Source organism: Oryctolagus cuniculus, chromosome 3, assembly GCF_964237555.1.
Source record: "Oryctolagus cuniculus chromosome 3, mOryCun1.1, whole genome shotgun sequence".
NCBI classification, from domain to species: Eukaryota; Metazoa; Chordata; class Mammalia; order Lagomorpha; family Leporidae; genus Oryctolagus; species Oryctolagus cuniculus.
In genome coordinates this window covers 116799031-116941309 of record NC_091434.1, presented here as the reverse complement: position 1 = coordinate 116941309, position 142279 = coordinate 116799031, and the positions used below count along the sequence as shown (strand labels likewise).

The following is a 142279-nucleotide window of genomic DNA, read 5'->3' as shown; positions in this document are numbered from 1 at the left end:
TCTCTCTGCCTTTCAAATAAATAGGTGAATCTTGAGAGAGAGAGAGAGAGAGAGAGAGAGAGAGTGTTCCCATCTGCTTGCTCTCTCTTCAGATGCCTGCAACAGATAGGGCTGCACCAGGCTGAAGCCAGGAATCAGGAACGCAATCTAGATCTCCCACATGGGTGGCCCCTAGGATGCGCATTAGCAGGAAACTGAAACTGGAAGCAGAACGGGGACTCAGACCCAGACTTTCTGATACGAGAGGCAGACATGGTAACTATTATAACACACACCTGTCCCAACCATCTCATCTTCTGTGCAGTGCAGTGCCCGCACAGTGAGAAGGTGGAAATGTCCTCTATCATCCCTGGTCGCCACATGTGGCTGTTTAACACTTGAAAGATGGCTAAGTTCTCCAACGGGCTGGATTTATACTTGATTGCAATGTCCATCTCTGCTGTTTGAATGGTCGTGCGTGGCTGGTGGCTACTCAATGGGCAGTTCAGCCACAGCAGTTGATGCTATGAACACACCTGCAGGACCTGGCCTCTGGAGTGGGGGTGGCAGGAAGGCCCCTCCACGGAAGGGCTCAGTGGCGATGTCCCTTTGTCCACTCCTAGGAGGCAGCTGCAGAGGGGCTCTTGCCCCTGGCCATCTCTAGTCTTGACTTCTGCTCCACTCTGTCCCCAGCAGCAAATCCAGGGCCAGGGCAGCTGACAGGCATCTGGGGCAGGAGTCATACAGCTTCCAACCCTCACTCTGTCTTCTCACCATCAACGGAGCCAAAGGTTAATGGAGGTGAGATAAATGGGAGACACTTGGAGAAGAATTAATTAATCTGGGATTTCGGTTCTCCCAGCATGACTCATGCTGTTAGTCACCTATCTCCCATTGCTTTCCCAGCTTGAATTTACAAAAGAACCACAAAAATCCCATACACGCCAATAGTCAGAGAACCACGGAATGTCAAAGCCAGAGGGAAAGATCAATAGCATCTGGCCCAATACCTGTATGTTACGAGTGAGTCTCTTAGTCCACCCCTCCTGCTATTACGAAACACATGAGAACAGGCCACTTTTTTTTTTAAAGATTTATTTATTTGGGAGGTACAATTATAGAGGAAGAGACAGAGAGAGAGGTCATCCACCCACTGGTTCACTCTGCAAATGGCTGCAACAGCCAGAGCTGGGTTGATCCAAACTCAGGAGCCAGGAGCTTCTTTTGGGTCTCCCATGTGGGTGCAGGGGACATCTTCCACTGCTTTCCCAGGCCATCAGCAAGGAGCTGGATCAGAAGGGGAGCAGGTGCCTATAAGGGATGCAGGCATCGTAGGTAGCAGCTTTACCTGCTATGTCACAGCGCAGGCCCCCCAAACCATTTTTTAAAAGATTTATTTATTTATTTGAAAGTCAGAATTACACAGAGAGGCAGAGAGAGAGAGAGGCAGAAAGAGAGAGAGAAGAGAGAGAGAGAGAGAGGTCTTCCATCCGCTGGTTCACTCCCCAATTGGCTGCAACATCTAGAGCTGCACTGACTCGAGGCCAGGAGCCAGGAGCTTCTTCTACCAGTGGCAGCCCTGTGTCGCCTTTTTCATACCCTCCAGCACTCTGTTGACTGCTTCAGCCCAGTGAAATAGGCCACAGGTGCCGCTGCTTTTCCATCTACAGTGGTGATTGACAATCATCTCTCATTGTAATCAGAGCTCTAATTCACAGAGCACAGGCCGGGAAAGGGCTGACAGTTTCGTAGGCCTTTATGTCACTCCATATCCAGGATGGTCCTGGCGAGTGGATTTTTCTTCTACCCATTTTACAGATGTGGAAACAGGCTTAGGAGAGTGAGCCGCATCAGGTTACAGAGCCAGCAGGTGGCAGAGCTATAACTTGCTCTCTGGCCCATCTGCCTTGAAAGCCCGGGCGTGGGAAGCTGGGCCAGGGCAGGAGGACAGGCTCGTGGCAGCACAGGTGGACTCAGCAGCTTGAAGACTGAGTGACAGTCTCTGGACACAGGGCGTGGTAGGGGCATAGAGGATGACGCCTGGGACCCTGGGGTCCACTTCTGAGCTCTGGGCCTCACCTCACGACCACGTTTCCCCTTTCTCAGGTGTCCTAGTCCAGGGCAACTTTTCTCTTTGAGCTCGGTGGCTTCACAATTGATTTCCTGTGGCCCGTGGGGCGGGGTCTCTCCTGCCGTGGTCCCATGAGCTGCCCAGACGGTGCCTATTGATCTCGGAAAGCAGGAGCCTGGTCTCGTTTGCTTGTGAGTCACTTCTGAGCCAAAGCACTTCTTGAGTGGCATCTCGGGCTGCATGATGGCGCCATGTCCCTTGGGCGGGGCCTGCCGGCGGGAGGGGAGGCGGGGCTCCCAGCAGACTGCCTGGAAAAGGTTAGGAGCTCCTCATAGCATCCGCGATGAACGCTGGCGCCCACTCCGCGAGACCAGATGTCTGTGCAAAGAGCACTCCCACCTGATTAATAGGCACACATTTGGTCTTGATGGCGGCTGGGCCTCAAGGGCCGTTCATCATCTTTCCCTGGGACCCTGCTGAGGGGCGGGACTGCGTGTCCCCAGTTCTCAGCCTCCTGTCCTAGCTGCCTCCCCACCTCCGATGCCCCCGGGAGGACCCAGAGGGCCTCACCTGGGTGGCTTGTTGAGTGCTCATGGCTGTGCATCTCTCACTGAGCACTTTCCAGCATAGTTGGGGCTCTGTGCATAATGCAGACTCCCACCTGCACCTCAATCCCGTAAAGCAGAAATGGCAGGAGCCTCCTGCCCTCTGGCCCATCCTTCCTGGGAAGAATGCTCCGCCCCATCCCCCAGCCAGAAGCTTGCTTTAAAGAGCCCTGGAGGTGTGACATAGTGGTTCATCTGGTCCAGCTCCCTTGTTTGATAGATGCAGAGATAGAGGTGGCTTTAATTATTTCCCCTCTTGTTGGATTGAGACTTTCAAGAGTATTAAGCAAGAAAAATGTGACAAGTGGCAACATTCGTGTTCAGAGTTGTGGTCTGCCGTGTAAGACACCTAAGGCCGCCCAGCTGCCTGGGGAGGCTGGGGTGGGCACCTGCTGTGCCCCCAGGCAGCCAACACCAATCTCTGGTCTACTGAGTTCACCATGTGGAACATGCCCCACAGTGGAGCCCTCAGATGACAGCAGCCACAGTCCCCCTTGGGGCCATGGAGTCCTTCCTGAAATCCTGACCCCTGCAAAACAGTGGCGCTAAATCAGAAACATGCAAAGGCCTTAGTGTGTGTCACTAAGCCTTGTGTCACTAAGGCTGCTTTCAAGCCGTGTGCACTTGGTAATCAAGGTCTGGGATTTTACAGGAATGAGAAGCACGTGGGCGCCCTTGAGGGAGTGGTTTGCTCCAGGTCACAGGACTCTGGGACCTGGGCCACCTGCCCCTGGAGCTGCAGAGTCCAGCCCGTGTCTCCCCGCGTCGCCACCTGCTGGCCAGCACATCGCACAGGTGCACCCCCACCAGGCCTCAGCACTCCTTCTGGCAGGTGTCTGGTAGGTTGCACAAAGCTCCTTACTGTAACAGCTTTCTCCTGGATGGGAGAAAGGCTTGCGAGCAGACCCCTCCCATCAAACCAGCCCTCTGTTCCCCAGAACTGCGGCGCTGCCTGGCATCTGAGGCTCCCCGGTCCTGGAGGGGGCAGTGGTTGGGACAGATGAGCTCCTGGTGGGAGGGGAAGTGAAGGAAGGCCACTGGGCCAGCCTGGCTGAGTCCCCAGCAGGCCAGAAAAGCAGTCAAGCAAGCAAGGCACAGGCTTCCTGGGGTGGGGCAGCCTCAGGCACCCTCAGGGGGCCCCAAATAGGCTTTTAAGCCTCTGAGGGTGGCGCTGCCCTCTGCAAAAAGGGAGGCACTTGAGGAAAGATTGACAGGCTCTGAGAGGCTTGCTGCGGAGTCTGCCCCCAGCCTGGCCCTCCTTCCCCAGGGGGGATGGCTAGGAAAGCAGTCTCATAAGCTCGGAGCAGGGAAAGGATTGGGCAAGCCTGGGGCAAAGCAGAGGAGAGGCGGCCACTCTGGGGGTTTGGTCCTCTCCTGGCAACAACCCCCCCCCATCACCCTCATGCCACCCCGGGCAGGCAGGGTCGCTGGCTGCTGGGCAAACCCAGTCTGTTGCTGTCTGAGGCCTGCTCTGGCTGGGCAGTGTCAGTTGGGGCAACCCACACCCTTCTCAGTACCCATTTTTCTCATTTGTATAGTGGAGACCCGGGCCTGAAGGTCTCTGGAGCCAGGGAATGCTGCATTCGAATGAAATCCTGTGAAGAACAAAGCAATGCTGCTCTGGTCCCAGGGGACAGTGGTGATGGCAGACGTGTGCCCAGACTTTTTCTTTCTTTCTTTCTTTCTTTCTTTCTTTCTTTCTTTCTTTCTTTCTTTCTTTCTTTCTTTCTTTCTTTCTCTCTTTCTCTCTTTCTCTCTTTCTCTCTTTCTCTCTTTCTCTCTTTCTCTCTTTCTCTCTTTCTCTCTTTCTCTCTTTCTCTCTTTCTCTCTTTCTCTCTTTCTCTCTTTCTTTCTTTCTTTCTTTGACAGGCAGAGTTAGACAGTGAGAGAGAGACAGAGACAGAGAGAAAGGTCTTCCTTCCGTTGGTTCACCCCCTAAATGGCCACTACGGCTGGTGTGTTATGCTGATCCGAAGCCAGGAGCCAGGTGCTTCCTCCTGGTCTCCCATGCGGGTGCAGGGCCCAAGCACTTGGGCCATCCTCCACTGCACTCCTGGGCCACAGCAGAGAGCTGGAACGGAAGAGGAGCAACCAGGACAGAATCCGGTGCCCTGACCGGGACTAGAACCCGGTGTGCTGGTGCCGTAGGCGGAGGATTAGCCAAGTGAGCTGCGGCGCCAGCCATCTTTTTTTTTTTTTTTTTTTTTAAGATTTATTTATATGCCAGTGCCGTGGCTTAATAGGCTAATCCTCCACCTTGCGGCGCCGGCACACCAGGTTCTAGTCCTGGTCGGGGCGCCGGATTTTGTCCCGGTTGCCCCTCTTCCAGGCCAGCTCTCTGCTGTGGCCCGGGAGTGCAGTGGAGGATGGCCCAAGTGCTTGGGCCCTGCACCCGCATGGGAGACCAGGAGAAGCACCTGGCTCCTGGCTTCGGATCAGTGCCATGCGCCGGCCACGGCAGCCATTGGAGGGTGAACCAACGGCAAAAGGAAGACCTTTCTCTCTGTCTCTCTCTCTCTCACTGTCCACTCTGCCTGTGAAAAAAAAAAGAGAAAAAAAAGTTTTATTTATTTATTTGAAGGGCAGAGTTACACACAGAGAGAAGGAGAGGCAGAGAGAGAGAGAGAGAGAGAGAGAGAGAGAGAGAGAAGCCAGGAGCCTGGAGCTTCTTCTGGGTCTCCCACTCGGGTGCAGGGGTCCAAGGACTTGGGCCATCTTCTACTGCTTTCCTAGGCCATATAAGAGAGGTGTATCAAAAGAGGAGCAGCCAGAACTTGAACCGGTGCCCATATGGGATGCCAGCACTGCAGGCAGGGGCTTTACTCGCTGCGCCACAGCGTCGGCCCCCTGCCCAGACTTTCAGTGCCAGTCCCCAGCCTAGCCTAACTGTTGGCTCCTCAGGTTTTCCAGCTCTAAGATGTCTGTGATACTAAAATGATATTTTTTAAAAAAATATTTATATTTATTAGAAAGTCATGGCTATGGAGAGAGACAGACACACAGAGTGAGATCTTCCATCTGCTCATTTGCTCCCCAATGGTTGCAGTGGCCAAGGTTGGGCCAGGTTGAAGCCAGGAGCCAAGAGCTCCATCCGGGTCTCCCATGTGGGTAGCAGGGGCTCAAACATTAGCAGGGAGCAGGATCTGAGGTAGAGCAACTGGGACACAAACCAGCCCCCACACAGTATTCTGGTGTCGCAGGCAGGGACTTTATTCACCATGCTACCCTTCTGGCCCCTAAAGTGGTATTTGCTCTCCCACCCCTTTCCTATCTATCTCATCTTAACATTTTGTAACTTGGCACAAGTAGCACACATAGTTGGACCCTCACCTTCTTCACCTGTAAAGTGGATCTACTATCTCACACTCCCCAGGGTTCTCAAAAGACCTTGGCAGGGGACTCCTCCTGTCTCTGATTCCCTCCCTTCCTGCAGGCTGCCATGGAGCCCCGTCCTATCAGCTCTCAGCATCCCGCTGGGCCCTGTCCATTGCAAATTGTGGATCAGACCCTGTGCTGGGTGTAGGAGTGGGAGAACTGATAGATAAGACAAGGTCCATGACGTCATGAAGCACACCCCGGGAGCTGATGAATCAGTTCATCAGTTGGTGAATCAGTTCATCAGTTGATTTCTTCCAGATGGGGGAAGAAATCGATGTACTTAACCCTAGAGGCACAACTTCATACTTACAGCAGTGCCCCTAAGGCATGGAGCATATGTCCCGAGAATCCCAGTGGATGCTGGAAACCACAGAGACTACTGAACCCCATATGCTCTTTTCCTGTACTCCCTCTGCAGTGCCACATGGTCCCAGGGTTAGCCTGTCCTTTCATGTCTTACATCCTGGTGCCTCCTCTGCATCACTACTCTTGCACTTGGGGGTGTCACTAAGTAAGATCATCAGTGACTTGAACACAAGCAACTGCAATGCCATGACCATTGATCCGGTAACCAAGAGGGCTAAGTGATAGAAGGGTAGATAGCATATACAGCGTGGATACGCTGGGCAATGGATGACTCATTTCCAGGGCTGCTGGGAGGTTTCGTTACACTACTCAGAGTAATGCATAATTTAAACTTATGAATTGCTTATTTCTGGATTTTTTCAGACTGAAGTGGACTGCAGAAACCACAGAAAGTCAAAATTGAGGAAAGGGAGGCCGGCGCCACAGCTCACTTAGATAATCCTCCACCTTTGGTGCCGGCATCCTGGGTTCCAGTCCCATTTGGGGCGCTGGATTCTGTCCTGGTTGCTCCTCTTCCAGTCCAGCTCTTTGCTGTGGCCCAGGAAGGCAGTGGAGGAGTGCTTGGGCCCTGCACCTGCATGGGAGACCAGGGGGAGGTGCCTGTCTCCTGGCTTCAGATCGGCGCAGTGTGCTGGCCATAGCAGCCATTTGCAGGGTGAACCAATGGAAGGAAGACCTTTCTCTCTGTCTCTCTCTCTCTCACTAACTCTGCCTGTGAAAAAAAATTGAGGAAAGGGAGATAACGTATCTTGATTAATGTTTACTTTATAGTTTTGAGCTAAATATTCTGTCTTGCTTGGATTGTTGTTTCTGCCTTCCAACATAATAGTTATCCTATTTTTTCTTGCCATTATTTGCAAGTGCATTCAATATGGTTGTTATGTCTTGTCCATGTCATGACCGAGATGGTGAAAAGAACCAGGCCGGGCCAGTAGTGGGTAAAGCTGCTGTCTGCAGTGCTGGCATTCCATATGGGTGCCGGTTCGAATCCCGGCTGCTCCACTTCTGATCCAGCTCTCTGCTATGGCTGGGAAAGCAGTGGAAGATGGCCCAAGTCCTTGGGCTCCTGCACCTGCATGAGAGACCCAGAAGAAGCTCTTGGCTCCTGGCTTTGGATTGGCACAGCTCTGGCTGTTGTGTCCATCTGGGGAGTGAACCAGTGGATAGAAGACCTATCTCTCTCTGCCTCTCCCTCTCTGTAACTGCCTTTGAAATAACAAATAAATCTTTAAAAAAAATGTACAGGCTCACAAGATTTCATTAATTTTTTTATACGTTAAGTCTTTAAGCCATTCAAAATTTACTTTCTTTTCTTTTTTAAAGATGTGTTTATTTGAAAGGCAGAGTTTCAGAGAGGGGGTGGGGGAGAAAACAGAAAGAGATCTTCCATTCTTTGGTTCACTCCCCAATGGCCTCAACAGCCGGGAATGGGGCCAGGCTGAAGCCAGGAGCCAGGAGGTTCTTCTGGGTCTTCCACATGGGTACCATCCTTCCAAAGACTTGGGCCATACTCTGTTGCCTTCCTAGGTGCATTAGCAGGTAACTGGATGGGAAGTGGAGCAGCCAGGACTTGAACCTGTGCACATATGGAATGCCAGTGACACAGGCAGCAGTTTAACTCAGGGCACTACAGAGCTGGCCCCCTGAAATTTATTTTTGTAAATAGAGTAACAAAAATTTATTTCCCCAAAACTGAAATGCCATCTTTACTATATTTTAATGGTCATGTACTTTGTAATCTATTTCTGGATGTTTTTGTTTGTTCTGCAGACCTATCTGCTCTCATGCAAACAACATAATTTGTTTATATGGACTTTGGAGCGTGTCAAGGTATTTGATGAGGCAAGTGCTCATTAATTTGTCTTTTTTAAAAAAATCTTGTCTAGCCTGACTTTTTAAAAATATGATGCATCAAATCATTTTATTCAACTTGAATAATACTATTGGGATTCAAATTGGAATTGCACTAAATTTGTAGATACCAATTCTAGGAAAATCAAATGGATATGATAGTGGGTCTCACCACCTGAAAATGAAAACCTGCTCCCAATTGTTCAGATCTTATTTTATATTCATATTCTTTGATATGATGTTATAATTTGCTTTGTGTAGCTCTTGTACCTTTCCTGTTAACCTCATTCCTAAGTATTTTCTGATTTGTGTATAGAATGCTTTTTCCCATTTTCTTTTGTTATATTTATTCCTAGAATAGAAGAAAGCTATTGATTTGTATATATTTCCTTACATCTTGCAACCTTACCAAATTCTCTTACATATTCTAAGAACATATTTTTTCAAATTATGGTCTATTAAGTTTCTAGAACTATAATAATCTCCTCAGCGAAAAAAAAAATAGCACTATATATTATTTTACCTTTGTTTTCTAAAGTATTTTTTGGCTTACTGCATCTACCAAAATAAAATAATTGTATAATCATAAGAGAGTAAAATTCCTGTATAGGTCTTTGTTTTTTTAATTAATTAGTTAATTGATTAATATTAAAGGCAGAGCAACAGGGAGAGGGAGACACACACACACACAGAGAGAGAGAGAGAGAGAGAGAGAGAGAGAGGTCTTCCAGCCTCTGATTCACTCCTCAAATGGCCACAGCCAGGAACCAAGAACTCCATCTAGGTCTCCCACATGGGTGACAGGGTCCCAAACACTTGGGCCATCTTGCTTTGCCATAGCAGGTGCATTAGCAGGAAGCTGCAATTGCCATCACAAATGGTGATTTCGTCTGCTAAGCCACAACTCTGGCCTTGAGTCCTGATTTCCAATTTAGATATTTGTAGGGATTTGGCATTTGAAGTACTACTTGCTCTTGCTTTTTTTTTTTTGTTATATTTATATAATCTAAGATTTAGTTATTATAATTACTATACTTGTTATTGTATCATACACATATTTAAGTAATTTCCTTCTTTCTCTATTTTTTATTTAGTTTTTTAATTAGAAATCACTGCAGACATAAAATGTTCTTTCAGCAGTTATAGATGGGATTATTCACTTTTCCCTTTAATATATTGGTATTATGTTGCTAGATTTCCAGATATTGAGCTACTCTGCATGCCTTCAATAATACAGCACAGTTTTTGTTTAAATGTCCCTGGGGTCTACTCGCTAATGGTTGAGTTAGAGTCCTTGCACTTAGAGACAGTCATGAAATTGGCCTATTCCTTTAAAAATAATCTCCTTTTCCCTTTTTGGTTTTAAAATTATACCGTCTTTATAAAATAAAGGCACCACTGAATGTTTCTATAGTTGCTGCCTGGATTCATTTGGTTTTTAAATATTAAATAAGGGCAGGCATTGGTGCAGTGCTGAAGATGCTATAGTTGGGACGTCCTCATCCCATTTCAGAGTGTCTGGGTTCAAGCCCTCCCTCTGCCCCCATCGCAGCTTTCTCGTTAATGCAAGCACTGGGAGGCAGCAGTGACGGCTCAACTGGTTGTGTCCCTGCCATGCATTCGGCAGAACCGGAGTGAGTGCTTGGCGTCTCGCGGTGTCTGGGCTTGAGCTGGGCCGGGCTGTTGCTGGTGTCTGGGGACTGAGTCAGCAAGCAGGAGCTCCTCCACTCTCTCTCGCTCACTCTCTCTCAAATAAATAAATAAATTTTAAATAAAACATAGCTGTGATTCTACCCAGTCCTGGTTATTTGCTACGTAGTAGCTCACTAATCATTTTCTTAATTCTTCTATGGTAATTGCTGTTCATGATCAATATTTTATATGATTTATGGATATGAAATAAATATATTCCAGGCAATTACAGATTATATATGGAGAAATTCAAGGTTGATTTTCAAATATTCTTCTGTGTCTGTCTTTAATTGAATTTGTCTTTTAGATGTAAAATATTCCAACAGAATTATGAAATCATTCTGTATAATTTTAGAAATCAGGTTCTCCTAACATTTCTAACATCTTTAGCTTTATGTGTTCAGCTTGTATGTTGTTTTGGACATCTGATTTATGAAATATCTTCTTCACATAGTGTACCATTTGTTGTGATGTAATGTCCCTTTTAACTTTGTTTAGGTTTAATCTTGAATTCTGCCTTGTTTGATATTATATATTGTTGGGCTTTTTTTTTTTTTTAACCTGTTTGCATTTGCCTGGAATTTCTCTTCCCATCTCTGTAACATGAACCTGCTGCCGTTAATGTATTTTAACTGGTTTTATTTAAGCAGTATCTAAACACTTTTGCTTTATTTATTTTTTTATTTTTTGACAGGCAGAGTGGACAGTGAGAGAGAGAGACAGAGAGAAAGGTCTTCCTTTTGCCGTTGGTTCACCCTCCAATGGCTGCCGCAGCCGGCACGCTGTGGCTGGCGCACCACACTGATCCGATGGCAGGAGCCAGGTGCTTCTCCTGGTCTCCCATGGGGTACAGGGCCCAAGTACTTGGGCCATCCTCCACTGTACTCCCGGGCCACAGCAGAGAGCTGGCCTGGAAGAGGGGCAACCGGGACAGAATCCGGCGCCCTGACCGGGACTAGAACCCGGTGTGCTGGCGCCACAAGGCGGAGGATTAGCCTAGTGAGCCGTGGCGCCGGCCACACTTTTGCTTTTTTAAAAAATATTTATTTATTTATTTGAAAGGCAGAGTTACAGAGAGGAGGAGGCAGATATATATATATATATATATATTATATATATATATAGAGAGAGAGAGAGAGAGAGGTCTTCCATCTGCTGGTTCACTTCTCAGATGGCTGCAACACCTAGAGCTGTGCTGATCTGAAGCCAGGAGCCAGGAGCTTCTTCCAGGTCTCCCACGCAGGTGCAGGGGCCCAAGGTCTTGGGCCATCTTCTACTGCTTTCCCAGGCCATAGCAGAGAGCTGGATTGGAAGTGGAGTAGCTGGGACTCAAACTGGTGCCCATATGGGATGCCGGCACTGCAGGTGGCAGCTTCACCTGCTACACCACAGCGCCAGCCCCCACACTTAAGCTTTGTCTTTCCATGGGATACTTCCATTTGTTCACATGCAATTTAATAACGCATATGCCTGCTTCCCCTTTTCATATTGTTTTACGTTGATAGTTTACTTCACACTGCTTCTTTTTCCTTTGCTTTCACAGGTTTGATCAAATACTTACTCATTTTATACCCCCCCATCAGTGTGTAGGGTCTAACAAAACAGATACCTCCTATCCGTGAGTTCCTTCTCTTTTCTTGTCCTTACAGTCAAACACTTATTTCTTTTCTGCTATCATTTTTTTAAAGATTTATTTATTTATTTGAAAGTCTGAGTTACACAGAGAGAGGAGAGGCAGAGAGAGAGAGAGAGAGGTCTTCCATCCGATGGTTCACTCCCCAGGTGGGAGTGAGATCACCCTGCACCGATCCGAAGCCAGGAGCCAGGAGCTTCTTCCAGGTCTCCCACGCGGGTAGGGGGGCCCAAGGTCTTGGGCCATCCTCTACTGCTTTCCCAGGCCATAACAGAGAGCTGGATTGGAAGAGGAGCATCCGGGACTAGAACCGGCACACATATGGGATGCCGGTGCTTCAGGCCAGGGGTTAACCCGCTGTGCCCCAGTGCCGACCCCAACTGCTATCATTTTAAACAAGACACCAGCTGTATCACCACATAAGACATTCCAGTTTCACCTTGTTCCCTATCCTCTGCCTCTGAGCCGTGCCCATAGAAACCCCCCTGGCAGTCTCCTACACTCCCCCTCCTCTGGGTCCCGGATGGGACATTTGGAATGGTCTCCAGCCTTGACCCCTGCTGACTCAGTGTTATAGAAATAGTTTGGTGCTTTAATTTTTGGACTGTTCTAAGAATTTCCCATGAAATATCTGCCTTCACTATCCAGATTCTGTATTTAATATCAGAGCCTCGCCTTTTCAGAAATCTGTATTCTCCATTCAGAGACTTTGTCCTGTTATTTATTTAATAGTTATCTCTTTGCTCTGTGATTCTACCTTTTGGTCCTTCTGGAACCCCAGGACTTGCAGGTTAGGTGTCAGGATCCCATTCTCCAGCTTGCTGGCTTTCATGATTGCTATCACCTTATTTTTTGCTCTGTGCATTGGTGTTTCGCGTTCTAGCACAGCTCTCAACAGCCATCCTTGTTTCCTTTCCCCGACTTGCTTTTTTGTTGAGTGGGGAAATTCATGTTTTAGCTTTAGAAAGTCTTTCTGTGATTACCAATAAGTGCTCTCTGGTTTTCTGTTCCGTCTCAGAGGTAAGGATTTGCGAGCAAACAGAGCCACAGATACAAGCGAAATTAAAATGCTTATGTGCAAGTTGTTGGCAATCATTTTTCAAATGGGGAAGCAATGGATGATTTCCTAGCAAACGCATCTCCAAAATGGAACCTAGAGTAAGCAGATCATTTGCAAAGGCCAATTATCCTCGAAGAGAGAGGAGAGTGATTGGAGAGTTCCAGTTTAGTAAAGAACCAGGGCCCAGTGATGCCAGAACTGGGTTTCATCTAATATTCACAGACAGAAAGGGTGGCTCTCCTTGGTTAGGTGCAGATGGTGTCTGCTGGGTCCTCTCTCCAGACCCCTTTGATGGGGCTGCAGGGTGTCCCCAGGAAGGACTCTGAGCTGGACAGCAGCCTGCGGCAGGCATCAGATGCTTCTGTTGGGATCATCCCTGGAGGGGAAGGGAAGGAAGCAGGACTGGGGAGAGGGAGGACGTGGGCCATGGTGAGCAGTCTCCACTGCACCAGCCTCGGGTGGAGCGGAGGGGAGTGGAGGAGGCTCTGATACACCTGCGCCTGGTGCTCCTGCCCCAGGAAGGGCGCACAGCTTTGCAGATGCCAAGGCTGTTCCCAAAGAGGACCAAGAGGTGAGTGCTGCCTGGCTGACGGTGGACATGGCCCCTCATTCCTTGGGGAGACTCTGGGTGCCACCTCACAGCATCAGCTACAGAAGGCTGCTCGCTTGCTGTGTGCACCCCTGAGTTTCTGCCCTGTCACTGGGATATCACAGGAAGCAGCAGCCCCAAAGTCGGTGTATGGTGGTAGAGCTGTCCCCTCTCCGTGTGCCAAGGTGGCTGCAGCCAGGGTGGCTGTGTCAGCATCTGGGGGGTCCCGCTAGTGTTCCAGGCCCAGGGGCAGGAAGGACTCCATCTGCCTGGTTAGTCCTCTCAGCCCATGGGAGCAGGGTCAAGGGGTGGCTGCTTTTCTGCAGGCCCTATGGCTTTGCTGTCCACGCTACAGGGTTCCTGGGGGAGGAAGCTTGTGCCACATGCCCTGGGACACCCAGGGCCTCACAAGGCCACCCACTGGGCTCAGTGACTAGGGAGAGTCGGACAGATCAGAGCTGTTAGGAAAGGAAGCGAGCAGCCTTCTCCTATCCATCTTCTCCTCCCTCCTTTCTCCCTGGTCTGGGAGAACTGCTGCCTTAGTGAATCTTCCATTGCTATGATAGCTGGGCAGCTTGCACAGAGAAGAGGTTTATTTTGGCTCTTGCTTCTGGAGGCTGAGAAGCCCAGGGTTGGGCAGCCTCATCTGGTGAGGGCCTCGTGCGGGGTCAGCTCCCGGTGCAGGTGGAGGGGCCGACATTTGGCCTAGAAGTGCAAATGCCCACATCTTACATCAGAGTGCCTGGATTCAACACCTGGCTCAGCGCCTGACTCCAGCTTCCTGCTAGTGCAGACCCTTCTAGGTAACACCAGCGGCTCCCGTTAACTGGGCTCCTGCCGTCCACATGGGCATTTCATGGAGTTCCTGGCTCCCAACTTTGGCTCCTGGCCCACTCTGTGCTGCTGCAGGCATTTTTGGGAGTCAATAAGCAGATGGGAACAGTGTTTCTCTCCCCTTCTCCCCCAACCCTTTCACTTTGCTTCTCAAATAAATACATAGGAATTCAGAAAACAAAAGCTCATGGAAGAAACTGGAAGGGAAGCAGGTGCATGTAGAAGACACAAAACACAGAGGGTAGGGGCCGATGCTGTGGCGCAGTGGGTTAAAGCCCTGGCCTGAAGCGCCAGCAACCCATATGGGCGCTGGTTCGAGTCCCAGCTGCTCGTCTTCCGATCCAGTTCTCTGCTGTGGCCTGGGAAAGCAGTAGAGGATGGTCCAAGTGCTTGGGCCCCTACACCCACATGGAGACCTGGAAGAAGCTCCTGGCTCCTAGCTCCTGGCTCCTGGCTTTGGCCTGGCCCAGCTCCGGCCATTGCAGCCATCTGGGGAGTGAATCAGTGGATGGAAGACCCCTCTCTCTCTGTCTCTACCTCTCTCTGTAACTCTGTCTTTCAAATAAATAAAATAAATCTTAAAAAAAAACACAGGGGATAGACTCATTTTTTAAATTTCATTTATTATTTTTTTAATTTCATTTATTTGAAAGGCAGAGTTAAGAGAGGAGGAGAGATGGAGAGAGAACAAGAAAGAGGGAGAGAGGGAACGGCGCCATGGCTCACTTGGTTAATCCTCTGCCTGCGGCGCCGGCATCCCATATGGGTGCTGGGTTCTAGTCCTGGCTGTGGCCTGGGAGTACAGTGGAGGATGGCCCAAGTGCTTGGGCCCCTGCACCCGCATGGGAGACCAGGAGGAAGCACCTGGCTCCTGGCTTTGGATTGGCGCAGCACCAGCCGTAGCGGCCATTTTGGGAATGAACCAGTGGAAGGATGACCTTTCTCTCTGTCTCTCCCTCTCACTGTCTATAACTCTACCTGTCAAATAAAAAAAAATTAAAAAAAGAGAGAGAGAGAGAGAATTTGAATCCTCTGGTTCTCTCCCCAAATATCCGCAACAGCTTGGGGCTGGGCCAGGCTAAAGCCAGGAGCCAGGAGCTTCTTCTGGGTCTCCCATGTGGGAGCAGGGGCCCAAGCACTTGGGCCACCTTCTACTGCTTTCCCAGGCCATTATCAGGGAGCAAGACATCTTTGGTTGTGAGTCCGCAGCCCTGGTCAGGGGCTGGTGGGGCGCAGAGGAAGGAAGGACGAGGGAACCCCTGCCTTGGGCTGTGTTCCTGCTCACAGGCGCAGCGTGGATGCCCCCATGTTTGAGTAAAGCCCACGTCGTCCCCATGAGTGTGTGCAGGGTGATGTTTGCTCAGCCGCACGCTCTGCTTGCAGAGCTCTGTGATCCAGGGCCTTTGAAATTCAAACATATTCATGAGGCTAAGACACACAGAGGTTCTTTCTTTATGAGGGCAGCAGACATGGGCTCAGAAATCGACTCACAACCCCGGCCATGGGCTTGGCCTATGTCACTCAAGGATGCCTGTCACTGGGGAGCGAGGGGTTTGTGACTTCCCTGGCAAGGCTGCTCCAGCCCCCACAACTCAGAGCAAGAGTGAAGCCTCGCCGGCAGTTCCAGTGGCACAGTCCCAACCGAGCCCGAGGAAGAAAGTGAGGAGAGAAGGGAGGGCTGGGGGCGCACAGGGAGCTGCGGCTGAGCGCTGGTGTTGGAGGAGACACACAAAAGGCAGACGCACAGCCAAGGACAAATGCTAAAGTGTGCTCTGGGGCAGTGAGAGCCGTGTCAGGAGGAGCTACAGGATTGAATGAGCTGAGCTTTGGAGGAAAGAAACCAAGGGCAAGAGAAAATTAATGTTTTTTTTTTTTCTTTTCCATTTTGCTTGGAAGTAGGAAAATACAATGGTGGCCACAGTTTGGGGGCTGTTGACCCAATGGCTGACCAGGTGTGTGGCAGGTGCACAGCCAAAAGGGCAGAAAGAGAAAAATGTAACCACCTGCTCCCCTTCTGCTGGGTTTCCCATGTAGGGTCTTCGGCGAGGGTGGGGGAGAGGCAGACAGGGAGGGGAGGGAACTGCTGGTCACCCTTGTCGGGTGTTGCCTCCAGGGGTCTCATTCAACCTGGGCTCCCACAATTGTGCTTCAAGTAGGAAAAGAACTCACTAGTGTGGCCTCAACGAATCCATCACCTAGAATCTCAAGACTCGGAAAGGACACACAGTGGAGGAGAGTGCTCAGGATAAACATACGCAGTCCTGGCGCTCAGAAGCAGAAAACACAACGCCGCCGACTCCTGCAGGCTGCCGACCTTGGGGTTCGTTGCTGGGGAGCACCCCAGGCTCGGCCGCCAGCTAGTCCATTTGTGAGTGCTGAAGGGAGAAAGCAATTGGGCCGGGGAGGGCTCCTGCCTGGGGAGCTTGACTTCGCCTTGCAACCCCTAGTTCCTCCCAAGCGGGAGCTGGTTTCTAAATCAACATCCAGTACCAGCTGCCCCCTCTGGAAGAAGACAGCCCCTTGAGTAGCCTGGGAGGAGCTGCCTGGCTGCACCGGGGATGCTGAATCTTCTCTGCGGCTTGCTGAACAGCTGGATGTTACCTGGATACACCTGGGCTCTGCCACGTGCTGGGGGGTTGCAGAATTTCCAGAGAGTAAGAAGAGGTCCTCCCTTGGGGATCAGGGGCCCCCTCTCTGGAGACTAAGTGTAGGCCCAGGCAAGCCAGCCAGCTGCGCAGAGCAGCTGGAGTTGCAGGTGGCAGGTTGACCCAGGAGACTGAGGGCTACAGCACAGGGTCAGGAGCACCCCAGGGCTGCTTGTGGGATAGTTGCTCCTAACGGAAGTGAAGAGGAAATCTCACAGAAAGGGGATTGCGAAGGGCCTTGGAGGAATGACTGGGATGGTGGGGGGGTGGGGTGGGGGGCGGCGTTTGCAAGCTCAGAGCAGCCTGGTGACACGTCCCACTCTACCTCCTGCCCGCTGTACCCAGGCTGCTGTAACAGCCCAGGTGCTCAAGTTCTGGCTCCCAGTCCCCATGCCTTCGTGTGTGCCTTTTCCCCTGTGCTGATCCCCCTCTGCTCCTGGGATTCCTAGGAAACCCAGTAAGGCCTCCCTCCTCTCTGAGACCCACAGCCCAGGAGAGTGAAGCATCCCTTCCTGGACCACGCCCACTCCGGCCCCTCCTGCACCTGCTGCCTGACTTCACGGGGCTCTCTCCCTCCCTCAGCTGCTCAGAGGCCCTGGTTCACTTCAGTCATCTCTGCCACCCCCCTGTCCAGTGCCAGGCATGCAGTAGTAGGTGCTCAACAAATGGAACAGATTGAGGCAAACAGCCCAACGGCGCCCCCTGCCTGCCGTGAACGTGCGTGTGGGTCATCCCCTGAGGGCCCCACATCCCCACTCCTCACTGGGACACCCGGAGCTTTGGAGCCAGTCTGAGCTCTGCCACTCACCTGGGCCGCTCGCGGGGGCTCTCCAGGTTCCGGGTCCCTGTGTCAGACGGTCTGAATGAGGTCTCCGCACACAGAGTTGCTGGGATGCTTAGGGGACCCAGTGCCTGGAAAACTCAGTCAGCAGCCGTGTCTCTCCTTCATGCCGACTCTCCTTGCTGCATGAGCCCCCGTCTTGTTCCTGCCTCCCCACCTGGCCCCTTCCAGGCTGTCTTCCCAGCCCTCCGCGGTACTCTCCAACTCCGATACCTCTTCTTGGCCCAGGGTAGTGTTCCAGGGCCCAGCCAGGCTGGCCCAGACAGGCCAAGCTTCCTTCCTGAGGTCCTTGGGCTTGTGCAGTTAAGGATGGGAAAAAACAGTCCAGGCAGAGGAAAGAGTGCAAGGTGCAGCCGGCGCCGCGGCTCACTAGGCTAATCCTCCGCCTAGCGGCGCCGGCACACCGGGTTCTAGTCCCGGTTGGGGCGCCGGATTCTGTCCCGGTTGCCCCTCTTCCAGGCCAGCCCTCTGCTGTGGCCAGGGAGTGCAGTGGAGGATGGCCCAGGTGCTTGGGCCCTGCACCCCATGGGAGACCAGGAAAAAAGCACCTGGCTCCTGGCTCCTGCCATCGGATCAGCGCGGTGCGCTGGCCGCAGCGCGCCGGCCGCGGCGGCCATTGGAGGGTGAACCATCGGCAAAGGAAGACCTTTCTCTCTGTCTCTCTCTCTCACTGTCCACTCTGCCTGTCAAAAAAAAAAAATAAATAAAAATAAATAAATAAAAAAAGAGTGCAAGGTGCAAAGGTAGGAGTGAAGGCTCGGGTTCCTGGATCCCCAAGCAGGAAAACGGAGGCTCATCAAGCCCCTCGCCCTTTCGCTGCTCTTGGACATGCTTGTGGCTGGAGGAAGAGGTTCTGCCCCCTTGCAGCTGCCCCAAACCTGCCGCACGCAATAGCGACTGAGGGTGGGAAAGGGTGAGGGTTGATGGCCACACAGGGGCTAGTTCAAGTCCTGTGACTTCAGGCAGGTCAGCTTATCTCGCCGAGCCTCAGATTCCCCACGTGGAAAATGAAGAGGGTGCTACAACCAGCCCCGTAGGGGGCGATGTGAAGATGAAATGAGACAGTGTGGAGCTGGGGTTGTGGTGCAGCAGGTTAAGCTGCTGTGTGCAACTGGCATCTCTTGTCAGAGCACTGATTTGAGCCCCCGCTGCTCTACTTCGGATCCAGCTTCCTGCTAATGCACCTGGGAAAGCAGTGGAGGATGGCCCAAATAGTTGGGGCCCTGCCACCCTCAGAGAAGACCTGGATGGAGTTCCAGGATCCTGGCTTTAGCCCGGTCCTTTGGAGGACTGAACCAGCAGATGGAAGATATCGCTCTCCCTCCCTCCCTCCCTCCCTCCCTCTTTCTTTTTGTTACTCTGCCTTTTAAGTGAATAAATACATACATAAACATTTTTTAAAGAGCTAATGCTAGCCCCCTGCCTAGCATGGTGCAGAGAGCACAGGAAGCAGAAAATGGCTGTATTCAGTAAGCAGGTGCATGTCTTCTGCCTGCACAAACCCAAAGAATGGATGTTCCTTTATAGTACAGATGAGGCCCCAGGATAATACTTGATTCATATTTTTAATAAAAGTTTTAAATAAGGTCCATGTGGAGTATCGTGATTTCTGGAGGAAGATTCAGACCAGAAGGCAGACAAAGGGACGTACAGGTTTGATTATTGTCTGGTCAGTGTCTGGGAACTTGTGCAGAGTGGCCAGGCATGGGGTCTCCCTGATCAGTGCCAGGAGCCATCACCTTGTGTTCTTGACGGTCAGATGCACATTCCTTCCTGGTTTCTCCTGTGAGAAAAAACAAAAAGCTTCCCGTGCCGTCTCCACTCCCAGCACTATGGCTCCCTTGAACCTGACCCTGTGTGTGTGCAACAGTGCCAGTCATTCTGCCGGAGCCCTGGCCTGGCCGTCTGCATCATCACCCAGAGCAGCATCATCCTCTCCATGCTGCCCACGGGACTGACGTCTGTGACTCCCTCCCGGGGGCTATTGTGCTTGGTTACCGAGGGCCACGTGTGCAAGCTCTGCACAGAGAATGCCAGGCAACTGTGAACAATCATTCACTTCTCCAGTCATGCTACATTTATGGCTTGGCATTTTTAAACCAGCACATCTTCCATCCACCTCTTCCCTTGAACTTGTTAGACTATAATCTCTGCATCCCCAGGAGGTGATGGCTCTGAACCTGGCCTGCACAACACCACCCTCAGAGGATTGGTAGGGGAGTGGGCTGGGGGAAGAAGGCTGGATCACCTGGGTGAGGAGTGTCTGTCCCTTTCCCACCCCCAGCGTGGCTCCGGATGGGTCGGGGCGGCATGATGTCACCATACCCCTTGGTGGTGAGAGAATGTATCAGTTGGACAGGCCCCTGGGCTTGTCTCTGAAGTCCCTGGAGGAGAAAGGAAGTAGCCACCCCTGGGGGCTGCCTGACATGAAGCCTGAAGAGGAAGAGACAGTGGCACCCCCCCCCCCCGGTACCTGTGGCAGGGGGAGGCACAGCGGGGAAAGATGCCTGCTGCCATCCTCACCACCATGGGTGCCACAGACACGAGGCAGCACCATGATGGAAACTTGCCAGTGAAAACCAGCACACAAGCCACAGAGGTGGCTCATACGGCTGGTGTTGGCTCTAGTGGTTAAGATGCCGATGAGCCGCGCACGCCCCAGATCTGAGTACTGGGTTTCAGTCCTGGCTCTGACTTCTGACTCTAGCTCCCAGCTAATGCAGACCTAAGAGGTAGCAATGATGGCTCAAGTTTTTTGGTCCCTGTCACCCACGTGGGAGACCTGGATTAAATTCCTAGCTGTTGACTTCTACACCAGTTAGGGGCCATCGTAGGCATTTGGGGAATGAACCAGTGGATGGAAGTGTTTTCTCTCTCTTTCTATCTCTCCCTCTCAAATAAATAATAATTTTATGAGGTGGTTCATGCCCAAGGGCCTGTGGCCCCCTGTGGGTAGCTCAGGGCCCTAAACTCCCCTTGCTGGGCGTGAGTGACAGTTACCCCAAGTCAGTATAGCCTGGGGCCACAGGCTGTGGCCAGCCAGTGAAAGAAACAGCATGGCAGAGGGCAGTTGCAATCCACTTGGCAGATCACCCACCTGGAACCGTGATCCAGGCATGGCCCCAGGACGTCCTAGGCCGGAGTCCTGGAGCCCCTTCTGCAATCTGACAGACCTCACTTGCAGGGGAGGGGTCTGAGAGCACCTGAGAGGTGACAGACACAAAGACCCCTGCCCCGTGCAGGTCTGGGCTGTGGGTGCCCTGCATAGATGGCTCTGCCAGCCCTGTGGGGTCTCGAATACCAAGAGGGGCCCTTATTTCAAGGAGGTGCTTCTGAAACCTGAGACCTGCGTAGGACCCTGTGTGAGTTTAGGGTATCCTGCCTGGATTAAACCCCCAGCCCTGGCAGAATTTCTTTCTTTTTTTTTTTTAAGATTTATTTATTTATTTGAAAGTCTGAGTTACACAGAGAGAGGAGAAGAAGAGAGAGAGAGAAAGAGAGGGCTTCCATCTGCTGGTTTACTCCCCAATTGGCCGCAATGGCCAGAGCTGCACCGATCTGAAACCAGGAGCCAGAAGCTTCTTCTGGGTCTCCCACGTGCGTGCACGGGCCCAAGGACTTGGGCCATCTCCTACTGCTTTCCCAGGCCATAGCAGAGAGCTGGATCGGAAGTGCAGCAGCTGGGTCTCAAACCGGCACCCACATGGGTGCTGGTGCTTCAGGCCAAGACATTAACCCACTGTGCCACAGCGCCAGCCCCAGGACCCAGAATTTCTTTATTTTTTTAATTTAATTTAATTTTTTTTTGACAGGCAGAGTGGACAGTGAGAGAGAGAGACAGAGAGAAAGATCTTCCTTTGCCGTTGGTTCACCCTCCAATGGCCACCGTGGCCGGCGCGCTGTTGCTGGGGCGCCACGCTGATCCGATGGCAGGAGCCAGGTGCTTCTCCTGGTCTCCCATGGGGTGCAGGGCCCAAGCACTTGGGCCATCCTCCACTGCACTCCCTGGCCACAGCAGAGAGCTGGCCTGGAAGAGGGGCAACCGGGACAGAATCCGGTACCCTGACTGGGACTAGAACCTGGTGTGCCGGCGCCGCAAGGCGAGGATTAGCCTAGTGAGCCGCGGCGCCGGCAGGACTCAGAATTTCAAGGAAAGCAGCTTAGGGTGGGAGTACTGGTGCCCAGGTCCAGGGCAGGAGCCCCTGTCTGGGCGTAGGAGAGCTGCTTGCAGAGAAAATGCTGAACTAGACGCTCAGTTAATGAAACACTGAGTGACTTAACACCTTCGCTGCCCTGCCCAGCACTCAGCCTATCTGGAATGGGCCTGGCGGGGCTGTAGTGGGGCCAATGGGCTTGGCTGCAGTGCTGCTGACTTGTCTTCACCGGGGAGGCCGCTGCTGGCAGACGATGGGCCTTGCTGTCCTGTGCCAGGGCATGGGTTCCCAACCCACACCCACATGGGAGTGACCCAGGGATGTTCCCCAATCCAGGCCAAATCAGCTCAATCAGACGCCCTCTGGGAAGGGCCGAGGAGAGGGAATGAGAAGAGCAAGGACTTTGGGGTCAGTGGCCTGAGTCCAAGTCTTCATTCCTCCCCTTGAAAGCTGTGTAACCTTGAACAAGTTCATTAACCTCTCAGATTCAGTTTCTTCCTCTGTAAATGGGATGGCTCTCTCTGCCTCCCTCCTAGGACTGTCAGGAGTGTTGTGATGGAAGCCGTGGACTTGGGATCAGGCAGGTGTCAGCTTCTGCTCCCGCTGGGCCACATGACCTGGGACAAGTTCTCCTGGTCTCCCTGAACCTGCACATAGCTAGTTTCTAACTGGGCAAAATAGTATACCTCCCAGGGCAATGAAGCCAGCCTTTGAATGAATTCTTGAAAATTCCTGACACCATGGTTTGCGCATTGTCAGGAAGTCTTAAAAATATAAAAAATGTAGATGGCCCGCTTGCCCGTAAGGAGAGGATGATCCGAATCCCCCATCCAGCTTTTCCATGTCTCCACTGTCACTTTCCGGTCCCCTCCTACCGCCCTGACAGCACACACCTCATCAATCCTTCTCTCCCCTAACTGCTCCCGTCATATTAATCTTCCTTGTTCTTTCTTATCTCTGAGCCTCTGCTCCTGTCAGGTGCGACTGAATGCTCTTCTCTCTCCTCTCTGCCAAACGGGGCTGAGCATCTCATTCATGCCTTTGTCAAATGAGAATTTTCTCCATGAAAAAAAAAAAAAAAAAACACCACGCACAGAGCAAAAGGGAATGAATTTCCATTTTCATCCCCAAGCAAGATGAGGAACTCTTACAAATTAGTGCAAAAGGATAATAGCCCACTTTAAAAAAAAAAAAAAAAACACAGGAATGGGCACAGAGAGGCAGTTTGCAGAGAAGTGCAAATGACCAATAAACACGAAAAGGGCTCAGGCTCACTCGTCATTAAAAAAAATGGACATCGGCGGGAGGAGACACCATTTTCACAATTGTGCCGGCAATAAAATGATGACAGGAAATCGCACAGGCAGGGGTTAGCAGGAGATTTATTTTATTTATTTGAAAGGCAGAGAGACAGAGACAGACAGAGAGAGAGAGAGAGAGAGAGAGAGAGAGATCCTCCATCCCTGGTTCACTCCCCAAATGGCTGCAACAGCTAGGGCTGGGCCAGGCTGAAGTCAGGAGCCAGGAGCTTCATCCAGGTCTCCCACATGGGCATCAGGGAGACAAATACCTGGGCCATCATCTGTTGCCTTCTCAGGTGCCTTAGCAGAGATCTAGACTGGCAGCGGAGCAGCTGGGACTTGAACCGGTGCTCTGATAGGGGATGCTGGTATCTCTGGCCCGGCTTAGTCTGCTGCACCACACTGCTGGCCCCAGGAGCTATTTTGTAGTTGCCATACACATACACCTCTCTCCACTCAACAGACATGTAGCAAGGTCCTCCTGTGTGCCAGGCACACAATGTGGGACACACCAGCACAGTTAGTCTTGCCTCAGTTTCCTGTTGCTGCTATCACAAATTGCCACAGAGAGACTTAAAACAACACAACTGATTATTTTAATCATTTCTGCTGATAGACATCCTGCAGTGAAGGCACGCTCTTTCTGGAAGGGAAATTGGTTTCCTGGTCTTTTGTAGTCCCTAGAGACCACTTGCACTCCTTGGCTTGTGTCTCTCCTTCCTTTCTCTCACCCTGGGTCTCCTGTCTTCCTCCTGTTAGGGTGCTATGATTACATCGAGCCCACACATATAACCCAGGGCTGTCCTCCCACCACCATGAGGTCTTTGATCGCTCCTGCCCATTGCCAGGCTGGGTCACCCACTCATAGATCTGGTGGTTAGGGTATGGACATCTTTGGGAGCCCAAGATTCTGCCTTGCTCACTGCCTCATGGCATTAATCTGCTGATCTACTCAGATGTCCACGGCAGCATTGTCACCCAGGATCTGGGTGAGGGAGTGTTGTGGAGCCCCAGGGATCCGGTCCCAGATATTCTGTAAAGTGAGAAGGTGGCATGCAGAGCGAGGTGGAGGTGGAGATGAACTTGTGCACTTTCAGGGTGGGGGAACATCCAGCCCACAGGCCATAGAAGGCCATAGAAGACCATAGAAAACATCACTGCATATGGCCCTGCCAAGGCAACTGCAGGTGGGAATTGAAATTCAATACATCTACAGCAGCTTAATTTTTTTTAAAAGATTTACTTTATTTACTTGAAAGACAGAGTTACAGAGAGAAGTAAAGACAGAGGGAGAGGTCTTCCATCTGCTGGTTCACTCCCTAATTGGCTGCAACAGCCAGAGCTGCGCTGATCTGAAGCCAGGAGCCAGGAGCTTCTTCTGGGTCTCCCACGCAGGTACAGGGGCCCAAGGACTTGGGCCATCTTCTACTGCTTTCCCAAGCCATAGCAGAGAGCTGGATTGGAAGAGGAGCAGCCAGGACTAGAACCGGTGCCCATATAGGATACCGGCACTTCAGGCCAGGGAGTTAACCCACTGCGCCACAGCGCTGGCCCCCAGCAGCTTAATTTTTAAGGTGATAATTTTGTAGTACTCTTGGATGACTTTGTAGCTATCCAAATGGCCCTGGGTAGAAAAAAGTTCCCCCAACCTGTGTCTCATGGATCCATTTGGAAGGATTTGCAAGATGCTTAACAAAGACTGGGAACCAGAACTAGGGGCTTGAGTCAGGGAGAAAATTACTTTTCCTAACAGACCCCACCATGTAGCTTTTGTTGTCACCATTTGTGAGAATCATGTTTCCAGTGAGACAGAAATGTGGCCTTCAGGGTCTTAACAATGACCTCCTCGCTTCCCAAGGAGCCCGCCTCCTACATGACCTCTCCCCTACCAGGTGCCCACTAGGAGGGTGATGCTGTTTTGCCCAGGCTGGAAGCAGCAGGTGCCCCTGCCTGGAAGGGCTGCCTGGAGAGCCAGGGTGCCCAGGTGGCACCTGAGGGCAGGCCAGAAAGCAGCCAGGCCCTCTGTCATTTCTTCAGCACTCAGAGATTGTCCAGGAATGGAGGCTGGGGGGCCACCATGGCCCGGCTCAGGGCTGTTGGGTTGAAGGCACTTGGGGGACAACTGGAGGTAGGTGAGGCTGCAGTGCTGGCCTGGAGGCTCCAGCAGGATGGAGCCCCAGGAGGACCAGAGCTTTGCTGGTGGCTACGTGGGCATGGGTGGCACCCTGTCCTTGCTTGAGTGACATCTGTAGAAGCAGCAGAGTCCCTGGAAGATGTCTCATTAAAGTTCTACAATAAGGATGAGAAAACACACTCCACTTATTTTTTTCTCCCTCTCTCTTCAGGGGAAGCAGCTGGAGTCGGGAGTCCCCTCCCCAAGCTACTCCTCGGTGTCATCTCTGCTGGAGAACGTGTGACAGCGAAGAGAGAAGAAGGTGGACGTTGATTTTTAAGGGGTAACGGGAGAGAAAGGAGCCCAGGAGGAAGACTGATGGGGGTGGAATGGGACACGCGGCTGGAACTCCCAGAGAGCTGGAATTGTTACAGAGATTGCGTGCTATATGTGTGATAGCTAGCTAGCTATCTGGCTATCTGGCTATCTGGCTATCTATCTATACTTGAAGAGCCATCTATACTTGGGCTATCATCTACTGTTTTCCCAGGTCATAGCAGGGAGCTGGATAGGATATGGAGCAGCCAAGGCTCGAATGGCACCCATATATGATGCTGGTGCGTAGGCCAGGGCTTTAACCTGCTGTGCCACAGTACCGGCCCCTGCTCCACTTCTGATCTGATTTCCTGATAATGCACCTGGGAAAGCAGCAGAAGATGGTCCAAGTGCTAGGGCCCCTGTACCCACATGGGAGACCTGGAAGAAGCTCCAGGCCACTGGCTTTGGTCTGGCACAGCCCTGACTGTTGCAGACATTTGAGAAGTGAACCAGTGGATGGAAGATCTGTCCCTCTGTCTCTGTGGCTCTGCCTTTCAAATAAATATATTTTTTAAAAAAAGAATCTTCAGACAATGTTCTACAGAGCTTACACTTTATTCCATTGAAAACTGATATAGGCTATAAAATATTTAAGTAATAGCTTAACCCCGAAGCCACAAAGGAAAAGACTGATAAATTTGACAATACAAAAAATTAAAAGCTTTAGTACAGAGGGGGAAAAAAAGCTTCCAGACAAACTGCAAAGGTATTTGCAATGCATGTGACAGACAAAAGACTAATTTCCTTAATTTAGAATAATTGAAAGACTTCGAATGAGCAGATGTGAGCAGGAAGTTCTTACAAATGAAAGCTAGCATGAAAACATTCTCAACCTAAGTCCCAGTGCAAGAAATGTAACTCAAGACAGCAGCTGAGACTTCCAGAGTCAAGCCTCTCACTGGCAAATGTTGCAATGCTCCTTGTTACCAGGGCTGTCAAAGGCATGGGGACTGGAATCCGCCTGCTGCTGGTGGGCGCAACTGTGTACAGTGTTTTTGGACACAATTTAGAAATGCATTTGCATTTAAAAAACATATACCAGGACAGGCATTGTGGCTGTGGGTGACGTTGCCACCCCATATTGGAGTACTGGTTCAGGTCCTGGCTGCTCTGCTTCCAATCCACCTACCTGTTAACGTACTGGAAAGTCAGTGGATGATGGCCCCAGTGTCTGGGGCCTTGCCATCCAAGTGGGAAACCTGGATGGAGTTCCCAGCTTCTGGCTTCCATCTGCTCCAGTCCTGGTTGTTGAGGCCATTTGGGGAATGAATCAGCAGATGAAAATTCTCTCTCTGTGTGTCATTTTTAAAAAAGATTTATTTATTTACTTGAGAGGCAGAGTTATAGACAGAGAGAGAGAGGCAGAGACAGAAAGGTCTTCCATCCTCTGGTTTACTCCCTGAATGTCTGCAATGGCTGGAGCTGGGCCGATCTGAAATCAGGAGCCAGGAAATTCTTCTGTGTCTCCCACGTGGGTGTAGGGGCCCAAGGACTTGGGCCATCTTCCACTGCTTTCCCAGGCCATAGCAGAGAGCTGGATCAGAAGTGCAGCATCTGGGACTTGAACAGGCGCTCATATGGAATGCTGGCATGGCAGATGGAGGCTTAACCTACTACGCCACACCACTGGCCCCTCTCTGTCACTCTTCTAAATATATAAATAAATCTTTAAAAAACAATAAACTAAAATGCATATACTATTGAACTCAGCAATCCCCTATGAATAATTCTGCAAACACCACAATACCCACCACACAGGGATGTAGCAAGTGAGTTATACTGTGTCTCTCTACAGAATACCCCATAGCCATCAGGAAGGATGGGATACAAGTGGACCCAGCTCAGTGGAGAGCAATGTGTTTGATATTCTGTCTGCTGTTTATGTTTATGGCATCACGGCAGAAAAGCCGATATACTGTGCTTAGATTATGCTGAACTATTTTTAAGGAAGGATTCACATGAAGCTAGTAACCACTTTCGGCTGGAGACAGTGAAGGGATGGTTACTCCACCCAGTGAGACAAGAAATGACGGAGCAGATCTCTGGCTGGAAGTCATGGGTCTGGGTTGGACTGCTGAGCTTCAGGTGAGTCTTGGAGTAGCTCTCAGAAGGGCTCAGGGTAGAATGAAAAGCTGGGATTGTGAATTTTATACTTCCAAGTATTCTGTGAATGCTTTAAACATATGGACAAAGTACTTTTATAATAAATTTTAGATCAATTTTTAAAACAATTTATGTATTTCTTTACTTATGTATTTGACAAGCAGAGTGACAGAGAGAGAGAGGGAGCGACAGACAAACAGAGACCTTCCATCCACTGGCTCGCCCTCTAAATGCCCACAGAGGACGGGGCTGAACCAGACCAAAGCCAGCAGTCAGGAGTTTCATCTGAGTCTCTCATGTGAGTGCAAGGACCCAAGCACTTGGGCCATCACCTGCTGCCTTCCCAGGCGCATTAGTGGGGAGCTGGATCTGAAGTAGAGCAGCCAGGGACCCAAACCTGTGCTCTGATAAGGCATGCCAGCATTGCAGGGGCAGCTTAACCTGTTGTGCCACAATGCCAATGCCCTAAATACATTTTATTTCTTTCATTTATTTATTTATTTGAAAGGCAAAGGGAGAGACAGAGCTCTTCCATCTGCTGGTTCAACTGCCTAAATGGCTGCAATGGAGGAAGCTGGGAACTCAACCTAGGTCTCCCATATGGGTGGCAGGAACCTAAGTACTTGTGCCATCACTGCTGCCTTCCAGGGGTGTGCATTAGCAGAGAGTTGGAACCGAAGCAGAACCAGGACTCAAACTCAGGCACTCCAATATGGGTCAGGGGCGTTTTCACCACTGTTGCAAGTGCCTGCATCTTTATCATAAATTGTAAGTGAATGTATGTACTAACATGATAGTTGAGTACTGACTCACATGTGGGAGCTATCGCCAAACTGTTCAGCCAACAAAGGCTGGGTAGGAAGCCTCTCTGGCCACCTCTCTGCACCACGCAGTTCCTCTACTTTGTGAAGTCCTTTGGTTCCTGCATCTTGTTCGTGGAGGCCTTTGGGCAAATGTCCTACAAGGTGCCTGGGATGATCCTTAATCTCTCCCAGGCCCCATCATCTGGCCCCAAGATACAACCACAACAGAAGCCTGCACTGAGCAATTCCCATGTCACCGTGATTCCCCAAGATGGGATTAGTCACCAATCTGTGCAGCTGTGTGTGTGTCAAGGAGGGTAGAACAACCTGATACAGGGTGGACATGAGTGTAGTGCTGAGACGCTGCTCGGGATGGACGCCTGCAACCCATACCAGAGAGCCTGGGGGCCGGTCCCAGCTCCCCTTCTGATTCCAGCATCCTGTTGATGCACACCATGGGAGCAGCAGTGACTGCCCAGGTACTTGGGTCTCTACCACCCACAGGAGAGACCTGGAATGCGTTCCCAGTTCTTGGGCATTTGAAGAGTGAACAAGTAGGAAGCTTTGCGCTCTCTCTTGCTCTCTCTCTCTCTCATCTCAAATTAATTAAATAAGTTAAAAAAAAAAAAGAATGGAGAAAAGAGCAGCTGGCTGGATGGAAGGACTCCTGACTTGGGAACCAGGAAAGCTGAGTTCTAATCCAACTGAGCAGTCAACCAGCTGTGCCCTGGGGCCAAGCTCAGTGCTAAACCATACCTCCACCCCACACCCTGGCCCCTACAGCCGCTGTCACTAGATCAAGGAATCCAACTCAATGCATGATCTCCAACAATCTATGTGGTCTTTCCGCCTTCCTCCCCAGCCCCAGCTCAACCTTGCTATGCATTTTTCCATGTCCCTACTTCCCTGTGGTACCTCTTGCAGGGCTGGAGCTGAAGGCACTGCCTGGTGTCGAGTCTGGGTCCTGGAATCAGACACCCTGGATTGGAATCACATTTCTGCTCCTCTCCAGCTGTGTCTCCCAGAGCCAGCCATCCCTCCTGCGAGTCTTGGTTTCTGACTCTATTGAGTGCCTTCTAGACATTGTACAGGACAGGCTTTGTCTCAAGGGCTGGTGCAGCAGTGGGGCAGGAAAGTGGGCAAGCACAGCAGGCTGTATCCCCTCACCTCCTTCTGGGCATTGATGCCAATTTCTCCTGACTCCGCGTGGATCACATCCTATTGCGATTGCCTGCTGATGTCTCTGTCTCCCCACCAGAATGAACTCCCTAGGAGCCCAGATCCTGATTTTCAAGCCTGGAGCCCCCAGACCTGGCACAGGGTCTGGCACACAGACGTGGCTGCATGCACCTGCTAAGTTTGCACAGCCACGTGCTTTCCTGCCACAGGTAGCTGGGACGAGGCCTGCAGCCCCTGCTAGCTCACTTCCCTCTGGGCCAAGCTGTCATTCGGGCTGCACGTCTCAGCTCTTGATTGAGCTAATCCACCCACCAGGGTATGGAAGGGAGCCGGGAACTCTCTGGGCAAGCTGCTCTGAGCGGTGACCCCTCGGTTGCCTTGTGCGATGGGGACTGGGCCCGAGGTGCTGGGCCGTCAGCCACGACGCAGGTCCGTTCATCCAGGAGATGAAGAGCCATCAGCTGCCGAGCTGGGAGCATCTGTGAACGCAGCTCACCGGGGGAGGAGGCTCATTTTTAATTAATTACAGCCTCTTTTATCAATGACAGCTGGGGCCACAATCAGCATCATCAGCTCACTTCCATGGTTTCTGAGAGCTCTCCACACTGGGGGCGTCCTGGGAGGACCCCTGGAGCTGGCCTGGGTACCCCAGTGGGTCCTTCCTGTCCATGTCGACTGCACAGATCTTCTCTGGTCCCCCAAGTCTCTGTCTCCCCAGCCTGCCCTCCTGCCTGGTCCTGGCTTAGGTAAGTAGCAGCACAACCATATTCCCGGAACCTGGGAATCAGCAGAGACACCCCAATCCTCACACTGTGTACACCCAGGGCCCTGCCAGCCCGCGCCCCTTGCTCTGCCCCAGCTCGCATCTGCACTCTGGCTCTGATACCTGGCCCCTACTGCTCGCTCCCCGCTAGCAGACTTCCTTCCCGCTCCTGACCCAGGCGGGACTGGGGCCGGAAGCCTCCTGGGATCCCCACCAGCTGCTGCAGCTTCCCCGCCCACCTCCGTGTCCTTGAGCCCTGTACTACATCCAGTTGTCTGTGGCTGGCTCTGGCCCAAGAGCTCCGGGAGGGTCCAGATGGGCACGTCCTTCTCCGTGCCACCTTCCCGGCCAGGGACCTGGCACCTTAGGATGTTCAGGGTAGGGCTTTCTGGGGTGGCAGCAAACCTCAGGAAGCACTCCCAGGTGATGGGGCCCGAGAAGAGAGGCCACTTACAGCACAGGGAGGGTGGGCCAGCAATGCTGTGTGTGTTGCAGTGCTGGCGGGGGGAGTGGTCTCCCCAGAGAGTGTGACGCCTGGCCAGTGGCTGTGCCAGACCCCCAAGATCAAAATGAGCACCTACTGGTGTGGGCTTTTGCTGCACCGCCCCGCCCTCCACGGCAGCCTGACCAGGCAGGGGCAATTTTTAGGGGTGCTGGGATGGTATTACCTGAGAGGTTTGCTCCAGGGCTCACTGACCTGCCTCGGAGGAAGCCCCTCCAGGGGGAGCCTCCTCCCATCCTCAGCATAAACTGTGGGAGCCCCCCACCCCCCAGGATCTTGAAGTGACATGGTCCCACTCTTCCATGTCCGGATGAGGGCACCGGCCTTGGAGGAGGACCTGGCCCAAGGGCATAAGCCAATATTCAGGCAAACAGGGACTAGAACTCCAGTCCCCTGACTTCTTAGGTGCCCTTCCAGGGCAGAGCTCCTAGGCCAGTGGAGCAGCCACTTCCTCCTGCTGGGGCCCGATCTTAGAGGCAGGAGGAAGTCGCTGTGGGTCAGCCCTGCATTGGGACCACTGGTTCTGTGGCTGACTGGCTGGCTGTGTGGCCCCGGGAAAATAATCTAACCTCCCTGGGCTTCGGTTTTCTTCTCGGTAAAACAGAGCTGCAGCAAGTCATGGGCGTGCTCAGAGTTTACCCTGCGTGCCAGCGGCACCGGCCCTGCACCTGCCGTTTTGAACGCCATCCGCCCAGGCCAACAGCACAGTAGGGATCACCGAGCATCGGAAGGAGAGGTCGCGACTGGCCCCGGAGCTGCGTGGGCTGAGGCTAGGCTGCACCTGACCCATCCCGGGAACCGTCATGAAGACCCGTGGCCTCTCCCAGGCCGCCCGGCAGGCGGGCGGTGGGGCGGAAACCGGGGCGCGTGCCTGGCGGGCCGAGCACGGCCTGCAGCGCCCCCTCGTGCCCGGAGAGGGAAAGCCACCTGTACACCAAGGCCAGGTGCTCTGGAAACGAAGCTGGGCTGGCCTCCTGCAGGGACAGCACGGTCCAGCCCGGGTTCCGTGTGTTGGGGCTAGGTGCCTGACACCCGCCGTCGCCCAGATTGTTCTTTGGTGGCCAGCCCTGCCACTATCTGCAGCGGCCCGTCATCTGTGCCGGTGCTCACCAGGGACCGAGTGCGCACAGTGTTGCGCCTGCCCTCATCAAGAGGGGCGGAGCCAGGCTCCAATCCTCTTACTCCAGGATGGAACTCAGAATGCCCGCAAAGATGGGGCTTTGATGTGCATTTTAACAGAGGTACTGGTGGCAGGAGCTTAGCATCCCGGACCAAAGACCCTGCCGGCCCCCACACCCCTGGGCCAGCGACACCTCCTCCCTCGCTCTGAGCTGTGATCCAGTTTCCTGGTGGCTTCCCCGCAGGCCCTGACCTCAGGGCTGTGAACTTCAGGGGGACACGCAAAGTGTGCCGTGGTGAGGTTGGGAACAGGCTTGTGATGGGTAGAAAAGAGAGGCGTCGCAAGGCGTGAAACACAGGGAGCGGCTCTTGGGGGGGGTATCAGTAGCCCCCGAGACTTTAGAGCCCCCCAATTTTTCATCCTCAGGAAAACAGGCTTGACCAGGAGGTGGGCAGTGGTGGGAGATGCTGCCTAGTGGCCAGGAAGGGGGAAGCAGAGCATGCAGGTGCAGCAAAGGTGTGTCTGATGCACTTGGGTTCAAGTCCTGTCTCTTCCCTCTTGTCGGCTGAGTGACATGGGACACTCAGATTCCCGTCTGGACAGTGGTCCCTTCCTTATCTGCCTTTTGGGTTGTTCTGTGGATTCAGCGAGAGGCTGTTCCTGGCTCAGGGCAGGCCCTAGGTCGGTGACCTCTTGAGCACTTCTGGTTTCCAATAAGACAGATGCACACCCTCCCTGCTGCAGAGTCAGCTCCTCCAGCACCTGTTCCTCCAGCTGCACCTCGCTCAGCTGCCGACCTTGGCGTGTGCCCTCTGAGAAGACAGAAGCAATTCCACGAGAACTCTCTCGCCCTTCATTTTCCCATCATCAGATCCACTGACGGCTGCGTCTTTATTCGTATTTTTGCCTTCCCTCCTGCCGTAATGGAAGAACTATTCCTACTCCCACCAATTGCTCTGAATTCTTTGCCCTCTAGTCCTTGGGAGGACTTGGCTCCTGGAATTATTCCCTGTCTCCTGAATTATAAATGTCTCCCTCTCTACTGGGTCATTCTTCTTAGCAGACAAGCAGGAGTTTTCATATCTTGTTATGATATCCTGTTCTCCCCTGCATCCCAGCATCTCTTGTAGCTGTACCCATTTCCCTTCCCAGCCCACACTGGCTTCGGTGTCCTCTGAGTCTAGTACCTCCCATTCCTGCACACCAGGAACATACACAGAGCCCTAAGGACAGCAGTTAGAGTGGGCTTCCTGGCCCCGGGATGTTGGACTTGACTTTGAGACTTGCTTTGACCAGTGAACTGTGGGCAGAGGAACAGCAGGCCCTGCGAGGAGTCAGTGTGCACCTGCTTCTCCTTATCTGTTACTTTCACCAGGGATTGAGAAGCTTAGTTTTGTAAGAAGACGAAGGGACCAGACTTAGCCAGAACCCAGCAAGGAGTAAGGCAGAGCAACCTAGTCAAGCCAGTCCAGATTGTTCTTTGTTTTTAAATATATTTTTAAAAGATTCATTTGTTTGTTTGAAAGGCAAAGTGACAGAGAAGAAAGGAGAGAGAGAGAGCAAGAGAGAGCTCTTCCAGCCACTGGCTCACTCCCCAAATGGCCTGCCATGGCTGAGACAGGCTGAAGCCAGGAGCCAGAGGCTTCATCTGGGTCTCCCACACAGGTGCAGAGGCCCAAGCACTTGGTTCATCTTTCTTTTTTCTTTCTTTTTTCTTTTTTTTTTTTGACAGGCAGAGTGGACAGTGAGAGAGAGAGGGAGAGAGAAAGGTCTTCCTTTGCCGTTGGTTCACCCTCCAATGGCTGCCGCGGCCAGTGCGCTGCAGCCGGCACACCGCGCTGATCCGAAGCCAGGAGCCAGGTGTTTCTCCTGGTCTCCCATGGGGTGCAGGGCCCAAGCACTTGGGCCATCCTCCACTGCACTCCCAGGCCACAGCAGAGAGCTGGCCTGGAAGAGGGGCAACCGGGACAGAATCCGGCGCCCCAACCGGGACTAGAACCTGGTGTGCCAGCGCCGCTAGGCGGAGAATTAGCCTAGTGAGTCGCGGCGCCGGCCTTGGTTCATCTTTCATTGCTTTCCCAACCCACTAGCACGGAGCTCAAACAGCAGACGAGACTCGAACCTGGTACCTGTATGGGATGCTGGCGTCATGCGAGGCAGTTTAACCTGCTATGCCACAATGCTGGCCCCCAGTTCAGATCATTCTGTCTCCAGCTGACCTGCAGGAGCATGAATGAGCAGATATCATCATGGTAACTGGGGTTTTCTTGGACAGCAATAGCCAGCCAGTATAGTGGGCATTTATGATTAGCTCCCTTTTCTATTTCAGGTTACATCTTGCCAAGTTACCCCTTCCCTCCTGCACCTCACTCAGCTGCCTACCATGGCAGCTATGTTTCTATTGGTAATGGTGCCTGTTTCCCTCTTCTGTAACCACCACCACCGATTGTTTTCAAATTGCTGGTTTAGTGTTCAAATAAATGTTCTCCCTCTCTCTTTTTACATTTACTTCATTGCAAGTGAGGATGAACTTTTAAAGTATTTTTCATTAGACTCTGGTCTCTGTTTTTGGGTCATTGAATAAGGCCCAGGAATATAAACCATCAATTCACAAAAACAGGAACCCATGAGGGGAACAGCCCTATAGCTAAAGGATAAGAGAGCTGCTAAGAAGCCAAAACTATAAAAAAAAAAAATGAAGAATCCGTTAAGTTGAAATGTCTGAGCCATGATTAAAAAAAAGAAACAAATATCCAATTTCATGAATTCCACCATGGGGACACAAAAGGGGGCCGAGGAGCCAACAGCTTCCCTTTAGTTTCTGGCCATCTGCTTAATCCACAGCCTCAGAACAAGCCCTCAGGTAACTGCTGTTGGTGTACACTTTAGTAATGAAGATTTCTATGTAGTGCTTGGTTGATTTGGCAACACTGCTGAAATACTTGAGACAAACTACTTAGGGAGGGAGCAGAGGTTGCTCTCTGCTCATGGTTTTGGAGGCTCATGATCAGTGCATGATCAGGCAGCCCCAGGGGTTCAGTCTCTGGTGAGGCTGGGGGGAGGGCAGGAGGGAGGAGGGGGAGGAGTCAGGTGGTGAGCCAGGCCCCTGCGAGTCCAGAAGCTGACACAAGGGTTCAGAAAGGAGCTGTAGTCATGAACCTTATATCCTGGCATGCTGCCCCGTTCCCACATCGCAAACACTGCATAGCTTTCTGTTGCCGTGTAAGGCTCAGCCTGGTGTAGCTCCAGGTTATCCAGGAAACCAACCTGGTTTTCTAATGCATTTGTGCCACATTCTGACTTCAGCCATGCCAGCCCTTCTTGCTGTCTTCCTCCTGCCACAGGACACTTGCACTTGCTGCTCTCTCTTCTTCATACTCTCCTCCCCTCCCCAACCTCTTCTGTCAGAGTCAGCCCTCCCTTCAGATGTGCCCAATGTGCTGTTTCCATTTCCTTCTTGGTATTTATCACATTTCCCGGCTTACATTTGTTTGTAATGATTTTATTAATATGCCTTCCTTGCTATGCTGGGAGTTCCACAGAGGCAGAGACCGTGTCTGGATTAAGCCCCGAGATATTCCCGGGGAGGTTAGCACAGGGCCTGGCACACAGTTAAGACTCAGCAAACACGTGTGAGTAAAAGGGGAAATGAAGAGGAAGCTACATCAGAGTCCCTGCCTGGGCGTGCAGGATCTCAGCGTGGGCTGCTGGCAGCAAGCTGTCATCAGGAACACGCTCTCTGGGGTGCACCGGGGTGGCTCTGTGAGGACCTGAATCCTCCTCCCTAGGGATGGAGGAAAGGGTTTCCCTCCGCAGGGACCCATCTTCCACCCCCGACGCCCCAGCTGTCCGTCCCTCCTTCTCAGAGGAGGCGGAGCCTAGGATGGGTAGTGAGGAAGGAAGAGCCGGGCTTGGGGCTGGCCCCAGACAACCCTCCTCTGTCTCTGTCTCCTCACCTCCATTTCCCACTGTCTACATACCTGTCTCGCTTGCTCAGCTCTTAAAACATGAGGATTGGATCAACCGGGCTCAGCTTTTGATAAGCTAAATGGAGACACATAGAGAGTTGTCTCTAGTGCCGGTGCTGTGGCATAGCAGGTAAAGCTGCAGCCTGCAGCGCCAGCATCCCATATCGATGCTGGTTCGAGTCCTGGCTGCTCCTCTTCTGATCCAGCTCTCTGCTGTGGCCTGGGAAAGCAGTAGAAGATGGCCCAAGTCCTCGGGCCCCTGCACCTGTGTGGGAGACCTGGAAGAAGCTCCTGGTTCTTGGCTTCGGATTGGTGCAGCTCTGGCCATTGCGGCCAAATGGTGAGTGAACCAGCGGATGCAGGACCTCTCTTTCTCTCTCTGCCTCTCCATCTCTCTGTGTATAACTCTGAGTTTCAAATAAATACATCTTTGAAAAAAAAAAAAAACAAGAAAGTTATCTCTGCTTTCAACTCTGTGTTCCTGGCTCACATGAGGCTTTAGGAAGCTCAGGAAGCCAACATTAAGCTTCCCGTAGGATAGATGACATCTTTGCTTCAGGCAGCAGCGGCCTGTCCTTTCTTCGGGCAGAAACTCTTTGGAAGATGAGGAACAGGCAACAAGATTTCATCGGGGGGTATGGTGGTGTTGCTGTTGGAGGGCCCACAGTGGGTTAAGATACCACCTGTAGTGCCAGCATCCCTATTAGAGTGCTGGTTCAAGTCCTAGATTCTCTGATTCTGATCCAGCTCTCTGCAAATCTACCTAGGAAAGCAGTGAAGATGGTACAAGTGCTTGGGCTCCTGCCACCCACATGGGAAGGAGTTTCTGGCTCCCAACTTCAGCTTGGTCCAGCCTGGGTTGTTGTGGCTATTTGGGGAGTGACCCAGCAGATGGAAGACCTCTCTCCCTCTCCCTCTCCCTTTCCCTCTCTCTTCTCTCTCCAGAGGTGGACAATGGCCAGAAACCTTGGCCACTCCATCCCTCAGCCTTCCTGTCTACTCATCCCTAGGTTCAAATTTGGCTCCGCCCTTGACAAGTGGCCCTGGGCAATTTTCCTAATACTGTCAGGTTGAGCTGCTGCATCGGTCAGCAAGGAACAAGAAAGATTCCACCGAGTCCTGTGACCCAGGCATTTCATGCGCCCCAGTTCAACATTTACAGCACTCAGCGCATGCGAGCACCAGCGAGAGCGTGAGAGAGACACTCTGGGATTCCGCGCAGACTGTGTATCCCAGGGGAAGCCTGACAGGGGAGAGGGGAGCCAGGCCAGGCCTCTCAAAGAAGGTGAGTCCTTCCACCTGCTTGGTTTAATTCATTCACTCCTTCCATCAACATTAGCTGAGTGCCTCCAGGGGTACTAAAAATGGGCCAAAGTTCCTGCATTTGTGGGGCTCACATCCTAAGAAGTGAATTTCAGGCTGCAAGGTAGCCTTTGCGTGCATCACGCAACCTGGTGCCCACTGCCAGCTGCCTCTTCATTGGCTGCCTGGCCAGAGGGGCGAGGAGCGGCCCTCCGAGCTGCGGGCAGCGCGGGCCCTCAGGGATGCCGTGTCCGAGTGACCGTAGGGGCGCTCAAGCCACCTTCAGCTTCTGCGTCCCACTCTGTGCCTCCCTCCCGGCCTTCGGCCGAGGCTCTCCCGTGAGGGTGTGCAGAGGGTGGGAGGGACTAACTCACTGGCACACAGCCACAGCCCGCACCATTGCCAGGTAGAGCTCGGAGCTTTATTAGCTTTCCTGCCCCCAGAGGCCGCCCAGCGGTTCCCAGTCCACGTGTGCGTGCAAGCCGGAGCACATCTCAGGGCAGAGCGGTGACCCTAGGTCCTCCAGGTCAGCTGCAGTCCACGCCAGCGTCCTCGATGTGATGGCAGTTGTGGGAGCCCCATTCACTCCTGCCGCAGCTCAACAGGCTCAACTCCGTCCCGCGGCAGAAAACATTGTCCAGCCAGATGGCCCCAGTGCCTGGATACAGAGATGGCAAGGGGAAGGGGATGGGATTAGAGCCGAGGCAAAGCAGCCGTGTGGTCCCTGGGAGCTTCATCCGTCCCGGCTAGCAGGCCCATCTACCCCCAGATCCTGCAGACCCAACCTGATGACTTTTGTGGTGACTCTGTTTCCGTTCTGGTCCCCAGCCTTGTATAAAAGCACATTTACATATTCAATATTTAATCCACACGCTGTCTGAAATATCCTCTTCTCTGCCTTCAGTTTCTTCCCTACAAATTTCTACTGCCTCATTGGCTGGCGCCACGGCTCACTAGGCTAATCCTCTGCCTAGCGGCGCTGGCACACCAGGTTCTAGTCCCGGTCGGGGTGCCGGATTCTGTCCCGATTGCTCCTCTTCCAGGCCAGCTCTCTGCTGTGGCCAGGGAGTGCAGTGGAGGATGGCCCAAGTGCTTGGGACCTGCACCCCATGGGAGTGCACCTGGCTCCTGCCATCAGATCAGCGCGGTGCGCCGGCCGCAGTGCGCCGGCTGCGGCGGCCATTGGAGGGTGAACCAACGGCAAAGGAAGACCTTTCTCTCTGTCTTTCTCTATCTCTCTGTCCACTCTGCCTGTCAAAAAAAAAAATAAAAAAAAATTAAAAATTTATACTGCCTCATCTACCTTTCTCCAATGCCATTTTTCAAGAAAATATTTATCTATCTATTTATTTATTTGAAAGAGTGACAGAGAGAAGGAGAGAAAGAGAGAGAAAGATCTTCCATCTGCTAGTTCACTCCCCAGGTTCACTCCCTAAATGGCTCCAACTGCCAGGGCTGGGCCAACCTGAAGCCAGGAGGTCCATCTGGGTTTCCCATGTGGGCATCAGGGGCCTAAGCCACTTGGGCCATCCTTTGCTGCTTTCTCGGGTGCATTAGCAGGGAGCGGGGTCAGAAGTGGAGCAGCTGGGACTTGAACTGGGGCCCATACGTGATGCTGGCATTGCAGGTGGCAGTTTAACCTTCTGCGCTACAAAGCTGGACCCGCAGATGCCTTCCAAACCTTGTCTTCCTGCTTCTCAGATGTATTCACACCTCTCTCAAACAGCTACAAGAGGCAGGAGTTAGGGGGACTAGTTAACACTCTGCCTGAAATGCCTGCATCCCATATCAGGATGCCTGGTTTGTGCTCCTGCTCCTTCAGCTCCTGCTAATACACAGCTTTGGAGGCAGCAGGTGATGCCTCCTGTGTCTGGGTCCCCGCCACCCATGGGAAAAAACTGGGTTGAGTTCTGGGCTTCTGGTTTCAACCTGGCCCAGAACCAGCCATTGTGGATGTTTGAGGGGAGTGAGTCTGCGGATGGAAGATTTCTCTCTTTCTCTCTGCCTTTCAGATGAAGTGATAATGAATCATTAGTCTTAAGAAAAGCCAGTGTGTACTTTGGGGTGGGGTTGGGTGCCAAGGGAATGGCTCTGGTGTCCCCGTGGCTTGGCTCTCCCAGCCAAGGAAAGGGGTTCACTTCAGCACTTCAACTCCTTTGTTGAAGCTTTGACTTTGGGCTGGAAAACAAAACCTAAAAGCTGATCCCCAGCACTCAGGATGCCTTCCCCAAACTAATCTTAGCTAAGTCTCTGCTCCGAACTGTTTTCTCTTTCCTTCCCAGGGGTTCTTCGAAGATGAGTCAGCTGGGACTGCTGGCTGAGCCAGGCAACGCTGCAGCCACCATGTGCCTTTGCCTGCCTGCCTCTTCTCTCTCTGCCCATTCTGACATCCCAGCTGTTCCTTGGAGAGCCACACCCACCTCTGTAAACCCCGTTGGCCAGGTGGCAATCTAACTCCAGAACTAGACGAGTCTTGAACCAAGCCTTGTCAGCCAAGCCTTTGCTGCCATGGGTGGAGAGAAGAAGACGCCTCTTCTTGGGTTGGCCAGGCTAAAGGGAGGGACTCCCAGAGCCCTGAGCTGCAGGACTCATCAGCTGCTTGGACCACACTTTTTTTTTTTTTTTTTTTTTTTTTTTTTTTTTTTTTTTTTAAGAAACTACATCCAGTCCCTTGCAACCATGAGGTGGCGAATGCCCCAGCAGTGGGAGAGAGCCACGTCAGGCCTTCGGGGAAGAGGCGCTGGCTGGTGAGTTGCTTACCCCCTCCATAGTTGCTAATGGCCCTTCCAGAGGAGAAACCCAGCATGCGACAGAAGACGGTGGCATCTGCGTTGTCCCAGTCATCGTCACAAATCGTCCCCCATGCTCCGTTATAGTAAACCTCAGCCCGGCCGCGGCTTCTGCCGCCAGCAATTCGGATGGAGAAGAAAGACTCGCCTGGACACAAACACACGTGGGAGCAGGGAGGTAAGCACCTTAGGGCATTGTGCTAATGCGGGCTCTTCTTTTCTGTTTTCAGATTATGGAAAATAAAACACACACACACACACACACACACACACAATTCTACAATACAGCACTGACTCTAACAAATTAAAGGGAACCGAAAATGGTAATTACCTCTTTGACCTCTTTCTCCCCTTTCTCCTTGCTGCCCGGAAGATCCTGAAAAACCCACACAATGTAAAGGAAGGCCAGCCAGGATCCCCTCCCCGCCTCTGCCAGGTGGTGGGGCAGCAGAGGGTCAGCTTCTCCCCTCCAGCTTCTCCTGTGAGTGGCATCGTGGTGACTGAGCAAGAGGAAAGGGGCTGAAGCAGGATGGAAGGCAGATAGATTAGGGAGGGAGGCTGGACAGCTAAGGGACGTGGAGTGAGACAGAACCATCTCCTTGATGCAAAGATCTCACTGGTCGTGGAAAACGGGGTTTCCAGCAGGCAGGGATAGGCACGGCCATGAGTCTGCGCCTGGGGAGGCCGGGCCTGGGCTTTCTTCACTGCTGTGTGCTCTGAGCCCAGGACAGTCCCCAGCACACACGTTGTCAACTGAATAAACACATCTGTACCCACTGGGGTTCAGAAGGCCCCCAGGGCCCTGAAAATGGGGGCCTCTCCTAAGAGCCCTCGAGCCAGACGTACACTTACCTTTCTCTCCAGGCTGTCCCTTCTGGCCAGCCGGTCCACTGTTTCCCTTGGGGCCTGCTGGCCCTGGTCTCCCCATGTCTCCCTTCACACCTGCAGGGCCTGGGAGAAAGGAGGCCACACCCGTCAGACACCCTGCCTTGGTCTGGCATGCCTGGCTCGTCTGTAACAGCCAGGTTCCCCTGTGAGTGGCAGTTGGAGCCAGCAGCCTGCATCTCTGGCCTGGGGGCTGTGCTGGTGCCCAACCCCCAGCACAGGCATTCTCTCAGGAACACAGGGTGAAAGTGGCTGGCTGAATCGCAGGGGTTGCTGGTCCTCAGTCGGTTCCACTAATTGTGCTGAATTTCTAGCCGTCCTGGGAGACTTTGCTAGAATGTTGCTAGGCCTCCATACATCCTTCTGTAAATGAAAGTCTTAACAGAATTTTTAGCTGGTGAGAAACATTGCTCATGAGAGAGACAGGCATTTGGCACTATGGTTAAGACTCCATGTGGGATTCCGGTGTCCTGTATCACAGTGCCTGGATTTGAGTCCCAGTGCTGCTCCCGATTCTCAATTCCTATGAATGTGCACCCTTGAGAGGAAGCAGGGATGGCAGCGGTTGGATACCTGCCACCCACATGGGAGACCTGGACTGAGTTTCTGGCTTTTGACTCTCCTGGCCTGATTCTTGTCCTTGCTAGCACTTGGATCCTTCTCTCTCTATATATATATATATATACACACACACACATATATGTGTATATATATATATATCTCATCTCTATCTCTCATCTCTCTCATCTCTTATCTCTATCTCAACTCTCTATCTGTATCTGCATCTCTATCATCTCTCTCTCTCTCTCTCTCTCTCTATCTCTCTCTCTATCTCTATCTCTATCTCTATCTCTATCTCTATCTCTATCTCTATCTCTGCCTTCCAAAATAAGCAAAGACATTTAAAAGGAAGAGCTAGCGGTGACACGTATCTGCAGTGTTCTGCCTCAGGCTCACTTGGGGCTGGCTGTCGGGAGTGCTGAGCTCGGTTGTCACCTAGCAGCAAGGGCTGGGGAGGCAAGGACAATGAGGATGGTGATGATGATGATGACCTAACAAGAAGCAGCCACAGGTGGAGGGAAGCAGCTGGAGGGGCCAAGAAGAGGCGGGGAACAGGCCAGAGCACAAGCCCGATGCCAGATGGGTGGCCTCGCTCTGCGCAGGCTGCTCAGCCTGACGCTGCCACTCTCACCTGACATTGGTGACCCTTTGCTGTCCCTCGCCTCTGCCCCACATCTTACGCCCGTCCGGACGCCGAGTTCCTGACGTCCCCCAGGTTTTACAGGGGAGGGAGGACTTCGGGCTGGAGGGACAGAATCCTAGAATCTCTGCCCAGCTTTGTGCGGAAGGTCACAGCGTTGCGCGAAAGTCAGCAAGACCCGCCCACTCTGCAAGCACGCGGCCACTCCTGTCATCAGCCCGAGAAATTAAAACGAAGCCGGCCCTGTACCTGGCACTCCCGGTTCTCCTTTTGTTCCTTTCTGTCCTTGAAGTCCTACGAGCAAAACAAAGAAAAGGGGGAGAAGATAATAAAACTTAGATATTAGACACTTTTAATCTTACACAACCTCTAGCTTTTGTCTGATTAATGCAGACGGAAAGATACATCGGTTCCCTGCGATTGCTTAAAACCTCTCTCACAGAGCGTAACAGGAGACAGCCTACAGATGAATGGGGATGGGGGTGTCGGCATGAGACAGCGACATGCCGGGTCGAAGTCTGGGCTGCACAGACCCCAGACTGCCCTGCCGGCTTTCCCTGCCCACCGCTGACCGGGCTCGGGGTCTACATCCCACCCCCATTACCTGCCGTTGCCCTTATAGGAAGTGAACGAGGAGCTAGTTTGAAAATGAAGTGGTCTTGAGTCCCAAAAGTCGGTCGAGGGGTCTCAGAGGCCACCAGGAGCTCTGCGTCCTCTGGTGCAGCAGGTGCTCTAGCAGCACTTGTTAGTTTATTTGATTGTGGCCCCCAGTGTAGCTATGATTCGTGTGGCTAAAGGGTCTCATGCCCAGGAGATGGAAAAATAATAATGGCAATGAGAGTTGCTGATCCTGTCTATAGTTTGTTCCCTTCCTTCCCTCCCTCTCCTCTTTCCTCCCTCCCTCCCTCCCTCCCTCCCTCCCTCTCTCCTTCCTTCCCTTTCCCACTTCCTGCCTCTCACTCACCCCTGTATTCAGTAAATGGTCATGGAAGACCCCCGTCCCCACGCCTGCTAGGTCACTGTAGGATAACAATGTGCTCATTTAGCATCATGCTCTCTCAATTTTATGTGCCAGTATTGATCTTATTTCAGAGCCACTGGACTCCCCAAGGCAGTTACACCAGCTTGAGCCAGTGCGAGCCCAGGACTCTTAAGCGACAGCTCCCAGAAGGGAATGAAAGGAAGACACTGTGCTCGCTGCCATGCCCTGGACACACAACCCGGCTTTACCCGAGAGCCACCCTCCCAGCATCATTGAAACCAGAGCAAGCTCCATCTTGCTCATGGTTGTGGCCTGGACCAAGTCCTTCCTGAGTTGCCTCCGCCACCCCCTCCCGGACTTTCCTAAGCACCTGCAGGGTGCTGGTCGGCAGAGGGCAAGAGGCAAAGGCCCTGGGCAGGTCCTTCAGGATGCCTTCTCAGAAAATGAACAAGAGGAGACTCTGCTCTCAGCAGCATCTCCAACTGGTGCTGCTCTGGAGGACGGTCGGTGAGCCAAGCTACTGCAGCAGGAGGAGCTGGGGGCACTGGGCATCCTGACGTTACAGCCCCTCGTTTTAGAGATGGGGACAAAATGGAGGCTGTGGCAGGTTCTTCCAAGACCTGAAGTTGCCTTCAAGGTCAGCACAGGTCCCAGCTCGCCCTATGCTATTTGCACAAGCACCTGTCCCTCTAATTCAAGCTCATCCTTGGAGTAGGTGCTGGGGTTCAGCCCCTAAGCCTCAGAGAGTGTCAGATGGCACTGAAGGGAAGCCATCCCTGGCCCCAGCACACAGCTGACACACTCTCTCCCAGGGCAGGAAGGAAAAGTAGCTCGGGCATTGGGTGGCTTGAGCTTGAGCCTACCTCCCCCTAGCAGTGGGTGTGAACTTGAGCCTCGGTTTCATTCTCAGTGTCTCCTTGTTGCCATGGGAGGCAGCTGTGAGAAGGTGTCTGTGTTGAGTGCTGAGCCCTGGGTCTGGCCAGTGCTGAGAGGATGCCTGTGGATCCTGTTTATAGCTGTGCAACCCCGCTCCGCATGGGGAGCACCATGGGCACTGGGGTGGAGTCCCCACATGAGTCCCTGGATGGCTGCCCTGCCAGCACCTGGTAAATGCCTGCAGCTGACCTGCAGGGACTTAACCCAGGTCCCCCAGAGTTGGCAGTGTTTGCTCTTCAGTTCCTTGCATCTGAAAAGCAGGGCAGGTTGCAGGGGAGAAGAGCTCACGCATTAACTCTCCATGCCGCTTGTTAAATAGGATAAGTGTTTGCATCCTGACCCTGGGTCCCCTCTGTCTGCGTCTGAGAGGGTGCCACATTGCAGAAATCTTTCCCTAGGGGCACATGCTTGGCATAGCAGTTAGAATGCCTCTTGGGAGGCCTGCCTCTCTTAGCTGAGTGCCTGGGTTCAAGTCCTTGTTCTGGCTTCTGACTCCAGCTTCCTGCTAATGTGTACCCTAGGAGGCAGCAGGTGATGGCTCGAATAGTTGAGTCCCTGCCAACCACATGGTAAATCTAGATTGAATTCCTGGACCCCTGCTCCTGGCTTCAGCTTTGTGCAGCCACAAGCCACTACAGGCATTTGGGGAGTAAACCAGCAGGTAGGAGCATATGCACTGCTCTGTTCCATCCTTTAGCTACCCTGCTGGAGAGTACTGCTTCCCTGCCTTCCCAGGGAGGAAGTTGGCACCAGTGATGCAAGGTGATTTATCCAGGTTCACACGGGAGGGAATAGTGTCTTGGATTGTACCCCAGGCTCAGTCTGCTACCGTGCCCTGCAGCCACCTGTGTTCCACCAGCATGCCAGGCTCCCTCCTCCCTGAAGTTCCACTTGCATTGTCCCCCCCCACACACACTTTGGGTCATCCCTTTCCCTTAGAAGGGGAGTGGTGAGACCACAGTGTGCATCATAATCTCTGTATGGGGAGGCCATCTGGCACAGCAGTTAAGATGCCAGCCTTCTACATCAGAATGCCTGGGTTCGAGTCTCCACTCTGCTTCTGATTCCAGCTTCCTGCTAATGCACACCCTGGGAGGCAGCAGGTAATGGCTCATTTGGGTTCTTATCACCAACATGGGAGATCTAGGTTGAGCTCTGGGTTCCTGGCTTCTGCTTGGCCCAGACTTGGCTGTTGTGGGCATTTGGAGAGGGTGCAAAATCTGTGTGTGTGTGTGTGTGTGTGTGTGTGTGTGTTTCTGTTTCTCTCTACCTTCCACATAAAATGAAATCAATGAATAAAAATTTAAAAAATTCACCTGGCTGAGGCTTGTTTAAAAAATCAGCTTGTGAGGCCCCACCTGGAGCTGATTCCTTGGGGCTGGGGTGGGGGCCTGAGAATCTGCATTGCTAGCAAGTGCTCAGGTGAAGCTGATGTACCCGGTGCAGCAACCACACTTTGAGTGGCACTGCCCTAAACAAATCTCACTCCTTCTTTAGGGACCAGCTCACAGCCCACCTCCTACAAACAGCCTTCCTGGCCGTGCAGGAGCTCATGGCTCCTCCCAAGACTGAGTTTGCCCAGAACCAGGGTTTTAGAGGGCAGAGATTGGCCCTTGATAAGGCACCCTCTGGTGTGTGCTTCCTGGGTGTCAGTGTTGCCTTCAAAATGCCCGTCTACAGGGGGAGGAAAGAAGAATTTTGTTTTGTGTGATTTCTCTCCAAGACACACTGGACTAAGAGAACTCTGGCTGAGAGGCTGTGCATTGACTAATTGGTGCAGGTACATATAATTGCTTCACTGTAAATCAAGGCATTATCCTTCCCAGATCGGCTCATGCACATTAGAGAAAACTTGCTGAAAGCCAGGACCTAGACTGGCAAGTTCTGAAATGACACTAGAGAGGGGCCGGTGTTGTGGAGCAGCAGATCAAGCCACTGCTTGGGTCTCTGATGTCCCATATTGGAGCACAAGTTCAAATCCTGCTTACTCTGCTTCTGATCCAGCTTCCTGCTAATGTGCCTGGCTGGGAAGGCAACAAATGACGGCCTAAATATCTGAGTCCCTGTCACCCATGCGGGAGACCAGGATGGAGTTTCTGGCTTCTGGTTTCAGCCTGGCTCAGACCTGGCTGTTGTGGATATTTGGAGAAGTGAGCCAGGAAATGGAATATCTCTCCTTCTCGCTCTCTCTTTCTTTCCCTTTCTCTCTCTGTCATTCTATGTCATTCTCTGTCATTCTAGCTTTCAAATGAATAAATCTTTAAAAAAAAAAACTTCACAGGATGCAGAGTAAAGCAAAGTGGCTTTTTCAAACTGCTAAACTTAGGGGCCCCACATATGTAAGGGCAAGGAGTTTTTAGAGAATCGATTTTCACCAAAGAAAGTGGTCTGTTGAGTTAGAAAGTGCATGCCTTCCTCTCGCCTGGTGTTTAGCTGATACTCCAACTAAAGCTTTGATTGTTCAAGTCCAAGATGAAGTGGCCAGTTTCAAGCCCAGAATGCTGCTGGGCTGGCTGGACCCTGGCCATTCTGGGGGACTCACATGCCACAGAGGAGGAAACTTCTGTCAGCAGCCAGTCAGGAGAGGCTCAGGCGTCCTGATGCTGAGTTAAGTTGTAGACCTTTCTAGAATATTAGTAACCTCACAGGTGAGGTATAACTGGGAAATTTTAGGATTAATCTTGGTAACTGAGGGATTGAACTGAGTAGCAAGAAGGAGGTGGCGGCCAGGCCACCCTGAATTGGGGAATGTGGGGACTTCTGCAGATGTCTCTAAGAAATTTAGAGGAAAATGAGGAAGAGTTTGTAAGTGACAGCTTTGTAGTCTGACTTGGTAGAATTTAATGGATTCTTGAACCACCCTTGTACTTGGATATGAGAAACAGAATTAACTGCATTCATGATATGGGGCTTAACTGCTGCCTATCTTTAAAGTAAAACATTTTAAAATCCAGATGAGAAAACGGGTATCAAGTTATTCTCACCTTGGTTTTGCCTGCAGAAGAAAAAATTGGCACAGAATATCCAGATTGTTATATTTTAGACAGTGAGAGGAGGAATTTCTGATCAGACTGGTATGGTGGAGCATAAACATTCTGGCTGCTTCTAACATTTCATGCAGTGGAAATGGTAAATCTTGAAGGGGAGTCCTGCCTTAATTTCCAAAGTCACTAAGGGATTTAGAGCTGGAATTTGCTTTTTCTTTTGCAATCTTTTCAAAGAGAAAGGGTTGGAAAAGCCAAGTTTGGGGGTTGGAAAAAAGCTTGACACTCTCTCATGCCGAAGTAGACCAATCCCTACTGGGTGTCTGCCCTGCTTGCAAAAGTGGTGTTTCTCCTCTCGGCACGATGGAGGGAGTTTCTTCCTTGTTTTCTTTCATCTGAATTGGATCCTCTCCCTCAATGCCAACAGGGGCAGCTGGTCCACCTGAGTGGGTTGGGGCACCCTAGTGACTGTTGCTCAAGGGAAGAAGGTTTGGTGGCATAGCCAGGAGAGACCACTACCTGGGGGTGGCAGTGCAGGGGTAGGGTCACAGCTGATGTTATACAACAAAGTAGAGTCACTTCCTGTGGTTCCATACAGCAACATTTGGGGAAGCATGACTTTGAGATGACTTTAGGGTTAACTCTTGGGTTCAGTGGCTGCCAACCGTGAGACTCTGAGGGTCACAGGTCTGCCTCTCTGAGCAGGCTGAGAAAACCCAGGAGTCAGGGTGGGTGAACTCGGATTATAGGAGTAAAGTCCAAGCCTAGTGCCTATCCCAGAGGCACTGCTAGTCACAAATGACCTTCTCACTTTTCGAAAGTAATCAACCCACTATGATGAAATCTAGTTGTTACCTAAATCAAGCCTGTGTGAACTCTGTTGTCATCCGGAGGGGTTAGATACTCTCTTGAGAGATTAATGATTTTATTTACAAAATGGGAAACACGTCAGTTTGAAAACCCAGCTTGTTATATATCAAAACAGGACAATCACCATGGCAGCTTTGGTTTGGGAAATACCAAGGCCCTGACATTGATGGGTGTGCATCATCTTCCATGATGGGAAGATCTGGCTGTCACCTGCACCCACTCCTCTTTCTCTCCCTTCAAACACTTTCAAATCCAATCTCTCCAGAGGTACACTAGCCCACAACTGCAGGAAGAGGTCCAGACCTGGCTAAGCTTAAGCTCTTTATGGCCCCATGGGACTTCTCTGAGATGCCCATGTGGACCACCAGCTATCACATCAAGGCACACATTTGGACTTGGGTGGCAAACCCATGCAACTCTACATTAGCAGTGATTATCAAATGCCCAAAACCCAAAACGTGATCCATCATGCCTATGTGGGCTACTGGAATTAAGAAGTCACCCCCGGCCGGCACTGCTGCTCAATAGGCTAATCCTCTGCCTGCGGCGCTGGCACACCGGGTTCTAGTCCTGTTCGGGGCACCGGATTCTGTCCCGGTTGCCCCTCTTCCAGGCCAGCTCTCTGCTGTGGCCTGGGAGTGCAGTGGAGGATGGCCCAAGTCCTTGGGCTCTGCACCCGCATGGGAGACCAGGAGAGGCACCTGGCTCCTGGCTTTGGATCAGCGTGGTGCGCCGGTTGCAGTGGCCATTGGAGGGTGAACCAACGACAAAGGAAGACCTTTCTCTCTGTCTCTCTCTCTCACACTATCCACTCTGCCTGTCAAAAAAATAAAAAAGAAAAGAAAAGAAAAGAAGTCACCCCTAAGGCTTGGTGTTGGCACTCAAGGCTTTCCAAGAACCCTGAGGACAGGCAGCACAGCCCCAGGGCCTTGGGCTCAAGGGGTCCTGGCCGAAGAAAGTGCCTCCCTTAATCAGGGAGCCCCATGGGCCAGGGCCCTCCCACTGTAGGCCTCTGGAAAGCCCCCTCTTCAACCATCTCTACACCCTGTATTACACCTGTAATACCATCCCCCCCACATGCTCACACACACGCACTCACACCTTATTACCTGTGTCCCCCTTGCTTCCTTTGGGTCCTGCAACTCCTGGGATTCCTGGACTTCCCGGGGAGCCTGGACAATGGAAGGCATGAAAGGGGGTGTAAAGGCCAGGCCAACTGTGGCCCTTAGCCCTCTGTCCCCTCACCTGGGCAGGACCCAGGAGCTCACCTTTTGGCCCCATGGAGCCACTGCTGCCAGGCTCACCCTTGGCACCTGAGGGTCCTGCTACGCCAGGAATGCCGGGAACCCCGGGCGTTCCAGAGTGACCTGCAAAAGAAGGGGTGGCTGCAGGACTAGTGGCAGTTGGCAGAAGTCCTGCCATCCCCCGAGCCTGTGCCTAGCCTCTGTCATCATCAGCAAGATGCTGTCTCACACCCTATAGAGCCCTGGGCGGTTCTAGCAGTGGGTCTTTAGAGCTAGTCTCGTTAGTAGCAGGCGGGTGAGTCTTTTCCCATTTACTGCAGCACACGGGGACTTGCCGATATGTTTAGTGTTCCTGGGTGGGATACCCTGGATGGCTGAGGAATGTCACTTCAGCCTCTGCCAGCAGCCCCTTGGGTCCTCCCAGGAGAGGGCCAGGGTCTTAACAAACCCCAGATGCTCCAGGTTAACACTACAGTGACATGGAAGGTGGTGGAGGTGGGTCCTCAACTTGATTCCTCTCAGACACCCACAGTGCTTACCTTGATCTCCTTTGGCTCCGGGCAATCCAACTAAACCTAAAATGAAGAAGAACTTTCAGGAATTGCTCCCGCCACCTCCTTGGCCCAGCCTGCCACAGAAAATAAGGTAATAATTGTGCATCAGTGGCCTCTTACCTTGTGGGCCTGGCTTCCCAGAGTCACCTTTGCTTCCAGGGGGCCCAGGGGGCCCCATGGCTCCTATGTCTCCTTTCATGCCCACGTCTCCTTTGCTTCCTGAAAAACCGGAGGGATCACCGTCAGATCTGGGAGGAAGGAGTCTCAGCCAAATCCCCAACTCGGAAACCCTTGGGCTCCTGCCTGGACCCCGGAAATGAAAGATACCATTGGTGCCTTCCAGGAGCATACCTGCCTTGCCCCAGTGTGAGGAGCTGTTGAGGTGACTGGGCACAGCCGATAGTTGACAGAAGGACCACAGCTCAGTTCTCAGGGCCCTGGTCAGAGTCTTGGTCCCCTTGGGAGGGGCCACAGCCCAGCCTCACCCAGAACTGTCCGGCTGATTTATTTTATTTGATAACCATATGTGTTTATTTGAAAGTGGCGAGGAGGGAATTAAGATGTCACCCCTAGCTACCCAAATGCCCCAAACAGCCCAGTCGGGGCAGGGCAGGAGCTGGGAGCTGGGAACTCCATCCAGGTCAGCTACGTGGATGGCAAGGAGTCATGTGCTTGGCCATCATCTGCTGCTTCCCAGGTGCATGAGCAGGGAGCCGGATCAGAGTGCAGCAGCTGGGACTTGCAGTGGCACTCCCTATGGGGAATGGGTATCCCTGGCAGTGACTTAACCCACTGCACCACGATGTACCCTGCCCGTGTCAGCAGTTGGGAAATTACTCTTCAAAGCCTTTCAAGTTGCAATCTGAACATTCTAGAAAGCAGATCCCCAGTCCTCAGACCAGCAACTTTGAGGCCCCAAAGGAGAGAAAGTTTTGCAGCGTTCTCCTACTCCCGCCAGCCATCCAGACACTGGCTTTCCTGGTGCCCAAGATTTCAAATTTTCCACTTGTCATCAGCATTCAGGCCTCGTCCAGCCCGTCCTCTCCTGAGTCCTCCATTGTTCCCTCCTCCTCTCCTGTCAGTGCCTGGCGCATATCAATTTCCTGGGGACGGGGTTCTGGGTCTCCTTCCCAAACCATAAGCTGGGCTGGGGACGGGGCTGCACAGCCCTTGGTGGCCCCAGCACGCAGGGCTCTCCCATCAGCAGCCCACGAGGATGGCTGGTCAGTGTTCAGGAAGCTGCTGGAGGCCCCCACCAGCCAGGGGAGGGGATGTGCAGCTCCACAGCCCCAGGGCTTGGAGCCGGGGGAAGGGCTAAGCAGAAATGGCTCCCCTCTGGGGCCCTCAGGGAGGGGTACTGGGATAGAAGGTTGTTGAAAAGCACATATTGCTCCCATAATCCTTCTGGGCAAGACTGGCGCTGGAGAGGGTGCAGCTGTCTCTCCTGTGACTTAGCAAAAGACCTTCCCAAGTCTGAGTTTTGAGTGAATTTAGATGAAAGCCTGGGGAATTGGACTCTTTGGGATGGTTGGATCTTTGAGGACGGATGGTTCCCTGATGGAAAATAAGGTACTCCTAAAGAACTCGGTTCAAGCTGCTGTCTCTTATCAGAGCATAAGGTGCAAACAGGTTGACGGCCGTTCTCGGTGCTTCCATGCCGATTTTGGAGAAGGGTCCAACGGCACTTGTTAGAAGGGTCGGGAAATTAACTGCCCTGGTGGAATTTCTTGATGCCTCGTGGTCCTGGCCAGAAAGCAAGATGGCCTGGCTGTGTGAGGTCTCTGCAGCATGGTGTGGCTTGCATGCACATTCCTGCAGCTCCCAGGTCCGCATGGGAGGGACAACTCTGGGAAGCAGAGCAGTGCCAGGACTGGGCTGTGGCTCCCAACAAGGCAACACAGCTCCTTCTGACTCCGGGGTCTCCCAGGCACAGCCCCAAGGTGGGATGAGGAAGTTTCCCAGGAACCACCCTGGGGTTGAATGGCAAAACCGCTGGGGCAGAGGCCGTGGGTAAAACCGCAGACTCCTGGGGTGAGGTCCCTCCCAGCTGTACTGGCCCCAGTAGCCGCCAGTGGATTGGGCAAGCAGTGGGAAGCTGTGATCTCGTGATCTTGAGAGAGTAAATTTGGGAAGAGGAGGGGTGGGTTGGCCCCCTGCTTTCAGAAGAACTGAAATTGGAGCATTTCCCCTCTCGAACACAGGGCTTCCAAGCTCGCAGCTGCGTGTGGACTCCACACCTTCCTTCTGGCTGTGCTCCAACCCTGGGGCAGAAACACCACAGCTTGGACTCAAGTGGCAGCAGGCTGCAGGGCAAAGGCCTGGCTGTTTCCCCTTCTCCAGGAGTCTCCAGAAAGTGAGAGTCTCCCTTTTCCACTTCAAGGAGCCCTGCAGCATGCTGGCTTTGGGACCAGTCTCAGAGCAAGTTTATTTTCTGCCTCACGTGGAACTTGAAAGTATTTGAGGAGGTGACACATGCCTGTGAGGGCAAGCATGCCCGATTTCTTATAATGCAAATAATCCCTAAGTGATGTTGCACGTCTTTTATCCCTGTTACAATTATCCTTTATTTGGACCAGTGTTGTGGCGTAGGGGTAAAGCTGCTGCCTGTGATGCTGGCATCCCATATGGACAGCGGTTCGAGTTCCGGCTGTTCCACTTCTGATCCAACTTCCTGCTAATGCACCTGGGAACAGCAGCGGAAGATGGCCCAAGTGTTTGGGCCCCTGCCACTCATGTAGGAGACCTGGATGAAGCTCCTGGCTCCTGGCTTTGGCTTGGCTCAGCCCTGGCTGTTGTGGCTATCTGGGGAAGTGAACCAGTGGAAAGAAGTCTCTCTCTCTCTCTCTCTCTCTCTCTCTCTCTCTCTCTCTCTCTCCCTGTAGCTCTGACTTTCAAATAAATAAATAAATCTTTAAAAAAACAATGTTCCCTCTTAAAGAGTGGTGTACTATTCCCCATTCATAAGCAAGTACCTTGAGGCTCAGAGAGATGAAGTCATTGGCAGAAGAATCTAGCAACCCAAGTCCTTCCCTTTCCACCTTACAGGACAGCTAGCACTGCTACTAAGAACTAATAACAGTTATTATTTATTCAGTGCCTGCCATGTGGCAGACAGTTTGAAAACAGCCTCTAACCCCCAGAACAGTCCTGCAAAATCTGTGTGGCTTAATTATTATTGTTGTAATCCAATGGCCGCCCTTGTACCTCATCACACAGGTGAACAAGGGACGGAGTGGGAATGGAAGCCAAGCTGGCCTGGCTCCCCACCTCCCCCACTGCACCGTGTAGCTGTCCAGGGAGCAAAGGGGCTTGGTCAAATCCAGGGCCCCCAGGACCAAGTTTCTGAGTAGGATGCCTTGGCCTTCAAGGGCATTTAAAACACAAACTCTGGGGCTCAGTCCGTGTTGTGAGCAAGCCCCTGATGGTTCTTACACAGGGCCTGTAGCTTAAGGACCTCTGCTGAAGAGACAGCACCTGCTCTTGATGGGGGATCAGAGCATTTGGAGCCCCCCCCCTTTGGAGTCAACCCCCTTACCTTCATTGTCAGTCTTCCTTCTAAGGCCCCACCACCACAGGCCTGCTCCCTTGGGTCCCTCTCCCTCCTCCCTGAGCCCCTGGCCCTGCCTACACCCCTCACCTTACCACCTCAAGGGATGAGTTACGCTGCAGTGACAGTGCCCTCCCTCTCACACCGCATCCTGTCCTTTGCTCGCCTGGAAAGACGAGATCACATGCAGTGCCTGGGAGCAGCCTGAGGGCTGGGCACAGCCTTGCCTTCAGTGGGCACTGAGCAGACCCGGGTGGCACAGTTCAGGCCCCAGCTACTGCGCGCCATCCAGTGAGCCCTGACTCCCCCAGAGCTGCCCTTACCTGGGAGGCCTGGGTCTCCTCTGTCTCCCTTCGCTCCTGGTTCCCCTTTGGGGCCCATGAGGCCCGCACTGCCCTGGCTGCCCTTCTCTCCTTGGGGCCCTGAAGTGCCTGCAAAGAGAAGGGTGGTGAGGAGGGCTCCCCTGTGCTCTGGGGGACAGGAAGCATTTGGGGGAGAAGGGACAAGGGCTCCCCCACCCCGGAAAGTCTGGGGCTTGTATTAGCTCATCTCTTGGGTGGTCCTGACGAGGAAGAAGGCTCAAGAGATGACAACGGTGGGCAAGGCATAACCCACTGGGGCTGGGAAGGGCTTTGGCATGAGGACCCGGGAGGGCAGCATCCTCAGTGCCCCAGGCAAGGCATTGCTGACAACAAGCAGGGGAAGCGTGAGTTACCGGGGACTCCTGGCTGCCCTCGCAGACCCTGGGGTCCTTGGAAGCCTGTGAAGAAGAAGAGGGAGGCTCAATTGCTGTGATCTGGGCTCAAACAGCTCATCTTCCAGAGCCTCCGAGGAGGGCAAGCGCCCAGCAAGAGAGCACTGGCCCTTTCTCTCCAACTCTCTCATAGACAAACACACACACACGTGCATGCACACACATACACACACACAGCAGAGTCTTTGGCAAGCCCAGGCAGCATTTATTTTCTTTCCAATGCATGGAACAGCCTGGGAATGCATCCTGCATGGCAGGTGCAGAAAGACTTCAGGAGAGGCAAGTCTGCGTGAATCCTAGCTCTGCACGCAATACGAAGGATGACTGTGGAAAAGCCACACCGGGATTTCCTCATCTGTAGAACCAGCCTGTCGATGGCCAGCCAGTCCTGGGCAGGTGCACAGCTAGTGGAATCGAGAAATAATGTGTCCCACTGCCCAGGCCAGGTAACCTAGGCTAGCATGTGGAGCACAGACCAGAGGGTCTGCATGTCCCCAGGGGAGGGGGTATCGTGTAGAGGAGGGACAGGTGCAGGACAGACATGGTGTGATGGGAAACTGGGGGATACAGGAGGGAGCATGAGAAAGGAGGGAGGGGAAGAGTGGAAGATGAAGGGGCTGGATTGAGAGAAGCCCCAATGGGAGTTACTGGATTACAGAGCTTTGCTGGGTGTGGCCAGTTGAAGGGAGTGGGTCAGGGATGCCCCCAGCAGAAGTGGGGGGAGGCACAGTTGAGCTCTGGGGTGTGCATTTCTTATGCACCCCCTGCAGCCTGCTTCTGGGCCCTGTGTATGTACGTGAGGTCCATGGAGGCCTGGAGCTGAAGGCAGGGTAGCTGGGTGTTGGAGAGACTGCATGGCTCTGCTGTGAGCCTCAGGCAGGAGCCTGTGTCACATGCACACCAGGCAGGCTTCCAGCTCGTCCTTTAGAGCAGGACTCAGTGTCTCCCATCTGGGGAGCTGTGGATCCCACTCTGCCTCCCCTGTACGCTCTCTGTGGGCAGAAGGGGGAGGGAGGCAGTCCCGATGGCCTGCTCCAAGCTCCCCCAGGCTGTGAGAGTGTGTGTGTGTGCGTGTGTACATGATGGTGCTGGTGTGTGTCGGCATGCACGTGAGGGTGTGGCTGCGTGCATGTGAGTGCATATGTGTGCACTGAAAATGCTGCTGGGAGACAGACTTAGGGCAACAGGCTCTCAGGGGTCCCTTCTGCTAACCCATGAATCAGCTCCTCGAGGGAGATCTTCCCTCCTAAAAGGGGTCCTCTCTGTAGCTGCTGCTGTTTGCTCTCTGCCTGCGCAGCCAGGTCTGTGTCAGTCCCCTTCCTTGTAAATCCTTTGCCTCGGCTCCGTCTCCGGCCAGGGTCTCAGCAGCCCCAGCCCCTCAGGGAACTGGAACGCATGGTCCAAGTGCAGGGTGGAGTGGGCTGGATCAGCTGCAGAGCCTGCTGTCCCCGTGAGGGACAGCTCTGAGTCCCTGGCTGGGCAGGTTTAGGTGAACCAATGCTTTCCCTGTAATGATGATGGGCTTTAAATCATGATCTCCAGAAATTCTCTGGAGCTCTCTCACCCCATTTTATAGACAGAGAAACTGGGGTTCATCAAGGCAGGGGGATGTTGTCAGAGCCACAGAGACATGTCTGACAGACGCGCAGTCCTTGCTGGACTACAGAGCTTGACTTTCTCTGGGTGTGTGCACAGGGAGGAGACTGCAGCGGCTCCACACCCTTCCCGCCCACCCTGCCAATCAGCCCACAGGCGCTCTCCTGCCAGACAGCCTCCCTTTGGGGGTCTGGACCCTGGCGTGGGTCCCTGGCTACAGCCTGCAGCTCTCATGCTGAGCAAGCTCACTGGGTGCCCCTGTACACACACACAGCCTTTGCTTACCTTTCTCTCCTTTGATGCCAGGTGGGCCTTGGGGACCTGGAGCACCTGAAAGGGAAAAGGAATTCAGAGCCCAGCCTGGACACAGTGTAGCAAAATATGATGGGGCCAGGAGGCAGCGACCCGTACCTGTGGCTCCATTGTTTCCTGCAGCTCCCGTGGCTCCCTTCTGACCAGGAGACCCCGGCAGGCCAGGTGCACCCTGGGCCCCCTTTTGACCTGGGAGATGTGAGGAAGAGCAGAGACACTCACTTGTCAACCCACAAGATGGAAGGAAAATGCCCCTCACTCACACTTTCACTGAACCCGGAGGAGCAGCCCAATAGCGGAAGGAAGAAAAAACGAAAGAACCTCTCCCTACAAGAAGTTCATGGGGCATCAGAGGGCAAGGAAGTAAATGTGTCGATGATGTCTTCTGAGAGAGGCTGAGTCAGACACACTTGGGTTCAAGTGTAAGCCAGGCAAATTGTTTCAACATGTTCAGCCTCAACTTCCTCCAGTAAATGAGCTTAGTGTGCCAGTTACTCAGGCTGTGCAAGGTCCCAGCGCGTGCGTGCACCTTGCAAGGAACCGCATCATGCTCCCTACTGGTCTGCTCCAGAATAGGGAGGTTGATGGGGGCGGGAACCTCTCATGTCTGGATTCCCAGTGCCTACCTGGACCTCATCCATACAGCTTTCAGTACATATTTTGGGTGGAGGAAGGAAAGATGTCTGGGACAGACAGGGGTGGGCTGGAGAAGGGAGGGGTTGGTTCCACAGTCCCCTTCCCTGAAACTCAGCTGGGGCACCATTAACCACAAGCATGTCCAGGAAGCCGGGAACAGACCAGGGAGCGGCCCTGGCTGCCGTCTCTGTCCCAGGCTAAATTTGTGACTCTGAATGCCGCAACCAGCCGTCTGCTCCTCCCCTCCTGTTTGTCTCCAGGGGATTTTGCCCTAGAATGGGCTTTGGAGAGGTCTGGCCAAGGCAGGGTAAGCTGTGGGCAAGGGCAGAGGCCCAGGCTCCGGTGGGCAGTGGGCCAGGGGTGGGGCAGGTTCTGGTGCCTGAGGAGCACCCCTAGCTTCTTCAGCTGTCTTCTCTCCTGGTTTCTGGGCTGCAGAAGGAGTGGGAAGAGAGGCTGACAGATAAAGTCAGAGGCAGAAATACACGGGGAGACAGCTGGTGATGACATATGGCCCCTGGGCCCTGGCTTATGATGGTTCCACACAGGATTTTTAGACTTTGTAATGGGTTTACCAGGTTATTAAATGTATTTTAGGGGCTGGTGCTGTGGCATAGCAGGTAAAGCTGCTGCCTGCAGGGTTGGCATTCCGTAAGGGTGCCAGTTTGAGTCCCAGTCCCAGCTGCTCCACTTCTGAGCCAGCTCCCTGCTATGGCCTGGGAAAGCAGCAGAAGATGACCCAAGTCCTAGGGCCCCTGCACCCATGTGGGAGACTCGGAAGCAGCTTCTGGCTCCTGGCTTCAGATTGGCCCAGCTCTGGCTGTTTCAGCCATTTAAGGAGTGAACCAGTGGATGGAAGACCTCTCTCTCTCTCTCTCTCTCTCTCTGCCTCTCTGTAACTCTTTCAAATAAACAAATCTTTTAAAAAATGCATTTGAGATATATGATGGATTTAAACCTTATCATAAATTGAGGAGCACCTGTACGTACAAATATATATATATGTGTGTGTGTGTGTGTGTGTGTGTGTGTGTGGAGAGAGAGAGAAATTAAGAGATATCAGAGGAGGGGGGAAGATCCAATTAAAAAATTATTTGAGAGACAATGAGCTCCCCATCCACTGCTTAAACCCCAACCCCACCCCCCAGTGCCTGCAATGGCTGAGGAAGGCTGGGACAGGCCAGATCTAGAAGCTAGGAAGTCAGCCCAGGTTTCCTACATGAGTGACAGGGACACAACTACTCAAGCCATCACCACTGTCTCCTGGGTTGTACGTAAGCAGGAAGCTGGATCAGTAGGCACTCCAATAGGAGCTGCAGGCTTCCTAACCTGTATCTTAACCATCAGGCCGAATGTTTGTCCTGAGAAGGGCAGATTTTAAAGGTCAGACTCAATCCACAGAAGTTTGTTTATGTGAGGATTTTGTAGGAACGATCCCTCCTTAGAGGGGAGACATCAGCATTCATCAGGGTGGGTTACTCAAGCATTAGCTCATTTAATCTTTCCAACAATAACATCAGTAGATGATATTAATAATGGTGTTGAGTCCTGACCCTGCATTAAGCCCTTCAGTAAGATCTTTTTTCTGACAGGCAGAGTTAGACAGTGAGAGAGAGAGAGAGACAGAGAGAAAGGTCTTCCTTCCATTGGTTTACTCCCTAAATGGCCGCTATGGCCAGTGTGCTGCACCGATCCAAAGCCAGGGGCCATGTGCTTCCTCCTGGCCTCCCATGCGGGTGCAGGGCCCAAGCACTTGGGCCATCCTTCACTGCCCTCTAGGGCCACAGCAGAGAGCTGAACTGGAAGAGGAGCAACGGGACAGAACCGGTGCCCCAACCAGGAATAGAACCCAGAGTACTGGAGCTGCAGGCAGAAGATTAGCCTAGTGAGCCATGGGGCCAGCCAGTAAACTTTTACATTTATTGTTTTATCCTCACACCCATCCCAGGGGGTCCTCTCATTATCTGCATCTGAGACAGGGAGGACGTGGACTTCAGAAATGTTAAGCAACTTGCTCAAGCCACCCAGCTCATGAGAGGCAGAGCCAGCATCTGTCCCTGGCCATCCAAGTCCATGCTCCTGCCGCAGCAGGAGGCTACTGCAAAGATCTCATGACCAGTGGCCTGGTGTGTGCTGAGCCTCTCAGACCCAAGAGTTCTGTCTCAGGGGCATCATGTGCATATTTCCCTTCAGAATGAAATCTTGACTCTGTGCTGGTGGAACAAGCAGAGCTGTGGGTGGAGTGTGTGTGTGCATGTGTGCCTGTGTGTGTATGTGTGCCTGTGCTCATGTGTGTGCATGCATGTGTGCCTGTGTGTACTGTACATGTGTGGCTGTGTGTCTATGTGTGCCTGTGTGTGTACGGTTCATGTGCGCATGTGTGCCTGTGCATGCCTGTGTGCCTGTGTGCACGTGTGTATGTGTGTCTATGTGTGCATGTGTGCTTATGTGTGTACTGTGTTCGTGTGCATGTATCTCTCTGTGTAGTATACATGTGTGCATGTGTGTTGTCGTGTACTCTACATGTGTGCACGTGTCTCTGTGTGCATGTGCGTGCTGTGCATGTGTGTATGTGTGCCTATGTGTGTACTGTGCTTGTGTGCATGTGTGTATGTGTGTGTACTGCACATGTGTGCCTGTGTGTGTATGTATGCCTATGACCACGTGCATATGTACCTATGTGCATGTGCATGCACCCAACATGACACACATGCGGGGTGAGGAATATGGAAAGGCAAAGCAGCCATGGGCCCTGTCCTCACACAGCACTGGGCATCCTTTTGCACTGTGTGTGCCTCGCCTCACTTGCGTCTCTCATCAGCCCTGCCCAGGTAGGTCACATGAGCCCTGGAATCTTCTATGCAGGTGAGTTGCTGAGGTAAACTTAAGGAAATGACCCAAAGCCACACAGCCAGTGAGACCTTGGATTTGAACCCGAGTCAGCTTGAAGGCTCAGCCTGTTCCTCCGTGATGTCACCCCCCCGCCCCGTCATTACTGTCACTGGGGTCAGAGGAGCTCAGCACAGGATGAGCACAGCACCTGGTGACAAGTGCTGAGCTGTAGGTGAAAGGCACCTGGAAAGAGAGACTTTGGGAGCTCTGAAAAAGAGGCTTTGGCAGCTGGGATACCTGGGCGGTGGGGAGCTGAGGTGGATGGAGTCAGTCAGGCCTGGGAAGATGGTGCATTGGTGGGGAGCATGAGGAGGAAGGGTCATTTCAGGCCAGGAGAAGGAACTGAGAGTCCAAGCAGGCATGACTGGGTGTGGGGGAGGCCATGGGGACCTGTGCAAGGGAAGCTGGGGTCAGATTTGACCCAGTCCCAAGATGACATATGCCTAGGAGTCCTCGGAGGAGCTGTAGGGGAAGAGCAGGATGGGTGACAGCGTGCACCTACCTGGGGCGCCTCGTTCACCTTTGATCCTCAGCATCTCTACAAGTTAAAGAGAGAGAGTGGGTTGCCGGTTTACTGCAGGGGCACCTCAGCTTTGCCCCACCCGCAACAGGAGCTCCCAAGATCCACATGTGGAGTCTGGCCCCACCCGGGTCAGCAACAGGGACATTGGCCAGATGTGGGGTCGGGGAGGTTGTACACCAAACACCTGGGTGTTCTCAGGGAAAAGCCCTTGTGTGGTCTATACCCTGACAACTGTGGAGGTGCAGAAAGGGGCTTAGGGCTACCTGTGTGCCAGCCATTGCTCCAAACCAGGCCCCTTGGGTTAAGGAGGGGTCCCCTCATGTTGGTCAAAACAAGCTCCGCTCTTCCACACGGCAGACAAGGGAGAGACGCTCTCAGGCTGTCAGCAGGACTGGCCTGAGCGCCATCTGTTTGCCCGCAGCCACAAGGCCCTGGTGGAGAGGCTGGGGCCAGGGAGGACCCCTGGCATTTCCCACCCTGGCTCTGGTTCTTCCTACCCACGACCATGCTCTGGTTGGCCAGCTGCATGGGCGTGGTCACCAGCAGCGCCCCAAGCCCTGGCTCAGATCCTCCCTCCTGAATGTGCTGGATCCTTCTGGGAACTTGGTGATTCAGACACCGCCTTGGCTGGCAGAAGCTCCAGTTCCTGGCTCTTGGAGGTCACATTTCACTTGGTAGGCCCCTTGGTTGGTCCCTAGGTTCCTGACTGCAGCTTCCCTGAAGGGCTACTTCATGCTCACCCCACATGGCTCTCACACTGCATGGTCTCCTGAAGCCCCATACCAGGCCAGGGTTCTGGAAGCCCTTGTCCTCCTGCCAGGGAAGGGGACTCATGCCCCAGCATGTGAACAAATAGCTTCCCATTCCCCGTTCTCTCCTGAGGAATCCCAACCCCAACCCAGAGGGGTGGGCGCCAAACCTGGGTTCTGGAAGAAGTTGTCCACCCGCTGTTGCAGGCGCTCCTGGCTTGTGCGGACCTGGAGGAGCTGGGCCTGCAAGCTTTGCCGCTGGAGGGTGCCCCCTGCTATTTGTGCTTCAGGATTTTGGGAGAAGGACGGGTTGTCCTCCATGGGCAGCGTTCCATTGGGAAAGTACATCTCCAGCGCTCTGAGCCGCTCCTGCAGATTCAGAACTGGACCCCGCCCCCACAGTATCCTTTTTAGGGACCTCCTTGAAGGCCAAAGCATTGGAGCAGCTCCCAATGTCCCTGGGCCATGTGTGCATGACGTTGGTTGCCCCTGAGTCCCCGAACGCCATGTTCACATGCTGTCGGGACATTGCACAGAGCTTCTTCTGCATCTTGAATGCATGTACTCCATGCCTAGGCGTGGCCTTACCCAGCCCCAGGATGGCCCTGCTTGGCCTAAGGCTGTGCCCTTGGCACTCACCATCAGTCTCCAACCTTTGTGCAGTTAACCCCTTCCCACATGCTCTGAGGGTGGATGCATGACAGCTACCATGCTGCTCTGGCTTAATGTATCCAAGCCATGTGCAGACATGACCTTAATATGTATCTGACGTGTGTGCATGACCTTAATATGTATGCTGACTGTGCATGCAGCACTCTCGAGAGACTTTAGTGTCTACCAATGGCATGGCATCAAGACTTTAACATCTGAGCTGAAGACACTTTGAAAATGAAGTCATCTTCAACTGAACACCTCCATCAACAAAGCCCTCTCCTGCCCAGAGACTGGGGAGCCTTCGTGTCAGGTATGCATGGCATACCCTGATTAATGCCATTGCTTGAGGGGCCAGTGCTATGGCATAGTGGATTAAGCCACCTCCTGGAGCGTTGGCATCCCACATGGGCGCTAGTTCAAATCTTGGCTACTCCACTTCTGATCCAGCTCTCTGCTAATGTAACTGGGAAAGCTGCCGAAGATGACCTAAGTCCTTGGGCCCCTGGTACCCATGTAAGAGACCTGAAGTAAGCTCCTGGCTCCTGGCTTTGGCCTGACCCATCCCCAGCTGTTGTGCTCATTTTGGGAGTGAACCAGCGGATGGAAAAACTCTCTCTCCCTCTCTGTCTCCCTCTCACTCTCTCAGGCACACAGCACACCATCCCCTTTGCTCCTCCCATCACTGTGGCTGACCAGGGGATGTGCACCCTCTTCCAGCAAGAAGGAGAGGTGGCCTCAGGATCTCTGCTCAGTCTGAGCCCAGAGGGACCACACAGCCCCGGGACTGCTTTACCTTGCATCACCAGCAGCCCAGTGCCCACGGTGAGCAGAATCAGGTAGATGACCACTAGCGCCATGAAGAAGTTCACCCTTATTTTCTTCTTGGGCTTTGGATCTGAAACACATGCAGGACAGAGGGTAGCAACTGCAGAGGGCACCAAACATGGGTGCCATGTGCCAGGACCCCCACGGTGTGAGCAGTGGGCCCCCAGGAGTCATATGGGAAAGACACAGAAAGCCCACAATTCTCAAATCTTCCCCAGTCCTCCTTCAGTTCACTCATTCATGTGGCTGCACAAGGGAGGCCGGCCTCAGGTTCAGCACAAGATACAGCCTCAGAGACAGCACCAGACCTGGGGAAACCTAGCATGGGGTGGGAATGGAAAGACACAGGGACACAGGGGTGACTGAGGCTGGAGGTGGAAGTGAGCGCAAGCATGGGCTCTACGGATGGGTTAACGTCAAGCAGGAGAAGTCGTGTTGTCAGAGTAGTTCCTGGAGGTCCAGCCAAGCCCAGAATGCCTTTGTAAATGCAGACCTCCCACCTGGCATGGAAACCAGGTTTGTTAGGAACTGTACGACCTCCTGAGGATCTGATGAAGATTTTATCCCCGATGCTGACCGTTCCATCAAGGGTAGAAAAAGCTGCTAAGGAAACACGACTTCTGGCTGGGATTTGGCCAATGAGGCTCCTCAGGGTGAGAGAGCGAAGAGCCTCTGGTAAACAAGAGCAGGCAGCCTTCCCTGGAGCAAACCATGCAGTCTGGACAAAGACAGGAGGGAAACGGGTTTCAGAAATTTGACAGCTCTATTGTCTCATCCAAATTAACAGTCTGCTCCAGGGGGAAATAAAAATGAGGTTTCAATTCCATCAAAGATTTCAATGAAGCAAAAAGGCTGCACACAGACTTGAGCCTCCCCAGGCCTACCCTGTCCTGGTGGCAGGAGATGGCCTGGATAGGTGTTCTTCTCCCTTGCTTTGACACTAGTGACACCCAGTAGGCGTCCCACCTTCCCAGCCCGGGACCACCTGGTGAGCACACCCAGAGAAGCAGTGTCTGCCCCAGCGGCCTGATGCATCCCAACATCCGCGTGGTGTTGGAAAATGTCCTGTCCCTTCAAGCACCACCAGCAGGGGGCAAGCAAGAACACCGATGGCACCGGGTGAGCGCAGTGAACCAGAGCAACACAGGGCTGGGAAGACTAAGTTGTCATTGGAGCCACAGCCCACAAAAGTAGCCACAGCCCACAAAACTAGAGATTTAAATAGGACGAAGGGCTTCCGAAAATACTACACAGAATGTTCAGGATACAATGGAAAATCACCCGTCAGGGCAAGAACAGAGAAAAATCACAACTTGAATAAAAAGAGATCTTCTGGGACTGGGATTGTGGCACAGTGGATTAAGCTGCCATGTGCACTATGGGTACCCCACATGGGTGCCAATTTGAGTCCTGGCTGCTCCACTTCCAATCCCGCTCCCTGGTAATGCTCCTGGGAAAGCAGTGGAGGATGGCCCAAGTGCTTGGGCCCCTGCCATCCATGAGGGAGACCCAGATGGAGTTCCAGTGTTCTGGCCTCAGCCTGGCCCAGCCCTGGTCATTGTGGCCATTTGGGGAGTGACAGCAGATGGAAGATTCTCTCACTCCAACTCTGCATTTCAAATAAATAAATTAATTTTTATTTGAAGAAAAGAAGAGACAGTCAAGAGATACCATCATAGAGATGGCACAGATGGTGGAATTATTTGACAAGAATTTTAATGTAGCTTTAACAAAAATGTTTTAATAAACAATTACAAATATTCTTGAAATAAAATTTTAAATAAGGGAAAAACCTCACCAAAGAAATACAAGATAAAAATAAACAAATAAAAACTTTAGAAGTAAAGAACCCCAAAAATTTCAAGATAATCTCACTAGTGGCCTCAGCAATATAACAAATAGGAGATAAGAATCAGTGGATTCAATGACAGGACAGCAGAAATTACACAATCTGAAAAGCAGAGAGTACCAATAGGAAAGAGAAAAACCACGAACAGATCCTCAGACACCTGTAGGTTGATAACAAAAAAAAAGAGTGTGGAGCTAAAAAAAAAAAAAAAAAGCAAGTATAATATTTTAAACTTCCTAAATTTGGTGTAAGACATAAACTTCCAGTTTTAAGAAGCTGAGTGAATCCCTAAATGATAGATAAATCCAAGTAAGTCTACCTCAAGGAGTATTGTAACTAAAAATATAAAATATATATAATTTTATAAGTATATATAAAGACAATGAATACTGAAAATCTAAATAAAAGGGGTTGGCATTGTGACATAGCAGGGAAAGCCGCTGCCTGCAGTCCCGGCATCCCGTATGGGCACCAGTTCGAGTCCCTGCTGCTCCACTTCCAATCCAGCTCCCTGCTAATGTGTCTGAGAAAGCAGTAGAGATGGCCCAAGGCCTTAGGTCCTTGCACCCTCCTGGGAGACCTGGAAGAAGCTCCTGGCTCCTGACTTCTGATTGGCTCAGCTGTGGACATTGAGGCCATTTGGGGAGTGAACCAGTGAATGGAAGATCTTTCTCTTTCTGCCTCTGCATCTCTAACACTGCCTTTCAAATAAATAATCTTTTAAAAATTAAAAAATCTAAGTGAAAAGAAAAAATCTTAAAAACAGTGATAATGCTGCATTACCTATAAAGAAATACCAATTTAAATGACAGCAGATTTCCCATCTGAAACCATGAATGCCAAACGTAAGTGTGACAATGTAGTTTGTTGAAATAAAAGTATTGTAAACCATGGTTTCCATAGCCAGTGAAAACATCCTTCAGGAATGAATGGGAAAGTTAGACAAAAAGATTTTTTTGCTAATAGACCGAACTTCTAAAATTGGCTAACAGTAGTCCTCCAAGAAGAAAGAAAATGGTAATAGAAGAAGGCCTAGACTTTCGACAAGGAAAGTGAACAATAAGTAGACCATTCTCCTCATAAGCTTTTAAAGTTACATTTGCATTTGAAAGAAAAATTATAAAACCATCTGATGCGATACTCCATGTATTAGAGGAAATACTTAAGAAAATTTTATTTTGAAAGAGGAGAAGATAAAAGGACATCAAAAGAAGGAATATTTCTACAGTTTATTGAATTGGTAAAACTTTGCTATTGGTACTCTGGGATAAGTTGTGCAGAGACATTGCAATACCCCAAGATACTACTAGGGAAAGCTTTTCCAAGTGATAGTCCTAAGAACACTATAGTGAAGTAAATATGAAATTCTGAAACTGTTTAAATTATGCATCAGAAGTTAATGAAAGAAAAATAGATAATTTAGAAACAGAGAGAACAAACATGCATGCACAGTACCTTGGCAGATTTAAATCCTTGCATTTCAGTAATTAATTTAAATGGAAATGGTCTAAATATGAGGGAAAAATTTGTAGAAAATACTGTTAAGTTATAAGTGTTTTGGTGCAACACAACTTGAAATCCAAGCCTAGCAATTTTTTCATAATATGCATTTTCCATGCACTATTTAACTGAGTTCAAAAAGCATGACCCAGAGGGTACTATTGAGGTGCAGCAGGTTAAGCTGCTGCATGTGAACCAAGCATCCCATCCTGGAGCACCAGCTTCTCTGCTTCTGATCCTGCTCCCTGCTAATGCAGCTGGGAGGGCAACAGAAGATGGCTCAGGAGTGCTTGGGCCCCCTGCCACCTGTGTAGGAGATCTGGATGGAGTTCCAGGCTCCTGGCTTTGGCCTGGCCCAGCCTTCGTCACTGTGGCCCTTTGGAGAGCAAACCAGTGGGTGGAAGAACTCTTTCTTCCTCACTCTGCCACTGCCTTTCAAAAAAAAATCTTTTTAGGAATGTACCTACAAAGCATCTAAAGGTGGTATCATGCTTTCCCCTTAAGACAGAGACCAAGGCAAGGATGTCTATTCTCACTCATTAAACACAGTGCTGGAAAGTTCAGCTAGGGCAATGAGACAAGAAAAGGAAAAAAAAAAGGAAATATATTGGAAAAGAAGGAATAAAGCCATTCCTATTTGTAAAAGACATGACTTGGTATACAGAAAAATCCCAAAGAATTTGTATTTAAAAAAAAAAAAAAACCTTCTTGGAACTAGTTGACCCATCAAAGTTGCAGGATATAACATATGAAAATCATATGTGAAGATACTTCAGAAACTTGTGGGGAATTAAAAGGTCAGTTTATTTTGGTGAGAAAACATTTGAAATTCATGCATAATTTTTTCATGATAAACATTTTCCACAAATTTTTTTTAAAGAACCTGTGTAGACCAATAAAAAAACAACTGAAAAATGGAATTTAAAACACAAGAGAAAAAAGAAAAGAAAGAGCTGGTATTGTGTCACAGCACCTGCAACACCAGCATCCCATATCAGCACCAATCCAAGTTCTGGCTGCTCCACTTTTGATCCAGCTTCCTGTAATGCAACTGAGCAAGCCGCAGAAGATGGTCCAGGTGTTTGGTCCCTGCACCCATATGAGAGACCTGGATGGAGTTTCAGACTCCTATCCATCTTACCCTTTTTCTCTGTAACTGCCTTTCAAATAAATAAATATTTTTAAAACTACACAAAAGCATTCATAATTACTAAAAATGAAATATTTATGGATAAGTCTCTTGTAAGCTACAATTATTCTGATTTAACAAGTAATGAATGACTTAGATAAATGGAAAGACATACTGTGTTCATGGACATGCTTGAATATAGTAAAGATGTCAGTTCTCTCAACATTTATCTGTAGGTCTAACACAATTGCTACTAAAATTTCAGCAAGTTTTTTGGTAGGTGTAAACAAGCATGTAGAGGCTGGCACTGTGGTGTAGCAGGTAAAGCCACAGCCTGCAGTGCTAGCATCCCATATGGCTGCTGGTTTGAGTCCCAGCTACTCTGCTTCCAATCCAGCTCCCTGCTGGTGTGCCTGGGAAAGCAATGGAAGATGGCTCAAATCCTTGGGTCCCTGCACCCTTGTGGGAGACCTGGAGAAAGCTCCTGGCTTTTTGCTTTGGATTGGTTCAATTTTGGCCATTGTGGCATTGGAAAGTGAACCAGTGGATGGAAGACCTTTCTCTCTCTGCCTCTGACTCTCTGTAACTCTGCCTTTCAAATAAATAAATAAATCTTTAAGAAAAGTCAGTAAAGCTATATGAGAAACAAAAAACAAGCATGTATTCAACGTATATGAGGAACCCCAAGCTCTGTGCTATAGTTTGAACAAAATTTGGTTCCTGAGATCTTATAGATGCAGATGCTTCATCTTTAAAGTAATAAACTGGTGATACTGAGAGAGTGGAAGCTTGATCCAATAATGGTATTTAGAAGGTGGGCCTGGTGGGAGGTCTTTAGATCAGCGGGGGCATGCTTTTGGAAGATAGCTGCTGTAAGAGGGTTGATTATGGAGCCAAGTTGGACCTCCCTGCTTCCTGGCTTACCACGTGGTTCTGCCTCTGTGATGTTCCATCATTGCCATATTCTGGCCTTACCAGATACCTAGCCAGTCTTGGACTATGCACCTCCGAAACTGTGGGTCAAAATAGACATCTTCTCTCGGGGGCCAACGTTGTGGTGCAGTGGGTTAAAGCCCTGGCCTGAAGCGTTGGCATCTCATATGAGTGCCCGTTCTAGTCCTGGCTGCTCCTCTTCTCATCCACCTCTCTGCTATGGCCTGGGAAAGCAGTGGAAGATGATCCAAGTGCTTGGGCCCCTGCAGCCATGTGGGAGACCCAGAAGAAGCTCCTGGCTCCTGGCTTTGGATAGGCTCAACTCTGGCCATTGTGGCCATCTGGGGAGTAAACCAGCAGATGGAAGACCTCTCTCTCTCTCTCTCTCTCTCTCTCTACCTCTCTCTCTAACTCTGTCTTTCAAATAAATAAATCTTTTTTTTTAAAAAAGTGTCTTCTCTCAGATATTTGCTATAGTGACAGAAACCTAATAGCCAGCAATCCTGAAAAGAAGAATAAAGCATGGGGCGTAACTCTATGTTAAAGCTTACAGTACAGCTCTAGCAATCAACCTGGTGTGATATTAGTAGAGGGATAATCATGTACACCAATGGAACAGAATAAAGAACCCAGAAATAGACCTACCCAAACTTGCCCAACTGATTTTGGCAGAGGTACAAAAGCAATTCAATAGAAGAAGGAGAGCCTTTTAATCAAATGGTGCTGGAGCTATTGGCCATTCATGGACCAGAAAAAGAAAGGAAAAAGAGACTTGCTAATACCTTATATAAAAATCAATTAAAAATGGATTATAGACTTAATGGTAGAATGTAAATCTATAAACATTTTAGAATAAAGTTTAAGAGAAAATCTTTTGGGCTTAAGGCTAGAGAAACAATTCTTAGCATCGGCGACAAAAGCATAGCCAACAGGAAGAATTGTAAAGTTGGATCCCTTCAGAACAAAAACTCTTTCTCTGTGAAAGATCCTGTTATGGAGCCAAAAGATAGTTAATTCTAGAGATAAAATATTTGGAAGTCATGTATCTGACAAAGGACTTGTATCTAGGATGTATGAAGTACTTTCAAAACTAAATAGTAAAAAAAAAAAAAATCCAATTAAAACATGGGCAAAAGGTACAAAGAGACATTAAACGGACGAGGGCCTACAAATGGCAAGAAGGCACATGAAAAGATTCAGCATCATTAGCCATCAGGAAAATGCAAATGGAAACCTACAATGAGATATCAGCAGACACCTATGAGAATAGCTGAAATAAAAACCAGCGAGAATGTCAAACGCTGGCAAGGTTGCGGAGGCACAGGAGGAGCTGCACATTTTCGGTGGGACTGTGTAGTGATACAGTCACACTGGGCAATGCATCGCTTGCTTCCTGTAAAAACCAACATGTCTTAGAAACCAGCAATTGCATTTTTAGACATTCATCTCAGAGAAATTAAAACCTAACTCTCACACAAAAACTTTTATGTACATGGTCATAGTAGCTGTATTTGTAATTGTCAAAACCTGGACACAGTACAAATGCCTTCCAGTGGGTGAATGGTAAACAAACAAACAAACAAACAAAAACCCTAGTGGTATATTCCTATCACAACACGGTGCTCCTTAGTAAGAAGAACCAAGTGTTGATATCTATAACAACTTAAGTGGATCCCAAGGATACTACACTATGTGAGAAAGAAATTCCAACCTTAAGAAGGTTACAGCCTGTGTAATAACATGTTTATAACATTCCTGAAATAGCAACATCATAGACATGTAGAACCCATTTGTGGCTGCCAGGAATTGGTGATTGCTGATGGCAGAGTGAGAGGTGTGTGCGCCTCTAAAACATAGACCTATGCAGAATTATATTCACACGCACACAAATGGAGAAGCTCTCTGGACTCAACTTCCTGGTTATGATCTTGCACTAAAGCAATGGAAAGGGTTACTACTGAGGGAAACTGGGTGAAGGGTCACCAAGACCTCCTTGTACATATTTTGCAATTTTCAGGGAACCTGTAATTATTTCACAATAAAAAGTAAAAAAAAAAATTTGCAAACCTCTACATTAAGTTGTAATGTTTAGAAGATGTTGAGAGTGAACAGAACAAGTCAGAACAAGTTCATGGCATGATAGCAGCCACACCAGCCAAGACTGCACCTGAGTGAACTGGAGGGTTAAGATATTAGGGGAATGCACAAAAGTTATCTTCCGACTATCTCTAGAGCAGGAAAAAGGGACGACTAGACCCGCTGGGAGCCAACAGTTCATCGTAATTAAAACAACAAAAACCTTATCTTCTCCATGTGCATTTTGTCTGGGTCTTCTCTGTGAAGAAATATGGACTTCAGGCAGAAGTTCTTGGGGGAAAAGTATTATGAAGAAAGATGTGAAGCCTGAAATAGTTGAGAGGTTGGGGGTGAGAGGCCCACACAAGCTACATGTATGCTGGTGTGGTCTTGGACAGCAGGGCTTGAGCTGGACAAATGTTCCCACTTTTCCACAAGCTAGAAGCAGGATGTGAAAGATTCTGTCACAGGGACAAATGCAAATTCCCACGTTCAAGTGCAAATGCTCCTTGGCTGGGGTGAGGGGTGGTACGAGGTGGCACTGGTTTCGGTTCCTGGGTATTTGCTGGAGGCTAAATGGAGCAACAGCCAATGTCCAGTCCCTCCAGGAAAGTAAAGCAATTTTTGTGGTAACCTCTCCACAATGGATGCATACATGAAATCAGCACATGTGCAATGTCAATAGGTATGATTTTTATTCTTCCTCCACACCTGGAGAAAGCTAGGAACAAAAAAGGAAAGGCATGATGGGAGTATCTTGCTTGCAGTGCTGATAATGAAATAAAGGGCTATCTGCTGATGGAATCAGGGTGTGAAATCACGCAGTGCCAAAGGGGTGGAGGCAGAGTATACTTTGCGTTTAGAATGTCCTGTGACTTTGAAACCCATCATCATTTTCAAAATTAATTTTAGAGAAAAGCAGTTACATTCTAGATGTTTCTCTAGCTCACTTCTATATGTTTCTGCAGTGTGTTGTTAAGACATCCCTGATCCTGTATCCTTAAGTAATTAAAGAAAAAAGATGAATATTTGATCAGGCAACAGGGAAAGGCAGCATTTTATATTTCAGTGCTGGCAACAATGCAGAATAATAAGTGAGAAAATGACTTTGCACATGGTATTCAGTAGTGTTTTTGGTGAACAGTATATGGAACTTTTAAGATGTTTTTTTTTTTTGTCCAAAAGAAAGCAGAATTAACTCTATCCAGCAGAAGTAAGTAAGTAAAACAATCTCAAGAGACAAAAAAAGAAGGAAGGATAAGACACTAGGTACAACAGCTTCAGTGTCAGTTAACCCCCTGCATACTGCAGTGGAGTGCCTGGGTGTGAGTCCTGGCTCCACTCCAGGGTTCAGCTGCCCACTGATGTGCACCCTGGATGACAGCAGGGATGGCTTAAGTATGCAGGTTGCTGACACATGTAGGACACTTTGAGTGAGTTCTGGGCTTCTGACTTGGTGGGCATTTGGGGAATGAACCAGCAGATGAGACCTACCCCCTTCTCTCTCTCTATTTCTTTTTCTTTCTTTTTTTTTTTTTTTTTTTTTTGACAGGCAGAGTGGACAGTGAGAGAGAGAGACAGAGAGAAAGGTCTTCATTTTGCTGTTGGTTCACCCTCCAATGGCCGCCGCGGCCAGCGCGCTGTGGCTGGCGCACCGTGCTGATCCGAAGGCAGGAGCCAGGTACTTCTGGTCTCCCATGGGGTGCAGGGCCCAAGCACTTGGGCCATCTTCCACTGCACTCCCTGGCCGCAGCAGAGAGCTGGCCTGGAAGAGGGGCAACCGGGACAGATTCCGGCGCCCCGACTGGGACTAGAACCCGGTGTGCTGGCGCCGCAAGGCGGAGGATTAGCCTAGTGAGCCACGGCACCGGCCTCTCTCTATTTCTAACTCATCTCTATGTTTCTGCCTCTCAAATAAATGCATTTTATTTTATTTTATTTTATTTTTAAAGATTTACTTGAAAGACGGAGTTACAGAGAGAGAGAGAGAGAGAGAGGTCTTCTATCTGCTGGGTCATTTCCCAGATGGCCACAACAGCTGGAGCTGGGTCGGCCAAGGCCAGGAGTCAGGAGCTTTCTCCAGGTCTCCTGTGAGGGTGCAGGGGCCCAAGAACTTGGGCCATCTTCCACTGCCTTCCCAGGCTATTGCAAAGAGCTGGATTAGAAGTGGAGCAGCTGGGACTGCAGGCGGTGGCTTTACCTGCTACACCACAGCACCAGCCCCAATACATGCATTTTTTAAAAGAAATCAATAACAAGTTACAATGTCTGTAGCTGTCCAAGTCATATTATTAGATATAATAAGTCCTAAGGGATGGCTCTCATTCTGTTCCTTTTATTAGAAGGCAGGAAATTGGGAATGCATTTGGTTTTGTTTTAGTTCATGGCACCCACGACCCGAATGGGAAATCTGGGATTTGCCCTTGACTCTAGCATCCCCTGCACCAACTGGATCCCACCATCCCAGTCCTATGAATCTGACCTCCAAGACTTCTCCAGAGTGTTCCCTCCCACCCTGCCCTGCAGCCGTGTCCCTCATGGTCACTTTCCCCAAGCTGCTGCTGTCTTCAGCTTACCCCCTGCTATGAAGGGGAACACCATCTCCAAGCAAGCCAGGCCTCTTGGTTGATGCCTGAAGCTCTTGCAGGTTCCCTGTTGCTTTCCACACAAATTTGGCTGTACAGCATGGAGCTATTTGTCCTTTGTGGAATATTCCCTAGGAATATGATACAACAGGTGGCGCCCCACCCTGACCACAAACTGCCTCCTTTCTATAACCACCCCTCTTGTCCTCTTCACTTAGAAGAGGTGTCAGCTTCGACCTCCAGGGTCTCCCACAGGCTAGAGGTTTCCCCAGTGACCTGTGCAAATCTAGGTCTCAGTTGGCAGTGAACTCAGATGGTCGGTTTCTGGTCGGACTCACCTGCCACCCTCCTGCATCACCGATGTAAATGTAAGCCCCCCAAGGCCTTCTCTGTGCTGAGTGCAGTAGCCAGCAGGCAGTAGATGCTGAGCATTTGTTCAGCTGACTTTCCTGAACATTTCCAGTATCATAAGAAGTCGCATACCCCTAAGGATGCCTTCTGAGAAGTGCTGAATAGCTAACAACGATCACAGCCACCCACACTCATGCCATTCTCTGTGGCCACACTATGATATCCTGGAGGCAGAGCCCCAAAACTTTCACCTTTGTACCCACATTCATTCCAGCCAGGCACCTGCACAGGTGGATGTGCACTAAGGGGAGACTCAGGCGAGTGGCACAGCTGCTCTGTTCCCATATAGACACCTTCCAGAAAAGCCCAGGAGTGGGAAGGACTGATCATCTTGGAAGCCGATTCCAAGAGCAAGTTCTAGAATGGCAACTCAGAAGGCATGAATCAAAAGCAAACTCACCCCATGCCTCTACATGCCACAAATTCTAGAATCTGTTAATAAGCATCACCTGTAGAACCCCATGAGAAAATAAAAACAACAGAGTTGACTGAAGCTTTAAAGCCTGAATGTAACCTATGGCATGCCAATTATGAAGCTACAGACATCTCCTAGCCAACACGAAATGGAGAGAGAGTCTCCAACCAGCAATACCCAAAGCATCCTTAAGGAATTTGAAAGGAATTGCCTCCAAAACTAAGTTGCACTCGGCAGGTTTCATGGATTTTTTCACCTGCTTTGTCTTACATTGCCATCTTCATCACACAACGTGTGTGCCAGAATAAGATACTCATAAAGAGGGGGACAGCAAATAAGCTTTGTCATTCATTGAAAGGAAATTATTTAAATAACATTTAAAAGAATCATGAAGCTAAAAATACTCCAAACAAGTTTTACACTAAAATGTAGCCTCTATTTTTAGCATTCCAGAAATTTCTAACTGCAGCATTCCAGACATGCACTAGTGAGAGTTACATGCAAAACTGTGACAATGGTGCAAGCCTAGACTCTTTCCCCCACTGACTATTCTTGCATCCCCCTAGCAGAAAAACTATCCTACTAGACAATCCCATAACCAGGGAGTTGTACTTTACCATTCAGTTCAAAGGTCTCCATCATAGAGCCCATGGTTTGTTGGAAGGCTGCTGGTTCTTTGGTGCTACCCAAGATCTCTTCTTCCTTGAGGATGCTATTATTTTTCATTGCTAAGCTTTATAGTTGCCCAAAGTCCTATAGCAGCAGAAATGCTCCCCGTAAGAGGAACCACTTGGAAAAGATTGTTCCTATTTAACCACTGTAGCGAGTTGTAGACTGTGCAGCACTTCCCTTTGGCTCTGATTCCTGAATTTGCAAACTGTTTCCTGACATCATCAGGATCAGGCATTTCTCAAAAACGAGATCTTCACAGGTGGAGCTCCTGCCTAATGCAGCTGGCTGCTAAGGGGTGGGGTTGGGGGGATGTCCAGGGGGCTTTGGTGCATCCCCCTATTCCAGGCTCCCTTTCCAAGCTCAGCCCCAGCTTACTGTCCAGTGCACACTCCAGCCACACTTATCTGGTTCTCCACGTTAGAGTTCACCTTGGCTGCTCCACGTGTGATTCCTGGAAATTGGTTAGAAATGCAGAGTTTTAGTGTCCATGGCTTGCAGACTGAATACAGATCTACAGTGATTTATACACGCTGTGAAGTCTGGGAAACACTGCTCTAGACCACACACTTAGTAGGCAATTACAAGGGTACTTCAAAAAGTTCTTGGAAAACAGCATTAGAAGATAAAGTTTAGGGCCCAACATCTACCCTAGTGGTTAAGATGCCCGCATCCCCTGTCAGAGTACCTGGGTTGGAATCCCAGCACCAGCTCCCAACCACAGCTTCCTGTTCACATGCACACTGAGAGGAAGTGGTGATGGCTCAAGTATTTAGGGTCCTGCTACCCACACTGGAGACCTGGGTTAGGTTCCCAGCTTAGTCCCAAAGACATCCATTGCAGGCATTTGGGGAGTGTACCAGTGGATAGGAATGTTTCTCTCTCTCTCTCTTTCTCTCTCTCTCTCTCTCTCAGATAATTTAAATAAAATAAAAGAAGATAAGTCTATTTGACATAAAGAAATGTTTCAGTCCATGCATAATTTTTCCCTGATTGTTCACAAATGTTTAGAAGACCCCCGTGTATATTTCTCATATTTCCCCCACATTTAGTCTACATGCATGTGTGTGCCTGCTCCAGCCCCAGTCACATCTGAGCTCCTTGGGGGGAGGGTCCTCCTCCTCCCTCCCTTATGCTGGGTATCCCTGATGTACTACAGATGTTGTGCAACATGGTGGTAAGGACACAGACACTGACACCCAGGATGCCTGGGTTCCAATTCCACCTCTTTCACATAGGAGCTGTGTGACTGTGGGCAAACCAGTTAAGCTGGGAGCCCTTTGATTCCCTCACTTGTAAAGCAAGGAAGATGTTCACAGTTGTGAGTACCAAATGAATTAATAAATAATTAAGGTGTCTAAGATGCACCTGATGTGATAAAAAAAAAATCTTTGTTCATTACTATGGTTTGCCCCTTATGAAGAGGCATGTTGCAATTTCATCCCCATTGTGCCACGTAAGAGGGTAGGAACTGAATCCGACTCTGGTGTTTATGGGTGGGGCCTTTGGGGGTCATCAGGATACAATGAAGTCACCAGAGTAAAGCCTGATGGTTGAATCTAGGTGGCTTTATAAGAAGGAGACATAGGGCTGGTGCTGTGGCTCGCTTGGCTGATCCTCCACCTGTGGTGCCAGCATCCCATGTAGGAGTCGGGTTCTTGTCCTGGTTGCTCCTCTTCCAGTCCAGCTCTCTGCTGAGACCCGGGAGGGCAGTGGAGGATGGCCCAGGTGCTTGGGCGCCTGCACCCGCATGTGAGACCGGGGTGGGGGGCACCTGGCTCCTGGCTTCAGATCGGCATAGCTCTGGCTGTGGCGGCCATTTTGGGGGTGAACTGGCAGAAGGAGGACCTTTCTCTCTGTCTCTCTCTCGCTGTCTGAATCTATCTGTCAAAAAAAAAAAAAAAAAAAAAAAAAGGAGACACACTGGGGTGGCACTGTGGCAGAGTAGGTTAATCTGCCACCTGCGACGCCGGCATCCCATATGGGAACTGGTTCAAATCCCAGCTGCTCCACTTCTGATTCAGCTCCCTGCTAATGTGCCTAGGAAAGCAGAGGGAGGTGGCCCAAGCTTGGGCTCCTGTACCTGTGTGGGAGACCCAGAAGAAGCTCTTGGCTCCTGGTTTCAGACCAGCCCAGCTCCAGCCTTTGCAGCTATTTGGGGAAGTGAACCAGTGGATGGATGATCTCTCTTTTAACTCTGTCTTTCCAATTAATAAATAAATATGGAGACACAGAAACACACATGTACACAGACATGCATGCACATACACATGTACATATACATGTGCACGCAGGCACACAAATACTACCATCTCACCTTGACATGTTTTAAGCAGCCTCAGGACTTTGCCAGCAAGAAGATCATCACCAGATACATCTCTTTGACCTTGACCCAGAACCATGAGCTAAAATAGATCTTTTCCTTTATAACTTCCACAGTCTGAGCTATTGTGTTTAGTCTAAGAAAACCAATTAAGATGGTCATGTCGCTGTTATTCTCAATGGAGACACAGCGACCCTGCTGGGTGCCAGGGAGATAAAGATACAACCTGAAAGATGCTCACGGTCCCATAAGCAGGGTGGAGCTGGCTCCCAGCTGGTAGGACAGATGTGGCCAGCAGCAGACATGGGCAGGGGTGGGCATATCATAAACAGCTTGACACTCTGAATCAAGGTCTACCAGAGCTGAGTCGAAAGGGGCAACAGGGGAGTGACCCTTGGACACTAGACAGGGTGAGAGCCTGGGGCAGGAAAGAGAGTGCATGCAGGCTCACTGAGGCAGACTGGCCGGGTACAGGGGTCCCAGGGGACAGTAGCTCTAATTGGAATAGCAGAGGTGAGAGGAGAGGTGCTGGGAGCGGACACTCAGCCTGGCCAAGCATTTGTCTTGGGCCTGTGGCGCAGCAGAAAGTGAAAGGGGAATGAACCGCAGGCCAGCCAGTTCCTGGCCGTCCCCGGAGAGGCAGTGGTTCCCAGGGGTGCCCCTCATTTCCACATCCAGGAAGGCACTGGTTTGGGCAGAGGGCTGCGAGCAGAAGCTGGGACAGGAGAGGTTAAAGGAGAGAACTGGAAGGAAGGAAGTGAAGACAGCTGGCAGCTGCAAACAGAGGTTTGGGGCCAGATAAGGAGGTGGCAGGGGGCTTCCCCTGTGGGATAGAAATCCCCCGGGCCAGAGCTGGCCCCTGAGGCTGGCTTTGCCTCCCTACTTTGTTCTGCCTTCTCAGCCCCGGGGCTGACCCGCATGGGAGTCTGGAGGCTGCTCATTTGAAAATGCCCCGGGCTCATTGCTGAGGGCTGTTGTTCTTGGAGAGGGCATTGGGTGGGTGTCCCGTATAGTCCTTTCAGCTCTGGCAACGAGGCCCCGCACACCTGGGTCCCAAATCTAAGTCTTGCATTAAGTTGCTGTGTGCCCTTGGCTGACTTCCTTAACTTCTCTGAACCTCGGGACAAAGTCAGAGCCTCTAGGAGCATTTCCTGTTGTTGAGGATGCTTTGTTATGCCAGCAAGGGTGCTCTGCATTCCCCATGCGTTACTCCTCACTCACGATGACTTGTAGCTTGCTTCACGGTTCCAGAAGGCTGGCATCAGAAGAGGAACACAGGGCCCTTGCCTCTGCCATCTGCTTTAATCCAGGGGCCCCAATCTTAGAGGCTGGCACCAGGGGAGCTTTAGGAAAACACACATGCATGTTCCCCACCTCTAGGCTGAGGCCCTGGCTTCAGCCAAAGCTCTGGAGCAGCTCTGATGCACAGCCAGGCTTAGGGCTCCCAGCAGATAACGCGGCATTGGCATGCAGCCATGGCAACCTGTGGGCACCCTCGAGACTCCATCCCGGGCGGGGGGGCCCTGAGGGGAGCTGTGGGAAATGACTGATAAGCATCCCTTGTTCAGACATAAATGGCTGCTCTATCTGACTCAGACAAATCCAGCCACCCTTCAGAGCCGAGTGATTGCAGTGGGACTGGGAGGCAGTCAGCACGTCTTAGCCTTGAGTGCAGAAGATTTAGACATCAAGACAGGTGATATTTTAATACAGTGCTTTTATTTTTATTTTTATAAAGCTGCTTTTTGTACCTGCTTCTTTTCTTTTATTATCTTTCCAAAGAAAATATTTATTTTATTTGAATGGTGGAGAGACATAGAGACAGAGACCAAGAGAGATCTTCCATCTGCGGGTTCACTCTTCAAATGTCAGCAGCAGCCAGGGTTAGACCAGACTGAAGTTAACCTTCTGGAACTCAGTCCGGGTCTCCTAAGTGGGCTGGTGTGTGGCCCAGCAGGTTAGGCTGCTGCTCGGAATGCCTGCTTTCTGTGTGGGAGTGCCTGGGACTGAGTCCTGCCTCCACTTCCAATCCAGCTTTCAGCTAATGCCATCCTGGGAGGCAGCAGATGATGGCTCAAGCACTTGTGTCTCTGCCACCCACATGGGAGAGACTCAGATGAAGCTCCTAGCTCCTGGCTCCAGACTGGCCATTGCCACCATTCGGGGGGGTGACCCAGCAGATAGACAATCTCTCTCTCTCTCTCTCTCTCTCTCTCTCTCTCCCTTTCCATTAAATAAAAATAAACAAATGACCATCAATGGCATATCCATACAACAGAACACTAACCAGACATAAAAAAGCCACAACATGGATGAATTTCAAAATCACAGAGGCTATGTGGGGGGAATTCACAACAGAATGGAAAGACAAGTTGATTTTGGTGTATAAGCTTTTTGGAATCCATGCACCTTTTTTTTTCTTAAAACTTTTCCATGAATTTTTTAAAAGCCCCCTTATCTGCCTGGATTTCAAAATTTTTGCAGGGAAGTCCACATCTCCCAAGTCTATTTTCCATGATGCTTTTGAAGTACCCTCACATTGGATGGTCCTGTTTACCTATAGCTCCAGAATAAGAAGAGTCATCTAAAGTGGCCGAAGCCAGAGCCACGGTGTCTGGGAGTGGTGGGAGGGGAGTGGTGACCGCAGAGAAGAACAAAGGACATTTCTGGGAAGATAAGAGGGTTCTGTGTTTTGATTGGGGCACAGGCTACAGAACTCACTGCACTTTACACATGAAACATGGACATTAATTATACCTAGGTAAAGTTAAAGGAAGATCTTGTAAGCGTCGTTGCTGTTGGACGTTGGCCCAATTCATATAAGTTCACCTTTGAAGGCCTGGAGGTGCCACCGCCCAGGGACAGGTGCAGACCATTTCCTTACACAGGCTCTGGACTGCAGTGTCTTCCCTGAGAAGAGACAGCAGGAAAGAGAAGCAAAGTGGCCTAGAGTGAGACTCTTCCACTGACCCACTGCTCCCAGCCTGGGCACAGACAGGGCAAAGGCTTGGAAGATAGTGGCCTCCCTTGTCTGATTTCAAGGGCACAAGTTCTCCTGACCCCAGACTCCATCCCCTGCCCTCTTGGCCTCTATTTTCACTGGAGGGAAAGCCTTGAATTCCCCTCATCAAAAACGAGAAGTAAAAAACTGCCTCTCTTCCCATGAGAAGAAAGAGACTCGGGCTGATGCGTAAGTGAGCAGCATTATACCTTTCTTGGAGCAAGTCTGGGGGGCTGGGGACAGCAGGTGCACCCAGGCTCCAGAGTTCTGTTCATAGAAGGTGTTAAATACACCCTGAAAGAAGAGCGAGAGCTGCTAGTAGAAACTCCGCAGGCTTCCCAGTTGAACCAAGGACCAAGATCAAGTTTGCCTTAGCAACCCTGAATTTGGAGCAAGAGTTGGTGGGGGGTGGGGAGGAAGTGGAGAAACCACAGAATCCGTGAGAACTGCTGAGGAGGTGGCAGTTAGTCCTTCCTCACTCACGCAGCAACCAGTGCTTATTGTGTGTTCACGATGTTCCAGGCTCCAGTAAAGAAAACACGAACGAGGGCTGAGCTAGTGGTTGAGATTTCTGTGTATGTTACCAGAGTCCCTGCCTTCAACACCCTGCTCCAGCTCCTGATTCCTGCTAACGCAGCCCCTGAGAGGCAGCAGTGTTGGCTCACGTAACTGGGTTCCTGCTATCCATGTGAATTCCTGGCCCCACCCTGGCTGTTGCAGGCAATTAGGAAGTGAACCAGCAGATAGGAGCCCTGTCTTCCTCTCTCTGTCACTCAAACAAATAAATATCTTTTAAAACAACAAAACAAAACAGACATATCCGCTCCAATGAAGTTGCTATTCATACTCCATCGGTCATATGCTTCCAAGGTCATACTCCACCTTGTCGGTTTTAATAACCGCAATTCCTTCCCAATTGTTCATCCACTCCATTCTCTGGCCACCCCTCCTATCGTTCCAGCTCATTCTTAAACTCACTAACTCGAGGGCCTCTGATCTGTTACCCTGCCACCCCCCATGGCTCTTATCCACTTCGTGTCCTTTCTCTCCCACCTGATCAGGTTAAATTCACAGTTAGCCTTAGAACCATCTCCTCACACACATCCCCACTCCACTCCCCAGTCCCTCTTTTTTTTTTTTTTTTTTTTTTTTTTGCTTCCTGGTACAAAACCCAACCCTGGACAGATCCAACCCTCCATGCAGCTGGAACTAACCCTGTGATTGGGCTGATGGTCTTGCTTTAATTTTGTGACATGGACTGGAAATGAACCTTAATCCTGTCTGGCAATCATAGGGTAATTTTTATTCAACTCACTATCTCAAGCAACTCTCGGAGACTTTTCTTCCCTTCTTCTCCTGTCTCCTCTCTTGGCTCATAACCTTGCCCTCCTCTTCACTGAGAAAAATCAAGCACCTGGAAGGAAAATTCTCTGGACTCTCACCACCAATGACAGCTGCACCAAAGAGTCTGCCTGCCTTGCTATGACCAAGATGAACTTTCCAAATTCCTGGGGCAAGCGTTGTAGCACAGCAGGTTAAGCCACTTCTTGGGATGCCTGTATTGCAAGTCCTGACTACTGCGCTTCCAATCCGGCTTCCTACTAATGCTTCCTGGGAGGCAGCAGATAACGGCTCAAGTGCATGGGTCCCTGCTACCCACGTGGGAGACCCACATGGGGCTCCTGGCTTTGGCTTGGCCCAGCTCCTAGCTGTTGTGGGCATTTGGGGAGTGAACCAGCAATAGAAGATCTCTCTCACATGCATGCTCTGACTTTTACCTTTCAAGTAGACGAAAAACAAAACAACTTTTGAAAAGATCCAACTCTTCCACCTGTGCTCTAGATCCCACCCCTATCACCTGTGCAGGGGCAATTAACAGCTATTGTTCTTCCTTTTCTGTCCTCTACAACACTGATTCTACAGTCTCGGCTGGAGTTTGCCCAACTGCCTGGCATATATACCATCCATCCTAAAACACCTACTCTTTATCCACTCCCCTACAATCTACCCAATTTTTTCCTCTCTTTTTAATAAACTATCTTAAAAGAGTTGTCCATACCTACTGTCTTTAATTTCCCTCCTCTCATGTCCTTTTGTATCAACTCTACTGGGACTTTCATCACCATCACTCAACCAAAGCTTCTCGTGTTAGTATCACGAACAAATGTGGGCTGTCACTGTGGTGCAGCAGGTTTGGCTGGATCCAGTGTGAGCTGAGTGCCTGGGATTGAGTCCTGCCTCTGATTCCAATCCAGCTTTTCTTGTTAATGTGCTCCCGGGGAGGCAGCAAATGATGGCTCAAGTACTTGGGTCCTTGCCCTATTGGGCTGGCTTGGCCCAGCTCTAGATATTGCGGGCATTTGGGAAGTGAGCCAGCAGATGGAAGATTCTCTCTCTCTCTCTCTCTCTCTCTCTCTCTCTCTCTCTCCACATTTCCAATACATAAAAATGAATATATAGCTGTTTTGAAAGATATCACTAGTACAGCCACGTGGTAACATCGCATGGCTAAGTTTTAGTCCTCGTTACTCGTCAGGAGCGCTTCATGGGCTCGGCAGTCTCCTGAAATGCTTCCTACCCTCTGGTCTCTCTCAGTGTGTTGCACTGATTCCTTCTCTTTTCTCTACCTCTTTAATTGTTTTTTATTTTTATTTTTATTTTATTTAAAAATCAGAGAGAGACACACAGAGACAGAGAGACAGAAAGACATCTTTCACCTGTGACTAACTCCACAGGGAGCTCACATTAGCAAGAAATGGAATTGGAAGTAGAGCCAGGACTTGAACTCAGGCCTCCAATATGGGATGTGGATGTTCTAAGCAGGATCTTCACTGCTGCGCCAAATGTCCACCTCTCTCTTTTCCTTAAGTCTTAAGGTTGAAGATAATGTTTCTAACCTTTGTTGTCGCTCTACGAATATCCACCTAGCTGAGGGATGTTAACTAATCCCACAGTTTTAAAGTTATGATTCCCAATTTGTATTTCCATATCAGACATCTCAAAATTCACACTCAGCATTTCTTTTTTTTTTTTTAAGATTTTTATTCATTTATTTGAGATGTAGAGTTACAGACAGAGAGTGGAAGAGACACAGAGAGAGGCCTTCCATCTGCTGGTTCACTCCCCAAATGGCCACAACAGTCAGCAAGTTGGTCTGACCCAAAGCCAGGAGCCAGGAGTTTCTTTCCAGTCTCCCACACAGGTGCAGGGATCCAAGCACTTGGGGCATCTTCTACTGCTATCCCAGGCCATAGCAGAGAGCAGGACTGGAAGAAGAGCAACCGGGACTAGAACAGGCACCCATATGCACCGCAGGCAGAGGATTAACCTAATGCGCCACGGCACCAGCCCCAAACAAGCCACCATTCTAATTAATCTTCAGACTTCTCTGTCCTTGCTACTACAGAGTTCATGTTGAATATATTAGCCAGAGTGTTCTTGTTAATATAGAAGTTAGGAGTGCTATCAGGGAAAACAGTACAGTAGAGGCAGTAAGAGTCTCTCTCTCTCCACCTGCACAACAATTATACTTAGTCTCAGGTGACTGTTTTGAAACTCTGGTGTTTATTTGAATATTTGCATCTGTCAGGGGACAACTTGTCTGAGTGAGCAATAAAGACTTTGTCATACAAATAGCAGGGTTCTGTGTTCTGGCTGTGGACGGATGCTGTATGTCTTTGCTTTAACCTCCACCAGCTGAGCAGCTTTCAGGAGACTTAAAGGAGCTGCACCTGTGTGGACATTCAAACGCCAGTTTGTATATGAAGGCATTTAGAAAGTCACGGCCGGCACCGCGGCTCACTAGGCTAATCCTCTGCCTTGCGGCGCCGGCACCCCGAGTTCTAGCCCCGGTCAGGGCGCCGGATTGTGTCCCGGTTGCCCCTCTTCCAGGCCAGCTCTCTGCTGTGGCCAGGGAGTGCAGTGGAGGATGGCCCAAGTGCTTGGGCCCTGCACCCCATGGGAGACCAGGATAAGCACCTGGCTCCTGCCTTTGGATCAGCGCGGTGCGCTGGCCGCAGCCCGCCGGCCGCAGCGCGCCATTGGAGGGTGAACCAATGGCAAAAGGAAGACCTTTCTCTCTCTCTCTCTCTCTCTCTCACACTGTCCACTCTGCCTGTCAAAAAAAAAAAAAAAAAATCACTGTGCATGCCCAGGGAAAGAGTAGGCTCAGGAAAGACCAGCAAAGCTTTCATCTTAGGCTCATTCTCATCACAGGGATACCCCATCAGGGTAAAAAAAAACAAACAAACTAACTTACTAACAAAAAAAGGCCACATTAAAAGGTTGAAATGTTATTCTTTCAACAAAATAAGCACAAAAGGAAAGTATATCCCATTCAAAGGAAAGGAATAAAATAAATGGACAGAAAAATAGATGACCAGAAAACGTACTTAAAGAAACCCAGATATTGGACTTACTAGGCAGATTTTAAAACAGCTCTTTTAGAGGTACTCAAAGAGCTATAGGCAGACACGGACAAAAGCAAGAAAACAGTGCATGGACAAAATGAGAATAAAATAAAGAGATAGAAAATATAAAGGCAGACCAGAAAGAAGTTCTGGAGCTGAAAAGTACAGTAACTAAAGTGAAAAAAATACAACAGAGATGTTTGTCAAGGCAGCCTCACAATAAAACACATTGTAATGAAATTTTAAAAGACACAGAGGGCACCTTGAAAGCATCAAGAGAGAAGTGACTCACTACATACAAGGGCTCTCAGTAAGATTTTTAGCTGACAGATCATCAGAAACCTTGGAGATCAGAAGGCAGTGGGTTGTTACAAATGCCAAAGAAAGTCCTTCAGGTTGAAATGAAAGGAAGCTAGATGGTAATGTGGAGCCAGGCGAAGAAATAAGGCGTGCCAGTGAAGGAAACATAGAGGCGATTAGAAAAACTAGTGTTCATGCAACTTCAGTTTATAACTAATTTTCTACATGATTGAAGATAAATGTATAAAATCAGTATTGCTGGACACACAACATGTGAGAGTTAAGCTATGACATCAGTAATGGAGAGAAGATGGGATGCAGTAGGAAGAGAGTTTTGTATGTTGTTGAAGCTAGGTTGTTGTAAATTCAAATTAGATTGTTATAACTTCAGGATGTTAAATGTAATCCCCATGGTAACCACAGAGAAAATATCTATTGAATCCACATATAAGAAAATGACAAGGGAATCAAAACATGTTGCTACAAGAAAAAAAAAAAAGTCAACTAAACACAAAGAAAAGAGTCATGGAGACTCTGAGGCATAAAGAAACCATCAGCCCATGGAAGACAAGCAGCAACACAGAAGATGCCCCTCCTTAGTGGTGATTACTTTAAATATAAATGGATTAAATCCTCCACTCCAAAGGCAGAGCTTAGCAAAATGAATAAAAGCATGATCCTAAATATATGCCATCTACAGGAGATTCAGTTTAGATTCAAAGACATAAATGGGTTTAAATGAGAGGATGTAGTAAAATGTAGAGGATGTAATAAAATGTACCATTGTAAATAACAAGCAAAAAGAAGTAGCTATACTGATATCAGAAAAAATACATTCTGGCCGGTGCCGTGGCTTACTAGGCTAATCCTCTGCCTGCGGTGCCGGCACCCCTGGGTTCTAGTCCCGGTTGGGGCACCGGTTCTGTCCCAGTTGCTCCATTCCAGTCCAGCTCTCTGCTGTGGCCGGGGAAGGCAGTGAAGTTTGGCCCAAGTGCTTGGGCCCTGTACCCGCATGGGAGACCAGGAGGAAGCACCTGGTTCCTGGCTTCGGATTGGTGCAGCGCGTCGGCCGCAGCGCGCCAGCCGAAGCGGCTATTTGGGGGGGGGGTGAACCAACGGAAAGGGAAGTCCTTTCTCTCTGTCTCTCTCTCCCTCTCTGTGTCTAACTCTGCCTGTCAAAAAAAAAAAAAAAAAAAGAAAAGAAAAGAAAAAATAAATTCAAAATATAAAAAGGTTACAAGAGATCAAAATGGACATGATGCGCTGATACAACATTCAATACAGCAAGAAGATAGAACAATTTTAAACAGTTTAAAATAGGTGGTTCTATTTGAGTATATCCTCTCCAAAATCCAGGAGTTTAAACTTAATGGCCAATGTGATGACATTGAGAGGTGGGGTCATTGGGGCTGGCACTGTGGTTGCAGGAATTTAAACCACTGCTCGTGACGCTGGTATCCCATATTAGAATGTCACTTCCAGTCCCAGCTACTCTGTTTCTGGTCCAGCTTCCTTGTAATGCACCAGGGAAGGCCGTTGAAGATGGAGGAAATACTTGGACCTCTGACACTCATGTTGAAGACCAGGGTGGAGCTCCTGGTTTCTGGATTTGGCCTGGCCCAGAACTGGATGTTGTGGCCATTGAGGGAGTAAACCAGCGGATGGAAGATCTCTCTCTCTTGTGCATGTGTGTGCTCTCCTTCTATCTCCCCTTGTCGCTCTGCCTTTCAAATAAGTAAAAAATATTTATAAAAAAGGTGGTGCCTTTAAGAGGTGATTAGGTGATTACCCTTGTGAACAGGATTAAGACCCTTACACAAAGCTTCACGTCATGTTCCACTCACTTGCCCTTCACCTTCCAACAGGCAAGGACACAGCCTTCTTTGGAGCAGAGTGAGCACCTAGTAGGTGCTCAAACCTGCTGGTGCCTTGATCTTGGACTCCAGAGCTGTGAGAAAATAAATTCTATTCTCTATCAATTACCCATTTTCAGGCATTTTGTTATAGAAGCACAGACAGATCTAATAAAAGACCCTCAAAATATAAGAAACACAACTCAACAGAATTGAAGGGAGAAAGAGATATTCTAATACCCCAGCTTCAAAAATGAACAGATCAATAAGAAAAAAGATGAGTAAGGAAACAGAGGACTTGAACACCACAATATACCACCTGGACCCATCAGACACATGCAGCAACTCCATCCGACATCAACAGAATACACATTCTTCCCAAGTGCAAAGGGGACGCTCACCGGGATACATCACATGCTGGCCCATTCGAGAGTCTCAACAGATTTAAAAAGATGGGTATCACACAAAATGTCTTCTCCAACTACAATAGGATGAAGTCTGAAATCAGCAACAGAAGGAAAGCTAAAAAATTCATCAATGTGTTGAAATCAAACAGAATACTCTCAAACCACCTGTGGAGCAAAGAAAAAAGTCACAAGGTAAATTAGAAAATGTACAGAGATGAAGCAGGCAGGCATTGGGACACTAAAGTTAAAGCCACCTCTTGGGCTACCTGTTTTCAATATCAGAGTGCCTGGCTAGAGTCCAGGTTGCTCCACTTCCAATCCAGCTTCCTGCTAGTGTGCATCCTGGGAGGTCATGAGGATGCCTCAAGTACTTTGGCCCCTGCCACCCCTATGGGAGACCTGGATGGAGTTCCCAACTCCTGGCTTCAGCCTGGCACAGCCTTGGATGATGCAATCTTGTTGGGAGTGAAGCAGTGGGTAGATCTCTTCCTATCTCTTTATCTGTCACTCTGCCTTTCAAATAAATAAACAATAAAAAAATACTTGGAGACGAATGACAATGAAAGCACAATCCACCGCAACTTAGGTACATTTAGAAATGATTAAAATGATAAATATTATGTATACTTTCCCACCATAAAAAAAAGTCAGATTGGTTAGAAAGACCTATTACCATCCTTTGCTGGACAGCAGGAGCTTAACAGCTAGTGAACCTGGAGTACGGATGTTTATCTTTTATTCTCAACCCTCAAGCCTGCCCCTGCCCCCACTGTCTCCAAGAAGTCTGAGTTTGGAGGGACAGTTTTTGGGGATAATCAGGGTTCATTCAGCAGCTCTTCAGTGTTACAAAACTCCCTGGGAGGTCCAAGAATGAATGAAGAAATACAGAAGCGAGTGCTTGTGAAACAGGACCCAGGGCTGGAGTGATGGCTGAGGTTTCTCTTCTCCTTCTCACTTTCATTTCTAGACACTAGCACTGAGGGTGGAATGGTCACAGGGACCGGAAAAGCAGCATGAAGAAGAGTTTGTCTGAACTCGTGTAGCTCCAGAGTTGCCGGAGGCTCTGAGCAGGAAGGGAGCAGTGAGCGGTTGTTGGATGTGACTAATGGGTGGGTAGTTCGGCGATCAGTGGTTGCTACATCATGGCAGACAGCTGGCAATGTCTATCCAAACAGAATTCTTGAGTCGTATTGACTTCACATTGGCTGTAGAAGGGCGCCAGGTGGCTCCTGGGTGGGGGTGGTGGGGGTTGTGGGAGGCAGGGTGATGTAGTCAGGCTGAAGTCAGGAGGGTGAGAACAGCACTCACTGGACCATGGGACCTGAGCCGGGCTCCGACTCAGGTGGAGAAGAACTCTAGTTCTGCAGAACAGAGTGAAGGTGTACCACGTATTTGCTAAGGGCTGCTGGAGTGGACACACACAGGCTCGGGGTACTGGCCAGAGTCCCTCTCCCTTCCCCCACAGCATCCCAGTTTCCTTGACCAGAATTATCCCTTTCTGGTTGGTATTCAGTCCGCTGCAGTTATAATCAGGGGCCCTGCTGTGACTCACCCAAAGAATTGGCAAGGTCCCTGCCGTGGTCTTGAGCAGTGGGACAATTATCTAAAAATAATTAGGGTTTTACTCCTTCTTAGCAGTGCTGTCCTGAGCAGGTTGTTCTTGCCACCTGAGCAGCCTTGCCCTGTTTTCTGCTTGCTTTCTTCACTAAGTTCAGTTCTTTCTATCAAGTCTGGACATGAAATTCTTTCAATAAATTTCTTCTTGCTAAGTTGGCTAGATTTCAATGCTATTGCATATGGTTGAACAACTCGGACTCCCCTAGCTTTGCATAAGGATTTCCAGGGCCTTCTTTGAACCCAGACAGCATTGGAAAAGACATAGAGAAGGCTTGCCAATCTATTTATCCTCTCCATGATGTCTTCGTTAGAACCCTCTTCCTGCTTAACTCTCAGGTACGTGTACCCACTGATTCTGTACTCCCCATTGCTTTGGGTAAGGCATCACTTTCATCAGTCTTAACTACAAGGAGTGCAACTGACTCTTATTCAAGCCAGAGGCTCACTGTTTTCAGAATTAAAATAGTTGAATTACTCCTCAAGAATCCAATTCACACCAATTCAAATCCAATAGTTATTGAACCTCTTTTGGGGGGACAGTAATCAATTTCACTCATTTCTGAAAAAGAACGTTTTTTTAAAAATGAAAGGCAAAAAGATGGAGAGAGAAAGAGACAGATAGAGATCTTTCATCTGCTGATTCAATCCTCAAATGCCCACAATAGCCAAGGGTGGGTCTTTTAGAAGTCAGGAGCTGGGAATCCAATTTGGGTTTCCCAGCTACTTGATCCATCACCTGTTGCTATTAGCAGGAAGCTGGAGTTGGAAGCAGAGTTGGGACTCAAATCCAGGTACTCAAATGCAGGCATCAGTTCTCTGCTGTGGCCAGGGAGTGCAGTGGAGGATGGCCCAAGTACTTGGGCCCTGCACCCCATGGGAGACCAGGATAAATACCTGGCTCCTGCCATGGGATCAACGCGGTGCACCGGCCACAGCGCACCGGCCACGGTGGCCATTGGAGGGTGAACCAATGGCAAAGGAAGACCTTTCTCTCTGTCTCTCTCTCTCACTGTCCACTCTGCCTGTCCAAAAAAAAAAAAAAATGCAGGCATCCCAAATGTTATTTTTTTTAAGCAAACCATCACAAATAGGACATTTTTTGTCACTATTAAAGTCAATTTTAAACAGATTCTTGGATGGGTGGTTCATAGCCATCAGCTCGTTCGACTTTTGCACCCGTCTCATCCCCAGTGGCTTTTCCAGAACTACTACCTTCTCCATGGAGCTCCATGAGTGTTCCCAATTCAAACTTGGGCTTCTTCAGCATCTTCACTTTTCTAACGAAGACATCATGGAGAGGATAAATAGATTGGCAAGCCTTCTCTATGTCTTTTCCAATGCTGTCTGGGATCAATTTATTGACTACTTCTTTCAAGTCATTTGTTTGCACCTCCCATATCATGATTTCCATCATCTTCTTCCGGATCTGGCGGACCTGTTGGTGCTGAGCATAGGAAGTCTTCCATATCTGATTGTTGCGTTTTTTGGTAAAACCAACACAGAACAGAGGAAGCAAATAGCTATCGGTAGTCTTGACATCAACATGAGCTTTAATCATGCTCTGCTGTTTTTTGACCATGGAGCACGTTTTGTCACGGGTAAGATCCATGCCGTGGAAGTTAGTCAGGCAGTTTTTGCCCTGAACATCCTCAGTAATCAGTCTGAATTTTCTAAATGCAACTTCATCGTTCTGCAGGTCAGCAAGACTCACTGCAAAAACACGACCTTTGAGACCATCAGACTCAATTTTGGTTCCTTGGGTCCTCGTGACCAGTGTTTTCCCAATATTTCATATGTTGAACATAGCAGGTGCTTTCACATCATACCAATCCTTCTTAGAAAATGGGTCCACCACTTTCTTCTTGGCTCCCTTTTTGCCGCCTTTCATAAGGTGCTTGTTCTTGCCGACCGCTATGGTGGTGCTCAGAGAGCCAAAAGGGCGGAAGTCCCCAGATGTTTTAATTTCTGCACCAAGGAATATTTTTTAAGGCAAATAGCAATAAGCAAGCAAAAAATCCTGAGCACATAAACTTTTTAGACTGACCTGTGTTTGAGTGCCCTTTCAATGTTTGGTCCTTCCCACCTTGGAGGGGCTAATGACAGGCAGAAACCATGAACTACGGAGGTGGCTGAAGAGGCAAGTCAGAGTTACAGAGAGAGAGAGAGAGAGAGAGAGAGAGAGGGAGAGAGAGAGAGAGAGAGAGAGAGAGAGAGAGAGAGAATCTTCCATTTCTCCAGGTGGCCACAAATGCAGGGCTGGGCCATGCTGAAGCCAGGTGCCAGGAGCTTCATCTGAGTCTCCCACATGGGCTGCAGGAGCCCAAGCACTTGAGCCATCTTCTTCTGCCTTTTCCATGCCATTATCAGGGAGCTGGATTGGAAGTAGAGCAGCTGGGATAGGAATCAGTGCACATATGGGATGCCAGTGTCGGAGATAGTAGCTTTACCTGCTACACCACAATGCTGGCCCCCAGACACACACTTTAAAGGAGGAGTAAAGATCACCCCAGGGAAGGGTCAGCAGCTGGAAGGGGTCTCAATGCCAAACGTTCCCTGACCCCTTAAGCAGGAGCAATGGTGGCAGCAGATGTGTCCTCACAGGACAAGTTCGAAGGTGTAATTTTCGCTGTGTTCTGGCACCCCCACCCCTGATCTTTTCCAAGGCCTGTCTTAGCAGTCTTACTAGCATCCCAACAGGCTTCCAGGAATTTCCTTCTCAGCTGAGATCAGCCATCCATCCACTTCTGTTGCTTGCAACATATCAAAGATTGATACACAGAGCAAGAGATTCCATCAGCAACTCATACCCAAAGGAGGCCCTGTTGTGAACAGCTGCTCCTGACCCTAGGCATCCATCCTCCCAAGAATGGCACAGTTGGTAGGGAGAACAGACTACCAACTGGTTGGATTCATGTAGAGGGGAGAGACCTGGAGCTGAGAGTCTTTGACAAGGCCTCATCCATCCCCTCCCTTGCAGGGAGATTCTGCTTGCTCCTAACTCTGCCCCTGGGTCTACCGAAACATTTTTTGAGCGGAGGTACCATGTAAAAGCAACCCAGCTTGATCCCTCCCGTCATTTGATTTGACTCTTTGTGCTGCCTCCTGAACAAGGCTGAGATCTGGGAACTCAGGAGTCCGAGCTGGGTACTGAGAGTGGTGAAACTGTCGACAACATAAATGCCTGGAGTTGCGCTATTAGCAGTCTGTAAAATTCCCAAGCTATTATTATCTCTCCTGTTGTGTCATTTCTGATCACAAAAGGAGTTTACTGAGAGGATTGTGCAAACTGGATACAAATAAGAAAGGGAAGCAAAGTCCTGATGCAGAGATTTTTAAGTGCTGGGTGGAAAGGAGATAAATCACATTTCTGCAAACTCACTTCCACCTTGGTGGATTTTATAGACTCACTTCGCCAGGCAGCTGAAGGAACAGTACCCACCATGGGCCAAGCATAATTGAGCATTTATACAGGTTGATCCTTCCATAGCTGTCCACTTTATGTAAATGTCATTGATTTCTTTTTTTTTAAAGATTTATTTATTTATTTGAAAGTCAGAGTTACAGAGAGAGAGAGAGAGAGAAAGAGAGAGAGGTCTTCCATCCTCTGGTTCACTCCCAGTTGGCGGCAACCACCATAGCTGCGCCGATCCGAAGCCGGGAGCCAGGAGCTTCTTCCAGGTCTCCTATGCGCAGGTGCAGGGGCCCAAGTACTTGGGCCATCTTCTACTGCTTTCCCAGGCCATAGCAGAGAGCTGGATTGGAAGGGGAGCAGCCAGAATGTTAACCAGCGCCCATGTGAGATGCCAGCATTGTAGGCAGCAGCTTTACCTGCTATGCCACAGCACCGACCCTCTTTCCCCCTTCCCTCCCCTCCCCTCCCCTCCTCTTCCCTCCCCTCCCCTCCTTCCCACTCCCCTCCCCTCCCCTCCCCTCTCCTCTCCTCTCCTCTCCTCTCCTCTCCTCACCTCTCCTCTCCTCTCCTCTCCTCCCCTCCCCTCCCCTCCCCTCTCCTCTCCTCTCCTCTCCTCTCCTCTCCTCTCCTCTCCTCTCCTCTCCTCTCCTCTCCTTTTTTATAGATGAAACACTGAAACCACTGAAGGACACCTGTCCAAGGTCACCCAGCAGGAACATCTGACCCCAGAGCTCTGGATGTCATCGAACACTGAAGAGGAGCCTAAGTTATAGAACTAATACACAAGGGTATTCAAGGGGCTGTCGCTGTGGCGCAGTAGGCTAAGCCTCCACCTGCGGCACCAGCATCCCATATGGGCGCTGGTTCTAGTCCTGACTGTTCTACTTCTGATCTACCTCTCTGCTATGGCCTGGGAAAGCAGTAGAGGATGGCTCAGGTCCTTGGGCCCTTTCACCGGAATGGGAGACCCGGGAGAAGCTCTTGTCTTGGGATAGACCAAGCTCTGGCTGTTGTGGCCATTTGGGGGAGTGAACCAGCAGATGGAAGACCTTACTGTCCGTCTCTCCCTCTCTGTGTCTGTTACTGTACCTCTCAAATAAATAATTTTTCTAAAAAGGGCACTTCAAAAAAGCAGGAAACAGAATTAGAAAATGTTTATTTTGTTGTGGGAAATATTTGAAACCCATGCATAGTTTTTCACAGTATGTATTTTCCATGAACTTTTTGAAGATCCCACATCTTCAGCGTTTCCGCCTGAGGCAGAAGAGCTGACTCCATCCTCTGAAGGCACTCGAAGGAAGGGCAGCTAGCAAGCCTGCAGTGAGACTGGGAATTTTGCAGCACAAAGTCAGCTCGCCAAATCCATGGGCTCTGCATTTGTGGATTCAACCAACCCCAGGCTAAAAAAACTGTTTTTAAGCTGCATTTGTACTGAACACACACAGACTTTTCTCATCATTATTCCCTGGACAGTATAGTATTTACACAGCATTTACATTGGATTAGGTATTATAAGTAACCTAGAGATGATTTTAAAACTGTAGGAGAATGTGTACAGGTTATGCACAAATAGGATGCTTTTCTACAGAACAAACTTGAACAGCTGAGGGTTTTGGTGTCTGTGGGTGTCCTGGAGCCAATCCTTCATGGATATTGGAGGACAACTGTATACCTCTGATGTGCCACCTATTCTGTGTTGTTTTTATTTTTTTACCCAAATACAGTAAACTTTAAGATAATCACAGATCATTAACACTATAGTAGTATAACATTCTTAACAATTTTTTTGACGAAAGTATAAAAGTTTTACAAAATTATATTTGGAGCAATACTGATATATGCAGACACTTCTTCCTTTTTTCCTTCTTTATTTTTTTTTTTAAATTTTAGCTTCCACATACAAGGGAGAACATGCAGTATTTGTCTGAGTCTGGTTTATTTCACTCAACTTGGTGTCCTGCAGTTGCATCCATCTTGCTGCACATAGTAGAATTTCATTCTTTTTTTTAATAGCTGAGTAATAATCCATTGTGTATATATACCATATTTTCTTTATCCATTCATCTGATGATGGACACCTTGGTTGGTTCCAAATTTCAGCTATTGTGAACAGTGCTTCTATAAACATGGTGGTGCAGGCATCTCTCTGATTCATTGTGTTCAAGTTTTTCCTGTATATCCCCAGTAGAGGGATTGCTAGATCATATGACAAGTCTATTTCTAATAGTTAATACATATCCACACCGGTTACCACAGCGGATGCACTCATTTATCTTCCCACCAACACTGTGTTCCCCTTTCTCTACATCCTCCCCAGCGTTTGTTACTCTCTGTGTTTTGGATCTTAGCCATTCTGAGAGGAGTGAAGTGATACCTCAGTGTGGTTTTGATTTCCATTTCCCTGATGGCTAGTGATGTTGAGTACGTTTTCATATATTTGTTGGCCATTTGTATTTCTCCTTTTGAGAACTGTCTATTGAAGTTGATATTTCTTTTACTGTGCAAAGGCTTCTGGGTTTGATGTAGTCATATTTGTTTAGTTTTGTGTTTGTTGCCTATGTTTGGGGGGGGGGGTCCTCTCCAACGTCTTGAAGTGTTTCTCTGACATTTTCTTCCAGCAACCTCATAGCCTCAGGTCTTAAATTTAGGCCTTTAATTCATCTTGAGTTGATTTTTGTCTATGGTGAGAGGTATGAATCTAATTTCATTCTTCTACATATATGCATCCAGTTTTGCCAGCCCCATTGTTGAAGAGATTATCTTCACTCCACTGTATGGACTGAGCCTTTTCGTCAAAAATCAATTGGCTGTATGGGAATGAATTTCTGGGTTCTCTGTTCTGTTCCATGGATCTATGTTTCAGTTTTTACCTCTTCTGTTTTGATGCCAGTTCCCTTGCTTGAGATCCTTGCTCCCCCAGTCACAATTTACCCTAAAGAAATATTTACAAAGCGTACTGTTAGCAGAATATAAAGCAGTATATTTTGTCATAGCAAAACAACTGAAGTAGCTTTTGTAGGGGCTATAATGAGTACTTTATGAAATATTAGGCAATTGGGTCCCTGCTGCCCACGCGGGAAACCTGGATTGAGTTCCTGGCTCTTAGCTGTGGCCCTTATAGGCATTTGTAGAATAAATGAGTGGATGGGAGTGCCCTCTCTCTCAAAACAAAACCAAACAACCCAATATTTAAAGTAAAAAAGGATAAGGGCAGCCCGTACCCTCCCTCTCCAGGGACACCCACTTCTAACCTCTTCTACACCTTCCTTCTGGCTGTTACCTCTGATGTGATGACATGGTGTTTATGCTGCCATTTTTGGTTTACTGATTCTAGAAGACAAACTTTTCTCTTATGGAACATGAGGATGCAGCTCCCTTCTCCCATCCCCCAATCCTACTCTCCCAAATTTAACTTATTATTTGTTAAATCTATGCTCAATGCCTAAATCTCAATGACAATGTACATATATTTACAGCTAAGACAAGTCATCTACTATACTTGTGTTTCCTTTCATGTTCAATATTTGTTTTTCTGAAGTTGATAATGGCCTTTATTTTCCCATTGGCTCAGTTTTCTATGATTCCATCCTTAAGTTTTTCCAAATGTTAAATCAAATATGTTCAAGCAATAGTTTTCAATGTTAGATGTTTTCATGTAGAGATGTCAGATGCTCTAAGAATTCCATTTCCTTAAAGACCTTTCTGATTTTCTATAATAGAATTTTTCTGTGTGTTTATATTACCTTAAAAGTAAGGGTTTAAAGCAAGTTTACTGAGGTTGAGTTGGCATCAATAAATTGCATACTTGTAAAGTGTACAATTCTGTATGTTTGACATACATGTATACCTGTCAAACAATCGCCACAATCAAGATACTACCCATTACCGAAAAAGGTCCCTGTGCTCCTTTTGTAATGTCTGTCTCCTGCTCCTCTCCACAACCCCCTACCCAAGCCATCACTGATCTTCTTTCTATCACTGTGTATGCGTTTCTGTTCTCTAGGGTTTATATAAATGGAGTCATGTCATATGTAGTCTGTCTGGCTTCTTTTACTTAGCGTAATTATTTTGAGACTCATCAATGCTGTTCCACAATCAATAGTTCATTCTTTCAGTACTTATTAGTATTTGGTCCCATGGATATGCTACAATCTATCTAGTCACCTATTGCTGGTCATTTGAGTTGTTTTCAGTTTAGAGCTATTACAAATAAAGCTGTTATGAATGAACATTTATTTGTGTACAAGTCTTTCTATGCACATATTTTCCATTTCTCTTAGGAAAATATCTATGCATGGCGTGGCTAGATCAGGAAGTAGATGCTATTTAACTTTTTTTAAAGCTCCCAGTTTTGGGGCCAGCACTGTGGTGTAGCAGGTAAAGCCACTGCCTGCAGTGCCAGCATCCCATATGGGCACTGATTTGAATCCCGGCTGCTCCACTTTCAATCCAGCTCTCTGCTATGGCCTGGGAAAGCAGTAGAAGATGGCCCCAGTCCTAGGACCCCTGCACCCACATCCTTGGGCCCCTGCACCCATGTGGGAGACCTTAAAGAAGCTCCAGGCTCCTGGCTTCAAATAGGCCCAGCTCCAGCTGTTGCATCCATCTGGAGAGTGAACCAGCGGATGGAAGACCTCTGTCTCTTTCTCTGCCTCTGCCTCCCTGTAATTCTGCCTTTCAAGTAAATAAATAAATCTTTTTAACAAAACTTCCAGTTTTCCCAATAACTAGTATTTCACATGTCCACCAGTGTGAGAGTTGCAGTTTCTTCACAGCTTCACCTATACACTGGTTACATTCACTCTTTTTTAGTTTTAGCCATTCTAATAGGCATATAATGGTATTTTTATAGTTTGTTTGCATTTCCCTAATGACTAATAATATTAAATGTTTTGTATGCCATCTAGATATCTTCTATTTGGGAAAGTGGTCAAAATTTTTGCCTATTTTTAAATTGGGTGTTTGGTTTACATATTACTGAATTTTAGTTTGTTACTACCAGTACTTTATCAGATACACAGTTTTTGAAGATCTTAGAGTTGCTTTTTTTTACTCTCTCTTAAGAGTATTAAAAAAGGAACAATTATGAAAGATCCATATAGTTGTTGCAATGCAGAAAAAGACTGACACCATGCAATAGTAATTGCTGACAAAGACTCTGGGCAAATTTGGAATTGAAGGCAAATTCTTTAGCTTGATAAAAGGAATCTATGTAAATCCTAAATTAAATATCATATTTAATGTTAAGAGGCTGAATATTTTCCCTCTAATATCAAAAATCAGGCAAGTGTGTCTGTCCTCACCACTAGAGGTTGCAGCCATGCAATAGGGCAAGAAAAATAAATAGAAGGAGTCTCAATTGGAAGGGAAAAATAATACTGTCTTTGTTTACAAACACTATGATTATCTATGTAGAAACTTCAATGGTATCTATAAAATTGCCACTAGAACTAAAAAGTAAGCCTAGCAAAGATCCAGAATACAAGGTCAATATAGAAAACTCAATTAAATGAATATACGTTAGCAATAAATAAACCTCAATTAAAATTTTAAAAATTAACAATGTGCAATAGCATCATAGCTCTGAAATACTTAGGGTTAAGTCTGAAAAAGTGATGTATAATACCTATAGACTAATACTGATAAAATATTTTTTGAGAGAAAGGCCTAAGTAAATAAAGAAACACTAGATACTGGTATATACCCTGGTCATGGCCAGAAAACTCAACATAGTTAAGATGTTGTTTCTTCTCAAATCAACCTATAGACTTTGTGTATTCTTGATCAAAATTGAAGAATTGGTTCTGAAATTGACAGGGTAAAATAGAGGACTTAGAAGAGCCAAAATAAACCAGAGAAGAATGAAGTTGGAGTACTTCCATCACCTGACTTCACGATTCATTTTAAAGCTGGAGTAAGACACTGCAATATTACCGTATTTTCAATTTGCAAAGTATTTATTCAAAGTTTTTTGCTCATTTTAGATTGAGTTTTCACTCTCTCGCTATTGAGTTTTGTGAATTGCTAATAGAATCTCGATATAATTCTTTATCAGACATTCAATGTCCAAATGCTTTCTCTCAGCTATAACTTGTAGTTTCATTCTTTCAGGAGTATATTTTGATAAGTACATGTTCCTAATTTTGATGAAGCTCAATTTTCTTTTTCTATTTAATGGGCTGTGCTTTTGATGTCATATCTAAGAAATCATTTAAACCCAGAGTCCCACATATTTTCTCCTATGGATTCTTCTAGAAGCTTTACAGCTTTAGATTTTAAATTAAGGTCTGTGACTCCTCCGTGGAGAACAAGAGCCTGAGTCCCTTCCCAGGGACCCTGACCTCTCACCCAGGACATCCTCTAAGGTCACTGAGTTCAGTAGTTGTTAATGGTGGTGTGTAGACCTCAGTGTATGCACTTGCAAGTATCAGAACACTTATCTTAAACTGGTTTAAACAATAGGGGGATCATTGGTTCAACAGCTGCAAGTTCAAAGAAATGGTAAGCTATTGGTTTAGTTCAGCAGCTCAATGGTGTCACCAAAATTCAATCTCTCTGCTGCCAGCTGTGTCCTGACTTGGATCCTTCTTAGGGTTACACCACCTCAGAACCCAGAGATAGCGAGGGACCTCCTCCAGGAGCCCCCAGGACACCCTAAAGTGGGTCACATGCCTAAATCCAAGCCCGTGGCTGTGTCCAGGGGTGGGTGTGGGATTCTCATGGTTATTATCGATGTGAGCCATATGCCCATAGGCAAAGACAACAACTTCCCGCAGAGCACATGCACTGCTCAGGCAAGGTGGAGATGCTGAAGTGGAAACTGAGGAGCTGGCGCTGGGGAACAACAGGATAAGTGGCAACCTGCAACATATCCCATACCAGAGCATAGTTTCAAATCCCCCTTGCTCTGCTTCCAATCCAGCTCCCTGCTAATGTGCCTGGGAAAGCAGCAGAAGATGGTCTGAGTACTTGTGTCTCTTCCACCCATGTGGGAAACCCAGATGGAATTTCTGGCTCCTGGTTTCAGTCTGGACCAGCCCTGTCTGCTGTGGCCATTTAACCCACTTTAATACATGAGATTCAATGCCTTTAATCTCTCAAGGAGTCCAGAAATTGAGCCATAGCTGCCTGCTTCCTTGCTCTGTGCATTGCAAATAAACTACTTTCTTCCACCATCCTAATGTCAGTAATTGGCTTGTTGTGCACTGGAAAAGTGGACCCAGTTGTTTCTGTTTTTGCTTTTTAGGATTTATTTATTTGAAAGTCAGAGTTACAGAGAGGCAGAGACAGGGAGACAGAGAGAGAGGTCTTCTATCCACTGGTTCACTCTCCAGATGGCCACAATAGTCAGAGCTGCACTAATCCAAAGTCAAGACCCAGGGGCTTCTTCTGGGTCTTCCACGCAGGTGGAGGCGCCCAAGGACCTGGGCCATCTTCTACTGCTTTCCCAGGCCATAGAAGAGAGCTGGATCGGGAGTGGAGCAGCTGGGACTCGAATCTGTGCCCATATGGGATGCTGGCACTGCAGGTGGCGTCTTTACCCGCTACACCACAGTGCCGGCCCCAAGTGGATCCAGTTTTAAGGGTTTAATGGCAATTCCTACACCCAGTTTTGGAGCCGTTCTACAGGAAAATTAATATACAACCACAGTTATTTTATATAAATGGCTATCAGTGAAAATATAGTGAATGTTGGGGCCGGCGCTGTGCTGCAGCGAGTTAAAACCCTGGCTTACAGCACTGGCATCCCATATGGATGCCGGTTCCAGCCTGCTGCTCTACTTTCGATCCAGCTCTCTGCTGTGGCCTGGGAAAGCAGCAGAGGATGGCCCAAGTCCTTGGGCTCCTGCACCCACATGGGAGACCAGAGGAGGCTCCTGGCTCCTGGCTTTGGATCTGCTCAGCTCTGGCTGCGGTGGTCATTTCGGGAGTGAACCAGCGGATAGAATACTTTTCTCTCTCTCTGGCTCTGCCTCTCCCTGTAACTCTGTCTTTCAAATAAATAAAATAAATTTTTAAAAAATGAAAAGAAAATATAGTAAACATAAGAAAATATTTCACTGATCTTGCAAAGTGGTGAAATACCTAGGAATAAATGTAATAAAAATATTAAGTCTCCATATGAGGACAATTTTGAAGTTTTTCTGAAGTTCATTATCAGGACACTGGAATAAATGTCTTGGATCAGCAGATTTCATGTTATAACAATGCCAGCTGTCCCTAAGCAAATCTGTGAATCTAATAAAAATGCAAACAGCGGGATGATTAAGCCCCTAACTGGGGTGCTTGCATCCTCTACTGGTGGGCTGCTTCCAGCCCTGGTTTCTCTGCTTCCACTCCAACTTCCTGCTAAGACATTCTGGGAGGCAGCAGATGATGGTTCAGTTCTTGAGCCCCCGCCACCCATGTGGGTGACCAGACTGAAATTCCTTGCCCTGGCTGTTGCAGATATTTGGGGACTGAACCAGGTCTCTCTCTCTCTCTCTCTCTTTCTCCTCTCTCTCTCCTCCTCTTTCTTGCTCCACCTTCAAGTAGATGAAAATAAATTTTAAAAAATTAGAAAAACACCAACAGGAAGTTTTTGAGCAGGGGGAATTAAGCAAGTTCTTTGAAAGTTTTATGGAAAATGAACACTCAAGAAGAGCCACACGCGCGCACACACACACACACACACACAAAACCCACAAGATTATAAGGAGCTATCTTTACTGAATATTTAAAATATGAAAAAGTTATGGAAGCTGAATTTGTCCTTGCTTAGCTATAATGATGTAAAAGCAAAGAGAGAGAGGAGAGAGTCCACAAATAATGAAAATGTACATTGAAATGCAGAGTGTAAAAGAGGGTAGATGTCATTTCAGAAAGGAAGAGATGGGCTTTTTGGTAAATTTTGTTGGGACAACTGGTTAGTAACTCCTCACCAAGAAATTAAATGCTGGTGAGTCAGAGATGTAAGTGTAAGAATGAGAAACTGACAGGGACTGGCATTGTGGTATGGTGGGTTATGCTGCAGCCGCAGGCAACACCAGTATCCCATGTGGGTGCCTGTTCAAGTCCCTGCTGCTCCACTTCTGATCCAGCTCCCTGATAATGCTCCTGGGAAAGCAGCAGAGCATGGCCCATACTTGGGTCCCTGTACCCACGTGGGAGACCCAGAGGAAGTTCCTGGCTCCTGGCTTTGGTCTAGCTCAGCCCTGGCCATCGTGACCATTTGAGGAATGAACCAGCTGATGGAAGACCTCTATCTCTCCCCCCTCCTCTGTAATTCTGCTTTTCAAATATTTAAAAGATAAATATTTTAAAAATAAAATCTTTAAAAAATAAAACTGATAGTAAGAGGAGGAAAATTGTTCTAATTTTGATCATTTTTTAGAGTTCTTGGAGTAGGGAAGACCTTTCCTAGTAAAGACAAAATACAAGAGCTCTGAGCTAGGCTATATAAAAGTTAAATCAACCATAGGGAAAGGAGCCAGCACTGTGGTGCAGTGGGTTAAAGCCCTGGTCTGAAGCACCGGCATCCCATATGGGTGCTGGTTGTAGTCCTGGCTGCTCCTCTTCTGATCCAGCTCTCTGCTATGGCTTGGGATAGCAGTAGAAGATGGCCTAAGTGCTTGGGCCCCTGCACCCACATGAGAGATCGAAAGAAGCTCCTGGCTTTGGATCGGCACAGCTCTGGCTGTTGTGGCCATCTGGAGAGTGACTCATCAGATGGAAGCCCTCTCTCTGTAACTCTGTCTTTCAAATAAAATAAATCTTTAAAAAATATGAAAAGAAACTGGGAACAAGGCTTTGCTTTAAAAGGGCAAACCACGTGGGGCCAGGATGGTGGCACAATGTGTTAGGTCTACTCCTGTGATGCCCACATCCCACATCAGAGTGCTGGTTCAAGTCCCAGAGGTTCTGCTTCAGATGCAGCTCCCTGCTAATGTGCCTAGGAAGGCAGCAGAAGATAATCCAAAGACTCAGATGGAGCTCTGAACTTTCCTGGCTTGGAACTGATCCAGCCCTGGCCATTTGAGGACTGAGGCAGAGAACGGAAGCGCTTTCTCTCTCTCTCTCTCTCTCTCTCTCTCTCTCTCTCTCTCGGTGTGTGTGTGTATGTGTCTTTCTCTCAATGTGTGTGTATGTGTTTTCCTCTCTGTTTCTCCCTCTCTCTATTGTTCTGTGTTTCATGTAAATAAATCTTCTGCAAAAATGGCAAACCAAGGAAAATATGTGAAATGTATTTCACAACAGCTAATTTCCTCAACATATAAAAAGTCTTTGGGTCAGCATGGTGATGTAATGTAATGTGTTAAGCCGCCTCTTGTGATGTTGGCATCCCCTATGGGTTTTGGTTTCAGTTCCAGCTGCTCTACCTCTGACCCAGCTCCTTGCTAATGTACCTCGGAAAGCAGTGGAAGATGGCCCAATCTCTTGGCCCCTGCACCCACATGGGAGACTTGGAAGAAGCTCCTGGCTCCTGGCTTTGGTCTGACCCAGCCCCAGGTCTTACAGACATTTGGGGAGTAAATCAGTAGATGGGAAGATTCCCTCTCTGTCTCTTCCTTTCTCGCCATAGTTCTGCCTTCAAATAAATAAAACAAATCTTTAAAAAAAGTCTACAAATGCAAAAAATATTAATAGAAGAATTGACAAAACACATGAATAGACAGTTTGTAAGATGGGAAAAAGGTCATAAACACATGATAATACAAGTCATGCTTCCATTTTTAAAATCTGCCAGGTTAGAAAAAAGTAAAGAAGCTTGACTACATATTATTGGCAAAAGTATAAGGAAAAAAGACATTCTCATGCAAAAAGTGATGTGAATGTAAATCACCGCACTTCTTTTGGAAAGCAATTTAGTCAGATCTATTAAAATAGCTATCTTTTAACTTAAGATTTCCACTTCCAGGCATTTATTTTGCATTTATGTTATTCGTGCATGTATACCAGGATATTTAGGAAGCAGAGTGTACAAAGGAAATAACTGGAAATAACCCGAATGTACTCTAATAGGAGCCAGTTAAATACATTATGATCCTCCCTTCAACGGGGCCATATGTATCACCCAATGTGCTTCCCTTCTAGAAAATTCTTTTTTCCTTTTCCCTTTCTCCTCCTCTGCCCCTGGGCCACGGAAGCCAGGTCCTGAGATCCTGAGGCCTAGGCCCCTGCCATGCTTTGCTTTGCCTGTGGGTAGAGGGGAGGTGGACACAGCCTCGAAACTGAGAAATTATCTTTCAGCTTTGTTTGCTGGACCTCACAAGGCTCAGCGTGAAGCCACACCTTCCAGGAAGTAGGAAGGGAAGACGCCTCACAGCTCCCAAGGCTGGATTTGTAGATTCCAGAGCCAGAGTTCGGAGTCAGGCCTCAGAGCGACAGACGATAGAACGACAAAAATGGACCAGCTAAGGACGGCTTCCTGTGCTGGGGGACAGTCGCCGAGCGATGCTGGACAGGAGGGGTCTTCTGGGGAGGACGTGAGGTCAGAGGTTCAGGCCCAACCCACTCATCAGGGCCCCAAGCTGGGCAGGTTGACCTGAGGGTGTGCCTCACACCTTACCCATCGCAGCGCTCTGTGAAGACAAGACAAGAAAGGACTCTCTCTCCCATGGCACAGCCGACGGCTCAGCTTCCCTGAGCTGTCCGACATACCCACAGCCCACGGGAGTCATTTGCTCATTGGCTTGTCGCTTACTATCCCATAATAGTTGCCTCTGCTGAGTTGCTTCTTTAGGGTCTCTGATAAGACTGTTTAGAACTGGCTGCCAGGCCAGTGCCGCAGCTCAATAGGCTAATCCTCCACCTTGTGGCGCCAGCACACTGGGTTCTAGTCCCGGTCGGGGTGCCAGATTCTGTCCCGCTTGCCCCTCTTCCAGGCCAGCTCTCTGCTGTGGCCCGGGAGTGCAGTGGAGGATGGCCCAAGTGCTTGGGCCCTGCACCCCATGGGAGACCAGGATAAGCACCTGGCTCCTGGCTTTGGATCAGCACGATGCGCCTGCCTGTTAAAAACAAAACAAAACAAAACAAAACAAAACAAAACAAAAACTGGCTGCCCCCAGAATGGTGACCAGAGCCTGCGTAGCCCGACTCAGGCTGACAGGAGAGCTACCTTAGGTTCGTTGGAATGACCCATGGCGCGTCTCCAGGGCCATGGTCACGGCAGCCTTTGAACACATGGTGCATACAAAGGTGCGATTTGTTCTTGCACGTGCTCAGAGGGCGTTCCACGCCCTGCTCCTCTGCAGGTGGCTTGTTCTGCCACTTGCTTGCCTCCAGTGATGCCGCATTTACCCTAACTCCACAAATTCCCAAGCCCTTCTCTGACCAGGGAAAGGGATTTGGGTTTTGTTGGATTTTCTTCCTCCCTCTCCCTGTAGGCCTGCAGTAAATCCTCCCTGTCTTGGAAGATGCTCCTAGTATTTTTCTAACAGTACCTGTGAGTGGGATGGCCTATTGATTGACAACAAAAGCTCTGCAGGATTCTGGAGCCCCCAGGAGCTATGAAAGGAGCAGGGGACTGGCCCTGAGTACTGGGAGATACTGGGCTTAGGCCAAAAGGCCCCTGAGAGCAGATTCCTAAGGCCTTGGCAATCTTTGAGGTCATGACAGAGGGTTCCAGCCCTTTGTGTGACCAGCTACATTCAGGGGATACCAGTGTAGGTGGTCAGGGCGAGCAGGGACCACACTGCTGCAGATGTCTCTCTCTCACACACACACACACACACAAGAAGTGTCAAATTGATGACTTTTTATGTATTTTGCCTGCTGCACAAGAAATCAATGCCACTGGTTAATCCTGGGGTGGGGTTTAAGGGATGGAGGATCTGAGAGGGTCTTGGCAGGCTCGGAGCAGTATGTGAACCTCCCAAGGGAAAGTGCAGGCTGCTCAGAAGTAGACCAGGCACTCACGAAGGTCAAGGTCAGCGTCTCCCCTATCAGACTGGGGACTCTGCCAAGGCAAGGAATATGCTTTGCCCAGCAGGTGCACCATCTGGGGGCTTCCTGTATAGGACTGAAAAGAGCTCAGTGATGACGTCACTGAGTCCCGCTCCTCTGTCCACTGTTCAACCCTTCCCCGGATTTTAGCAAACTTGAGCTGAAGAAAATGGTTCAGTATGAGTGGAATAAACAGGTAGCCCTGAGATGTAGACTGCTCACATGCTTTTTAAAAAAAGCAGTTCTAGTATAAGCCAGTTGTTTTTCCGGCTATCCCAGTTTGGATGCTACATTGTATGATCACTAGTTCTAGATTATCTGAAACCAGAATGGTTCCTTAAGCTCCTGGGCGAGAGTCAAGAATTCTCTTCCTGGGACTTCTAGGTGTCTCAGCTGGCCATCACCCAGCCCGAATGCATCACCAGGGAGCTTCTCGTCCAGTGGGGGAGGCACCCACAGCGGAAGCTTGTAGGCACTCAGCAACTGTTACGTAGCTCCACAGCTTGGCTTGTCCAGCTTCCTCCTGGCTTTTCCTTCATGTGGAAATAAGAGGATTGCAACAGTGACAAGAATGACAGTAGCTGCCAACGGATTGGGCTTGCAAAATGAAGGCCACTCCCTTGGTGAGCTCTGAAACAGAGAGTGGGGAAAGTGACCTTGGCCCTGACCTTGGGGGAGCCCAGTCTTGCGGGTGATGCATGGTTCCCATCCTTTGCCGTTCATAAGCTGATGAGAGAAACTAGCCAGGCACACCGCCAAGAGAGTGATATAAATTCTTTACAACACCCTGCAAAGTCACTGTCCTCATCCCTAGTTTACAGACAAAGAAGACAAAGCTCAGAAAGGTGACATAGGGGCTGGCATTGTGACATGGTAGTAGGTTAAGCCTCCACAGTGCCTACAACGCCAGCATCAAGTATAGTATAGGCACCGGTTTGTGTCTCAGCTGCGTCACTTCTGATTCAGCTCCCTGGGAAAAGCAGTTGAAGAATGGCCCAAGTGCTTTGGGCTCCTGCCACTCATGTGGGAGACCTGGAGGAGGCTCCAGTCTCCTAGCTTTGGCCTGGTCCAGCCCTGGCCATTGCAGCCATCTAGGGAGTGAACCAGCGGATGGAAGATTGATCTCTAGATCTCCCTCTCTCCCCCTTGCTTTTGTTCTTTCAAATAAATAATTAAATTTTAAAAGAGAGAGACTGCTATGGCCTGGGACAGCAGTAAAAGATGGCCCAAGTCCTTGGGCCCCTGCACCCACGTGGGAGACCCAGAAGAAGCTCCTGGCTCCTGGCTTTGGTTCTGCTCAGCTCCAGCCGTTGTAGCCAATTGGGGAGTGAACCATTGGATGGAAGACCTCTCTCTCTCTCCCTCTCTCTCTCTCTGTGGGGAGCAATCCGGACTAGACTAAGTTACTCGAATTAAGACTTATTCTATGCATCTGCTCTCCCACAATGTGGCGTTGGGAGAGAAGTAAACAGCTTCCGCACAGCTGCCTCCAGTTCAACTGATAAACTGTAGGACTTGCTCCTGATTGGAGAGCAGCGTACTCGGCGTGTGGGCAGCCGAGTTGGGATTGGCGGAGGAGGACTATAAAGGAGGAGAGAGACGGCATGCACCAGGAACATCTATGGGGAACATCTAGCTGAAGGAACACCCGTGCAGCCCCCCAGAGAGCCGGCCGGCGGTGTGCCGCTCCCCTGCGGAAGTGGGGAATGCGGCCAGGGGGAACTGCCCTTCCACGGAGGTGGAAGGGATAGTAGCCAACCCGGGAAGAACCAGCAGCAAACCCGGGGAGGGCCGAGCAGACGAAAGAACAGCGCAGGGTCCTGTGTCGTTCCTCCACGAAGAGGGGGAGCGACATAATGGTGCCGTCTCGGATAGGAAACCTAGCTCGGATAGGAAACCCAGGATGGATAGCAAACTTAGGAGGGAAGAAACGGGAAGAAGCAGGAAAATACTGGAGAGAGAGACCAGCAAAGAGCCTAGGTGCCGGAAGAAGCTATTGAAAGCCTAGGCATAGACTCGGATATGGATTGTGGGAAAGAAGTTAGGATTTGAAAGCGAAAGTGAAAGCTTTCACAGACTCGGATGCGGACTATGGCGGGGAAGCTAGGAGATTGAAAGCGAAAGTGAAACCTAGAGGAGGCTTGGACTCGGATACGGACTGTGGGAAAGAAGTTAGGATTTAAAGTGAAAGCAAGAAGAAACTTAGACTCAGATACGGACTGCAGGTTGAAAGTGAAAGTGAAACCTATAAGAAACTTAGACTTGGATACGGACTGTGGGGAGAGGCCAGGAGAAATGAGGGAGGAATATTGTTGGAAGAAAACTTAGGGAAACACACCGGGTAGAGAAAAATGTTAGGGAGGATGAAGCCGCGAGTGCAGGCCAAGCCATCTTGGAATTCTTCAAGTCACCCTGGGGAGCAAGAGGCGAAGATCTGGAACCAGAGGCAGAGACGTGGGCCGCCAGGATTCGCCAGGTTAGTCCGGGGAACTTGGACTGAATGCCGGTGGTGGCGGAAACATTCGCGGAAGCCGCCGCGTGCAGAGAGAGCACGGGGCATTGGCGCGAGGCCGTGGTGCGGGCGCGAAGTGCGTGGAGACCGCGGAGCGTGCGCGCAGAGCCGGGAACCCGCCGGCGGGGCGAGGCGCCGGGAAGCCGCGCAGAGCCGTGAAGCCGCCGCGGGGCAGGCGCCGGCGGGGCGAGGCGCCGGGAAGCCGCGCAAAGCCGGGAAGCTGCGCAGATGAGAGAGGCGCGGGCTGAAGCGGCTCAGCCGGGAAGCCGCCGAGAAGCAGCCTCGGGGCGGGCGCAGCCGGGAAGCCGCGGGGATAAGAATGAGAGCGGAAAGCCGCAGGGATAAGAGAAACAGAAGTTTAGAAGTGAGGTGAGAAAAATAGGAATGCTGGAAGATAGAAGTAAAATGGGAGAAATAGGAATGCCCGGAGATAGAGAAATAGAGAAATAAAAAGGCCTCCCTACAACACTGCAATGTGAGAGCTTGGATTCGGTCTGCCTAATCAAGTGAGGCGATGAGCACCTGCGGGCAGCTAGCAGCTTATGCGCCGCAGGTCACCGAAGACAGGCACGAATTAACATCAGTAAGGCTTCCCCACAATACAACAATATTAGGCTTGGATTCGGTCTGCCTGATTTAAGGCGGTAAGCGCCAGCAAGCAGCTCGACCAGAGTATGAGCTGCAGGTCACCGAAGATAGGCACAAACCAACACTAATAAGTCTCCCCCACAATACGGCAATGAGAAGGCTTGGATTCGGTTTGCCTGATAGGCTTGTAAGCCCCTGCAGGCTCGACCAGAGCATGCGCTGCAGGGCACCGAACACAGGCACGCATCAGCGCCTAAAAACCTCCTCATAACATGGCGAAGAGAGGACCCGGATTCGGTTTGCCTGATTGATAGGACTTGTAAGAGCCTGTGGCAACTCTAGCAAGTAGAGCAGAGTGTGTGCCGCGGGACACTGAAGACAGGCGCGTATCAACGCCAAAAAATAAAAAGAAAGGGGGATCTGTGGGGAGCAATCCGGACTAGACTAAGTTACTCGAATTAAGACTTATTCTATGCATCTGCTCTCCCACAATGTGGCGTTGGGAGAGAAGTAAACAGCTTCCGCACAGCTGCCTCCAGTTCAACTGATAAACTGTAGGACTTGCTCCTGATTGGAGAGCAGCGTACTCGGCGTGTGGGCAGCCGAGTTGGGATTGGCGGAGGAGGACTATAAAGGAGGAGAGAGACGGCATGCACCAGGAACATCTATGGGGAACATCTAGCTGAAGGAACACCCGTGCAGCCCCCCAGAGAGCCGGCCGGCGGTGTGCCGCTCCCCTGCGGAAGTGGGGAATGCGGCCAGGGGGAACTGCCCTTCCACGGAGGTGGAAGGGATAGTAGCCAACCCGGGAAGAACCAGCAGCAAACCCGGGGAGGGCCGAGCAGACGAAAGAACAGCGCAGGGTCCTGTGTCGTTCCTCCACGAAGAGGGGGAGCGACATCTCTCTCTCTCTCTCTGTCTCTACCTCTTCTCTCTATGTGTAACTCTGACTTTCAAATAAATAATAAATAAATCTTTTAAAAAGAGAGAGAGAGAGAGAGGTGACATAGCTTATCAAGGTCAGGGGGCAACTTAGTGGCACAGCTGACATTCAAGCTCCAAACCCTGGCACAACGTGGCAGAGGATGAAACGTGGCAGCAAAGATTAATGGGATGATTTTAATTTCAATCTAAGGCTGGCATCCATATTGATCAAGGGTTCCACACCTGTAGGTCCAACCAGGCTTGGATGGAAAATATTAGGAAAAAAATGAAGTCGCCTCTGTAGAGAGCATGTCATAGGCGGCCAGGACCCCCTAACCAATAGACTGCAGCCACTATTTACATAGTCTTCACACTGTAGTGGGTATTGGAAGCAATCTAGGGGTGATTTAAAGTACACGAGAGGACATGAGCAGGTTCCATGCAAAAACTCCCCTCCTTTTGTATAAGGGAATGAGATACCTGCGGCTTTTGGCATCCAAGAGGCCCTGGGGACCGATGTGTGCCTGTCCTTTCATTCAAAAGGCCCTTGCTCTCCCACACCCTGCGAACTGATCTGGAGGCAATGCCCAGGTGCTTTAGGGCAGCACACCCTGCGCATGCGCATGGGCTCCTATTTCCACGGAGGCCTCCCTTCCCTGACTGCCTCCCCATCTTTCTATTTGGTGCCCGAGAAAACTCTGGGCTGCCCACGGCAACAGCAACCAGGGACCGTCCCTGCTGCTCTACCACACTCGCCACAGGAACAATTGTAATCATGTGGACCACAGCTTCCTTGTAAAACCATAATGCAACTTCCTCCTTCTGTCAACTTTTTAAACTTCACGAATTGTCTGTGTATCTGTTTGCAACCTCGCACGTTTTGTGGAATGAGTTGCGGGTGCAACAGAAAGATGGCAGTGAACGTGACCGCCGGGGAGGGCTCAGAGGTTCTCCTGGGTCTGCCATCTCCTTGCGTCTCTGACCAGCATCCCTGAGGGGTGCCTGTGATGTAATCACAGTTGCTATCAGTGTCCACGCACCGTCCCGGCAATGCTCTCCTTATGTTGCTTGGGCCCCTGGTGAACGCCAGCTTCAAGCCTTGTTCCATAGGGTGTTAAACACAGAAAAAAAGCAACACCATGGTTCCTACAGCCCACCTCCCCAGGGAGCTTGTCTTCCTGCCTAGGCTCTGAAGCCATCAAGGTTACACACGAGGAGCAATCAAGGACAGAACAAATGGAAGCTGTTTCCCTTTTACAAAGGACATCTTCCTTTGGCCAGCGCCGCGGCTCACTAGGCTAATCCTCCGCCTTGCGGCGCCGGCATACCGGGTTCTAGTCCCGGTCGGGGCGACAGATTCTGTCCCGGTTGCCCCTCTTCCAGGCCAGCTCTCTGCTGTGGCCCGGGAGTACAGTGGAGGATGGCCCAAGTGCTTGGGCCCTGCACCCCATGGGAGACCAGGATAAGTACCTGGCTCCTGCCATCGGATCAGCGTGGTGCACAGGCCGTGGCGGCCATTGGAGGGTGAACCAATGGCAAAGGAAGACCTTTCTCTCTGTCTCTCTCTCTCACTGTCCACTCTGCCTGTCAAAAAAAAAAAAAATCTTCCGCCCAGAACACAGGGAAGTGGGCTTAGGCAATGGACCCAGCAGAGACCTCAGGCCACAGCCCACCGGGGAGTTGAGAACCCTGCTGTGCCCTCCTAGGGCCCCAGAGTGTTTGTCCATGCAGATTCACAACCAGGGATGAACAAGACCTCCTCTCCTTGAATCATGTGGCCACGCCCCCAGGCGTGGAGGCCTCTGGAAGCACTCGGATGTCAGGTATTGGGTCTGGGTGTACTTTCCCTAATCCAACAGATTCCTCGAGGTAGAGATGTGGGACGGACAAACCCCGGAGCACCCAGGCCCCAGTCTTCATGGATGCTGCATCCCTGATTCTTGTCTTCTTCCTGGCCTGCAGAGGGCACACTTCCCAGTCCCCTTGACTCAGCTGGAGATGGCCTCTGTCTTGCTTCGGGATCATCAGAAATGGAGAGTAGAGCTGTGGGGTAGGAAAGGTTTGAATCGCTGGGTCATCCCATGGAGGATAAACTTCGGCTGGGCTAAGCTATGGAGACTGTAGTGTCAGTTTGTTCCTGCATGGGGTGGACACTGTGGTGCAGCCACTATAGGGGATGCCATTATCCTACACAGGAGAGCCTGTTCAAGTCCCAGATACCCTGCTTCTGATCCAGCTCCCTGCCAATGCTACTGGGAGACAGCAGAGGATGGCCCAAGTGCTTGGGTTCCTGCCACCCATGTGGGAGAGCACGATGGAGTCCCTGACTCCTGGCTTCAGCCTGACACAGCCCTGGCTGCTGTAGGCATTTGGGGGGTGAACCAGCAGATGAAATCTCTCTCCCCCTCACTTTCTCTCTCTGTCTTTGAAATCAATACAATAACTTTTTACCAGACCTTCATTTCACACTGGAGTTCTATGTAAACGTAGGAAGAAATTTGTTCATCACCCAGCCCACGCTCACTGCTCCTGGTGCTACGGATTGGGACAAGGAAGGGCTCAGATGGAAATCCTTCCATTGGTTCCCCAGTACTCTGTCTTTGCATTCAGACACTCCTCTTCCTCACTCCTCCTCCCCACTCTGAAGTCTGAACTTGAACGAGAAACTCTGATGGGGGAACCTCAGGGACCAGGCGTGTCTGGGTTCTGGCCCGTGCCCCCTGGAGACAGGTTTTGGTCCATGAGAAAAGTTGTGACAGGCACATTCCTCGGCCAGACCCAAGTACGGCCTCTTCTCCTCTCCCCCCTGCATCGTCCAAGAGCCAGGCACCTCTGCTAGGCAGGGAGGCCCCCAGTCGGCAGCAGGAGCTTGCACGACTTAGCCTGTGCCTGCCACCTGCTCTGTTGTAGCCTGGGGACCCCGAGAGCTCAGTCCTTAGTGAGGCTGCTCTTTCTATGGAGCTCCGAGGTTGGTTTGTCCTTCCGCACATACGCACAGCCAGTTCCTCCAAAACTTTGCACGCGGCCAAGCAGACTTTCTCCAAACAGAGCCGTGCCCTTCGCCCGGGCAGCGACTTCGCTTGGGCTGCCGGCAGCACTTGGCTCTGCCTGCCAGGCTCCCTCCCCGGCCAGCGGCAGCCTGGTATTTATCATTCAGCGCAGGGCTCGGGAGGGGACCGAGCGGGTCGGAACTAAAGCAGCTGATTTATATTCAGAACGGAGTTTAAATTAACTGCGCAGAAGTCAAATCTCCCATTGCTCGTGTTTACTCTTTCTGAGCAGTGCCGAGGACTTAAGCTTTGGTCCATCCAAATTCCTAACGGGCCAAGTGCCCCAATTACAGACGATTCTGCGAACATCCGTGGCTTCGCAGAGCCCAGGCGAGAGTGATTCAGGAGAAGCCTTCGTGTCCTTCAGCTGGTCGTGGGCAGGGGACACTGCGGGAAGCTGGGCTGCTCTGCGCCGGCTCTTGGGACCCTGGGTCCCAGCGGGGGCTTCAGAACACGGCATGGCCTGTGGGTGCCATGGAACAAACAGGGTGGACTTGGCTGGATCCTGGCATTGAGGGTGCTGAAGCTTGGTGCCGGCTACATGCCAGCCGTGCCTCCATTCTCTTTACTTTGAATATACTTGCAGGTTTCCATACTCAAAAGTTGTTTATGGGGTTGGCGCTGTGGCGCAGTGGGTTAAAGCCATGGCCTGTGGTGCTAGCATCCCATATGGGTGCCGGTTCATGTCCCGGCTGCTCCACTTCCAATCCAGCTCCCTGCTAATGTGCCTGGAAAAGCAGTGGAAGATGGACCCAAGTGCTTGGGCCCCTGTAACCATGTAGGAGATCCAGAGGAATCTCCTGGCTCCTAGCTTCAGCCTGGCCCAGCCCTGTAGTTGTGGCCATCTGGGGACTGAATCAGGGGATGGAAGACCTCTCTCTGTCTCTTCTTCTCTCTCTTTAAACCTGCCTTTCAAGCAAATCAATATATCTTTTTTTTTTTTTAAAAAAAAAAAGGTCATTTACAATAGATTTTGTGTGTGTGTGTGTGAATCAGAGACGTGAGAGAGGCAGGAGAGTGACCTTGAAAGTTCACTCTTGGGAAGCCCCCAAAGGCTGGACAGAACCCACAGCCTCCTTCTGCCCCATACTGTGTGTTCAAAGCCTGTCAGAGGAATCAGGTGTCCGAAGCCAGGCTCAGCCGGCGACGGCAAGAGACAAACTGAGGGCCGAGAAGTTTCTCCAGGGCTGACATCCTCGGTTGTGTCTCCAGCCAGTGCGCGTGGTCCTTGCTGGCAGAACTGCACTCTGTTGAGTGACATGCCTGGGGGCGGGGAGTGGCGGGGGCACAGGACTCAGAGTGGGTATGAAATGCATGGGGATGTTTTTGGAGCAGATGGGACTACAGGGCACCGTTTACCCTCTGTTAAACAGCGAGCAGCCTGAGGTTTTCTTGGTGACTTTGCATGCTGTCACGTCCTTTCAAGGGCCTCTGTCTCTAGCCTCGCCCACTGGTGGCTTCCTCTGCCATCACACTTCTCCAGCTGCCCGGCCCCTTGCTTTTCTAGAATGAGCTGAGCACACGGCTACCTCAGGACCTTGGCACTTGCTGCTCCCTTCACAGGGAATCCTCTTCCTCCAGGTCTTCTCTCTGACTTCTTCTGGTCTTGGGTCATAGGCCAACTCCTCAGGGAGAATGTTCCTTGCCACCTTTTGTCCTCAGAGGCAGGCATTTACCCTAGAAGTTACGATGCCTGCCTCCTGTGTCAGAGTTCTGGTGGCTTAACACCTGGCTCTGGGGGCAGGGACCCACCTCCATTCTTAGCTTCTTTGAAAGGTCTTACCCAATGCCCAGCCTATAAATATGCTCAGTCATTGTTTTGAGTGAGCAAATGAAGGAATGAATGAATGTTCATGTCCACCTCAGCCATGGTGCCAGGTGCTCCAGCCCCAGCAGAACACTGGCATTTGGTCCCCCATGGTGGCTCCGGGCAAGCAGAAATGTCACAGCTGTCACAAGACGATGACAATGATGACAACAATGATGATGATGCCTACTCAGTCCAAAAGGAGCTGTGTCCTCTGGGGCCTGCAAAACTACCTGCCCGCTGGGGTGTGGAAGCAGCCGAGGCTTGCCCTGAGCAGCTGTCAACATTTAGACCACAGAGGAGCTCTGGGTCCCCAAGTCTCCCCCTGACCCCTGCCAGCCACCGCTCAGAAGGAGGAAGGCCTGGCCTCCTACAGCAGACTGGGCAGTCCATCCCGGAATGCTGAGCCCTGCCCTCCTGGGAGCCTGCCTGGCTCCTTCCTGTGCTGATCCGATTTGTGGGAACACACAGAAGCATCCCCCGAAATCCGTGTGGCTGGAGAATTCCAAGGATGGAGGAAATGGAAACCTTAACCATATGTAGGGAGTGCAGCTTACAGTGTTAGAAAGATGTGCTAAGGTCACGTCCGCCCCTCCTCCTTGTCCTGCCCCTTGCATGGAAAGAGGTGTGCACACACACACTCACACACACTCACACACATACATACCCAAATGGGAGGGGACTTCAAAAAGTTTGTGGAAAATGTAATTTAAAGGTAAGTTTCGTTTGGTGCAAAATGGTTTTGAAATCCACACATCCTTTTTTTTTTTTTTTCACATTCTCTCTGAACTTTTTGAAGATCCCGCATATGCATGTATTTCAAAAACGGTTTGCACCACAATAAACTTACCTTTGAATTTGTATTTCTTTGAAAGATGCTGGCTCACTCCCCCCAAGGGCCTCTCAATGGCCATGGCTGGGCCAGGCTGAAGTGAGGAGCCTGGAACTCGACCTGGGTCTCCTGTGTGGGTGGCAGGGACCCAAGGACCTGAGGCCTCCCAGGGTGCACATCAGTAGGAAGTTGGAAACGGAAGTGAAGTCAGGACTTGAACCCAGGTACAATGTGGTTATCTTAAGTGGTAGCCTAACTGCTCACCCCTACACTTAGCATTAATTCCATCTTCCATGAGTTTTAGCCTGTATCCCTGCATAAGTGCTTATGTGAATATATACATACATGTGTGTGAGCCTACTTCCATGCAAACACACAACTCACATGCACACATACATGCATACTTGTGTACTACAGGCACATGCACACCCCCCCATACACACACACAGCTACTCACATACAAAAATATTTAATGCTTCAGGGAAAGTTATTCTGATTCAGAAACCCCCTGGATTTATTCTCACCATTCGGGGGGTCAGAATTGCCACCCTGCGCTGGCTTCTCAGCTTCCCTGGGCCAAAATCTGGTCTCTGCTGAAGGTCCCAGGGAAATGGTTAATGGAGACATGGGAATGTTTTTCCCTGATATTAAACACTGGATATTCCTGATATGAATGTATTCCGTTTCCTCTTAATACGTTCCAATCTGCCTCTGTCATCTTTGTCTTAAATCTAGTTATAATTTCAGCTGTCAGTTTATTTCCCAAAGTGAAAGCAGCAAACAGGACTTTAATGAATCAATCAGCCGGTGCTGTTGTGCAAACAGGAGCGGGGGGAAGTGGCGGGGATGGTGGTGGGAAGCAGCCGACCTGCTTCCTGGGTCTACAGGCCCACTGACCCGCTGAGAACCAGGAGCGCCGTGACCTCAGGGGGTCTCGATGTCCCCACAGCTGCACACGTGAATGCCTTGCTACCCAAAGACAGGTAGTGTTCCGGCTCTCCCTGTGGCTGTACCGTGGGCCTGGCCCCACTGTTAGTGCCGAGGAGCCCACGGAAGGCACAGCTCCTCCTCTGCAATCTCTGAGTTGTGATCTTCGAAGCCAGCGGTGAGCATGGACCATCCTTCCTTCCTTTTAACTCTGGGAGAGAATCCTGGGAATGGAGGACCTGCAGTCCAGGGCTGGGTCCCTCATCTGTCCCAGGGGAGGGTGCTCAATCTAGCTGGCAAATCAAAACTGTTCCCATTCCTCTGGATGGTTTAGTGGACATGCAACACAGTCCAAAGGGGCTTGAGGGAAACTCCACTGGGGGGACAGAGAGTGTACGCTCATTCTTAACAAAGGGACGTGAGACGAGGAAGTCCTTCAGACACCTGGAAATTCTTGTGTCAGCTGTGATGGCTGGAGCTGCTGCTGCTATTTTTCCCTTCTGAGGGTAGAAAATAAAATGCTGAGGATGGCAGGTGGAAAAACACCTGGGTCTTGGAGCATGTGATTGAGCCTCGGAATTGTCCCACCCAGAAACCACTCTAGTCTCAGACTTTTGCTTAAGAGAGATAATAAATGTCCTATAAGTTCTTATGGAGTTTTTTTTCTCCCGCAGCTGAAAGCATCTAAGCTGTATTGGTCAGGATCTGCAAGGTTAAGCCTGATAAAAAATGACCCCGGCATCTCGGTGGCCTTATACAAGGAAGTCTCTCACTCAGGCCACACAGGCCCCTTGAGGTGGGCAGAGGCGCTCTGCTCGACACAGTTCCCAGCGGACTGGCTATTGGAGATGGGGAAGAGAATCTTTCAAACCACCTGCTGGCTCTGAAAGCTTCTGCCCTGACATGACACCTGTCACTTTCCCTCACATTTCGTTGGTTCAAGCAAGGGACCTGGCCTTGTCCCATGCCCAGTGCTGCTGGGAAGGACCATCCTGCCATCGGCCCAGATCATGAGAGCTGTAGCTCTTTGGTGGGCGACAGCAATGTCTACCGTGTTCACCAGCATGAACTCTAAAAAGAGCCAGCAGCATGGCCCGGGACCAACCACTTACCCTCATGCAAGTTCAATTTGCTCACTTGCAATATGGAATGTATTTGAATTCTTTGAAGGGTTCTTCCTGTTTCTACTGCAAGTAATAAATATGAAAGTCTTTTTAAAGATTTATTTTTATTTGAAAGTCAGAGTTACACAGAGAGAGGAGAGGCAGAGAGAGAGAGAAAGAGAGAGAGAGGTCTTCCATCCACTGGTTCACTCCCCAATTGCCCACATGGCCGAAGCTGCACCGATCCAAAGCCAGGAGCCAGGAGCTTCTTCCAGGTCTTCCATACAGGTATAGGGGCCCAAAAACTTGGGCCATCTTCTATTGCTTTCCCAGGCCATAGCAGGGAGCAGTATTGGAAGTGGAGCAACTGGGTCTTGAATCAGCACCCATATGGGATGCTGGCGCTTCAGGCCAGGGTGTTAAACCGCTGAGCCACAGCACCAGCCCCTGAAAGTATTTTTAAAAGCATAATGAAGTCTGCTGGACTGGGTGGCAGACAGGGGTGTGGGGGGGCCTTCTCAGGGAAGGTTCCAGTGACTCTTACATTCATTTATTTAAAAGGCAGGGGAGAGGAGAGAGAGAGAGAGAGAGAGAGAGAGAGAGTTTTATCTGCTAGTTCACTTCCCAGATGCCCACAACTCCAGGAACCACAAACTCAACCTGGGTCTCTTGTGGGGGTGGCAGGAACTCAGCTTCGCTACCTCCCTAGCGCATGCATTAGCAGGAATCGGAATCTGGAGTGGAGCCGCCACCTCCAACCCAAGCCCTGCGATACGTGATGCAGACACGCCAAGGATGCCTTAACTGCTGCAGCAAATGCCCACCAGACGCTCCCGTGTGGACATGTACTGCGCTCTCAGCCTCCGCCACACGTCTGCACAGGGAAGACACTGGCTGTTCTCTGTTTTCAGGATGAAATAGACGAATGGAGGTGGATAGGGGAGCAGGGCAGGGGGAACTTAAAGGGAAAGAGGTTGGGACTACTTTGCCTGAGGCATCTCTGAGCAGCTGTGTCGGTTCAGACTGCAATAACAGAAAGCCACAAACAGGGCTGCTTGAACAGCGGCAGTTCATTTTCCCCACAGTTCTGGAGGCTGCAAGTTCAAGTTCAAGCTCAAGCAGTCGGCATGGTTGGATTCCCTTGGTTTGCAGGTGGCCACTTTGTCCTCACACAACCGTCGCTCTCTGCCCACACATCCTTGTGTCTGTTGCTGTCTCAAATCTCCTGTTTGTACTGGATGGGCCCAGTCTCATAGCCTCATTCTACCTTACTCCCCTCTCTCAAGACCCTATCCCCAAATACAGTCACATTCAGAGTAGGAGAGGTTATGCTTCCATATATAAATTTGGGGGGTGCAATTCAGCCCCCAAGAGAAACCATTCTTTTCCTCCCCGTGAGAACTGTCCACTGGAAACGGATGTACTAATCCTCACTGTGAAAATTAAGGAGAAGGAAGAAGAGACCATGGAGAGAGAGCGAGTTGGAGGAGGAAGAGGAGAAGGAAAAGGAGGAGAAGCAGAGAACTTGGACGCTTTCCAAGCAAGCTTGTAGAACCCTGAGGATAGGCAGGGCTGCAGACAGAGCTGTCGGCAGAGGGGACCAGGGGGCCCAGGGGCATCACCCAGCTCTGAGGGTCTGCCTGCCGAGGACAGCAGACAGGGGCAAAGAGAGCCTGCCCTAGCCACCTCTGGCCAGAGAACATTGCTAACCCACTGTGTGCCCAGGGATTGGTGGTTGGAACGAAACCCGCACTGTGGAGCTTGCTTACAGAGGTGGACACATAAGATATTCAGAATTAATGATGTGGTTTCAATGCTGATGAGCGTTTATTTGTCACCTTAACTGTAGTCCCTGCCTTCAACTCATCTGAAACAGAACCCTAATCTGGGGAACTGAGTAAGGTACGCACGATGGCCAGTCTACTTCTCAGTGAATTCCACTCTTCTGGGCTGCCGCAGACTCCACCTATTGGGCAAAGGCTGGGAGACATCCAGAGCCATGCAAGTGTAAAACAGTGTCACGACGGTGTACCGTTAGCTTCTTCTTTGTATTCTCCATCTCGAAATCCAGTGCGTCCTCTCGTCCCCTCCTCCCCACTAAAAAAAATTCATAAGTTGAAGTCCAAATCCCCAGGCTCTCGTAACACGACTGCTTTGGAGACAGGGTTTGAGGGTTTTTAAACAGGCAGTTAAGGTGAAATGCAGTGATGAGGGCGCCTCCTGTGGACACAAACTCTAACACGATCAAGGAGACGCCTACTGCACCTTATGAGGAGTGAGCTCCGTGTCTGGGGCCACCCTGGGAAGAGCGACTCCCGACCCTGGGTTTGACTGCCCTGCACGTGGGTAACGTGAGCCTGGGCAGGGTGCGGGCGGTGATACACCTGCATCACCAGCGACCCAGTCTGTTAACTACGAGCCGGTGTTCTTTGATTTTCAGTGCAATGGATAATCACACACCAACCTGCACTGGTTAAACCTGATTTGAGGCACACATTCACCCTGTCAGAAGCGTATATGAACTAACCAAGGGTAGGTTTATGGAGCAGTCATTCAGGCACCTGGTGGGTCGTTCCTGGGTTTAAAGCCTCAGCCTCACTAGCTGAGTAGACTTCAGCTTTGATTTTCCAAACAGACTCTGCTTATTTCTGTTAACAGCCACTTTCCAATTTCACCTGTATCCTTTTAAAAAGAAATTAGGAGTTGGTGTTGTGACATAGTAGGTTAAGCCGCTGCCTGAAATGCCAGCATCCCTATGAGTGCTGGTTTGAGTCCTGGTTGCTCCACTTGTGATCCAGCTAACTACTAATGCACCTGGGAAAATAGCAGAGGATGACCCAAATGCTTGGGACCCTTGCATCTACATGGGAGACCTGGATGGATTTCCAGGCTCCTGGCTTCTGCTGGCCCAGCCCAGGCTGTTGTGGCTGTTTGGGGAATGAATCAGCAGATGGAAAATCTCTCTCTCTCTCTTTCTCTGTCTCTCCCTCCTTCCCTCCCTCTCTGTATCTCTGCCTCTCAAAAAATAAATCTTAAAAAAAAAAAGGAATGGGAAATTAGGACACAGACACACAGAGGGGTGACTGTGCCAAGGCACGGGGAGAAGCCAGCTGTCTGTCAGCCGGGAAGAGAGGCCCCAGGAGAAGCCACCCTCCTGACGCCATGTCCCCGTCACTGGGATTGTAAGGCAGTGAGTGGCCCTGGTTGGAGCCTCTGGGTCGGTGCTACTTGCTGTGGCCATCCTAGCAAACTGATAGAGTCCTTGAGACTCTGAGACCTAAAACACAGCAGCTCAGTGGGCAGCCCAGGGGATGCATCAAGAACAAGGCCATGACCGTGTCCATCATTCAAGGCTGCCATGGGCAGGCCTGGGTGACCCACCAGGCAGAAGTAGTGCAGGCCCAGGCAAAAGCAAAATGATTTCAAAACCACTTGACTTAAAAAAATCATTTTGGGGCCTGTGCTGTGGTCTATTAGGTTAAGCCCTTGCCTGTGGTGTGGACATCTCATATGGGCACTGGTTCAAGACCTGGTTGCTCCTCTTCTGATCCAGCTCCCTGCTGATGCACCTGGGAAAGCAGTGAAAGATGGCCCAAGTGCTTGGGAGTCCTGCATGGGAGACCTGGGAGAAGCTCTTGGCTCCTGGCTTCAGATCAGGGTTGCAATCCATTTGGGGAGTGAACCAGCAGACAGAAGACCTTTCTCTCTGTCTCTTCCTTTCTCTATCTATAACTCTGCCTCTCAAATAAATAATAAAAAATTTTTAAAAATCATTTTATTTATTTGAAAGGCAGAGTTACAAAGAGAGTGGGAGAGACAGAAAGAGAGAGATCATCCATCCGCTGATTCACTCCCCAGAGTTCCAGCCAGAAACTCCACCCAGGTCTCCCATGTGGGTGACAGGGGCCCAAGCACCTGGGCCATCTTCCACTGCTTTCCCAGGCCCGTTAGCAGGGAGCTGGATCAGAAGTGGAGCAGCTGGGACTCGAACAGGCATTCATCCGGGATGCCTGTGTCCCAAGTGGCAGCTTAACCTGCGGCACTGCAATGCCATCCCCATGCACTTGACTTTTTAATCTTCCTCTGCAAAGCCATTCAAGTAGCCATGAGGAGGGGGGAGAGGGTTTTATTGGACTTCTTCACAGCTATTTGACAGCTTAGTGGTGGATAAGGCGTTTAGTGCTGGGATAAGCTCCCCTCCTAAACGTGGCAGGAGCACCCACAGCTGTGCCACAAAGTGGCAGCTTGGAGGGAATGACACGAAAGAGCAGGCCCCCCACACCCAACGGTGTCAAACCTCCCCCAGCTGCAGCAATCCCCTCCCTTTGAGTCCTGAAGGCCAGGCTCAGCCTGAGGCTCGCTCACAAAGAACTTTGTCCAACCTCAGACACAAAGTGAGGATGAAGCGATTTTTATTGTTATTGTCATCATTAATCCTTTAATTAAGGTCTCCTTTATTCATGTCACTACTCTGCCCCTTTCTCCCCTCCCTCTCTTTGCAATCTCGCTCGTTACTCTGGCTTCTCCAAGCTCTCCCAGCTCAAATTTTAATTAAAGTGAGTCACAAGCCTGGAATCTCTAATGAGCCCCTCTTCCAGATCCCATTAGAAATCGGAATCGTGGCGCTCTCTGTGGCGTGGCTCATTAGCATGGTATTATTTTTCCAATGCAGAGAAACCCTGCTCTGAGCCTTTTTGCTGTCGGTTGATGTTCAAATGTGGAACTAGGCCTTGCTCACATTTTTGCAAAGGCAGGACATTGAAGAGATCCAAGAAGATAATCAGGAAGCAGATGGGGAGACCTGGCCCCATCTGAGACAGGATTCACCCTGTGTTTCACATCACCAGAGCCTGCGGATTCTATGTTGGGGAGCCTTCAATATGAGTAAGTTCTTCCCATCTGAGCATCATGATTGCTTTTTTTTTCTCTCTTTCTTTCTTTCTTTCTTTCTTTCTTTCTTTCTTTCTTTCTTTCTTTCTTTCTTTCTTTCTTTCTTTCTTTCATTTCTTTTTGAGAGGCAGAGTTACAGAGCGAGGGAGACAGAGAGAGAAGTCTTCCACCTGCTGGTTCATGGTTCACTCTCCAAAATGCTGGAACTGGGCCAATCCGAAGTCAGGAGCTAGGAACTTCTTTCAGGTCTCCCACATGGTGCAGAAGCCCAATCACTTGGACCATCTTCCACTGCTTTCCCAGGCCATCAGTAGAAAGCTGGATTAGAAGTGGGGCACCGGGCTTGAACCAGTGCCAACATGGGATGCTGGGACTGCAGGCAGGATCCTAGCCTACTATGCCACAGCGCCGGCCCCTCACGATTGCTTTCGTTTGACGCAGTGAAGAATGAAGTCTCCCCAATGCCTTGTGTTTCTTAAACAGAGGATCTGAAGCCCCATCCCTGCAATGAATGGGCAGCCAGGGGTTGACCCACGGCAGCCCTGATCTGGAAAGCCCAGGTGTCCACAAACTGCAAAAAAGGTTGGAGGGGTGGAGTGGGGTGCTGCCACAGGGAAGGTAGGTGCCTGCATTTTACTCTCTACCCTACTGGAAGAGGGAAGAGCTGGAGATAACCCCAACAATCATCAAGGGCAAGGCGATGAGTACACCAGTTAGGCAGGGCAGGAGGTTGTGAGGTCAAGGGGCCATGGGGCTGTGGCGGAGGTGGCCACTGAGCCCGTGTTGATCCAGAGCCTGGGCCTTTCCTGCTCTGAGCAGGTAGCTCAGCACCCAGGCACCTCCACCACACGGTCTCAGCACCACCCCTATTTTCTGATGAAGTCCAAGCACAGAGTGGCGACGGGAACAGCGCACTGGACCAGCTGATGGCTGGTGCTGGAGGAGGGTCACAGTCTATTGATTCTCCAGCTCCCCTTCACACACCCACTCCTGTAATGGCCTTGTTAGTGTTTGATACAATCAGTAGCCCTAGAATCCTTTCATCCAAGTTTAGTTCAAATCTCTTTAGCTTTTCATAATGCAAATCATTGTGCATGTTTGCTAGGGTTTGACAGTCCCCTCCAAAACTCATGTAGAAATTTAATTGCATTGCAATAGCTTTAAGAGTCTTGTGGTGGAGCCGGTGCTGTGGCATCGTGGGTAAAGCTGCCACCTGCAGTGCAGGCATCCCATATAGGTGCCGATTCTAGTCCTGGCTGCTCTACTTCTGATCCAGCTCTCTGCTATGGCCTGAGAAAGCAGTAGAAGATGGCCCAAGTGCCTGGGCCCCTGCACCCACATGGGGAGACCCAGAAGAAGCTCCTGGCTCCTGGCTTTGGAGCTTTGGATTGGCACAGCTCGGTCATTGTAGCCAACTGGGGAGTGAAGCAGCAGATGGAAGACCTGTGTGTGTGTGTGTGTGTGTGTGTGTGTCTCTCTCTCTCTCTCTCTCTCTCTCTTTCCCCTCTCCGTAACACAGCCTTTCAAGTAAATCAATCATAAACAAAAGGCAGCCTCTGGGAGAAGTGATTCTGTGTGCAGATTCTGCTCTCAGGAAGACGGATGCTGCTCCTGAGGGGTGGGCTCCTGAGAAAAGGTCCCTCTCACCCCCGCCCTCCCTCCATCTCACTCCTCGCTTGCCCCTCTGCCTCCCCCCCCACCCAGGGAGGACCCACCACGAATGCCTTTGCCAGGGGCCAGCTCCACTTCCCAGCCTCCAGGACAGTGTAGTGCAGAATTCGTCACAAATCACCCAGGACCAGCGTTAGGAACCCCACGCACCCCCAGCCAGCTCCCCAGGTACCCCCTTGCAGCCAGGCCTCCCCGCCAGGTCCCAGTGCAGACACACCACTGCCCCGCCATCCCAGGTACCCCCTCGCAGCCAAGCCTCCCCGCCAGGTCCCAGTGCAGACACACCACTGCCCCGCCATCCCAGGTACCCCCTCGCAGCCAAGCCTCCCTGCCAGGTCCCAGTGCAGACACACCACTGCCCCGATGCTGTTTCAGTGCACACCCCTGAAATTCTAACATTGCTCCTCTAACACGCATTCCCCTTTTTAAAGAGAAGTAATCTTGTATTCTGCTTTCTTGGGCTCTACACATCATGTTTTCCTTTCTCCACATTTTTAATCTGTCTTTAACTCACTTCCTTTCATGTTTTCTTTTTGACCACTGTGTTTTTGGTTCATGTGAAATTCACAGAGACAGACAGACAGACAGGCAGAGATCTTCCATCTGCTGGTTCACTCCCCAAATGCCCGTCACAGCCACAGCTGGGCCAGGCTGAAGCCAGGAACCCAGAGCTCAATCCAGGTCTTCTGAATAGGTAACAGAGACCAAGTACTTGGGCCATTACCTGCTGCATTAGCAGGGAGCTGAACTGGAAGCAGAGGAGCCAGAATATTCGTAATATAGAACAAAGCACTGTGATACGGGATCCGATGTTCCAAGCAATGACTTGACCGCCGTGCCAAGCACCTGCCCTGGTGTTCCCAGTCTCACGGGCAGAGATATATCATGGCGCCACTTTCTTTCTGATAAATGCTTTATAATCCAATAAATCATATTTATGTTACTGTTAAAGAAATTCCATGATTTTTTGTGTTTTTCTCTTGTTTAATAAGATGCTTTGTCTTTTTAAACTTCCAAGTATAAGGGCCTTTGATTTGTTGTGAATCTCTAGTTTTAGCACATTATGAAAAAATAAAGTTGTTTTTATATAATTTCAGTTTCCTGAAATGTATTGAGGTTTTCTTTCAGTTCCAACTACGGTCAGGGAACAGGTGTTGTGGTGCATTGGGTTAAACCGCCACCTGGGGTAGCGGGGGCAGTGCTGTGGTATAGCAGGTGAAGCTGCTGCCTGCAGTGCTGGCATCCCATATGGGTGCAGATTCTAGTTCCAGCTGCTCTTGTTCTGATCCAGGTCTCTGCTGTAGCCTGGGAAAGCAGTAAAAGATGACCCAAGTCCTTGGGCCCCTGTGTCCATGCGGGAGACCTGGAAGAAGCTCCTGGCTCCTGGCTTCAGGTCGGCCCAGCTCTGGTTGCAGCAGCCATTTGAAGAGTGAACCAGCAGATGGAAGACTTTCTTTCTCTCTCTCTCTGACTTTTAAATAAATTAAAAAAAAAAGTTTAAAAATTACTATGAAGGTTACTTGGGTATTCTTTATAACCAGACTCCAGAATTTGAGATATGGCTTCAGATTTGCTTTATTTATTATGTTACATGTATCTTCTAAATCCTTACCGATTTTCCCATCCACTTGATCTTTCTTGAACTGAGAGTGGTATGTTAAAGTCTCCTCGTGTTCTATGTGTATTTATTTCTCTTTATCTCTGGTAGCTTCGTGGAAAACAGTGGTTGATGTGGATGTGTGGATATTAATAACTTTAGCAGCACAGTGGATCTCATCATAATGAACAATTATTTCATTGCTTTTTGGTATGAATCCTACTTCATCAGATATCAAATTGTTATTTTTTTCAAAGATTTATTTATGTATTTGAAAGGCAGAATTACTGAGAGAGAGGGAGAGAGAGAGAGAGAGAAAAAAAAAGAGATCTTCCATATGCTGGTTCACTCGCCAAATGGCTGCAATAGTTGGGGCTGGGCCAGGCTTAAGTGAGGAGCCAGGAGCTTCACCCAGGTATCCCACGTGGATGCAGGGGCCCAAGCTCTTGGGCCATCTTCTGCTGCTTTTCCAGGTGCATTAGCTGGGAGCTGACTCAGAAATGGAGCAGCCAGGACTCGAACCAACACCCATAGGGAGTGCTAGTGTTGCTACACCACAGCACCGGCCCCCAAATTGTGATTCTTAGCATTTTTATTTTCAGTCGCCTGTTCAATCTTCATTCAGACTTCCATTTTTAACTTTGCTGAATTTTTTATTTTAATTAATTAGCTGGACAGGCAGCTGGACTGAGCGAGATACAAAGAGAGAGCTCTCATTCTCTGGCTCACTCCTCAAATGCTAACACAGACAGCACCCCATATGGCTAGGCTTAGATTTTGGGTTAATTGGTGATAAAAGTAGTGCAGAGTGATTCCCCAAAATTTGAAAGATGTGGAATAGGATATGGAAATAAAATTAATATCACAAGGTGGCACCACCACCAGAGAGCCAGAGAGTAGCCACTGTTAGCTCTCTGATATTCTGCCCTCCAGTATTTTATCCAAACCAATTTTAAAACACTAAACACATGGATCATTGCCATCATGCTGGGCCCTGAAACCTTTTTTGTCACAACAGCCAGAGTCTTCCTCGGTTCATCCTAGGGAAAGGGAGCTCACTGTAGGGTCACTTTAACCTGGAAATAGAAATGTCCCGGGATTTCACCAGCACCTGCTTGACTGACCGGAGACCCCTGCAGCTTCTCTCCTGGCCACATGCTCTCCTCCCCAGCTTCCTCCTCTCTCTTATGGCTGCTCCATCTGCTGCAATTGCAGATGTACATGGCCCATCTCTGCATCACAGCCTGTCGGCCTTAGCTCCTACCAGTAATGGACTCATTTTCTGGACATTTCTGTAATCCAGATTCCTCGGAAAGGGCTCTGACTGTTCTGGCTGATCTTTTCATACCTATCAGAGGGCCATTTGTTCCAATCAGCTGTCACTTAGAGAAGGCGGGGCCACAGGGAGAACACGGACCCTCTGAGAATTTGGGCTAGGAGTGATGTACATACCTGGATAGATAATAAGCCACACACACACACACACACACACATACACACACACACATTGTTTGGTATGACTGGAGTTTCTTAGTAACTGCACTTCTAGCACACAATTTTGACATCTATGGTTCAGAAAAGGCAGGCATGGGCAGGCATGGGCAGGCAGGCATGGTGGGCTTCAAACTGTGCTGTATGACGCTGGCCCCCATGTCAGAGCACCGGCTCAAGTCCTGGCTGCTCTATTTCTGATCCAACTTACTGTTAGTGCATCTTGGAGAGGCAGTGGAAGATGGCCTAAGTGCTTGGGCCCCTGCACCTGCATGGGAGACCTAGAAAAAGCTCCTGGCTCCTGGCTTCAGATCGGCTCAGCTCTGGCTGTTACTGCCACGTGGGGAGTGAACCAGCAGATGGAAGATCTCTCTCTCTTTGTCTCTCTGTATTGCTGTCTTTCAAATACATTTAAAAAAAAAAAAAGACAAAGAACTACACTGCACTTACATGACGTGGGGAGAGGCTTTCGTCCATCACAGCATTGATATCTGGGAGCCTTGGAAAACAGCTTTCACAGAGCATTTGGCAGCTAGTCTTGGCATTGCAGGATTCTTTGTATGGTTTTAAAAGGAAAGGCATGATGGAGGAAGCACCTCATTGTGGGACTTCAGGAAGTAACGAGATGGTATCAATTCTCCAGCAAGCCCCAGAGCCCAGAGGTCCCCTGCCCTCTCCAAGTGGTTCAGGCAGAAGCTGGCTAGGGCAGGGGCTGGGAGGCAGGGGGTGAAGTTGCTTCTTGGGACACCTGCATCCCATAGCACAGTGCCTGGTTCCAGGCTCAGCTACTGTGTTTCTTATCCAGCTTCCTGCGAATGCTCCTAGGAGGCAGCGCAGCAGGCACAAGTGCTTGGGTCCTTGCTGCCTATGTGAGAGACCAGATGGAGTTCCTGGATTTAGCCTGGGCCAGACCTGGCTGTTGTAGCCATTTGGGGGAGTGAATCAGCAGATGGAAGAGTTTCTCTCTCTCTCTCTGTCACTCTGCATTTCAGATAAATAAGCACATCTTTAAAACAAACAGGAGCTGGCTGACCACCGGTGGGAGGCAGGGGAGGGGTGGTGACGGGGCTGGATGGCGTTGCCTCTGCTGAGCCCTGTAATTCTCTGATTTTACAGAACACATTTGGTTAGATCAGAGGTCCTCAGCCTTAGCTGCTGATCTGAGGGTTGGGAATTCTTTGGTGCCAGGATTTGGAATATGTGTCAGCTTTTTCTCTGGCCTCTACACACGAAATGCCTCTCTCCAGTTGCAATGAGCCAGGGTGTGTCTGGACAGTGCCCCATGGCCCCTGGGGGACAAGGGCGCCCCCTAGCAGAGGAGCATGGATTCTGCGCCCTGGCTGCTGTACCAGGTGTGGTAGAGACCTGGTCCCTGTGAAACTTTTCTCAGAGTGTTTTTGTTTAAGGAACTGCATGGAGCTATTTTGCATTCACATCAGCAAGAGGAAAAATTTGTCTTCTGAATTCTTTTTAGAATCTCCTTGTATTTTTCTCCTACAAATGACAAGCACCCCTCCTCCTCCCCAGGAATACAGTAGCTCCTCTTTCTACTGCTATTCAAACACTGTCTCCAGGAAAAGAGTCGACGGGGAGCTTGAATGACACAAATTCAGTACGGTACAAGGAACGGAACAGGAACCAAGCAACAGTGCTAATCCCGGCTTTGTAATCACCAACCCTGCAGCCCTGGGAAAGCCGTTAATCACAGTTAATCACCATGGTCTGTTCTACAAAGATGACTGTTGCATCAGGCAATCTTTCCGGGCTCACTCGCACTAAAGGGTAAATGACTAACACAGTAAGATGTGTTGACCTCCCAAGAGGTCACATTTGTTAGCTATGATTCTTTCACTAGGCTCAGGAACAGCTAGTCTTGAATGCCAGGCTGAGGATTCTACATCAGTGGGTAAAGAGGAAGTGTAGAAGGTTCTGGAACATACATTTACAGGGAATTGAAGGCTCGGCTCTCACAGCTGGGAGATGGTTACCAATCCCCTTATCCTGCTCTCTCCCTGTACAAAAGGAGATTCTGAGGTCCAGAGAGGGAAGTGACCTGTCCACCTCTTCTCGCTGAGTGCAAAATCCACACGATGCTTTAAAAATTTGGGGACCTGGGGGTCAGTGCTGTGGCATAGCAGGTAAAGCCACTGCCTGTGATGTTGGTATCCCTTATGGGTGCCAGTTCGTGTCCCAGCTGCTCAACATTCTGTTAATGGCCTGGGTAAAGCAACAGAGGATGGCCCAAGTGCCTGGGCCCACATGGGAGACCTGGATGAAGCTCCTGCCCCAGCCCTGGCTGTTGCAGCCATTTGGGGAATGAAACAGCAGATGGAAGATCTCTCTCTCTCTCTCTCTCTCTCTCTCTCTCTCTCTGTAACTGTTTCAAATAAATAAATACATCTTGGAAAAAGAGGGAGAGAAGCCTAACAAACACAGGAGAGGCTGAGAACCTGCGGAGCAGGCTGAACACCAATTCAGGGGCCCCCTGCACCCTCCCGAGGCTGACACTACCTTGTTGGAGAGAGTAGGCTGGTGGTGCCCAGATGCTGGGCAAGTTTGCTGAAGGGAACAAAAGCAGACGTGTTGAGCAGGACTCTGCCCCCTGCGGTAACTGGGGACCTTCCAGGAAGCTGCCTGGAGGAAAGGCCGTGGACCTTTCTGGAAAGCTGGCTGGAGCACTGGTAAGGACTCACCAGGTAGCTTCCAGCCAGCAGCTCTCAGGAGGGCTTGACCACACCAGAAAGCACACACAGAGGTGCCGCTGAGACTGCTTGGGGGAGAGCTAGGAGCAAGCAACCTTTCCCTTACCGTGTGCCTCCTGCGCCCTCTAGTGGTAAAGTTGAGCATTACGCTAGGTGGCCAAGGAGAAGTAGTTGTGAGATTTAGTTTAGCAGGGCCACGGAGGCTGGATGGCAAGGTGAGGGGGCAATAAATTGATAGGAACACATTCACAGTCAGGATAACCATCTCTGAGGTGGTGCACGTGCACACGTGTGCGTGCGCGCACACACCTCCCCCCCCCCATCCCCTCTGGTCCCAGACAGCCAGGGACCAGGTTTCAAGTTTCCCCAGCTCTTCCCTTCCAGCTATATTACATGATGTCATGACTGTCCTGGAAGCTGAAGGAAATTCCTGCTTGGGTCTCAGGAGCTCGGGGTGTCAGGAGAGGTCACTTAGCTAGGGTGGCCTTGAGTCTGGGTTTGCACCAGTTATCCCAACTGCTGTCCCCACAGTGCCCCCAAGCTCTCTCCAAAGTGTCCTGCCTTACTGATCAATTTATCTGGTCCCTTAACCGCGGCCAGCAGCCCACCCCTCCCCAGATTTACAGATGCGGGACGCTCCCACTTGGACTGTGATTGAAGTGACCACTTTCCAAGCCTCCCCTGAAGGTGGCCACCAGGCTGGAACGCTGGGAGATCACCTGAGATAACACACACAGAGCGCAGGGTGCAAACTGTGGCCTCTCTCCCGCGGCTCCTCTTCCTTTCGCGTTCCCGTGCCTGTCGCACTCTCTGTCCACCTTTCAGACACAGACGACAGGAGCCGTTCACCTGGCAGAGCTCAATAACGCTTCAGAACGGTTCCGGCCAACAGGGACGCTCAAGGCGGAAGGAGCATCAGGCCGAAGTGCCCAGGAATTGCTAAGCAGGAAGAGGCTATGGAACCCTCTCTCCAGTTCATGCCTTCCCCCCGCCCCGAAATTTCCTGAAGGTTATCTGCAGTCAACAGCACCCCCTTCCTGGAGGCAGGTCCTGCTCTGGTGCAAGGATTCCTTGGGAAAGAGCGTCCCAAGGTCGCCATCTAGTGACCAATATGTAGAACACACTCGCTGGCCAATTTGTTGACCGTACCAGGGTCCACAGCCACCACGAGGCCCAGGCTGGGACCCCCCCCCACCCACCCACCCAACACAGGCGACCTGATGGTGGTTGCTTAGAGGCTCATATTCCCTCCAGCCACACCATGTCATGGCATGAGAGACTGCTCTGCTGGGCTTGGCTCCGGATTCAAGGCAGCTGACCCCAGTGTGTCTCGGCCTCAGTACAATGGCCACTTGGGACAGGATAATTCTATGACATGAGAGATGACTCGGTGCATTGTAGGAAGTTTGGCAGCATCCTGGCCCCTACCAACTAGAGGTCAGCAGCAACCTCCACCCAACTGTGACAGCCAAAAACAACTCCAGATGCCCACTGCCCATGTCCTGGGGGGCAGGGCGGGGCGCAGAATCCCCTCTAGTTGAAAAACCCCGGGAGGCTGAAGTTTCAGCCTGCTTCACAAACATCCCAGTACTTGGCAAGAATGGCCGGGAGGGCTGTGGGGACTCTGTCCTAGGTGGGATCAACAGCAGTCCCTAGGCCCGTGCAGAGTGTGTGTGTGTGGGGGGGGGGCTCCAGGAAGCAGGGATGGATTCCCAGTCTCCTCCTGTCAGCCCCCCTTTGCATACCCCCCTCACTCTCCCACCCTCCTATCCCGTTCCTGAAGCTTGATCTCCAGTGCGCATGCACAGGCCCTGGCGCCTTGCGCTCCTAACCCTGGGCCTGGTCTCTGCGCGTATGGGGTTCAGGTGTGGTCAAGGTTGCGGGAATCTCAGAGGGCTCCCGGGCACGCTCAGGACAGCCACCGCGTTTCCGCTGTCAAGTACACACCCGCCCCAGGCTCGGACGCTTTTCCAACCTCCGACCACACGACCACACGACAGTTCTGCCAGCGGGGTAGCGTCTCACAATCGAAAAACCTGGGGTAAGTAGCGCCCGCGGGCTCAGCACTTACCTGGCCAAGCTGAGGGTCGGACCTGGGTCCGGGCAGTCGCTGCCACGCTGCCTTCCGGGGCGGGCGCCATGTACGCCTTGTACAACTTGCCGTCGGCATCTTGGGGTTTGGGGCTTGGAGGTCTGTCTGCTTTTCCTCTGCCTTGGGGTGCAGATTTTGTCTCCTTGAGTAAGCTGGCAGCATTGCAAGGAAAGAGACCGTGGCTTTGGCTCCCTTAGGCGCGCTGCTCCACACTCGGGAGCTCAACACCACGTCCAAGTTCACCCAGGCAGCCCCCAGCAGGCAGAAGAGGGTCACGCTCAAGGGTGCTGGCCCAGCCCCAGAAACTCCTGGAATTCTGTGAACCTGCCTGGTGCCTTTCTCCCTGGAATCAGTATCTCCTCCCCCATCTCCCACCAGTGCAATCTAATTAGGCTCCGTCTACAATTAACTCCCCATAATTACGGAGGAGCAAAGCCCATGTGTCACTCTTACACGTCATCTGTTAAACAACAATGTCCAATTCTGAAATCTCTCTTCAGACAAGGAGATACAGTACACGAGTGGGCTTGGGATGCTCCAGCTATGCTAACCCAGATTTAATTATGCCAGGAGAATGGAGGTTTAGCTTCACTCTCCCTACAAGTACTGTAATTAAAACTCAATTAGGGGCAGCTCTGGCCAACATCATTAATCCAGTGTCACCGGATTGAAGAGACACATGGCGCCGTGCTGCTCAAATAATGCCAGCCCAGAGCCTTTGCAAGGAAAGGGATCATGGGCAGCCAGCCCATCTCTCCACCGGCACCTACAACTTGTTGGTTGACGGCTTTTTCTTCAGTGGTAACTCTTAAAACGTCTTTATCTGGGGCCTGGCATTGCAATGCAATGGGTTAAACCCCGACTTGGGATGCCTGCATCCCATATCAGAGTGCCGGGTTTGAGTCTCAGGTTCCTCTACTTCCTGGCCAGTTTCCTGCTAATGTGCCTGGGAGGCAGCAGATAATGGCCCAAGTCCTGGGGTTCCTGTCACCAAGGTGGGAGACTCAGATGGAGCTCCTGGTTTCAGCCTGGACCAGCTCTGGCTGTTGTGGGCATTTGGGGAATGAACTGGCAGATGGAGATCTCTCTCTCTCTCTCTCTCTCTCTCTCTCTCTCTCTCTCTCTGTTACCCTGCCTTTCAAATAAATAAATGCATAATTTTTAAAAGTAGGTGCCATCCTCCTTTAAAAACATGGGAATCAAGGCTCAGAGAAGTTAAACAGCCTGCTGGTGGCACATGTGAAATGCTGGAGGCCAGGATTTAGACCATCAGTCTGCCCTTGGAATCCGTGCTCTGAGCCATGACCTTATAGGGATGTTTTGAAACTTATCCAAATATCTGGCTGGTATTTGACATAGAGAATCTTACTCTGACTTTTTTAAGGTTTATTTATTTGCAAGGCAGAGGGAAGGAGGGAGGGAGGGAGGGAGGGAGAGGGGGAGAGAGAGAGAGAGAGAGAGATATCTTCCATCCACTGGTGCACTCAGCAAATGGCTACTGGGGTTGGACCAGGCTGAAGCCAGGAGCCTGGAGCTCCATCCAGGCATCCCACATGGGTGGCAGGGGCTCAAGTACTTGGGCCAGTTCCTGCTGCTTTCTCAGGACATTAGCAGGGAGCTGGATTGGAAGAAGAGGAACAGGGACTTGAACCAGCACTCTGATATGGGACATTGGCATCGCAAGTGGCAGCTTAACCTGCTGTGCCTCAACACTGCCCTATTACTCTACTGTTGATTGCACACACACATGCACGCACACAGATTCTGACCTCAGTGCCCTATCAGTGCCCCCATTTGAAACTTTCCTTCCTGAACCCCTGCTAGGAGCCTGGCCAGTTCCTTCATGGTTTGGAATCAGTCGTAAGGGAGCTGTGGATTTTGCATATGCGCTCTGAGGTGGTGGGACCCAGTCCCCTAGATTTCCCACATGGACCATTATCAGAAGCCTGAAAGTCTGCTTAATTATCTATTGACTGGACTGATTTTTTTTCTAACCTCCACCTGCAGCTACTCCTTCCATTTAAAAACCCTTTTTGATGGTTCACGGGGGGTGAGAAAGAGTGCATTTTGGATCCAAAGCCAACTCTGCCCCCAAGACTGCCCCCAAGACCCTTTCCTCGGACTGACTGTCACCTTTGGTGAATTGGCTGCCCAGTGGTGAGCAGCAGGGGGAGAATATTTTATCCAGTAACAACTAGAGGGCTGATTGGTGGCAGAGCTGGGAGCAGCGTATTGGGCTGCCCTTTCTCTGCAGCTCCAGACGTCTGCCTCTGCTCTCCCAGGATTAGCCTGGCTGGATTTCCTGCCCAGGCTTCTACAATCAGAATGTGGTTGAACATCCAGAAGGGGCTAATCTGGAGGCCAGGGGGTTCTCAGTTGCCTCACCTCCCATGGAGCAGCCCTGAGCTGGCAGAAGGCAGCAGGATGAGCAGAGGGGCGGGCTCTGTCCTGGCCTCATGCTGGGTCAGAGGGTGAGCGGTTTGTTGAATCATCCACCCAGCTCTTCACTCCTTCATTCAAACCTATCTACTTCCAAAAAGTGTGGGAGGCAGCTTAAAACATGTTCACTGCAAGGACTGAAAGCTGAATTGGTGAGAACCTGACACTGCCACCTTCAGGAACCGTCTGGAAGTCAAGAGAGTGCAAGCATGCACCTGCCCTGGGGTCCAGATTTCACTCCAGGGTCTTTCCCGATGCAACCACAAAAGACTTCACAAGACTATTTGTAGCAGCTTTAAGCAGGGTAGCCCCAAATTGGAACCATCCATGTGTCCATCAAGGGAGAATTAATCGACAGACTTTGGCACAGCTCCGTGGTGAGTTTCTGTTCAGTATAAAAGGCAAAGCCTTTGGAGCACATTCAACAACATGGGTGAATCGCATGGAAATTGTGCTGAGTGAGAGAGGCAGATAGGAAAGTGTATGTATTCATAAGCCCATATATGTGATGGTTAACAAGTAGCAAAACTTGAGCCTGGTGTTGTAGCACAGCAGGCTAAATCACTATTTCCAGTGCTAGTAGCCTATCTCGGAGCACTGGTTCAAGTCCTGGCCACTCCACTTCCATTCTAATGTGCCTGGGAAGGCAAAGAATAATGGCCCAAGGGCTTGGGGCCTTGCTGCCCACGTGGGAGAGCTGGATGGAGTTCCTCATTCCACCTGCTCCAGCCCCAGTTGCTGTGGTGATTTGGGGAAAGAGCCCATGGATGGACGATATCACTCTCTCTCTCACTCTCTCTTTTTCTCACTCTCTCACTCTCTCTCTCTCTCTCCATCAATCCCTCTCTCTCACACACTCTTTTTTTTTTTAAAAAAATATTTATTTGAAAGGCAGAGTTATAGACAGAAGGAGAGACAGAAAAGTCTTCCATCTGCTGGTTCACTCCCCAAAAGGCCGCTGGACCAATCCAAAGCCAGAAGCCAGGAGCTTCTTCCAGGTCTCCCACGTGGCTGCAGCGGCCCAAGCACTTGGGCCATCTTCTGCTGCTTTCCCAGACCATAGCAGAGAGTGGGTTATAGATGACATTCTGTAGGTTGTTTAAGGACAACATCGTTCTTCTTTGACCTGTTGATTTTGTTGATTGCAGTCTTCTGTGTATGAACTAAGATTGCAAGCAAGTTTCACTTAAAGGTCACCCAGACAGAAACTGAGGCACTTGCCCCAGGACTGGTGGTGGTGTAGGTGTGCCACGTAGCTGGCAGTTTGTCCGCCACGGGGTACCGTTGGGATTCCCAGCTCCCAGAGGCCCAGGGCTATGGGCAGTGAGAGGAGTCAATCCTTTTAAATCTTTTTAAATAAATAGAAATAGTCTACAACCATACCACCCTGAATGTGTCTAAATAAGTAAAAATAAATCCTAAAAAAAGAAAGAAAGAAACATCAACATCAATCTATGACAACAGCAAGTATAAAGGTGACTGCCTTGGTGTCTCTCAATGAAGAGAATTGAGAGAAGGGGGCATGTGGGGACCCTCTGGGATGATGGAGGTGTTGTACAAGGATCTCCAAAATGTTCGGGGAAAACATGTATTACGGAAAAACTGCGTGGATGTAAACATTGCCGCACCAAAATGCACTTACCTTTTAATTCCATTTCTCTCCAAACCTTCTGAAGGCCCTTCATGTATCTTGAGTTAGGTGTGAATCACACCAATGTAGATATTTGTTAAAACTCATTGTCCACTTAAGAGCTATGTCTTCGGTGCTGGTGCTGTGGTGTAGCCACTAAAGCTGCCGCCTGTGACGTTGGCATCCCATATGGGCACCAGTTCTAGTCCTGGCTGCTGCACTTCTGATCCAGCTCTTTGCTAATGCACCTGGAAAAGCAGCACTGCTGGTGGGAATGTAAACTGGTGCAGCTATTGCAGAAGATAGAACAGAGATACCTCAGAAATATGACTATAGACCTACTATATGACTCAGCCATCTCTCTCCTGGGAATTTACCCAAACCAAAAAAAATCAGAGTTGTCTGAACCCCCCTCTCTCTCCCCCCAACCCCTCCTTCCACCCCATTCACTGCAGCACAATTCACAATAGCCAAGATATGGAATGAACTGACTGTCCATCAGCTGTTGACTGGCTGAAGAAATTATGGTATAGGGGCCGGCACTGTGGCGCAGCAGGTTAAAGCCCTGGCTTGAAGCACCAGCATCCAATATGGGTGCCAGTTCTAGTCCTGGCTGCTCCTCTTATGATCCAGCTCTCTGCTATGGCCTGGGAAAGAAGTAGAAGATGGCCAAGTCCTTGGGCCCCTGCACCCATGTGGGAGACCAGGAAGAAGCTCCTGGTTCCTGGATTCAGATCGGCGCAGCTCCGACTGTTGTGGCCATCTGGGGAGTGAACCAGTGGATGGAAGACCTCTCTCTCTGTCTCTACCTCTCTCTGTAACTCTGTCTTTCAAATAAATAAAATAAATCTTTAAAAAAATTAAAAAGGAAATTATGGTATATATATCACTATGGACTACTACTTAGTTGTAAAAATAAAAAAATGAAATTCCATCTTTTGCAACAAAATGGATGCAACTGAAAACCATTATACTTAGTGAAATGAGCCGATCCCCAAAAAGACAGATGCCATATGTTTTTCCTGATCTGAGATAACTAGTAGAGTACCTAAAATGTGGTGTATCAGAGTGAAATGGACATTTTGAGATTTGATGATTGTTTACACCCCTTGTCTCTTCTGATGAGAAACAGTGTTATTTGTTTTAATACTATTTGTTGAACTCTTTTACTTAGTGCAGGGTTAACTTTATGATCATTAAGTAAACTGAAAGTAAATCTTTGTAAAAATTGTGGGAATGGGAGAGGGAGGAGGAAGAAGGGTGGGAGCGAGGATGGGAGGGACTATGTTGGGGGGGGGAGTGTCACTATGTTCCTAAATATGTATATATGAAATACATGAAACTTTTATAACTTAAATAAAATTTAAAAAAAAAAAAAAGAAAAGAAGCAGAAGATGGCCCAAGTGTTTGGGCCCATGTACCCATGTAGGAGATCCACATGAAACTCCTGGTTCCTGGCTTTGATCTAACCCAGCCCAGGCTGTTGCAGTCATCTAGAGAGTGAACCAGCAGATGAATGATATTTCTCCCTCTCTCTCTAGCTCTGTATCTCCCTCTTGCTCTATAACTCTTTCAATCTTTATAAAAAAAAAAAAAAGAAGACCTAAATGAAAGATCTCTGCAAGTGAGATCCCAGTGGAAAGAAGGGGCCATCAAAGAAGGAGGTAGCTTTCTCTGAAGGGAGGAGAGAACTTCCACTTTGACTATGACCCTGTCGGAATAAGATCAAAGTTGGCGAACTCAAAAGGCTTCCATAGCCTTGGCAACTCATGACTAGAGCCTAGGGAGATTACTGACGTCATAAACAAGAATGTCAAATTGTTAAGTCAACAACAGGAGTCACTGTGTACCTACTTCTCATGTGGGATCTGTCCTTAGTGTGTTGTCCAATGTGAAGTAATGCTATAACTAGTACTCAAATAGTATTTTTACACTTTGTGTTTCTGTGTGGGTGCAAACTGATGAAATCTTTACTTAATATATACTGAATCAATCTTCTGTATATAAAGAGAATTGAAAATGAATCTTGATGTGAATGGAATGGGAGAGGGAGCCGGAGATGGGAGGGGTGCGAGTGGGAGGGAAATTATGGGGGGGGGCAAATGTAATCCATAAACTGTACTTTGGAAATTTATATTTACTAAATAAAAAAGAAAAAAAAAACAATTTCTATTCCATTCAGAAAAAAAATATCGATGCCTTTCATTATATGCAGCAAACACAGTGTCCCTAGGTATCCTGAGGTTCCCAGACCCCTGCCGTGCTCAAGCGTCTACTATAAAATGCTGTCGTATTGGCATAGAACTCACACTCTGCCTCCCATATACTTAAAATCACCTCTAGATGACTTACACAGTGCCCAATACAATGTAAGTGCTCTGTGAGCGGTTGTTAGATTGTACTGCTTAGGGGAAAATAACTGAGGAGAAAAGTTCAATGCACTCAGCACAAATGCAATGATTGTTTTCTGAAAATGTCCCATCCACAGGTGGTCGCTGTCTGTGGATGCTGAGGGTGAATTGCACCTAACACGGAGCAGAGCAGGCAATGCCAACAAAACTCCTGTGACTGCTTAGAAAGCAAATAGAATGGCTGGTGCCGCAGCTCAATAGGCTAATCCTCCACCTGCGGCACCGGCACCCCGGGTTCTAGTCCCAGTCGGGGTGCCGGATTCTGTCCCGGTTGCTCCTCTTCCAGGCCAGCTCTCTGCTATGGCCTGGGAAGGCAGTGGAGGCCAAGTCCTTGGGCCCTGCACCCACATGGGAGACCAGGAGAAGCACCTGGCTCCTGGCTTTGGATCAGCGCAGTGCGCCGGCCACAGCGCGCCAGCCGCAGCGGCCATTGTGGGGTGAACCAATGGAAAAGGAAGACCTTTCTCTCTGTCTCTCTCTCTCTCACTGTCCACTCTTCCTGTCAAAAAAAAAAAAAAAGATTTATTAGGAAGCAAATAGAAGAGAGGCAGTCCAGAGCCCAAGTGGGCTGGGTTTTATTCATTCATTCATTCATTCATTCATTCAAAAGGCAGAATGATAGAGAAGGAGAGACAGAAGGAGGCAGAGAGAGAGAGATCTTCTGTTAGCTGTTTCATTTCTCAAATGCCTGCAGGGGCTGGGCCAGGCCAAAGCCAGGAGCCTGGAACTCCACCCAGGTCTCTCATGTGGGTGACAGGGTCCCGAGCACGTGGGCCAGCATCTGCTGCCTCCCAGGACCATTGGTAGGAAGCCGGACTGCAGGCAGAGGAGCTGGGGTGAAGCAGCACTCAATATGGGACATGGGAGTCCGCAGTGGAGACTCCACCTGCTGTCCCATGATGCCTGCCTGTGGGCTGGATTGAAACCCTGCTCCTGTTTTTTTTTTTTTTTTTTTTTTTTGACAGGCAGAGTGGACAGTGAGAGAGAGAGACAGAGAGAAAGGTCTTCCTTTGCCATTGGTTCACCCTCCAATGGCCGCAGCGGCCAGCACGCTGTGGCCAGCGTACCACGCCGATCCGAAGGCAGGAGCCAGGTGCTTCTCCTGGTCTCCCATGGGGTGCAGGGCCCAAGCACTTGGGCCATCCTCCACTGCACTCCCAGGCCACAGCAGAGAGCTGGCCTGGAAGAGGGGCAACCAGACAGAATCCGGCACCCCGACCGGGACTAGAACCCGGTGTGCTGGCACCGCAAGGCGGAGGATTAGCCTAGTGAGTGGGATTGTGACTGTAGTCACACTTGGTAGGTGGCAAGTTCTCAGTGCTGCTTGAAAAAAAAAATACTAGCCACTTGGGAAACTGAACGTTTACTTGGGGATCATAAATTGAAGGTTTCTAGATGAGACTTCAAGGAGAGATTCATGAACCTCTTGAAAATAGTTGATGTGTCCGGTGTTGTGGTGCAGCAGGTTAAGCTGCCACCTGTGATGCTAACATCCCGGTTGTGTGCTGGGTGGAGTCCAGCTGCTTCACCTCTGATCCAGCTCCCTGCTAATATGCCTTGGAAGGTAGCACAAGATGGCCTGAGTGCTTGGGTCCCTGCTGCTCATGGGGGAGACCTGGATGGAGTTTCAGCCTGACCCAGCTCTGGATGTTGCAACCATTTAGCCATTTTGGGGAGTGAACTAGAGGATGGAAACTTCTCTCTCTCTCTCTCTCTCTAACTCTGTCTTTCAAATAAATAAAAATAAATACATCTTGAAAAAGAACGAAGTTGAAAATTCACTGTGCTTACTGTGTATCTGTGTTGGGAGTAGGTTTGTGGCTTTCAACAAGAATCAAAGACAATGGCTTTGAGGGAGGGTGTAACAAGGCACAGCCCCCACCCGCCAGAGATCAGATGGCAAAACTAAGGTTTGTAGAACTACAGAGCAGCAGGAAGGGCACCAGAGGCTGGTCCACACTGATTGGATAAGACCTGGCATCCAGATTAGCTGCTACCCGACCTCCAGCCTCATTGTAGCACAGTAGCAGAATGAAAATCAGGTCACCTGGCACCATGATGGTTTACAGTTGCCATGACAACCCATGGATGCAGCCCCACAAGGACAAAAAAGGGGTGGACTCCTGGCTCCTGGTAATTGTCACCATCTACCCTGAAATAAAATATGTAGCAAATATTTCTGCCCAAATATTAACAGGCACTTCTCCAACCTGCACGAGAGGCACAGGACCTGCTCTGTCGGTGGAGTAGCCTGTTCTACGAAAACCCTCTTGGTTTTACTTCACTGGTTCATGACTGATTTCAATCTCTCACCAGCCCAAGAACCTCCCTGAGGCCACACAGGGTCCCTGGCTGTTTGGCATCAGTTCCAGGACTGAGGTAAGGAAACTCTATGCAAACAAGGGACTTCTGAGAATACATGGATGGGGAGGCATTTGGCTTAGTGGTTAAGGTGCTGGTTAGGATACCTGCTTCCTGCATCCCAGTGCCTGGGGTTTTTCCCCGTTTGTTTATTTTCATTTTATTTGAAAGGCAGAGTGGCAGAAACAGAGAGATCTTCCATCTGCTCCCCAAATGCACAGAACAGTGAGGGCTGGGCCAGGCAAAACCAGGAGCCCAGAAACTCAATCCAGGTCTCCCACGTGGGTGGCAGGGACACAGGGACTTGAGCCAAGTACTAAACTACTGTACCACAATGCAGACTCCCCAAATAGACATTTAAAAAAAAATGACATTGTCCTTTATTTTGTTTAGGATTTACTTTTCTTTATTTGAAAGTCAGAATGAGAGCAAAAGGGAGAGACAGAGAGAGAAAAAGATCTTCCATCCATTAGTTCACTCCTTAAATGGCCGCAAGAGCTGGCACTGGGCCAGGCTTGAACCCAGGAGCTAGGATCTCCTGCATGAGTGGCAGGGACCCAAGTACTTGAGCCACCATTCACTGCCTTCCCAGGTGCATTAGTGGGAGGGTGGATCAGAAGTGGAGCCCCTGGAATGGAACCTGCACTCTGATATGGGATGCTTGTGTTGCCTGTGGCTGTTTAACCCAATGCACCATAGTGCCAGCCCTTCCTAGGCAGTCTCCTAACTGTCCCACCAAATGCTGCCCCCTGATTCTGATTTTTCAACCTGTTGTTGTCTGGCCAATTCAGTGTGTGTCACTTGGATGTATGAATTCATGTAGCCCATAAGCCTGGAGTGACACTGATGCCCCAGGCCCCAGGAGCACACTGGAGACTAAGATGGACAGGGGCCTGTCCTCCTGGGCTCCCCAGGCATCTCTGGGCCCAGAACTCAACCCCCCCCCCCCCGTTCTGTGCCAGGGACCCTGGGGCAGAAACCCCAGCCCTCCTCCTTCCCTGTTCAGCCTGACTGACATTCAGGATGGGGAGAGGGCGGGGATGGTTCACAAGCTCCAGCAGGTCCCCGAGTCCCCCTGCAGAGGGGCCTTTGATGGGGGTGCCAGGGATAATGGCTTTGTTATCTGATTCCTCTGCTGTTGACAGCCACCCTGGCGTCCTTGCCTCTGCCTGGGGCTGGGAGGCGCAGCTCACCCTGCAACCCCAGGGAAAAGCCACCACATGTCCTTGGGTTTTATGAGCTTCTGCGAGGGGAATTTGTCCTGCCCACATCTTTGAGCAGGGTGGGATTGGGGGCACTGCTCTGCACCAGCATGGAGCCCACGAGGCTGGAGACCATTCCTCCAGGAGCTAGGCAGCAGCATTTCAGGAGCAATGCAGGTAGGGGGGAATGGGGAGGAGTAAGAACCCCTTGGTGCCCCCCTCACCTCCACCACGCTTGAACAACATCAGTGATCATGATTACAATAAGGGCCCTAACCCCTCATCCAAAACCCTGGGAGCCAGACGCATTTGGAAATTCCAGATGTTAGCATTTCTGGAAGGGAATGCTGTGACACAAAGATTGCATGGTACCTGACAGCCCCATGGGGCCAGAGCGGAACTCCCATAATACAGCTTCCAAAAAGACATGTGAACGCAGCCCAAGTCAAAGATGAGGCAATGAGGGATGATTGCCAATATGGGGTTGTAGGAAAGGAATGGTCACTGTCATAGTTAGGACACTGATCACAGAACCACCTTTCTATAGATCTGTACACAGCATAGGAGGGTGCTTCCAAAAGTTCATGCAAAAATCACATTAAAAGTTTGAATTTAGGGGTGGATGTTGTGGCATAGTGGGTTAAGCCACTGCTTGCAAAGACGGCATCCAATATCGGAGCACTGGTTCAAGTCCTGGATGCTCCGTTTCTGATCCAGCTCCCTGCTAATATGCCTGGGAAAAGCATGGAGGATGGCCCAAGTAATTGGTCCCCTGCACCCACGTGGGAGAACCGGATGGAGCTGCTGGCTCCTGGTTTGTCCTGGATCAGCACTGGCCATTGTGGCCATCTGGGGAGTGAAGACGGAAGATTCTCTCTCTCTTCTTCTCCCTCTCCCTCTGTCTCTTCCTCCCTCTCCCTCTCTTTCCCTCTCTCTCCCTCTCTCTGTAACCCTGCCTTTCAAATAAATAAAAATAAGTCTTTTTTTAAAAAAAATTATGTTTATTTTGGTGCAAAAATGATTTTAAAGTAAATTAATAGGGGGCTGGCATTGTGGCGTAGTGGGTAAAGCAGCCATCTATGATGCCAGCATCCCATATGGGCACCAGTTTGAGTCCTAGTTGCTCCACTTCTGACCGTGCTCCCTGCTAATGCACCTGGATAAAGCAGTGAAGATGGTCCAAGTGCCTGGCCCCCTGCTACCGTGTGGGAGACCTAGATGGGGTTACTGGCTCCTGGCTTTTGCCTGGTCCAGCCCTGGCTGTTGTGGCCATTTGGGGAGAGAACCAGCAGATAGAAGATCTCTCTCTCTCTCTCTCTCTCTCTCTCTCGTGTGTGTGTGTACTTCCAACTCTGCCTTTCAAATAAATAAATAAATTCTTAAAAAAAGAAAATGAAATACACGTGTGTTTTCCTAACCTGTATTTTGCACTTACCATGGAAAAATATTTTTTGCACCAAAATAAACTTGCACCTTTTTAGAAAGTTTATTTTATTTGAAGGGAGGGAAGAAAGGGGGGTGAGAAACAGAGAGGGAGAGAGAGAGAGAAGGAGAGAGAGAGAGAGAGAGAATGATAGAGATCTCACATTCACCATTTCACTCCCAAATGCCCACAACAGCAGGGCTTGGACCAGGCAGAAGCCAGGAGCTGAACCAGGAACTCCACCCAGGCCTCCCATGTGGGTGGAAAAGACCCAACCATTCAAGCTGTCCCCTGCTGCTTCCCAGAGCGCACATTCGCAGGAAGCTGGAATCAAGACCAGAGCTGGGGTTCAACCCAGGCATTTCAATATGGGATGTGAGTGTCCCACATGGTGGCTCAACCCACTGTGCCGCAAGGCCCAACCCTTACTCCTGTTGCTAAATGTCAGTTCACGGTCTGGTTAACTCAGACTAGCACCATCAAACACTTGCTTTACAAACACTTGGCATACAAAGTCTTTCTCCATTCTGGATCACATGTTGATAACCTCAAAGGCAAGGCACCGGTCTTGGTGTCTGTTTTGTGAGTTTGGAAAGGCAGGCTGGTGAGCAGCGTGCCTCCCTCAGCTGGCAGATAGGTGGCAAGGATACGACT

At 50.0% G+C, this 142279-nt stretch overlaps 1 protein-coding gene and 1 pseudogene across 2 annotated transcripts; both read right to left on the bottom strand.

Moving 5' to 3' along the window:
* Nucleotides 1–37635: 37635 nt before the first annotated feature.
* MARCO (macrophage receptor with collagenous structure) lies at nucleotides 37636–73861 on the bottom strand. Of its 2 annotated transcripts, XM_008258480.4 has the most exons (17): nucleotides 73676–73860; nucleotides 62129–62230; nucleotides 60852–61064; nucleotides 59912–59947; nucleotides 55984–56073; nucleotides 55858–55902; nucleotides 53938–53982; nucleotides 53546–53653; nucleotides 49796–49894; nucleotides 49661–49696; nucleotides 49146–49244; nucleotides 48987–49049; nucleotides 42355–42399; nucleotides 40872–40970; nucleotides 40351–40395; nucleotides 39991–40167; nucleotides 37636–37888 (listed from the first exon to the last, which is right to left on the bottom strand). In XM_008258480.4, the coding sequence occupies exons 1-17, from the start codon at nucleotides 73782–73784 to the stop codon at nucleotides 37758–37760; spliced, it is 1542 nt and encodes a 513-aa protein (XP_008256702.2). In that variant the 5' UTR covers nucleotides 73785–73860; the 3' UTR covers nucleotides 37636–37757. The 2 variants fall into 2 exon arrangements, with proteins under 2 accessions (XP_008256702.2, XP_017198283.2); XM_017342794.3 differs by lacking the exon at nucleotides 60852–61064 and having other exon boundaries at nucleotides 73676–73861.
* A 14896-nt stretch (nucleotides 73862–88757) lies between these two features.
* On the bottom strand, nucleotides 88758–130208 carry LOC100342961 (small ribosomal subunit protein eS1 pseudogene; annotated as a pseudogene).
* Nucleotides 130209–142279: the final 12071 nt, after the last annotated feature.

What these genes read in the sequence shown, in the direction of transcription:
- MARCO (XM_008258480.4), bottom strand. Translation starts at nt 73,784, where the DNA reads ATGAAAAATAATAGCATCCTCAAGGAAGAAGAGATCTTGGGTAGCACC. An exon ending in GGAGACCTTTGAACTGAATG is followed by an intron (nt 62,231 to 73,675) that starts GTAAAGTACAAC and finishes CATGTGTTTCAG; the next exon opens with ATCCAAAGCCCAAGAAGAAA. An exon ending in CGGAGCCAAAGGAGATCAAG is followed by an intron (nt 49,245 to 49,660) that starts GTAAGCACTGTG and finishes CTTCTTTTGCAG; the next exon opens with GTCACTCTGGAACGCCCGGG.